This window comes from Corapipo altera, unplaced genomic scaffold, assembly GCF_003945725.1.
Source record: "Corapipo altera isolate COAL_440 unplaced genomic scaffold, ASM394572v1 75, whole genome shotgun sequence".
NCBI lineage: Eukaryota > Metazoa > Chordata > Aves > Passeriformes > Pipridae > Corapipo > Corapipo altera.
Genome location: NW_020884887.1, coordinates 5,152,460 through 5,296,638, shown reverse-complemented (window position 1 = coordinate 5,296,638; position 144,179 = coordinate 5,152,460). Strand labels below are relative to the sequence as shown.

Below are 144,179 nucleotides of genomic sequence, written 5' to 3'. Positions count from 1 at the left end.
ACAGATTCCTTTTCTCACAATTTGGCAATAGTCCACTGTAGCTAAATATAACAGTCAGAAAAAAGAAAGAAAAATCAATAAGTAAATGTGCATGGCCTCAGTGGCAGTGCTGTACAGCCCCTAAATACAGATGAGACCTGCAATGCAGCCAGGAGTGCTGGAATGTTTTTCTGTTAAATTGAGAAGTGCAAAATGCTCACTGAGGAGGAAAAGCTGAATTGCTTTGCCTGTGTTGGGGCATTCATCCAATCATATACAAAAATACAGAAATATGACAACATGTAAAACCACAAGGGAACATTAGCATTACAGGTGAAATGTATTTTCACATATATAAAAATCAAATTCACCTCTGTTTTGCTTCTTTTTTTTCTACAGCATTCATAATTTCTGAAAAGAAAACTCTTATTGTTTCTCATTTTTAAATAGATGGTAATTTCACGGCTCTGCCTACAAAGATTATCTCTGAACATCCTCAAAATGCCTTATGCACTACACTGGAAATTAGAAATAGCTCTGAACACTGGATCATTAGAAATAGTGGGGCTTGAGAAAATGCCAGAGGAATTCTTCTCTGCCTCCTCTTCATGCTCCAAGTAAAAGATGTATTTGATGGCAATGCCCCTTCCATTAGCTTTGCCTGTTTGCAGGCAGCAATTTTGTCAAAGGGGGGTCTCAGAGAATACTTGGGTCACACTCTTTTAGCACTGAAAAAATGTGCTTCAGAGGGAGAGAATATTTGAGAAGAATTTGTGTCTAATGGAAAGTTAGAGGAAATGCAAGGATAACTTTGCCAGCTTTGGAGTCAGGAGGAGATAGTGTTAATAGCAAACTTTTTAATTCTTCATTAATAAAAGATGATGGATGAGGTGCTGAAAAATCTGAGCATCTGAATTTAGAGGTTATTAAGTAGTTTACCTACAATGGCACTGCAAGGAACTGAACCAGAGGTATGTCAAAAAAGAAGGAAAAAAAAAAATTAAAGAGAAAAAACATCTTTTTCTCTGACAAAAGGTTTGTGGTGTCTTCCAAAAATCTATCATTTGTCCTCAGCCTGCATCATGGGCACATTCAGTGGTGGAAGGCGCATCACAGCACCAACAGGAACAGCTGTATCAGTACAGATCTGCATCTTACCTCAGTGATGAACCACTACAAGTAACTAGAGAAAAGAACACAAGCAATCTCCAAGCTCATCTTTGCACCTTGCTGTCCATTTAGATGTTGCAGATCACCCTTTGAAAGTAAGGAACTTTGTTTGGAGCCTGAGATGCTCAATCACTCCTCTTTACCTTCCTGTCTGTATTTGCAAGGCATTGACCATTTGCCCTGTTTGAAGGTCACTTCCAAAACTCCCTGCTGTGATGTATAAAACAGGGCTATTAACAATGTGTCTGAATATGTTCAGACACTCTCAATATGTCTGAGATATAACATTAAAGCATCCTGATTCTTTACTCCTTCTGTTGTCTTGTGCTCACTGTAATCAAAATGTAGTTACTCAGTGCTTTGCTCCAGGGAGACAAGATGCCAACAGAGAGAAGGTGATTTATAGAAGAAAAATGAGAAAAGTGGAATAAATGTCTCATTTAGGACTTGATTGTGCTATTGTTATTCATGAAGAATCGTTGTTTACTCCCACCAGGACCTACTCTTGGATTAGCCTTGGCCCTAGCAAAGGCTGCAAAAAAAGGCCTTAAAAAGTCACAGATTTTTTGGCAAAAGAGCTGACCCAGCACAACGGCCCTGTCTGCAGTGCGGCACAGCCTCCCTGAGCACTGCCAGAAGCTTCTGCACAGGGCACAGGACAAGCCTGGGCTCTCAGAATCGGGCTGAGAGCTCACTGCATGGCCTGGCACCTCCAGGAGCAATATAACAACTCAAAAACTCAAAAGGAAAATTAAAGGAGTTGATCAACCTACCATTTCTCCTAATGCAGCCTGAGTCATTATTGCAGTTACTAAGCCATATCTTCCTGCTTCAGTCAAATGATTGCTACCATCATCTATTACCTTAAAATCTATCACTATTAGGGGATGAAAGCTGGAAATTCAGGCTTCTCATTATCCTCAAATGCCTCTGTACTAAGTCAAAAGAGAAACATTTCTTTTTTTTTCTGAGCATGAAAGTGGGAAAGTTTATCAAGTAGCAAAGGCTGTTGCAGAGGCTCTCATAGAGCCCAGCCAGGCACCCATTCCTTGGTTTTCCTGAAATCAAGGAAGCTGTGAAATACTCAAGGAAATGTAAAGCCCACCTTGCAAGCACATCAACCCCAGTGTTGGTAGACCTCATGTACATGGAGGGTGGAGCCAGGTGGGAGTCAGGCTCTGCTCCCAGGGAACAAGGGACAGGACAAGAGGAAATGGCCTCAAACTGTGTCAGGAGAGGTTCAGATTGGACATCAGGAAGAATTTCTTCACTGAAAGGGCTGTCAGGCATTGGAAGGGGCTGCCCAGGGAGGTGGTGAAGTCACCACCACTGGAGGTGTTCAAGGAATGACTGGACATGGCACTCAGTGCTCTGATCTTGTTGGCAAGGTGGTGGTCAGGCATAGGTTGGACTTGATGACCTTGGAGGTCTTTTCCAACCTAAATGATTCTAGGATTTTGTGATTCAGTGAAAACAAAGAGAAGTTTACATTGAGCAAAAATTCCTGGAAAATATGTATGTGTGTGATCCCATGTCCTATCCCTGAACCATGGGTACTGACTCATCACTGGCTCATCCATAATAACACTTTGCCAGTACATCCCAGGATTGCTGTAAGACCTATTGGGTGTGGACAGCCTTTGACTGCTGCTGTGAAATCTCAGTAAGGAACTTGGAAGAGATGCCCCCAAGACCTTACACTGCTTCTGTAGAATTTAATCAGCTGTGTGGAGTCTCCCTCACTGGAGATATCCTTGAACTGTCTGTACACAATCCTGTGCCCATGTGCCCTGGGATGCCCCTACTTGAGCAGGGAGGCTGGACAAGGTGACCCACAGTGGTCCCTTCCAACCTGAAGCATTGTGTGATTCTGTGATTTTGTGGGTAGAGAGAAACACACTGATGTACAAAATGTTTTGGAGATGATTTGAGCAGGTAAGGCTCAAGAGAGACAGGGACCACGGACTGAGTCAACAAGCTGTTGAAAGGGTTTTCAATTTATCACAGACTTAAAAAACACAACAAACCAAACAAAAAACAACAAAAAAGAAGCTTTTCATAGTGTGATTTCTTTGTTTCCTCTGCTGCTGCTCTGCTGTGACTTAAGAATTTTTTAATCTCATCTCTTCAGTCTTCTCAGAGCCCCAGTGGTGGCCTATGACAAAAACAGCCTGTTCCCATGAAAATACCTGTGACTGCAATGCAGAGTCAGTCCAGCCCCAGAAGGAGCAGGAAAGGACTCAAAAGGCCGTGAGAGAAATCTCTGGTTAATGATTTGCTATTTCATTGCACTTTCATATTCTAATTAGCAAGAGGGATTATAAAAAGAAAAGCCAGCACCAGCTAAGACTCTGACCCTTGGTTCTCCAAGGGAAAAGATACTTGTTTGCTGTTTGGTTTGATATAAGTACCAATTACTCTGTGATTGCTGAGCTGAATTTTAGAGTTATGGGTCAAATTACTTGAGTAGGTGCATTCTAAATTATCCATCATGCAAAATCCTTTGTGCAGGGCTGCAAAGTTATCACTAACTGTGCATTAAAATATTCCTTTCATTTTAGTCAGACTCCACCAACTACAGACACACTTTCCCTCTTGTGAGGCAATTCTGCTTTCCTGGGAGATGGGCTGCTCAAGGAACCTCAATAGCCCCAGCCCTGGGGAGACCAAAGAGCACCTTGAGTCATTCCTTAAGGAGAAAAAATGAGCTAATTTGCAGATCAAGAAGAGAACACAGGTCACAACTAATAATCTCTGTATGTTAATAAAGAAATTCTAGTCCTGTTGGCTGCTGGCTTCCAAATGAACTCTGTTCCTTCCAACCAGAGCCTTTGCTGAGCTGGACAAGACTAGCAGGAGGTGCTTTTGCCCCCATAACTGGTCAGTGCTTCGTGTAGTCACTGTGAAAACCCACTGTGTGGCTGAGCCATCTGGACATGTGTTTCCAAACTCACTTCAGAGGAACACTCATGCAGGTTTTGTTTTTCCAAATCTGTCTAGAGCTCATCTAAACGGACAAACTTTGTGCAAAGGAGGAGGCTGGACTGCAATCAGAGCACCCTTGTTTACTGATAAATCCAACAGAGGGACCAGTGCAGGAAAATCTCTTTGAAGGATAAAGGACTAATCTTTGTCAGTAGTCCTTGCCAATAAAATTAGGAATGAGTTACTTATTGACTTAATCACTAAGCAGACTGAGGGGTTGAAATGCTTTCCTATTCTTAGATGGAAACTGCCTTATAAATTCAAAATATGTTTTCGTAATAATTAGTCCAGTAGAGTTACCTTTATGCTATCACTCAGTGTAAAGTTATAAAGTCTAGGGGCTTGAACTTTTCTTAAAAATTGTTTTTTCTAGTAAAGGAGAGAATTTAAAGATGAACCACACACTTTTGACTATTTTAATCCTAAGAAAAAAAATACAGGGCCACATCATGACATTGATGGAACTGTGCTGGTGATGCCATGGCAGAATGTGATTCATGGTTTCATTTTTTATCCTTTCATTCCCACTGTGCTTGTTTATTGACATTAAAATGTAGACTGGTTTAGATAAAAATGCAGCTGAAACACACGATAGAGGCAGTGGCCATTTTCCTAACTCCAGCAGAAGAGCTGTTCCTGGGTGAACTCTGTGGAGCTGAATGTCCTGCCTGGCACTCAAGATATGACAGAAGTCATCAGAAAAGAGATGTTGTCCTTTGGACATGGTCATAAATTAAACATGGGGTATTGTGACTGAAGGTAAGGGGAGGAAGAATTATTACAACAATAAAGCACTGGATCATGTTACCTAGAGAAGTTGTAGAGTGTCTGTCCTCAGAGGCTGCTTGGTCTTGTCTGAACAAAACCCTGAGCAACCTGAAGTCCATATTGACCCCACTGTGAGCAGGAGGCTGGACCTGAGACCTTGGGAGGTCCCTTCCCACCACAGGAATTCTCTAATGCTGTCAGGCACGGTCAGGCTTTGCTGTTTATATTTGTGTTTAAAAATAAAGCCAGAGAAAATGGGTAAATCCTCCACTGAGAATTTAAAGTATCTTAATATAGTTCTTAAAATTTGAATTCAATAATTTTGACATTTTACCTAGATGAGAGCAAACACAGTGAGCATATTTAGGATATTCTATAGTGAACCCATTTAAGGGTGGTTTTTTCCCCATAGGCTGTTGCCTTGAGGAAGTAAAAGGAACATCTGTTCTCTTGGCTCCAGTTAGGGATTTAAGTCTTCCCAGTCTTGAGGAGAGCTTCATAAACAAAGCCTGGGATCACTGGATGTTCCCACAAAGCTGTTTGTGTAATCAGGCTGTGATGGTTGCACAAACAGCAGCTCCGATCCTGCCATGGTAACAAAACCCTCAGCAGAGTGCAGCCAGTCACTCAGAGATTTACCTTTTAGCTCATGAGGGGTCTGTGGACACTCAGGACTATAAATCAGCCCTAGATTAATTTTTTTCTTCAAAAAGCAGATTCCAAATTTCAGACACAATCACAAATGCACAAGAATTGCCACTCTCCAGTGGTAAACCTCCTATGCTTCATCTAGTAGTAATAAGTAAAATATTAACAATTAAGAAGAGAGGCATTGGAAGAGAAGAACTTTCTAACATTCCAAAAGAAACTAATAGTTTTATTTTCATTTGAGTATTACACTTTTCTCCCCCACACTATTCACTCTGATTTCCTCTAGGACAAATTTTGTAGACAGTTGCAAGTTTTCAAGGCTGGGAAGATCCATTTCAGTTGCAACAACTAGTAGCCAATTAATTATAAAGTGATCCTGTCTGGGAGAAAACCCAAGTGCAAGTTCATAACCAAAAAACATTATTTCCTCAGCGTGCGCCAGAACAACACTGCTGGACTCTGTAACTAAAAGACCACCCATCCTTCCTGAAAAAGGAACAAACAGCAAAAGGCCACCCTGCATCTCACTGTGAGCTGGCAATTTGGAGATGATAATGACACACTTCAGTACATCAATAACAACAATTTAATGCTTGTTACTTCCAACATTTTCATTTAGGATACCCCTGTCCCTGGGGAACAGCAGGAGATGGTGTCCCACCTTCTGCTGTCTTTGAGATGGTGGACCACAGACTGTGATATAGAAAGCTCTTGGTTCTGTTTTCACACCTGTATCACCCAGTTTCTCTGATTCAGGGACAGACTCACCTCTTGTGGCTCTGAGTTTCTGCTCCAAAGAATATTCCTCCCCTTCCCAGAAGAGTCGGGCACCTCTTGGCTGTGGCAGAGTAAAGAAAGTCCCTCTTTTGGTGGTGACTGTGAGCAACCATGAGCCACGTACCTTCCTTCTCCAGCAAACAACTCTCCACTCTGAGATGAGCCTGTGGGTGCAAGGATAACTCAGAATTACTCTAATGTTCACCCAAAGACAGACACTGCCCTTGTATTGAGTTCCTTGGAAACAAAACCAAGCTGAGTTCACAGCTTTGGTACCAAGGGAAAGAAATTTGTGCTTCAGATAAAGAAGAAAGGGAGGGGAGTAGATTCAATGGAACATTATTAAACTCCCATTTTTAACCAGCAATGTTTGAAATTGAATTAACAATTCTTCTGCTGTTCTAATTTTAAATATTTCCTTTACATCACTGAAAAGAATTCAAGGCTTCCATTTAGTAAATCCAGTATGTGAAAGGTCCTCTGGGCTGGTAATAAGACTTTTGAAGCTACAGAAATCAGCCTGTGAAAAGACAGTCCCTGGCTCCATTAACGTGCAGTGTATCTTCAAAAGGGAAGGCTGACTTGGCTACAGGAAAGTAATTCCTTCTCTTGCTCAGATGAGACTTTGATCTTTTTATTCCAACCGTAACCTTACAAAGCCATTCGTAGTAATTGCAATCCTTGAACTGTACACTGGCCTTTCATAATTTAAAGATGTAGCCCTAAAAATAACTTCAATTTTAGAAGTAGAATCAGCGTTTGCAGTGCTGTGGCACTAACAATGTGTTTTGTTGCTTTATAGTTCAAAAAGTTTCCAGGATGAAGATGGCTTCACTGAGGAGGATGTTTGTTTCTCTTGTTTTACTCCATATCTTTTTTCTCTAGCAACCTATCAAATCCACTGTGATCATTTTTTCCTGCCTTCAAAGACACCCTACACTTGCAATTTTGGATAAGCATTAAGTGAAGGCTTTGAGAGCAGCTAGAAAAGAAATGTATGGAATAAAAAAAAATAAATAAAATAAAAAGCTCAAAAGCCATAGAAGTCATCTTTTTTAATTTGGGAAGGTATTAGATATGTCCTAACTATTGTTCATAGTGTTCAAAGAGCTCTCAGATGGGCTGGAGGGACATGGAGGGATGTCAGGAGGGATGTCAGAAGGGACATTGTCCCAGTGCTGCCACTTTCACTGCAGGGAAGTGTCCTTTGCCAGTGAAGGTCTGGTCATGGTGAAGCTGATCTCCTTGAAAGCTCCTTTATCCAGCTTGTTTCCCACAGAGCCCAAATGTGACCTGGGTGGTACAGGCTGAGGGCCAGACGGTGTCAGCTGGTGTGGCTGTTACATTAACTAATTTTAAAACTTTTCCACCATTCCCTGAAATACCTTATTCCAAGTGAACACCTCTGCCATGGGGTCATCTTCCTCTTTCCAGTCTAGGGGCTGGCAACAACCCTGCCAAGTTTCCAAGCCTCCCTTCTGTATTAATGGTTGAAATGAAAACTGACAATGGGCTAATACTGAAATACAAGGCTAATACAAGGCTTTGTTTGAAACTCAGATGAATTTCCCTCTTTGGAGTGGGACTTAGTTTTGGAAGCTGAAAAACCACGATTTCAAAAGCCCAGATTCCTTGTAAAATTGTATCAATTTCAATATTCATTAGCACCTTGCAAGCTCTGCAGATCCTCTTTGAACAGCTGTGATCAGTAAAGTTTCAAGTATTTTCAGTAAAACTGTGTGGGGTTTCAAAAAGGCTGTGAGCAATGGTAGTTGTAAACACTTTACAGTCACAGCAATGGACAAATAATAATAGTGTTGAACAAAAATGTCCCTTTCTGGAAGGAACCACAAAGCAATTTTTTTAGTGGCAATCATTTATCCAGCTGATGAAATGAAGTAGGTTTGTACAGGGAAAAGGAGGAGAAACAGCTTTTGTGTGTAACCCAAAGCCAAGAGGTATTTTGGCAAAAGCCTGTGCATTTGTGTAGAAAAAGCTTTCTGAGAGAAGGTCTGTATCAAATTCTCAAGGACTTTTTTCCTGGAGATGATACTGGTTGCATTTATGGCTGTTACTGTCAAGAAATAAAATCATTTGAACACGAGGAGGAGGAGCTGAACTGAGCCCAGATGAAAGAAGGGCTGTTTCCAGTGCAAGGCACAGCCTCATCTGTGCTGGAGGACTGACATCCTGATGGGATGGGGAGACTGCACAGACCTCATAGAGACAAAGAAATGCTGAATGGAGACTAATTTCCCTCAGGCACTTCCAGAAGGAAAAGCTTCACATCACTTGCCACAAACTGAACGTGTCAGAGCCATCAGTGACCTCCAGCTGTGCTTAGTAAGGGAGGGCCAAACCCCTCCTGCTGCAGCTGGATCTGTGCCACTGCACAGTCTGTCCACTCTCACCCACTCTTCGGGAAACCTGCTCCATGTCCTCAGCCTGCTCCTTCTGTTCCTCTCTATAGCAGCCTTTGCTGAGGCCATGACAGCCCTGTCAAAAGTTTTACATAAGTACAACTGGGAGAAAACGACTGCTGCATTTCTAAAAGCAATAAAAGGACACGTGAAGGGATGAGAGGCTGGGGAAGAAAGCAGGGACGTGGAAACTACCAGGTCAGCTCCTGACTCAGAGAGCTGCTGGACCCAGTCTGTGACAACCCTGATGCTCCAGGGGTCCAGGAGCACAAGACTGCAGCTCTCACCCCTCTGCCTGAGGCCCCATTCATAACAAACACTGCTGCTTCTGGAGGGGGTTTAACATGACAGACATAAGCCACTCTTATCAAAAAGCCACCAGAGTGAGACTATGTGACAAGAAAACAAGGCATGAAATAGAAGCAGACACTGGTGCCAGGTTTTTCCCTGCATCTGAAACAGAACAACTGAAATAAGCTGTTTCTGGTACTTTCCAATGGCTTAGATGGTTTAAACAACCTTCCCCCCCCAAAAAAACGAGAACATAAAGTCCATTGGCCTCGTGGTCCAAAAACTTGTGGTGTTGCTGAGGATCTTCCTTTTTCTTGGTCTCTTTGGGTGCCCTGCTGTTTCCTACGGATGCCCATGTCACTGGGAAAAGATACAAACACATCTGAAACAGTCTCTTTTTCTGGAGATTAACAAGATTTACTTGCTGCCTCATAAAGCAGCCTCTAATAACGAGACTTGAACCACAGCCTTATCAGAATGACAGTATATGGCTTTTCCAGATATATTTTGATATCCCCAGATGAACTCTACCTAAGCCTTGGTGTTACAGGATTAAGCCATTTCTTCTATACAGAATGACCTGCCTGCCTTAGGTTAGTTTATGTGCTGACTCTGTTGCCAGGAGACACAGTTCATAATGCTTCTATGGAAGTAATAATTCTAGTTTTCATCATTTGGTACTTGTTATAACTGTGACTGAGTTTCACTCAGGAGCTCTGTCAAAAACCACAGCTAAAATATCCCCTGTATTTTCAAAGAAACATCCCTTGTCCCAAATAGTTTTCCTGTTACCAATGTGCAAACAATTACTGTAGAATATTTACTATTGATAGTGCAGCATAAAGGCTGACCTGATTGTTCAGTGTGGAAAGACAAAATTGCCCTTTCCGTGTTCATTTTCACCATTTTTTTTCTTTCTTTTCCTTTATATGAACCAAATAACATTCAAAAGTCCATTGAAATTTTATAGTCTCTTGCTTTGATTCTACCCCCAGTGTGAGATGGCTCTGAGGGCTGTGATTTTAGCATACAAAAAAATCATCTTAAAACAAACAAATCTGGGACTTGAAAGAACACACAAGACTGAGAGAAAAGGTTGCCTTGGAAAAAAAGCAGTAAACTGATTTTATGCACAATTAAAACTGCCCTTCCCCATGACTACACCAGAAAGAAAATGCCATGCAAGAAAAACAAGTTACAGAAAGACGGAAAAACACATCACCATGTGGCTGACAGCAATATCAATTATCCCTAAACAGTGATAATTCAGATGGTGACAACAGCCTGTGTGAGTCAGAAAAGTTTTATCTGAATACATCTAAATTAGGAAAAAAACACAATTAAATACAATAACAGGGAACTTAAGAGACTGAGCGAAGTCATCTGATCACATCCAAACTTTGGGGATATTTAAACTAGTTACAAAACTATGGACACCATCCAGCTTCACACTTATATTATAAATCTTCACAGGACCAGAAGAAAAGAAAATTACAACATTCTGAAATTTTGGGGCAGAATATAAAACCACTGCAACTGACTTGAAGGAAAGTTCAAAAGCCCAAATCTTAACTGTCAGCCAGACAAGAAAATAATTGTAGGGTACCAGATAATCAGAAAGGATTAGGATTATAGAAATGCCATCTGCTGACACCATCCTTTCCCTTGTACCAGAAGACAAAAATTATCATTGAATTCTAATCCCAAAATGGCAAAACCATTGGAACTAAAAATTCTTTCTGATTTACACATTTCAAGAATAAGAATGGTTTTAGTTTGAAGAACTTCACTGAAGGTTCTCACACAATCAGCCACACAAGACATATTTCATTCAAAAAGGGTTAAGTTTTGTTCCCTGGGTGAGCAGCTCAAAGTCACCATCACTGTGGATTTGGGATTCCTGAGGTCACAGCACAGGAGGAGACAAATTTTATAGATCAGTTAGGAAGTTCTTTAATCATTTGAATTAATTTTAAGCTATTTGTAAGAATGAAACCATCTGCAGGAGAATCACACTCACAAACCAGGGACAAGTCAGCAGGGAATCGTTTTGAGCCCCACACTTCCCAGAGTGTCTTTTTGGATGACAATTGTAGCAGACCTTTAAAGATTTTTAAATCCTAATAAATACCAACCATTTAGCTCCAAACATTTAGGATTCTTCCAGGATTAGTGACAGCTTAAAGCACAACAATGAAGCTGCCTACAAGCTGATCTTTTCTAGGACAGTAGATCTTCATTAATGCAGCCAATTATCCTCATCTGACTTTCATTTCAACACTTTTTACCTGCTTTTGCTACCCTCTCATCTTTTCTGGCCCAGAGTCTGTGGCAGCTCATACACATGGGTATGAAAATACCTTGGAGAACTTTTGAAAGGTTACTCACTGCTCTGTCTGCCCTTTAGGGATGGGGGCAACTGACTGGGTTGTAACAGTTTTTAATTACTAAGTAATGAATATAATTTCCAGATAATTTGTTCCACTCAGGTGTGCTTTGAGATCCTCTTAAACACACAATTATTAGCACACTGGACAACCCAGTCAGAGAAAGCTGGTGGGTACAATGTGAGCCTTAATCCCTAATTAGAGACATAATTTCTTTCTGTAAAAGAGTCCTTCTCTGACCTTCATCAAGCAAATTAGAATTTCTTTGTTCCCATATGTAAGGAGAACACAATCGCACTTCCCTACCTCAGAGGGGTGCTCTAAGTATCCAAACATTAAATAGTAGAGCTACATTGTAAAGTACAGTTAAGTATCATCCACTTTATATTCCCATCACTCATAACCATTGCAACTGCTATAAATTATAAAGTTACAAATTTTCTCTGCAGAGAGAGGGAAGCAATTTTCTGTCAATTATGTAGATTTAGTTTACTGTTTTTTGCTCTTCTAATATTCCTTTTTTTCCTAGCATGTCCAAATAACATGTCCAAAATAACAAAAGTTATTTGACTGTAAGGTATTTCCATAGTTTGAGATCAGATGACAGATGTAACTTGAGCAATTTCCTAAAAGTGCCAAAATATTTTAACCTTCACTTTCTACAAGAAGAACACATAAAATATTATCTCTTTCTGCATAAAAATCTACTCATGCACTCTCAGTGAAAATTACTATTTTTCTCAAGGTCACAGAATAAAAGAAAACAAAACAACACAAATTTTCATATTAGTGCAATGCAGGCTGGGTTTCAGAGCATTTACTCAACTCCTAGATTGAATTATCTGTTCTGTGAACTAATTGAGAAAGAGGGATTTGAAAATGTAGGTGACAATACAGAGAAAGTGAAATCTCAGACACAGCTACTCTTTTTCCACCCTATGAAAGCAGACAGAGGGTCACAGCTCGGGCAGTCAAGGTGTCAAGATGATGGTGATGCTCAGCAGAAGCCAAAGGAGCTCCTTAACCCAAGTGACAGCCCTGCCCTGAGCCCCAGACAATTGCAGGAGTCCCTCCATGGCCAGCCCAGGTCTCAGGGACCAGGGGATCACATGCAGTTGTTGATGCCACTGCCTATTTTTATAATCATCATCTGCTCATGGAAGCCCAAGGTAGGGTTGGAACTGGATGAGTTTCAAGGTCCCTTCCAACCCAAACCGTTCTGTGATTCTATGATATGGAAAGACTGATCATGTACAAACATGCCTTTTTGAAGCCCACTTTGGCCAGAATGGAAAAGAGGATATTTAGTTCATTTTTCCCTTCTTCCCTGTAAATTTTTCACACCATCCCCACACTCATCTGCTCCCCTTAAAGCTGGGAACTCCAGCCTACAACATCCAGAGGGTGGTCTGGCACTGGAACAGGCTCCCCAGGACAGTGGGTTGGGATGTCCTGTGCAGGGACATTGAATCCAGGAGCTGGATTCAATGATCCTTTGGGTCCCTTCCAAATCAGGTTATTCCATGATTCTGTGATAACATGACAGTAGAAGAACAGCACCCTCAGTGCCCCATGTGAAGCAGATGCTGCAGAATTCATTGATTCTAAGAACAAGAAATGTTCAGCAAAGATATAAAAAAACATACAAAACTTTTCTAGCTGATTTGGACAACTATGAAAACAGACCAAAAATAATTTCAAAATGTTCTTAAAATGTACTTATTTCTTTAGTTGTAACTCTGCAAAAAGCTCTCAACAGATGAAAATTGGATACAGGTTAATGAAACAAGTCAGGGACAAGGAATTCTAGAGACAATATACACGCGTCTTCTTATTCCAGCCAGAAGTAATTTTCTTTTACTTTGATTGATTGAGGGTTTTTTTCCCCTGATCACAATTGAAGTATAGAATATGTTAGATTGAAATTAGAATATATTGGCTTGAAACATCCATCAGTTCATTGTCAGTGAATGAGATTGTTAGCCACTTATTCAGATTGATGGGTTTGCAGCAGAACCTATAGCAGAAGGATAGAAAGAGGGAAAATAAGAAACAATTTTAAAGAGGAAGCATTTCTTCTTAGCAGCACAGCAGACAATACAGAAATAATTTAAAATGTTCCATATTTTGGAATTTGTATTCCCTTGTAATGCTATTAAGAAAAACTGACAAGAAGTGCTAAATTGATTTTAATTTCCAAAGTTTCCCTTTGAGGATGTCATCTTTGCAAAGCACACAGTCAACACTCAGACAATGAGACATTGCCATGATCCTTCTGTGAATGACAATCCTGAGGCAAACATTTTTTGAAAGTGGATTTTCTTGAGCCAAGTTTTCTTCCAGTGTCCCACAGTTTGGTGTGTTTCTGTTTCTCATCTCAGTGATAAAAAAGAGCAATAAATTAAATATAAACACCACTTCCCTCAATCTCTGTTCCAATGTTGTTTAACAAACACTTCCCAGTATTCCTTCCAGAGTTTTTTTATGCCAGTCCTGTGCATGCAGTTCCATTTTGTTTCACTTCCTGAATGACAGAATTTACATTATCTGCCTTGTTTGTTCCTTTGCTCTTCCCTACATGTGGTACTAATTGGGCCAGCACATGTTCATCAGCCAGTGAGCACAGGACACAGCACATCCCAAACACCCCGGGCTCTTGGCACCAAAGAACAAAATGAGAAACCCCATTTATTGCACCCCACAGCCAAATCCAGAGCAAATACCACCATGAAGGCTGGTAGTGCTCATGGTTGCAAACAGATTAGCTGAACACAAGCTCTCCTCGTGTTGTTGTTACGTTTGCTGCAGCTTCAAAGTTCACTGAGCCATAATTTGATCAAGATTGAAAGGTCATTCTCCTGGAAGTGAACTTGGCCAGGATTTGAGCAGCGTGTACTTGGATTTAACAGCACCCATCAGTCAGTCTGGCTCTGGGGAGACACCAGCCTGCTCAGAATTTTAGAATAAGAGAAATAGCACTGCTTCAAGAAGAAAAAAAACTCCCAGTATTTGATCACTCAAACACAGACTCTGCTGCTCCACCACAACCACTCTCTGTTTGGAAGTTGTATATCAGCAGTCAGACAAACTTTCTTCTTTGAGAAAACCAAAATCCCCACTTTTTTTTTTTTTCCTTTATAGAGAGTACAACCAGAAAACCCCCAAAGCAGTTCCCATCCAGGTTTTCAAGTTGTCATAATTAACAAGTGTTGATGTGTGAACAATCCCATATTTTGGTTTTATCACGTCTTGGCAGCGTCTTCCTCACATGGATATTCTCTGTGGTAAGGGCAAGGTGCTGACATCTGTCTGCATGTGTGTGGGACTTCAGTAGGAAAACAGCAATGATATCCAGAGCACAGGGGCGTTATTCCAGCTCCTACAGCTCCACGCCATTAATTCAACTTCATACATTTTAAGGGCAAGTATTCTTTCCCATGCGCAGTCCCGTGAATACTGAAGAATATTTACATTATACATATAGACTCAAAAAAATCTATGCTCCCTTTCCTTTCCACTTCCTTCATGGTGGAGCTGATACAAAACAGAGGGTAAGGAAAAGGTCAGGGCAGATAAGTTTGAATTTCCAGCTTTAGTCGCTGGAAACCAGCAGAGGGAAGCTAAACTAAGGCAAAGGGTTAGCTATGAAGATGACGAAGATTTCTGGGATGATTTCATGAAGATTTTACACACCTGGGAAATTTTCTGATATCAAACATTCCAGGACTCCTTAAGGACTCATGGTAAGGAAAGGTCTAAGCCTTTCAACTTCCAAGATACCTGAAGATTTTAAAATCAGCACTTTGCTTCCACATTGTCTTCATCTGAAGTTCTAAAACACTCTCTAAACAGCCAGTGGGAAACCTCTGGGAAAACACCATTTCCACTCTTCTTCAAGCTGTTGACTCAATATGGGTCTATCCTATGTTTTCATTTAAAAATAAAGCTTCTGGGGCTTCCAGCAAAGAACAGTGTGTTTGTGCCAGTTTTTCATGCTGTAAGATCCCCACATAAGTGGTGGCTGGAGGTGAGAGACTTGAGCTCAGCCTTTATATCTCTTCTCAGCATTAATCTGTGTAAGGCATGGAGAGGGTTTTACAGCACAGCCAAATACTTGACAAACCAGCTGCCTGAGTGCAGTGCTAATGTGTGACCTGGCTCTGGTTCTGTTTTTTCCTTTGTCAAAGGCCACACACAACTATCACTGCTTGCAAAATGCCACAGAAAACTCTCAGTTGGAGGAGCTTTGGTTTAGATAGTCAGATTACTCAGGTCACCAGAGTATGTCTTGTTTCGAAAGTAGAATCTCCAAGCTGTGTATGTCCAGGAAATGTTAAAAGTTATCACATTCACACTCTCACTCTGACCCAGTGTTTCACCACTGAGAATTCGTGTGCTGTCTGTTGCTGTTGCAGTTTTGCCTTATTCGGGTTTTGCTTTTTTCTTTTACTCCCAGTAGCAAAGATGACAATTCCCCATCCAGGCACAGAACCACCCAGCGCACTGAAATGGGAAGATGGCATAAAATTTCCTCCGTGTACCTTCCCTGCATCTTCTTCTGCTCCCTAAAGAATCATTCCCACTGGAATTTGATACATTTGTGCTAAGACATACTTTGAGTGGTACAGAAAAGGCACAGACAGCACAAGATGTTGAGGCACTTTAAGTTAATATACACTAACTTTCAACAGCTGCTCCACAGGACAGGATCTTAGATAAGTGCCAGTGGGCAGCTCAAAGAGGCATAAAAATATTTCTTTCTTTTCAAATCAACACTTTGGATGGGCAGATATTTCCTTAATTTTAATTATTTTATGTTTGTCTGGTATGAATTTTACTGTTTATGATACATATAGCATATTTCTCTTATTAATGCAGTATGGGGCTTTTTTATTTATAGAACTGTACTTTTCAGTGTGCTCCAACAAATATTTGTGGCAGTGAATTCTCAGAGTTAATCACATGTTGTGCAACAAGCATTTTTTTTGTTTCCTTTTTAAATTCAGTAATGTTTCATTCCACTGACTGTCCTGTGACTGTCCCATCATTCCAATGCTACTGTTGTCTGTAAAAATATACACTTCTAGGATTTTTAAATCCTTCTAAAGAATTTTGTTCTACTCTTCCCTTCCAGCTGCTGTGAAGCTCAGACAAAGGTGGGAAGAGGGACAGACCTGTGTCAGAAGAGCCAGACCCTATGGGGACTGTTTCTTAGAAAAAAAAAAATCAAAAATGGCTGTGCTGAGCTACCTTTGCCCTTTGTTTAATAAAATATTTCCTAGAGCCAGAAAACTAGAACAAAAAAAATCCCAAAACAAAATGCAAACTATAAAAGCCCTAAGAAAGCTTGAGAAATGTTCTACTTTAGGAAATGTATTAAAAATTAATTTATTCAGTCATTCCTCTTGTGTTTTTTAAAAGCAGCCCAAGAACTGTAGGGCACAGACACAGCTCCAACCTGTGGTTCTGCCTACACCTGTTTCTATGTACAACCTATGGAGTGAGTTAATAGAAAAGAAGCACCTTTTCCATGTGGTTGTGGCACAGCTCAATGCCTGGTGTCGTGCATCTTATCTTTTATTTCACTTCATTCATTCAACAGGTACAAATCTGGTTTTGTCTTTAACAGATACACATAAATAGCCTTAATAACTAAACTGAAAAATAGAAGACTAATTCCCTAGAGTGAATTGGTTCTACTGCTTTGTACTCCTTGATCCTCCTTTCAAAACTACCAAAACTGACTGAAAACCTCACACTGGTTTTGCTTTTCCATCTGCCCTTCTAGTGAGTGTTATTAGTATGCTCTGCAACAAAAATAACATGCCTGGGCTACCTGATCCCACTGAAATTGCAAAGCTACTTGCCCAAAATGACCAACCTGTGATTGTCAAATTGTGTACAGCTTTTGCAGTTCTGCTGTGCCTGATCCAAACTATTCACTGCATTTCAACACAGAAAAGAGGGAAGGGCATTGCCATGGAACCAGGGCTGACACAGACACGTGGTTTAACCTCTGCAACCCTTAGGCACTGCAGAAGAGCAGGAAGGGACAGCTGAGTACAGCACCCTGTCTCTCTCTCTGCCTGTTCCATTGGTGGGGATACACAGGCAACCAAATGTGGAATGGGATCCACAGATAACTAGAGGGTGGAAAAGCTACTGGGAACAAAATGTTGTGTGTAAAGTTACACAGAACTGCTCCAGTTCGAGTTTGTCTAATTCAAGGCAGTCCTTGATGACTCAGGATCTGGAGTTAAAAAGAAAACATCTGCTCCAGCCAAAGAACAAACCTCAGATTCACTTTTGCTGTGAACTACGGTGGAAACAGACCTGAGACCTTCTTTTTGGAATGAGGAAGGGATATTAATGCCAGTGCATTACCACAATTGTGGTACCATTCATGTCCCTATTGTCCTACCCAATCCTAGTCCCTGTTATCACCACAAAATTGAAGAAATTAGCACATCCAAATCTAATTTTTCAGGTTCCTAAGCAACTTTGGCATAGTGTTGCTGATGTTTTCACAAATGACAAATGTTTTGCCTTAGATTTTGGTAGTGGGAGGGGTAATTCCAAAACCATCTGGATGAATCTAGCAAAACCTTTTGAAAACACTGATCTGGCTAAAAGCCAAAATATTTGGCTCCATTTATTGGACCAAAGAATGAATCTGAATTGTTTTGGGGTTTTTTTAAACAATTTATGTGGAGGTTCTTACCATTGAAAATGTTGACCTATATACTTCTTAAGTTAAACCTGAAAAACAAAAACTTTTGTAAAGTTAGGCTGGCAATCTACCCTTGCATGTCTAACTATGGATTCAAAAGCCAATTTCAGACCTATTTCAACGGGAAAGCAGACAGACCTTCTAGAACAGAACGAGCAGCTTTCCTTACAGACAAACACCACATGAGAGGCTTGTACATCCAGTTGTTCCCCCTCACTCCTACCTCTCTGACCTCAGGAACTCGCTCACTCATTAATGAAATGCAGGAAGAAAGGAAAAATTACCCTTATCCAAATAGTAAACATCTGTTTTGCTTATTGCCTGAGCGATTCTCACTAGTGTTATACAGTAACAGTTCCCAGAAGAATAAGATTTAAAATGTTTTTCTTCCTGATAGTCTTTTTTTTTCCATCTAAAAATTGTGTTAATGGATTAAAGGCTAATAAATAAACTCTTCTGAAAGCAATGATTAATTAGTTACTCAGACCTTTTGGCTAAGCAACATTTGCTGAAGTGAAATCAAAATCCTGTGGTGTCTGTGCTGATTTCTGTCACAGAATCTGAGTTACAAGAGGCTCTTCTGGGAGAACTGCTCATGGCAGATTGTAATTCCAACAACAGGAAAGCTGCAAAGTCCACAGAACCATAGAATAATGGAATCAATTAGATTGGAAAAGACCTCCAAGATCATGAAGTTCAACCTGTGACCGATTCCCACCTTGTCACCCAGCCCAGAGCACTGAGTGTCATGTCCAGTCATTTCTTGAACACCTCCAGGGATGAGGACTTCACCAGCTCCCTCCTCTTTCAATGCCTGACAACCCTTTCCATGAAGAAATTCTCCCTAGAAAACCAGTATTTTTCTTATTCCTTTTCTGCAGTAGTTCAGCATCAGCCCGGGTGAGCTGAGTTAACAATTTCCGTACCAACCGTGGTCACTTAGCAATAGTTTTCTTGATCTCTACCACACCTGGGATATGGGCATGAAAAAGAAAGGGACTTCTATGCAGGAACTGGTAGCAAAATGTGGGAACAAGCTCCTGGCACAGGTCCAGCTGACTTGGGAAGACACTCTGGAACCAGGCTGGCTCATGCTGTGGCTGGAAAATGCTACAACTGCATGAAGTTGGACCTTATTTCTTCCTCTAGAGTAGTCAGCAGCATGTGACACATCTTCCCCCCTCTGTCAGGAGTTGAGATGTCTCCAAATCTGAAATAGTGCTGACCGTCATCTTTACCACCTCCAGCAGACTGTTCTGTCTCCATCCCTTCTCCACTACCTCACAAATTTCTTATGGTGCTGATAACAGCTGTCAATATTTTGGGCTGACAAAGTTATATGAAGACAGGCAGGCTGTCCCAAAATGCATCAGAAAGCAATCCATAAAAGTCTATTTCAGAGGCAAAATCTCTGAAAGATGAGCATCACATAGTTTTACAGAGGTATGAGCTGGACACAGGCACTCAGGGTCTCTCACAGAAAAGCCACTTTGGACAGGTGAAGCACATAACTTAGTTCACATGTCAAGCCTTAGTAATGTATGACTGCCCATCTATCAGTCAATATATCTTAAATATTAGGTGAAGTCCATGATCATGTGTAAAAAAACCACCCACAAACGTATGCATAAAGTCACCTTTCTAAATTATTGCATTCCTTTTCTGATCAACAGTGAAAGGGGCTGATTAAAGTTATTGAACAGAATATACCACATAAATGCACCAAGTTCTGCCAAAGGCAGAATGATTAATGTATGACACATGTTGGCTCATCCCCATGACTTGCTTTACAGGATAAACTTCCATGACTTACAGAATTCACCCTCTGTTTTCCATTCAACACAGGAGTCACAGTAGTTATGTATTTTCTACTGCTTTTAGATGTTTTACCATTATACATCTATATATATTCACAGAATACAGGAATTACTTTGAAACATTTAATCACTAAAGATAATAAAAATGCAGTTTTCATTAAGTGTTATCTGTCACTCTCCTTGTTGCATAGAAATTACAGTTGGAAAGAACTTTAAAGCCAGTGAGCTTCTCTCCTTTTTGTCAATTAATCGAGACTCTTGCCCTTGCAAGATTTTTTTCGGCATTGTATTTACTATTATTTTATCCACAAATGAGATAAAGGCATCATAAATTACAGAGTCCCAGCACTTAGTCTGGTGCATAATTGCTGAAGTCTCCTATTGTCGGGAAGGTTTTCACAGATCCTGTGCCAAAATGTCTGTGGAATTAATAATTTATCAGCAGAGCAAATACTAGAAATAGAAACATACCAAGCAGCTTTGTTCCTTCTTTTACTACTTCTGTTGATGCTGCAAATGAATTGAGATCAGACTATTTTACAGACACTGATTCTTCCATAACCCCTTAGGGTTTTTATGGATCAATATTCCCAGTGAATAACTCTAAGACAAATATGAAGGCTGAATCTCTTAGGAAAGGCCTCACATCCTTCCCAATTGCCTCTGGCTTCTCTCTATCCATATCAGCAGTAAATATATTAGATTTCCTTAGTGCACACTGAAAACAAGCAATCCTGGGATTTTAAAAGACAATTTGATTGTCTATTTGATGCTCTATTGAAACACTCAGTGTATGTGAACTCCTTACTGATTCAACCTAAAATAGAGAGGAAAAAGAACCCTAAGGGAGAAATATTTAGCAGAAAATGAAAGTTCAAACCCAGCAGAAGACTGATTTGTGGAAATTACAATGAAGTTTATCTCTTGCTGTTCCATTTAAAATCTTTGCTTTTTACTAATAAAACCTGAAAAATAAATTCTTTAGCAGAAAGGGGGAGGAAGGTGATTCCACAGAAAGCCAGGGTTTGTAGAACAGCTCAAATGTGCTGTTGTATTGTCTGTGCTGACACCCCTGTGCTGTGATCACAACCACACTGAGAATGCTGAAATCTCTACTACAGCCATCCCACACCATAAATGACCTTCAGGGCTTTCCTTCACAGTGGGAAGTGGCCCAAATCACAGAATCACAGAATATGCAGAGTTGGAAGGGACCCACAAGGATCATCGAGTGCAACTCTTAGCCCTGCACAGGACCATCCCCCAGAGTCACACCACGTGCCTGAGGGTATCATCCAAACGCTACAGCTCCCATCTCTTCCTGTCAGATCCTTTGCACCTGTGGCCTGAGGAACAAGAGATAAACTTTATCAGAAGACCTACAGTAACTTCAGGCGATTGTATTCAACCTGAACTACACAACTATTCCTCTACCCCTGGCTCAAAACTGTGTTAGTCCTTGAACAGTGAAGGCCCCCTGTCACACGTGCATCCAAACTTTCCACACATGGCCCAGCTTTGCTCTCTGCTAAGCTGATAAAACCTCAAGTTTGATCTCTCTTGAAGCAACAAGATGGGGACAAACAGCAAGGGAAGGCTGGGGCTTGAGAAGGGACATTCTGGTGGGTGTTCAGTTCCATCTCACTGAGACAAACATCCCCCCACTGTTGTCCTGGCAACGCGGCGACAGCCCCAAACAGAGCCCTCTAAACTCTAAAGGAAGAGGCTTATCATCATGTCTAATGTGTAATTACAGCACTCTGGTATAAAGCAATTCTTTATGTTTGAATAAAATGCATAATCAATAACAATCAGTCTTTGAGCTCGCAGCTCTCCACTTCCTACACTGTGCTAGTGAATAACAATGATGTGTCACTGCAGCAGCTCCAGGCAATGTGCTGAAATGCAGTTCAATAGCATAAATTGCTCTGTTAATTTTATTTTTTTGAGGACTAGTATGTTTGCAGGTTTTCCTCAATATGAAATTAACTATACTTATTGTCTGTACTCAGGTTTCATATGCAGGGTCTTACCAAGTGTTAAATCTTGGAACATTTACACATGTAAAAATAGGGCAAAAGTTATACTAAACACTTGTCCTCCCTTGTACTGTGAGATTAGACATAATTAGTCTCATAAACCAGGATTATTTCAAAGCTAGAAAATTTTAACCATTCCTCTAGTAAGTAAAACCACATTTATTTGCTGATATTTCAATGTAACACTTTTCATTTTCATCAATAAAGGAATAAAAATTCAAAAGTTGATAAGTTATAATCTTGACTGTTAAAGCACAGCTGACATTGTTTGGCATCAAGTGCCTGATGAAACAATGCACAGTCAAGCTGAATAAATCCTGGAATCAGTGATAATACTAGAGAGTGCCTTTGAAATTCACATTTTGTGTTTTGTATATATTGATTTCTGGAGTGCTCTGGGCATAAAACAAACTACAGCTCACTTATTTAAATTTTATATCGCTGCTGCTTTTTTAGTAATTTTAAAATTTTTATCATATTATACAAAATAAAACTGATGATAAATTAAGCACAGTAAAAAGTTTAAAACTGGTTCAGTTTTGGGCTCAGTGATCCTGGAGGTCTATTCCAAACTGAATGATCCTGTGATAAAATAGAACTGTTGAAGCATATGCACCCTATATGCATAGAAGGAATAGCATAAAAATGATGCCTGAATAATACTCTTGCTCAAATAAATGCAAAACAGTTCTCATCTATTTTGCAAAAATCTCTGTCAGGAACACGCACTCCCGACAGTTTCTCCATTTTTATGTATTTGACCTTGGAGCTTGGGATGAGAACTCCTGAATCGCCGATTCCACAGCAGTTCATCTGTCTTTTTCATTGCACCACTTTAGGAAATGGATGGATCTGTGCAGGAGCAATATGTTACTAGAAATTCTGCAGGAGAAATTTTGTTCTGATTCCAAGGCAATCAGTTTGAAGCCGTTCCCACTGGGCAGCTCAGGCCCCCACTTCTCTCTGTGTTACCCGACCATGTCCCAAGTTTTAGGAATGTGACTATTTCTGCTTCCCCCGTTGAATTCATACATAAACATACTGTACAGTAAACAAAAAGTGCCCATGGGGTGTCTATGCTATCATATGTCATCACTTGAATATTATTAGTGTCAAGTTTGCTTTTTGTGAGCATTCCTATGTATAAGCAGTGGGGAAAGGAAGAGATCAGAACAGCCAATAAAAAGAGCTGAATAAACTACATTTGTTGTGTTGGCCAGAGTATTGGATTGAGTGGCTGAGCTTCCTAAAGTGAGGCAGCTCGTTGTCACACCACCAGCAGTTCTCTTGCTACACCTGCAGAGCAGCTCCACAGAGGACCATCCCATACTTCCATCTCGTGCTCGAAAGTTTTAAACTTTTAATGTTAAATTAAATGTCTTACAAAATTTGCAGAGTACAGGTAACCCCCAGTATCCCCCAAGTAAAGCAGGATGAGAGACCCCACAGCTGACTGGGCTCTCAGCAGTGGATCCTGATGTAATAATTCTGAGTAAAATACCTACATAATATCTCATCTCTAGGCTGAAACAAAAATCTAATGCATTTAAGAAATTGTATCTTTTTTTTTATTAAAGGTGTGTATTCACCCCATTAATTGAAGAGCAGACATGGGAAATAAAGAGGTAAATTGTTTCTGGCTGTAAATTATTTATCTAGCATCGTAATAAATGTAACAGCTCTTTCTGCTCTCAGGCCACTGCTTTCCTCACCCAGCTGCTGCTGCTAGACTAATTGGCCTTGCTTGCAAATATATTTGTACTGTATGAGGCTTTCTCTTAATGCTCTGAGATTAAATGTCATAAAATTAGATGTGTTTTTCAGTAACACTTGAAAATGTAGTACCTGAAGTGCTGCAGTGGCACAGCTGTAAACATGAGATGTTGCCCTGAAGAGAGAGTCTGGAATTCTTTTATTGATCCTAAAAGCTTCCATGTGGTTTAAAGTTAAGTGTTATGACAGGAAGATTCTACAAAGAATTTCGCCCCAAATCACTTCAGCATCTACAGGTTGTGCCAGAAAATGACCACAAACATATGGTTACCTTGACCAGGGTGAGCCACAGTGCACATATAAACATACATAAATATAAATGCTCATACAAAACAGCTTTTCAATTTTAAATTGCCGGTTTTCAACTGCACTACTTTTTACTGTCTTAAGAAAACAGATAGGAGAGATGAAAATGTATCACGTCTCGAGAATGCATTTAGAAAATGTCTCTGCAGCTGAAAAACTGCAGTGTTATCTGCAAAATTCAGTGAGGCTCTTTCAGGGAGACAGTCGACTTCCAGGTGCTGGAGAAAAGGAACATTTATCCAAGAGAGAAAAGAAGCAGTGAAAATATGTTTATTGTATTATCTAGTGCCTTTTTGACTCATCATTTCATGTGTTTTCATGAGTTCCTAGTAAGCTGTTGGGAAGTAGGGCACAAGGTGACACAAAAAGCCCACACAGCCCAGAGAGAAACATCCAAGAGGAGACTGAGGTCTCCACGGGCTGATATTCCCATAAATACCGTCTACCACACAAATCCCAGTGCCCAGTATGACCTGAGGGAGCCCAAGTCCTCGGCAGGGACTTGGAGGTTGTCTGAACCTGCTCTCCCACACGGTGCCCTGAACAGTTCCCCTGCACACTGCCTGACCACAACTCCCCAGAACAGTTTTCCAGCTGTTCTAAAACTTTTTGGTTGTGTAACTTCAGATAAAAGATTAACAGTTGTCATTAAAAAAGAGCAGGAAACTCATAAATACTGTTATGAATCAGTAATTCTGTGAGGACAAACCACAAGCCGCGACCAAACCTCTGTTGGAGAAGGACCTGGTTTCTCAGCCCAAGAAACAGTATTTGTCAGCTGAGTTATTTCATAGGAAACAGGAATACAAATATACCATTAGCCAGGCAAGCAGATGTGTTTGGTATATTTGCTGACAATCTTACAGCTGTAAAGGACAGTCCTGTAACGTGATGTTTTTACAGTTCCTCCAATTATCACTTCCAGATACTGAAAACTGCTGGTTTGCACCTGGAAAATCACCAAAGCTGAAAGACTTTATTACCAAACTGTCTTTTTTTTGCCTCTTTAATTTTTAGAATATGTTTAAGGATTTAGATCAGTCATAGTGAAAACCAAATCCTTCTGACTCCCCCAAAAGCCACAGATGCAGCAACACTACTCAAGGCACATATCTGCCCTGAGGGAATAAAATACTTCATCCTGGTCGTGGAGCTCATGCCAATGGAGACTCCTGTAAGACCTATGAGTGTTGCTCTGCTGGTAGTCCCAAAAAAGGTCCTAAATTTGAGGGTTTTTTTCATGGACTGAATCACATGACTCAAATCATCTCTTCCTTCTCTTTCTCTGCCAGCTAGAGAAAACACCTTGAGGCCATCTATCCCTAATCTGACTGATTATAATTCAGTTCCAAATTAGTGAAGAAAAAAAACAATAAAAGGACAGGAACAGGGCAGGATGCTGGTCCAGAAAACTATAAATCTATGAAAACCAGCACTGTTTAACAGATGCCCAGATTTAATTTTAGAATAAAGAGTAGAACTCATCACCTCTTGTTCTGCTTAGCATTGATTTAATACTCACAGTACTAATTTCAATCATTTAATTTACAGAACTTTTAGGTCCATCATCTGTTCCCACAGCTCAGTCAATAGTGAGGCTCAGCTCACACAGGAATTGATCTGGAGGCCACTCTGCAAAACAGATTAATTTTTGACAATTGATCGATTGGCCTCTGTCTGCTACACATACTAATTTTGGACCATTTAAAGCTCATAAGGCTTTATATTGAGATTCATTGATTTCACAAAGTAATAAAATGATGACCGAGTGTTCAGCCAAGAGGAGACAACAGATGCAAGCAAGGAGAGAGACCGAAATAATGACAAGAGTGGGAAGTGCAGGGTTGCAATGCCCCCTCTGCTTCTGCTTAGGTTTTCCCCAGGTTTCCTTCAGCTTACACTGTTAAAATGTGTGAATTATGTCTTCAGTTTGGACTTGTGGCTGGGCAGTATCTATGTCTTACAAACTGAAACATAGAAATGACCATTCTCTTTTCAGCTTTCTATAGTATCTTAAATTACAAAATCTGGATGCGTAGAACACAAGCACCACCACAATTAAATAATAAACATATGAATCTGGAATATCAACCAGCCCTTGGACACAGGAATTTTGTCAAGCAGAGGGAAACCATCCATCTCTCTCTCTATTGAAATCTGTGGAATTATTTTGTTTCAGGGAACCTGAATCCAAGCCTCTCTTGGATCTCTGCTGCAGGTTGTAGTGTCAGGGTTGATTTTCAGAGAGCCTGTTAAACACTTGGTCTGCTCCTCACAGAAACCTCTTTGGAAGGTGATTTCTCTCTCTACACAGTTCTTAAGAGCATGACTGATTCACGCAGCTCTCCACAACACGCTGCTTCAATTTCACCTTCCTGTACCACATGTTTTTTGAACTACCACTCCAAATCCCATCAAAGGGCTTCAAAGGAGATGATAAATGGCCAAGGAGAAAAAGCACTTCTGTTCTGAGCTACAGTTCGTAAATTCTTCTGATTTCCTTGCAATTACTCTGATTTCTACACCAGCATAATATCTGGCTCTTCATTTTCCTCTTCCATCAGAAAGTTTTGTATTTAGAGATTGTGTCATGCTGAAAAACTTCTTCCACAAAACTTCCTGCTGGTTGGAATTTATTTTAAATGGAACTTATTAACTGGCACACCATTGGACTGCAGCCTTTCTAATTAAACAGTCATTGCTACTCCAGTTAAACTGTTAATTGATGTCACGGCCCTCAAATTACCAGCTTTTTTGGATACAAATAAAAAGCAAAAATACAGAAGATTCAGAATTAATAAAAAATAGCAGCAGGTTTCAATTTTCAGCCTGGTGTTGGTATCTTTTTAGGACAACTATACTATATTGAGTCCCCAAGAACATATGTACTTATTCATTTTATTTATGTTTCCATTGCCTTTCCGTGCTCTGAAATTAGGATACTTTCTCAAACAAAGGCTGTACAACCAAGTATTAACAGGACTCCTGAGTCTGCCTCGGAATCTGGAGCTAGAATTTCTTAAAGCCTGACATAAAGGAGTGTTTCTCAACCTTTTCCCATAAAAAAATACCTTTTTAAAGAAAAAAAAAAAATTCCATTTTCCTGTGCAGCATCAGCTTCAGAGTACTCATTTAGAAGCAAGTAAAAATTAATTTTCTTGTCTAGTTTATTTTTACCCATCTTGTTTCTCTGCTGACTGCATGTTCAGAAATGTAGGGAATACCAAGAATGAGGTGGACAATGGATATGGATCATAAAATAAGGTTCAAGATTGTGAAGACTCCTTTAATAGCATATATGTGCTATATTAACTTTCAACAAAACATGGAAATTAATTTAGGATAAAGACTCTACTTGTGCATCAGGGTGTGTACAAATAGCTCAGGATCCTGCTGGGAAACTGTCTGAAGAGATTGGAGCAAAGGCAATATTGTGGTTCCCACCACAGGGCTCAGAGAAAGCTGTGCTCTCCCACCCTGGCTTTACCTCTTGGCCTCTCCAATCCTGTAAGTACTGTTCCCTACTTTAAAAGGAGGATATTTAATTATAGCTGGATATTTTAAGTTCAGGAGAGAGGAAGAAGGGGAGAAGCAAACAGTTTTAAAGACAAAACAATGCCCTTCTGTTTATTTTTTTTATTAGGGAATTCTACTGCTTTGCTCTTAGTTACTCTTACTCTAATTTCAAGTCACATCTGTATTTAAAGCACACAAGCTAAAAAGAATCTGTAAACCGAACACTGAGAAAATAGAAAAGATGCAGACTAATAAGACCTTGAAGTTCTGTCACAGACTGGGAAGTTGCTGGGACCCAGAGATTGTGATTTGCATCCACTTACACCACTGCTTTCCCCAATGGGACACATGGAAGCTGACTTATTTAGTGAATTACTTGGAGACCAATGGATGAAAATCAGATGAGAGCAAGAATATAATTAAACAAGGCTCCAGCACTTTCCTTGTTCCCTTCCCCAGCTCTCACACGAGGATGATTTGGCACTGGGCAAAGAGAGAGTGTCTCTCAGTTGAAAACCCTGGTTAGACAGAATAAACCAACAGCTGCAAACCACGTGATAAACCCACATCCCGTGTCACCAGCATTACCCTTGAGACAGAGGAGTGGTTCTGGCTGGAGATTTGCTGCCTGCAGCCCCTTCCTCAGCAGGGTGGGCTCCCTGCAGACCACTCCAGGCACAATTACTGGTATATGATCCACAGAAACACAGTAACCTGGAATCATTTAGGAAAAGACCTCCAAGACCATCGAGTCCAATCTATAACCAATCCCCACCTTGTCAATCAGACCAGAGCACTGAGTGCCACATCCAGTCATTCCTTGAACACCTCCAGTGATGGAGACTCCACCACCTCCCAGGGCAGCCCCTTCCAATGCCTGACAGCCCTTTCAGTGAAGAAATTCTTCTTGATGTCCAACCTGAACCTCCCCTGGCACAGCTTGAGGCCGCATCCTCTCGTTCTGTTGCTGGTTTGCAGAGAACATCCTGGGAGACCCACTGGTCTTTTTCATGCCATGGGAAATAATGGATTGAAATGGAATCTGACTAAAGTGAAAATCACATTATCTGTGGTGTGCTGGGGGTGAGGGGCTGTGACCACAGGCACAGGATGTGTGGTCTGGAAAGGGCAAAACAAACCCTCTCCATGGAAACCTGCCCAATTCCTAGAGCAGAGCACATGAATCTGTGCTACTTCACTGCAACACTCCCAAAACATCCATCCTTCACACAGGCGTGTGCAGAAAAACCTGCAGGGGGCTGGGGATTCCTTTTAGAAGGGACTGAGTTTCAGACTGAACACTTTAATTTCAAGATCTGTAAAAGTGCTATCATGGAAACATATGCATTACAGTATCAGTGTGGAAATCACCCAAAGTACATACTTCCTTTCCTTTTTCTAATCAAATTACTCTGGGGAGTTGCCTGTTTGAGACCTTCCTCAATCATCTCAACAGCACCCCACAACAGAGGTTACTCTGTTGAAATCCACAAAACTGTCCTTGGGTTTGCATGCTGTTTAATAAACAGCATGACCTGAAGTTAAATAACTTTCTAACTGGTAAAAATGCTTTTCTTAGGTACAAACCTGTAGCACTGGGGAGTTACAGGCTGAGAACACAACAAGGACTATTTCACAATACAGTTGCTGTTGCAGAACCATAACATTATTATTAAAATTTTATCTGGATGGTTTTATTCTACTCTCCTTTCACCTCTCCAACAAATGCATTCAATAAACCAGGAAAAATATTTATCACCTCCATTCATTTAACAAGATCTGGACATCAGTCTTTTCTAATAAAATTACAATATAAATGTGATTAAGACTCAAGATATAAAATTATGGAAACAGTGAGTGATATGTGCACAATGCTGAACCAGATAAGATGAGGAGAACTTAAGGTCTCGGAAGTAAAACCTGCATTTTATCCAGGATTAATTTCCTCTAATCACACGCTCAGCAAGCACAGTTTGGTTTCTGTACAGCTGGGAGGCTTTGCTAGTCAGCTACAACTGTCTCTTGTATTGAAAGAGTGCAAATGGGCAGCTTCCCATACCAATAACAGAGCAAAGAACTGAAAAAGCTGTGCATCAGGCTTTTTACACTCAGAAGTGCCACCAGCCTACCATCAGAAGCTGGTCTGAATAAAAGTTACAATTAAGGAAGCAGGTGAACCAAAACACACTGCAGTCATATTAAAAAGTACCTTCAGGATTGCAATTTTCAAAGATATTTACAAGACTGTGGGATGGAAGTTAAATTTTGAAGATACACTATTAAATAGCAGCAGTAATAAAAGGGTTGTTTTTCTTGAAAACATCAAAAAATCTTATATATCAGGGGTGTTCAAGTAAAAAGAAGAATATAGTATAACTATCATTAGATTGGCATTTCTTTCTTATTGAAATATAGTATGTCTATCTTATCACACCTCTAAAAAATGAGATTAACAGAGACTGAGCACATATGAAGGAAGGTTAAATTCTTGGGTGTCTTTAGTTGTGCCAGTAACAGCTGGTTTATCTCCACACTGAAAGCCCATTCATCTGGTCTGCATTTAGAAGCTGGCAAAGAGATGTCAACATCTGAGTGAGTTATCCAGGCTCTCTTCAGTATCAGAGGGGAGAAACTGGCATTCCTAGAGGGAAATTCATTCCATTTTATATTTCTGCTTTAGGAGAGGAATCATCCCCTAAAGGTGCTGCTTTGCCAGGGAGGATAACCTGGACAAAGAGCTCAGAGCTGATGGCACATGACAGATATATCAGGTTAGAGGAGATGAATTCTACCATAAACCTCCGTGTCCAACATCTCCCTAGTACAGGATATGATTCTCTTTAAGGGGAGCAGTTACAGTAGCAATGAGTCCAACACAGGGTTTATGTACAGATACTGCTCTAAGAGAGAGAAGGAAGCAGAGCAAAGATCAGCTCTGTACCTTACACAATTCCCTGTTCTGTGCTGTTCCTATGTAACATTTCTCAAAACTTCTTCCAGGGTCTCCTGGGACCACAGTCTTCATTTTGGGCTGAAATAGTTCAATAAGAGAGGAGGCATCTGTGACTGAGCAAATACATGCTTTGGCTCAGAAACACCGGAGTTCTGGGATGCTGAGAAGCAGCACATCGTCGCCTTTGGAATCTGGCAGGTGTCACTCAGGAAGGCAACAAAGAAATGCTCAGGGTCTATTGGCTTTGACAGGCAGAGGATTCAACAGAGCTACCCCTTGGACTCAGCTCACAGGAGGTTACAAATAGTAAAGTGCAGCCTAAGATGAGCAAAGTCTTCTTTGGGAAAAGCCTTCTGAGAACGCTTTCATCAACACAGAGCGTGGCTCTTCTCTACGTTTCAGTCCCACTGCTTATTATTCTATGGAACTTTGTAGCCAAAAATAACTACAAAAGGGTCAGAAGTTAAGCCAAAGGTCCATTTAAGCATGACTAACGTTTACTTGTTCACAACGTTTTCAAAAACATGCACATCACCAATCAGGCTCTGACAGTAAAACTTTACCATATGGAAAAGAAAATCCATTTTTCTGACCTAAAAATAAACATGAGATGTTTTGCTGCTTAATTTAACTGCCTGACTCTTTCCTTTTGCATTCTGTAAACACATATCTTAAATTTAGAACAAGGGTGACAGATCAGGCTGGAGAAAAGGGAGGTCCCACGTCTCCTCCTCAACTTTGCCTCACATAGCTCCAGAAAGCAGCAGCAGCCAGCTGTTCCTGTGGGTAAATACAGGATGCAGGCAGCACTAACCCGATATGAAGTGTCCCTGCAGACACATGGCCAGTTTCCTGCACTGAGGAGAGTGGAAAATAATGGATTTCCCTTGGAAGACCTGGGACCTTCATAAACCTCACCTGAAGTACAAGGGATGAGTGTGGTACAAGTCCTATTAGTCTTTGTCTTCGCAACACACTCTTCCAGCAGAAAACAAACAAACAAACAAAAAAACCCCAACTAATAGAGGAAGGCAGTAGAAAAGTCAATTTTGAAACAATCTGTATGGAAAAGGACACCTTTCTATGTGCTGCAGTTTGCCTCTACCAGAATAAAAAGTTATTTTACAGATGGATGGACTTGCCAAATGCAGTTGAACTTGATGATCTTGGAGGTTTTCTCCAACCTAAATGATTCTGTAACCAAGAAAGCAGCACATTCCATATTGTTCTACAACAAAGGACATTCTCTAGTCACATATTTCGTCTCGCTGCCTGGAAGACGAAAGTAAGTTTTCTGATAGTGAATCTTTGAGTGGTGACATTTTTTACCCAGTCAATGAAATTATAGTGCCCGTAATGAAATTACAGAATGGGAAAGTTTTGAGATGTAAAATTCAGTTCAGAATACTGGTCAGATTCAAACAGCAAAAATAGAATGGAAAAAAGTTATACTTTCTGAAACATTACCTGTATTTATAACACTCATCCCACTGTGATGGGACTGTGGCCAAAAGAGTTTTCACAGCAACTCCTGTTGCCTCAGAGACAGTAGCATCAGAAAAGTAAAGTTAGATTCCTCTAAAATTCATGGAATTATTTTACTTCTTGTACCCATAAAACAATCTTGAACTATTTAACCCTGAAATGTCTCAAAGTAGCTAGAAAATCTATGCTTGCACATTTTGACAGTGCAATTATATTTATATTTAAAAGTCATTGTTAATAATGCTTCTGATTGTTTAAGTATCATGTCAAATGGAAACTAAATTATTGCTATCTCAATTTTAACAGTATAGATTAAGAAAAATGCAGTATCTCTAAGAAATTGTTCTAGAAATAATTTTGGCAACAATTAATTAACTGTGACAGATTGTCTTCATCAACTTTAAAGTAGGGAATGAGTCTGTCCCAGTAGACTATTTTATGTTAAGTACTCATGCATGCACAAGTCTAATTCCAACAGAAGATAATTTCAGCCTTTCTTAGTATTTAGACTAATACAGAATTTCTATAGAAACATATGAAGCATCTAATGAAGAGCAGGACATACTTTGCTTTTATCTAAAAAATTTTATAACTGTCATTTGCAAATATTCAAACTCGTTCTGAGAGTGGGAGGGGGAAATTCTTTCACTGCTGTAATGGTGGATGAAAAATGTACGTGGTTCAGGGCAAAGGAAATAGTTCCAAAATGAACTAAGGCATCTGAGGACAAGGGCAGGGGACTGTTTGTGGTCAAGCATTTCCTAGAAGACAACATCTATAAAAAAGCTATGTCTAAAACCACAAAAAGTAAGGTTGGAAAGAATAGAAAAAAGCTGCTGGCATTCAGATACAGAGTTCATCCGATATTTGGCAAATGCAACCAACTGAGACTTTTGTGCCAGAGATATATTTTCAAAAGTGTGCCACATGGCATTGCAGTGAATCCAGGACCCTCAAAACCTACAAAAGGCCTCTCCAGCAGAACATAAATACGGCATTTCAAAGGGAGATGAGACTACCCAGGAGAAAACACATTCTTTAAAGCGACAGTCATCCACGTCATAGGATTGACATCCCTGGGCACAGAACAAACCTGGATGGGCCACATTTTGGGTTGGGAAGAAGCTCTGTCTCTGGCCCAACCCCACCACTCCAAGCAGGACCAGTCTTGGCTTTGAGGTCAGAACACAACTCCCAGGGCTGTGCCTGTTTTGGATGTGATTCTCCTTCCTCTCTGGGCAACGAGTTCTGATTTAAATGCCAGTTATATGAAGTTGTATCTGTCTGCACATCTCAGTAAAAGAGAAAATACGGCGCTGCTGGATGAGTGGAGCAGTTCCATGGTTGTAACTATGAATGGGGAGAAGCTCAAGAGCTGGGATGTCCTAGCACACATCTGTAGGAAGAGGAATTGCCAACTGTGGCCTACCTTGGCAGTGGAAGGCTCTGGCTTTATTCAGTCCTTGTATCTTCCAGATCCATCTGTGTCAGGAGACCTGGGGAAAATAGACTACTATCAGATAGGCAGACTTAGGAAATAATGAGTGGGCAGCATCTTTTAATTAATGTAATATTAATTCTATTAATATTCTTTTAATTAATGTAATATTAATGTGCAAAAAAGCAAACTGCTTAACAGAAGAAAATTCAAATTAAGATTAATTGCCTTGTATCATAAATAATTTCATATTTTATGGTCTATCAGGTCCTTGAAGGCTAAAGTTAAACAAAGGGAGAAGTCTCTACACTATCCCTAAACTGACAGGTCCTTCAAGCCCCAGGTACCACAGATTCACTCTTATTTTATGCTCTCCCTGTTGAAAACCAGGAAGGTTAGTCCAAAGGACAAACAGAAAGATTTATGAAGACAAGCCAAATAATAAACTTTTATCAGAAGAGCAGGTAAAGAAACAGTTACAAGACTGGCAAGTTCATTTCAACTCCATTTATTTATTTTTTTTTACTTCATTAGACAATAGGGAAGCAGAGTAAGTGGTGTGTAAATTAAGTACATTTATTTTAGAAAATTAATTACAAAAATCATTTTCAAATGGGACTATAAGTAGGTGGAGGTTTATCTGATTGAGACAGAAGAGACAAAAGCATTGGGATCATTCATGAATCCTCTTAGATTTAATTAAATTAAGACTGTGAACAAATATACCAGGAAGAATGTAGAGATTTTGGGTTTTGTCCCAGTAATTTTCCTGGGGGCTTTCCTCTAAGGCAGTGTTTGTGCCTCTCTTCTGTTGACTGAATTTTTCAAAGTCAAGTTTTTTAGTGACCCTACACCCTAACATTTACTATAAAAGAAAAAATAAGCTCATGTGAAGCTGATAAAAATGATAAAACCACGGCATTTCTTTTTGTGCCTGACTTCAGAGGTTAACAGAAAATAGTTAACCTGGAGACAAACAGTGGGAGGATGGAGGAGGAGATTTTTTCTGCTCCAGAGTGAAGCACAATTTATGGTGACTCCTTCTTCCAGGGCCAGTCCCTCTTTATCCCACCCTTCAGGAGTTACCTCACATACTCATTGTAAAACAACTTCAGTGGAAATTTCGTTAATATGTAAACTCCTTTGGGTATGTGTTGCCTCAAAAATTTTAAAAATCAAAAATACAATTCAGCTCATACACTTGTACTCCAGGCCAAGTTCATTGTATTTTGTCCAATAATTCCTAAACAAAACTCCACAGATGAGGCTGAATTCAAGGCTATAAACAAATGGCAATTTGTAATTAACAGCCTACAAAGATGAAGAAACCAGTGGATCTCTCAGAAGCTGTTTCGGCATCTCCTTACTCTCACTGATAACATTATTTGCATTTCTTCACTTCTTGATCCTCTATTACACAAGTGAGGAGGGGAAAAACAACATTTGATTTGAGCCAAAGGTTACACAAGTTGTTCTGGATTCACTGGCAAAGTTCTATCTCAGATTTCTGCCATGCTTGTAGAGAATGAATCATGGCCTGTGAGCCTCCAGTTGGCTTTTACTTTCTAGATAACACTTACTGTCTGACAGAGCAACCCAGGAGGTGCTGAGGGAGAAGGCTTTGTTCTAAAAATAGGTTTTTAATAATCTGTGAGCTGATAAAACTCCCATGTTACTATAGAGAAAGGTGCAAAAAATCTTAATATGAACAATTTTCTTCTTCCCAAGATAATTTACACCATGAAGCATGAGGGTTAACTGCTTTTTTGGACTTATATTAATTTTTTTAGTACAATGATATCATTAGTAATATCAAATATATTAATACAAGTCAAACCTTTGGATGCTGTATCTGATAGCACTAAAATTCTGAGGCAGCTGTATGGGCTGTGGGGAATAAAACAACCCATCGAGTCCAAACTTTTTCCATTAGATAACCAGAATAATATGTGCACAATATGCTTCTTTTATCAAAAACAATGACATGATGATCTTGTTTTTAACTCTGTGCTGAGCCAGATGTGAGTACACAATAAAGGATGATATGGAAAACTCTTTATGTTCCCTTTTCTGAGCTCAGCTTTGTATCTAACTGAGTGATGCTATCCAAGGGGGGAACAAAGATACAAACATCATCAGGCCTCCTGAAATCCTCAGAATGCAGCTCTTTACTGGGTAGCAGCTTATTCTGCCTTTACTGGCTTGTAAAGAGCAGCAGTACAAGCTGCCCTAATTGAGTCAGTGAGTCTCAGTTTAAATTAAGTATTAGTCTTTCCTGGGTTTTAGATTTAAGCTGGAAACTTCAGAATGAGCTGCACCTTTGTGTGTAGGATGTGTGAGAAACGTGTTTGGGGTCTGGACCCTTCAGCAATGACACACACCCATTTCTCCTACCCTGCTGCTGACACCCCAGCACAGTGACCCCAAAGAGCTCCTGAGGGAGTTGGAAGAGGTGGAGCATCTCTGTGAAAATTTTTTTATTAGGGACAGCCATGATGAGGTGGCAGAGGTTTCCATGACACCTGCTGGTACCACTTAGTATCTTTAAAATCTATAAAACCCACAATAAATATTTCATAATGCTTAGTTTACAGAGGTATTTTCATGGAAAGTGATGATATTTGAGTACCTTACCCTGCAGCTTTGTAAACAGTTCAAGGTACAATCAGATTAACTGCACAGGATGTCTGGAACTCACTTTGTACTCACATAGCAGATTTTTTTGCCTTCAAAATGCATGTTCTTTCCCTCATTGATTATTTTAGGGCACCAATCTGGAATATTCTCAGGGTCCTTCTTTGCCACTGAGCACAACTCTAATTGATTTATTCTTCCACCTTTGATCTACTTCTGTAGATAATTTTTCTGTGCTTGTTCTGTGCTCCTGACAGCAAAATTACTTGTTTGTACCTAGTGCACAGTGGCACAGGGACACCAGGCCAATTAAACACTGGGTAAAGCTGCATATTTACAATGTTTTTGGTCAATAATGTCTTATATGCAGGGTTAGGAAATAAAAAAAAAAAAGGGAAGAATTAGACTAGTGCCAGCATCCCATATTAAATACAGAATATTTAAATTAGATCAAACACTGGAGCTCAGGTGAGGCTGGTGTTTCACAAGACAAATTTATTCTTGTCTAGTGTCCACATGGGGCCTACCAGTGACAGGTTGGTGACTGCAGGCAGGATGGAGGGTGGGAGACAGCTTTGGAGGTAGGGTTCAAGAATTCATCCCCTGCCTCTCACATTACCGGGAAACAGAAAGTGCAGCTCAATGCAAACATCCCAACCAGTGTCACAGATCTTGCAGGATACAACTGACAGTACAAAACTGCACCCTGAAATGGCTTAGAAATGTGGCAAAACACGTGCTGGAGGTCACCACTTCCATTATATGGGAAAGTTCACAGGCTGCTTCGAGCACAGAACTGGGAAAACTGAACTGCTGAGCCCCCTTTGAACAACCACCAAACAACAAAGTCCTCACCTGCACAGAGGCACTATTACCACAAGCAGTTCCAAACTATCAGATTTTGGACCGTATTTCTGACTCCCTGTAACATTCAACTATACAGCAAAAACTGATGCATGGATACAGTCACAGCTTTCACGACACTTGTTTCCTCTTTTTCAATTGGAGTCCACATGTACAGTGTTTAGTTTGCCATAAATGCCACAAAAACTGGTACTTCTAATTTTTCGTTAGAAAATACAGTGTGGGCCTCAATTTGCCAGGTTTTCGTGTTTCTGTGACTGTGGTAGGAGATTAATTCAACAAAGCAGTGTTAGGGCTTCATAAAGATCGAGTTGATTTTAATGGTATCAACTCCCTTCCCTGCCACCAGCTCCAAATACTCAGAAACCTCTTCAGAGGAGAGAAAAATGCTGGATGTTTCCTTGAGAGCAGCACTCAAGTCTCTGCTGTTCATGACAATAAATATTTATGATTTTTGAAATATTTACTGGAAAATAATAGTTGTTGTATATTTTGGTCACTCAACTTTAAGCAGGGGACTGTTTCATAAATCACTGATTTAGGTTTGAAGCTTGCTGGTAAAACATGATTTTCCAGACATTATTTGTTCTCTAGAGATACAAGAGCAACTGAAGAGGTGTTGAAAGACACTGATTAAACAGCAAAAATTTGTGTTTGGTCCTGCATATTCCCCAGTTGTCTGTGAGGTGCTGTATCAGCACAGGAAGGGCTTACCCAGAGCAGCACATGATCCCAGCTCTTGGATGAGCTCTTCAGCTCCTGGTTTTACTGCTCCAGCACAGATTTGTCTGAAAAATGAAAACAAAAGTGAAAAAACCCACTTGATCCAGGAATATTTAACCCTCATTGCCTTAACATTTAGTTACTAATCGACCTTGCTTTAAAAACAAAGAACTCATTAGTATTTTAGCAGTAGATAATGTCCTGGGATTGGACCATGGGAGGATAAAAATAAAGCAAGGGGATGACTATTTAAAAATATATTAATAACACTATAAACACCCAGTACACTGGAATCAGAGTGGAGAAAGCACTCATAAGCAGGGGGAAAAAAGGGATTTAAAAGAGATATTAACTTTCTATGAAATCAAGGAATGCAATGTCTAGCAGTGGTGTTATTTCATTTTTGTAGTTTATATTTTACGTATTTAAAAAAATATAGTTTATCTGTACTAGTGTACTCAGTTTTGAGGCTGTAAACATTTTTCAGCTAAACTTTATTAATAATTTATTATTTAAAAAAAAAAATCCTCTACAATTTCCAAAGCCACCTCCACAGCTGAGATGCTTAGTGACACCAATTTTAATGAAAAAAGAAAAACTCCAGCCCTACAAAATACAGCTTTACTTCAAAAAAATAGATTGTGAAATTGAACACATTGTTACATTAAGCCGCAGTTTTATGGAAATGTTAATAAGTTGCAGCAATATTTTTATCTTCAATAATTTTTGTTCACAGCACCAGTAACTGTGGCTCAGGCTCAGTTGGCACCTGCACACAGAGTCCTTGGGGTGTTCACCTTTAGGGAGTCATTACATTTGGATTGATTTTTTTCTTTCCCCCCCCTCTGCAAATTTTTCACCAAAATTGATTTTTTAAATCATTTAGAGCACTGTGCATTTTAACAGACTTGCATTTTCTGGTCGAGCATGTCACCTGTGCCAGTTATTTCTCAATCAGGAAAATAAAATAAGAACAATTGAATTAGTAAGAACTTTATAGGGCCCATATTGAACACTGCAGGGTATAAAACACTAATGATGTCTGTTTCCATATTTATAATCTGCTGGAAAACGTGCATGTTCTCTAAAGTTTTGGAGGTATTTGTTTTCTCCTGAAAAAATTGTGAAATAAAAAGCAGAAAATCTTCTACCATTTTTGTGTCCATGTTCAGCCTCAAATTCTTGTGTTATTAAACTTGATATTTGTGAGGTCTTTCTTTGATCAGTCAAAACATTTTGGTAGGTTTCTATTCCTGCTCCAGGCAAGCTCACAGTACTACCAAATTTCCACACCCCCTCCCCAATTTACTTTATGTCTAGAACCTGATAAGCACAAACAGGAAAAGACAGTAAGGGAATGGAAGAAATTAACAAAAAGATTTTTTAAATCCCTTATTAGTGAATATTCATCAGTAATTTTCATGTCTATGCTGTCACTCACACAGACCTGGCTATAAGTTTGAGGAATGAAAATGGAATTCCAGGGTGGATTTAAGAGAACAGGATGGTGTTACCATCAGATCAGAAGGATGTGTTGACTGAGAACACATTCAACTGTTGTTTACAGTATCTCCAGCCCAAATTGACATTCAAAGCACCTGTGGAAGTTCTCCAGGGGTTATTTTCCATCATCCCTGTGCCCATATTCACACATACCCACCTCTTATCCCACCTCCCCAGGATGTTTAAAAGGCAGCTAAAAAGGAAATACAGCTGGGCCCTGGGTGTTACTGGCACAACTGGTTCTCAGCTCCCCTGGATTAATGAGGTACCTTGGCTGTGGAGCCAGATCAAGTTATTCTCTCACAACCTGCATGTTCCTCCTTAAAGCCCCACTTGGGTAATTGTGCAAGAAAACCAGCAGCAGCTGAAAAGAAAGTTTCTAGGCTATGTGTTTGCGGTGGAAGGTTTGAAAAACATGACAAGCTTGTACCCTAAGGCTCAAAAAAAGTCAGAGCAAAAAGACATCCTACATTGTTTTCTTTTTGCTTCGTGACTTAAGTTCATTTGGTGAATTTTCTGGGCTCTGAACTCACTTTTCGACGCATGGTTTTGGCATTGCTAATGTAAATACTCAGTAATTAGCACAAAGTGTCCCTTTATTTTGGGATCCAGTAAGTCACTAAGTTATGAGAAGTATTTCCCCATGTGAAAGTCTTCGTGTGTTATCACACTTGATGCTCTGTCACTATTTCAGGCTCTCAAATAAGATCAATCTTATAAATTTTCAGTTCAAGGCACTATATTAAAATAATGAAATAAAACCAGATAATGCTTAAAGGTCCATCATGGGCAAGAGTTTTTTCTAATTCCTAGAAAATAGTCTCAAACATGGATGCACTGTTGTTGTCCATATTTTGTTTGTTATATTGCATTAATAAGGAGAGAAATTGCAATTCACATTACCACGTAATTGTAATTCTAAGATATGAACTGCTTTTTATTGCAGACTGAGCCGAAATAATTGAACTGATTCCACACAGGCTGGTCTTTTGCAAGCTGGAAATAGTCTTTTTCTACTTTATCTCCTCTGCATAGTAGGATGAATACTGCTGCTGGCTGATAGCATATACGGAAAGCCTCAGAGAGAAATCTCTCCTCTCAGTTTATACCCCACGTTATCTTACATCTGCCAAACATTATCCTTCCTGGATTTATCCTGGAAAATGCATAATAACTCAAATCACAATTTCCAGGCTGCTTTTTGGCACCCTGGTACATAATTTTGTGTATGGGTTTGAGCAAAAAAGTCAAATATGTGCATATTTGTGTCTAGAAGTTTCCAGCTGGTGGGCACTGCACCGACTGGGGATTTAGCATTTCGAAATCTGGATCCATTTTGCTGCATTGGATCATATTGATTTTTTTTACACAGCCACCCTTCCTGTACCAGTGAACTTTGTGCCTAAGCACTGGAGAAGAGAGAAGTTCATTGAGAACTGGCAGGACACAGTCCCCCTCACCAGAGTCTCTGAACATTTAACCACAACACAAGGGAGATACCACAAACACACACTTGAATTACACAAAAAAAATCAGTGCTTTGACCTGCTTGAATTACACATTTCTGAAATCATAGAAGACCAAGGAGGTTAAACTCAGCTTGTGAATTGCCACATCAAACCAGCCTGATGTGACACACGGGAGCACATGGAAGCACTAGGTAAATTCATTTGTCCCTAGGAATTTCCACATAACACCCAGGATGAAAAACCCCTTGCTGTACAGCACATCCTGGTCCTGCCCAGGAGATGCTCATCAAGTTGCACTTAATAATAACAGATTTTAGCCAATATCTCCATTAATTAGGCTGTCTTAACTAATTATTGATTTGTTTACTATTTCTCCCCTGAGGCACAGCTCCTTCTGCCTGGAATACAGGTATTCCTGTAAAATCAGTTGATATGTGGAAATTTAAGCCTGGCTCCTGTACCATGACTGACCAACAGCAGCAAACAGATTCACTTAAAAACAAGCCTTCGGCTTCAGTCCACTTTGGAGGGCAGATTTAACCATTTAAAGTTGGCTATCTGAATTTCTAAAATGAGCTCATTGTCTGGACTCAGTGGAAAGGACACCTCTCCTTCTGGAAGTCAGAATGGGCTGACTCTTAACCCAGTGCCTGCTCTCTGAGTGTGGCTCTTCAGTGGGTAGTGTGGCTCTTCCCAAGGTAAAAGCTATGGATTGCATGACTTCAGTCAGAGAGAGGTCGCTCTGACTACAGTTAAACTTAACTTAATGAAAATAGAAATATTAATTTTGTGGTAATGTCAATTCTTTGCACATAAACACCAAAGAGGGATTTTAAATGAAGTAGAAATCCCATCCATTTCAGCTGAGACAGTAATTTGGGTTCAGCATCACACTTCATACTGAAATTGAAACCACTGTGCTTTTACAGACATCCACTTGAATTACAAGCTGCAAATGAAAGTTCCCTTTGCATTCACTGAATTGATTACATTTAATCCACTCACATCCCATTACACCTTCACCAGCTATTCTCTTTCTTCAGGGGTCTTTCCCTAAGACAGATGGAGACCTGGGCAGGTGAGGGCAAGGCAGAACAAACTGTCACAGAGAAGGGCATGAGAATCTTTCAGGGATATCTCAATATGCCAGTACAGATCCAGCCACTGAGGCAGAGTGAAGAGTCATGTTCATGGCAGATAGCAGGAACACACATACAGAGGAAAGTTTACTCAGGAATACTGAACTTGGATGTGGGTGGTCTGTGCCAAGAGGAATATCTTTTATTCTACCATTGCAAGGCAGTCACAGAAGATATTCTTATTCAAATAGCAAATTTTAGAAAAAAGCTATTATTGCTATTTATGGCGTGTATATATGAACAGTAGAGCTTCAGTTCTGGACCTTTATCTCTGGGAATTTCTTGCCTGGCTCCACAGGATTTATAGAAAGGAAAATGTGCACCCCTCTAAATGTACAAAAGCACACTCCCTGCTATCCTCTGCTCCTTAATGAAATTGTGACTCTGACAGTCATCCCAAAGCAAAACGTGACCCTCTGGGTATGAACAGTATCTACGAGGCCTCAGGTAACTCCAAGACAAGATATGTTTGTTGAAATGTGAAAGGATAAGCTGTCAGGGTGGGTTGTTGAAGGTCTTTTGCACAGTGTGGTGTAACAGCACTCGGCAGTTTCAAAGCAATTTGCATCACTTAAAGAAACCAATTTACAGTGCTGCAAAGAGAGCCTTTCCCTGCCTTACAGGAGGTGGTTGGTACCCTCAAGCAGACAGGCTAAAGGCAGTTTTTTAAAGTTGTTTCATTCAGAGTACATCATGTCTCTGCCTTATGCCAATGGCAGTAAAATACCCCACTCATTTCTAAGAGTCCTCCACTCCAATTTACCCTCCCTTCTTCCTTATGTCCAGCTGTCCCTCAGTTCAAATGACATTGTTATTCTAGTTGTTTTAGAAGGTTTTCTAGTTATTTTAGAAGGGCAATACCAAAAAAGGTATTTGGTTTGGAAAATATGTTATGTGTTCTTGGAACTGCGTATAAGTGGTGACCTCATGACTTTAAATACAGACTGAAACCTAAGAACTTGTGCAAAGAAATCCTAAGATTCCATACTAATTTTATTAATCCTGCTCATTTAGAGGGATTTGAGGAGATTTCTCATTTTGTTCCTATTTTCTTAGAATTTGTTTCTGGTCAGGGTTGAAGGCAGTGGGCAAATGCCCACAGCATTCCCTGCTGAGCCTCTGACCCAGCCCCACCTCAGAGCTCTGCCAAAGTGCTTCACTCTCCCCCTGCAGCTCCTGACTCCAACTCTCTCCTCCTCTACCTTAGGCCTTGGCACTCACTCTGCTCCTGGGACATTGTCCAGGACCACAAAACAGACCTGTAACAGGGACATGGGTGACTTGTCCAGAAGAATTACCACACTGAGCAAGATCAAAGGTCTCCCACATCCAGTGTCTCCCAATGACAGCCTGTAGTACAGCTTAGAAGAGGAATATTAGCAAGACAGGCAGAGGAAGACTCTTCCTAGTCCCAGGGCCACTATCAGCATGTCTTTAACTCCCATGCAGCTACACAATTCCTTATATCCATATTCTTAGTAGAAGTGGGATCAGAAAAAAATTGTGACACGGGACTTTTCTATTACACCTATTCCAAGATGGTCACTACCTGCATCAGCAGACATGGAGAGGAGAAGGAACAGATTTCACTTTATTTGAACTGAGTGGAGGAGGTTTTCTTGTCTCATCAGTGCTGGATGAAATAAATCCCTACTGTCCCTATGCTGACACATCCCATCCCATAAATATCGCAATAAAGGGTTTCCTGCTTCTTCCAGTAACCACTGTGTGGTTTTAAATATTTAATAGCTCCTTGTGTTTCCTAACTAGATTATTCTCTCTCTTTTCAGTTTGCAGTTGTTCAGTAAGTGTAATATGCTCCTTTAAAAAAATCTGGCTCCTTATAGACAATTTTTTTTAATTGCTTGGTCTCTTTGGTTCCTCTGGTCTTGTATTTTTTTTTAACTTGTAATTTCATTTCCCATTTCTTGTTTATGTTGTTTAGTACACAGTCCCTGAACTATGCTTTGCCTTTTGATGAACATTCCCTCTGGTAAAAACAGTGGGACAACAGCCCGAGCAGCCACTCTCAGCCAGACTGATTCCTGTGGCTGGAAGCAGAGCCTCTCTTACTGGTGTAATTAACTTTTGTAGCTTAAAAGAACACGCACCCTCAATGATCTACAGTATGCAGCTGGTGATTAAATTCTAAAAAATTCATTTCACTAAGACATTTTGTTCTATTTAATTCTCCTGGGATGATCACATGGTCATTGAAAAATTGTTGATGTGTGCTGTTCTGTCACTAAAAGGAGCTGAGAAAACTCCTAATACAGAGACACAGATTATTTCTTTTGAAGCAGACTGCAACAGACATTGTAAAAATAGCTGAGCAGAAAACAAGTGTTTTAACAGCCAAAAAAGTAAACAATAGATAAACCTAGCAGAGCAGCAAACACAACGTAAAAAAAAAAAAAATTCAAACAATCCCCTCAAACGATCAAAAAATCCAATCGAAGACTGGGAAATAGAATTGCAAAGTGTCACTGGAGACGGTCGTGAGGGATAGTGAAGTCAGAAGAGCACAACAACACAAACAGAACAATATCTTGAGCTCTCTGCAGTGCCTTCACTACAGGCTTTTTGACAATTCGGTCCAGGACTTCTACTGCAAGTCTTTCTTTTGCCTCTGTGACTCTTACATTGTAATTTTTTTAACAGAAAAAAAGAATGTTCCTGTGCTAAAGAACACTTCTACTTCATTCATGATAGATTTCTGCATGTGTATTGAGATTTATGGTACAAAAATACTGAGCAACTGTAAATTGTGATTACAGCTCATGGTATATTCCCTGTTTCATTACAGTATCAATATAATCACATTACATTATCAATGAAATATCTGTCTTGCTGAAATGAAATACTACATGTTTTTGGAAACTTTCACCTCGAGCCAGATGTCAATCATTGTGGAATGCTGGCTTGGAAGAGGGAAGGACCAGAGAAGCCAACAGAAATATTCTGCCCATTGGTGAGAGGTAAAATAAAAGACCTGGTTGCCTTAAAACTGAAACTAGCAAATAAATTTTCTGCACCCCCAAACTCTGCCTAAAAGTGAAAATATTTTCTTCTTCATGTGTTAAGAGGGTTATTTATGACACTGCAGTACATTCTGTCCCTTTGCTAAAATACTGTAAATTCATGAATGGTGAGTAAAAGTCTTAATTTGGCTGAAATATCTATATTTATCTGAAAAAGGAAATTATCAGCTTGCTTCAATGCTGAGACAGTCTTTCACTGACTAGCAGTATGAATTATACTGCACTCCCCCCTGTGCCAGGGCTCCAATTTGTAGCAAACTGTTAGTTCAATAGAGGATTTCAGTTCAGCTGAAGCAGATTTTCTTCCCTAACAGCTTCAAATATTTCTTCTCATGTTAGATCTCCAGGCCTTGTGCTCATGCTTTCTGATGCTTCAGCTCGTGAACTGTTCATATCCTCCTGCAGGGAGAGTTGGGTGTTAAACCCACTCTCACCATCTGAAATAAAAGAGAGCTTCCTGCCCAAAGTGGTGGTTTTTCAGTGGACCGGGATGATTTGTGCCAAATTTATGCCTCTCCATGAGCTAGAAGGTGGATGGTGTCTGGGAGATGACAGGAAGTGTGAATAGGCTCCATAAACCTGCCTCACAAATAAACCAGTCACACAGATGCTTTTACTAACCCGAAGCATGTTTTGTTTCCTTCTCCAAGCCGTAAAACAAGCATTTTATTGTTTAGGGGACTGATGATCAGACACCAGATGAATTTCTACAGCCAGTGCTATACTGGAGACTGCAAAGATCTAGTTGTCCATCTGCCTGTTAAAGCTACGACTCCATGAAACACTAGATGTCTACAAAGAGAGAGTGAACAACTTACACATGAGGGGTAACTCTGATCTCTGCTCTCTGCAACCAGTGACAGGACCCAAGGGAACAGCTGGAGCTGTGTCAGGGAAGGGTTAGGTTGGATATTAGGAAAAGGTTCTTCCCCCAGAGGGTGGTTGGGCACTGAACAGGTTCCCCAGGGCAGTGGTCACGGCCCCAAAGCTGACAGAGCTCAAGGAGCGTTTGGACAATGCTCTGGTGGGATTGTTGGGGTGTCTGTGCAGGGTCAGGAATTGGACTCTATGATCCCTGTGGGTCCCTTCCAGCTCAGGATATTCCATGGTTCTATAAAACAGCTGCTGTTTGAGAGGGGCTGTACAGGGCTCTCCTCATATCACTCTGAAGAGATCAAACAGAAGGGACAAAAGGAAACCTTTAAGCTGCATCCCAAACACCTTCTGAGGTGCAGCAGAGCCCAGAGCCAACTCCTCCACAACAAACCTCCCTTGCATTTCAGAGATACCAGAACTGGACTCTAATTTTCTCCATTTTTGTTTTAAATCAGACCATAAGAGCAGCGTTTGGTGTTCATAAAAGCTAAATTACAATATACTTCAGCAGTTCACCCTGAGGGGCAGATCCTCCTGGGCTCCCACAGAGCTGCCTTCATGAAGGTCCAATACTCCCTGTCCCAGAGAGTGGGGTCCAACCAGGAAGATTTTCCTGAAATCTCTTGTGACCAAACTGGTGTACACTTGAGAATGGAATGGGAAAAAGTTGATATAACTGAGTTTCCATTAATGGAATGTTAACCTCCTTGCTCATCAGAAAGAATGTGGATCGTGACTTTATAAATACATGTCTGTAATTACAATCACGATGTTTTATGAAAAAGAACAACCATTCTGGCTGGAAATTAGCTGTAAATTTCCACACAAACCTGAAATCTATTTTAAGCAAAGTGCACTATGTGACTCAACAAATGTTGATTTGATACGTGGTTGCAAGAAATCAGATATAAATTTGGGTAATGCTTTCAAATAATCACTTACTAGCAATTAATGAAATATAAAAAAAAAAAATAGCAGGGGGATAAAGCTCTCCCTGTGACTGACCACAATTCCAGCTCATTAAATTCTTCTTTTTTTTTTAATGTAATGTTTGTCCTCATTATTTATCTTCAATTCATAACAGAACACTTGTTCTCATGAAAACATAACTCTGTTCTCACACCATTTCATAGTATGTGCCAAACTTTGTTTCTGACGTATTTAGTTTTGCTGGTGTTCCACTACAACTTGGACAAACTAGTTCCTGAATGACATGGGGGAGCCATAAAATTGAGCACAAGATGCTCATGATGCCAACAAGTTCTTTGTAGGATCTGTTACAAAGTCAGCTGAGCTTCCAAGCCTCTGAAAAACAACCATGGGTGAAATTCTTCATACCCATACAGCAAACATTTACTGTTATTAGAAAGTCTTCATTGGTTAGACAGGGAAACAACTTCAAATTTATAAACATTTTCTCACAATGCAGACCTTCAACTTTTACAAAATCAGGTACAGCCATGTCTGTAACTTAGAACAGGTCTATCTGTAGTCATAATTTACAACAATCACAGTTTATACCAATCAGAACAACTATTTGTTCATGAAACCATCATTAAAAGATGATGTGCTTTGGCAGAGAGGAGGATTAAACCTCACTGATCATTTCCAAACAGAAAACTGCTGTTGTGCTTATCCAACCCTGAATTTTGTAGGTCACTATGAAGAGCACCTTTTGCAGCCCTCCCAAGGCCAAATCCTAAGCAGGAATCTCTGAGAACCTCAGTTTTCACTGTTCTTCCCAGTGTTGTTGCTTCTTCTTTTTACAGTTTGACAAATTTAGCCTTTTTTTACTTATTTATGGATTTTAAGCAAACAAGATTTCACCCACGCAATGTGCAATACCCAGGAGATACAACTGAGACTAGTGATTAAGATAAGCAAGTCTAACCAATATATCATTCCTGACCTCCCATACATTAAACAAAACAAACAAAAAAACCTACATACAAACTAAAACAAACCCTTGCAACTTTCAGAGACTTTCACAGAGCCTTACTTTGCCATTTCAGAGCTCATTCTAAATATATTTTTAAGTCACTTCATAGCACCAAAAGGAAAAGCAACAACAAAGGTACCTCAAGAATTATCCCAAATGTGCTTATGTACCTGTAAAATTGCTTTTCTCTGCTGCCCTATTTCCACACAACAGGGATGCAGAGTAGTTGTGCAACTGGAGAAACATCAGTTATTTCTTTTATTCAGAAATAAACACGGGGGGGGCTGAGCCAAGCTCCTACTGCCAAGTACTGCTGCTCCACACTCAAAATTGAATTCCTTACTGCCCTTTTTCCTCCCCCTCTTTATCTGAATCCAGAAGATGAATAAAAACTCTTCGTTCCCTAAAATTTGACATGTTTAAAATTCAAGTCTCATTCTTGTGTCTCAGCCCATTTCTAATTAATTTCTGGTTTGCTGTTTTCATGTTTTCCATTTCACTGAGCAAAACAGGCTGCTGAGCTGTCCATCTCCTCCTGAAACACATATGAAGCTGAAAAACAATATGATCTCCTCATTTATTCAATGACCTGAAAAAATATGGCTCTGCACCCCATGTTTAAGCTATCATTGAATTTTTTTCTGGTTGGAGCTTTTTAATAATAAAAGATATTGAGATCCCTATAATCAGTGAATATTCATTAATGCAAAATACCATAGCAATTTCTTGTAATTATATGAAGCATCCAAAGCATTGACCACTGAAGAAAATTATAAGTTATTAAAATTAGTTTTAAAAGGAGATAGTAATTAAACTCCAGTTGCTAGAACGTAAAACTGCTCTGAAATAAAATAATATGGATGGATCCTCCATCAGACACACAACAACGTGAAAAATAAAATGTTATTATGTTCCCTATCATAAGAGGTGAGCCCTCTCCCTGAAGGGAGATGCCACTGGGTCCAAGAAACAGCATTTAGGCAATGAACTCCCACAAAGGTCATGAGATATCTGTGGGTTTACAGGCCAAGACCTGCTTCTCTTGCAATTAAGTGAGGGTTGAGGAAATCTCAGAGGAAATGACTGACATGTGTTCCCTGCAGCTATTTACTTGTACTGTTAATCCACCTCTAGTTGTATCCTTTCTCCCACAAAGCCTCCCAATTTTAGACAGAATTTTTATAGTATTTTAATCTCTAGGGATTTAATTCATTCAGATAAAGCCAGACTGAAGGCAGACAGCTCTGCTGGATAAGGAAGAAACATCCAGTAACTCTTAGCCACAAACAGGAGTAGAGTTAGGAGTTTTCCTTTCTTCCACTTAGATTTCTCTTAAAAACCAAGGTATAGCTGAACCCTGGCATTTTAGGCAGAGGTTTTTGGGTCTCATGGCAAACATACAGAGGAAAGGCAGACACACATAAAAGGTGCTGGCAAAGTAGCAACAAATCAGTCAAAAAAAGTCACCCTTTTTTTATTCCTTGGTAACTTTAGAAATATATTCTTTGGTAACTAACAAACTGCAGCAAGTTTGTCCTGCCCAGTCAGCTCAGGCCCCTCAAGCCAACAAGTCTCTCTGTTGCCTGCAGGAAACATTACAGGAGCCCCTAATCACCCCTCCAGCATCCATTATTCCAGGGGTATCCCAGTCCTTCCGCACACAGCTCATACAGAAAACAAAGTCAGCCTTGCAAAACTTACAGCAGGAACATGTAAAATACTTTGAATACAAGCCATGCACTCAAATCAAAAGAAGACAAGACTTACCCCAACCCCATAAGAGAAGGTACACGCAGAGCCCCAAATCTGGACAACAACCTCAAGTACCAAACTTTCAACTGGCTCCCCAGGTGGAGTGAATGTGAGGAAAATATTGCCAGACTTTAATTGACTCCCCAGGTGAAGCGAATTTGAGGAAAACATTGCCAGACATTCAATTGACTCCTCAGGTGGAATGAATATGAGGAAAATCTTTCATAATCCTCACTTGGGTTGTGGTGAGCTGGGAAGGGGGGGCGGGGGAAGTGGTGTTGTAGCATTCTAAATTTCCGCTTTTTCTTTCCAGTATTTACTACCACTTTCTCATTTCCTATTTTCATTATACTCCATGTGTAAACATTGGCTAAAATCTCATCCATGCTGCTCTCATGCGTTTTGAAGATGTGAAAACTGCACGTGGGAACAACAGTGTGTGTCTGCTCTCAGCCCTCTCCTCAGTTTCTTGTTACATCTAGAAGAGAATCCCATTTCTTCTTGTCACTCTTGGCCCTTTATCTTGGTTGCCAGTGGAGTCAGTGCAAAACATGAGGAGGTTCTCACACCCTGAGAGCTTCACTTCATGTCCTTTGACACAGATGCTGTTCTGTGAAAAGCTCAATATCTACTAAACTGAAGTAGGGAGAAATGTTGGGACTTTCCTCACAGCTGCAAACAGCTTTTTAGTTTGGGCTACAGGTTTGATCCCAGACCTGACTCAAGTCCTTCACAGCAATTGTTAGCCTGCTTTTCCTCAGCTTATCATAGATACACTTGAAAACTGAAGCAGATGAGGGTATATGTTAAAAGAAAATGTAGTTGCTGCCACAGAATTATGATACACATGATAACTTCCACTAGGACTGCAGGAACTGCATGTGGAGATACATTAAAGGGAAAAATCATTCCACCTCACCCTCCTTAATTTGTTCTTCCTATGAACCCCTACTTTCTGTTTGCAGTGATCAGCCTGCCAATATTGTCCTGGAAATTTTAAGTGTCAGAAGAAAATTTGTGGGCTTTTTTACTGTTAGTAACACAGAACTGCCTGGAAGGTGGAAAGGTGCAAGGGCTTTCCACCCCGCTGAATGTCAAACGTCATCTGCAAACAGTGGAGATGTAAGAAAAGCTTTTAAAAAGAAATCAATTTGTAAGAAAATTTCTCTAATCAGCACTGTGAGAGTCCCCACAATGAGTGGCAGTGTAGCTGCCACTTGGATTAGACTTCTTTGGGAGATCCAGTCCACCTTGGACAGGGGAAAAAGTTTGGTTATAACCCAGGCACGTCTCTTCAGAGAGAGCAAAATACACCCTCTCCCCCAAATTGCAGTCTTGCATCCCTAATAAACTATCTCCCTGTAACACCAAATTTTACTTGGGTCATTTTCTTAAAGTCTCAAAATCCTGGAATCTTTTCCACTCATCTCAGACACTGTCTTGGCATCAGCACAAGACTTCAGTGTGCTGAAATTTAATTTATCATTCTCAACTGATCAACAGTAGATACCAAACGTTATTCCTCACAGTTGGCTAAAATTGTGCACTATATTCTCACTTGTAGAACAAACATTTAACTACATATGTGTCCTGATGGCCTTATGTCATGGTGCTGAGAAAGAAAATCCTTTTCTAGGAAAAGGAAATTTGCAATGAACTTTAAGATATCTTGACCACAACTCTGTAGACAGTTACTGCTCTACACAGCCACAAAACATTAGCTACGTTTATTTTAATGAAATGTTCATTAAATTGCTATTGGCTATAACCCAGAACATCCATACCTCTGTCAAAATACATGTCATAAGTCTGTTGAAAACTCATCTAAGTAAAAACCCATCGTACCCATTACTCAATCCATAAATGTCTGGATAAAAAGTGGAGGAGAATGATGACTCAGAACCAGAAGTGTGCAGAAATAGCAGTGCTCTAGCTGTGAGTTGCAGTAGCAGTCTCCTCATCAAACGTAAATCACTGCTGTGTTAAACCAGCTTGATGCAGCCATGACTTGACTGAAGTCATAGGAAAGAAAACAGGAGTCATTAGAGCACAGAGTGGGTAAAACACACAAATGAAACAATGTCTGGAGAAGTTCAACCTCAGGGGGATAATAAACTTGAACTAATTTCATTAGAGTTTGAAGTTTTAGGAAAGGAAGCAAGAGGCAGTTTATGAGTTATAAGAACAGAGGGCTGAAATTACACTATTGTGGTGTTTTTCTGGCACCAGTTCTTAAACAACCTCTGTGCCAACCTTTCATGGCCTCACAACTGCTCACTCCAACACCAGCACTCCCAGCTCTGCTGGTTCTAGGACCTGCTGAGTCTCTTTGATGATTTCATCCAGAGTGCATCTGATTTTGTCAGCTGCCACAACACCAGTGTGATCACAGATGCACAGAGGGGCCCAGGGCTCCGACTTTTCCCTCAGGAGCTGTGGAGTTTGGCACACCATGGTCTGGCCTCCACATACAGAGGCAGGTCATGGGAATGAGCACAACTTAGGAGGAGACACGAGTGGCATTTTCAGAGGATCACATCCTTCAGGGCACTGACCTGTGCAGATGCCAAGCTCTTCTCCAGCCCAATGTTCTGTGTCAGAAGTGCTACATTAATATCTTACAGCCCTGCCTTTGCAGGGCATCTCTCTCAGCAGCATTGGCAAAGCTCTGGAAAATAACTCTAATTTTTGGCTGCCTTCCTCTGCAGTTCTAGGGGTCAATCAGCTGAAATCCCCAGCTTAGTAAAACCCTTGACATGTGAGGTGGCCCATAGACCAAAAAAAGCCCAGAGCAGCCTGCATCATATCCTTTGAACACAAATGAAATGAACCATTTGGAGATCTGCAATCCCTAATTTCTCTTTCTGTCAAACCAAGTGAGATCAACAGCATGGCCACAGGTGACACAGTATGTTAGCACTGAAATGAGTGTAATGAGCATTGCAGGAACAACAGAATAGCTGATAAAACATTCTTCAGTGAAGAACTAAAGGGTTCAGTAATTTCTGACCCTTTTAGTTCTTTTTGTTCAATAATTTAATATATTAATTCCACTAGATTTCCATGTATTTACAGGGCCAACATTTTACATGTGAAACTGGGATTAGACTCTGTAGTTTGAAAAGTCCTAGGAAAGACAAAGAATATATTTTAGGCTGGCTATCCATAACCATGAGATTAAGGAATATACAGGCTCTGACATAAATTCTCTAAATACAACTCTACATCTCAAAGCAAAATTAACACTAGGGAATTGTCCTGGTATCTGTGGGAATGTGAGGAACTGAATATACATCTTGTCATTTTTGGAAAGTCATTTTGGGCCAGACTGCTCTAAATCATCACTGCCACAACTTTGGACTTCCATGTCCACATGACTTATCCAGCTGATAAACAAACAGCTGCAGCCTTTGAGCTAAACCTTCACTCACCAAACAGGGAAGAGCAGTAATTTTTAACTGGACTGACAACTCCAGCATCATCTTAGTAGCTAAATCAGTCCAATTCTGAATATCTGCCAACATGGGGAGTTTTACCAAAGTATTGTTACATTTACTTTCACCTGAACAGAATAAATAGCAAGCCAATCATAACAAGTTCACAATTTTATCCTATGAGCCTCTATTCTTGTCTGTGTCCCAGAGTATTATTTCCTTTCTAAGCCTGTATTAACTTCAGGCTAATACAGTCCTGTGTATTCACAATATGCTTAATTTAGCTATTTTCACTTGTGTGAATTAAAAAAACCTGCTCTCAAAAATATGTATTAAAGATAATATTTTGTGAATATATTCTTATTAATGTTTGCAAAGTAGTTTTCAACTCTTCACTAATAATGGCAAAGAAGAACCTGAGAGATGCAAAGCTTCAGAAAATGGAATATGCTTTAAGTCATGAAAATTTAATGAGGTTCCTTATTACCACTTACAAAAATCTCTAAGTCAATGTGCAATATTCAATTATCTTTTATGATACTGTTATTTAATGTAAGTTCTGACATAGATCTGCAAATAATACAGTTTCTTCAGTCTAAAAGGAAAAAAAAACCCTACTTTTCACCCCTAAATGTTGAACTAACCTGTATCAACTTGTGACTCCAACGTTTATCTCAAGCTTCTGTTGGAAGGTGCATCTACCAGCCAGGCACTTGGCTGAAAGTATTCAAAGAACAAAGCCAGCCAAGAAAAGGCAGGGAAAAGAGAAAACTGATGGATGGAAAAATCTCTTGACAGCTATGGGAAAGGAGTGAAATATGAGTAATATGGGTGAGTAGTTGGGTGTCCCATATTGAGAGAGGGAAAGGAGGAATCAGAATGATTGTGACCCAGAATTCAGACGAATAACTTTGTCATGGAGCTGTCTCATGATGGGCCTTTACCTCCCTGATATTAATAACAACTTACATCCTGCCACGTAACAGTAAGAGAGACTACAGAAAAATCTTCAAGGTCCCATGGAAAGTCTGGATTACAAAATTCTGTACAAATTCATTTAAATCAAAAATTTAAAAGCATTTGTAAAGATTTCAGAGAAATCAATGAAAATCTGTTTTACCAGAATATTTTGATCCACATCTCTAAAATATTTGCTTACTGAGACACAGTTTAATTTCAGTCATTTGGAAGCCTCTTATGGAACAATCCAGCAACAAACAGTGAAAAAATCATTATTAGAGCCTACTTGGGAGGTACCTTCATTCCTTCTATGGCACTTTACATTCACCATGCAGCTGCTGCAAGCCAGGCTTGCAGCTGGAGATGCATCACATATTCGGCAGCACTGAGATCACAGTGACGTGCAAGGCAAGGCAAGGCAGGAGAATCACCCCTTCCAAATGATCCTTTCCAAAAATACTCCTGTCACAGCCAGCGGAGCACGCGCTGCAGCCTTTCGGCCACCACCAAGAACACCCAACTTGTAATTCCCACCGCTCCGTTTTTCCAGGGCTGAAGGACATCACAGCACCAGGTACCTCACTGAAGTTCTCAGTGGCTCGTTTATTTGTAAGCACTGCTGTTTTTTCTCTCTGTAACAGCCTCAGTCACACCCCAGCCGAGCTCACCCTGTTAGTATGCGTAAGAGGCTACAGAGGCTCTGTGAAAAATTCACTCCAGCAGGAGCACAGACACAGGAATCATGATTGTAAGTATGAACAGAAGAAAATCACACTTGTGCTGAAGTGGCTCTGAATATATCAATATATATGTATGCATGTGGGAAGGGGGAAAGCTTGGCTGTTCACATTATTATATTTGTCTCACAGCTAGTAATAATATTTTTCTGATACATTGCTTTTCAGCTAAATGTCTGAAGGTGTTTTATTTAAAGGACAGGTATCATCATTTCCTTGAAAGGTAGAGAAACTCAGGCACTGGGAGAGTGCATGATTTGCCTAAATTCACTCAGCAGCCCATTAGAGGAGCTCAGATTCCAATTCCCATCTCCTCAGGCTCAGGACAGTGCCCTGCCCAGTGCCAGCACTGCAGCTCACACTGGACCTGAGGTGAGCAGGGAATTAATCTGAGCAGAGGAGATCACAGCCCAAGGGCTGAGCAATGTGGTGGCATTTGGGATATTCTCCATGTACACTGTACTGGTCTTACCTTGACAATGCCTTTCTATTACATGTAGACACAGACAAATCACCCACATGAATCATGTGAGTCTCTGTTTTCATTAAATAATATGCATGACAGGAACTTTTCCCTTTTCCTTCAGCTCTGGAGAAGTCTGGTACTTATTTTCTGCAGTTACTTAAGATCACAGTTGAGATGAGAGTGACAGACACTACATTAAATCAGCCTGATTTTATCCTTGCAATTGTAAATACTTTTTGTCCCTGAATGTATTTCATCTATGAATATATTTCATTTATGGCAATATCACACCCTGGAGTGTGAGCACTTCAGACACAAAGGTGAGATGCCAACCATAGTATTATTTTGAATATTCTCCAGATTTGTAGTAGTTTTTTTCCTAGACAAAACTCTCTGCATTGTTTAGATGGGGATAAAGAAAACACATGAAATGAAACTTCTCTGGAACAGATATTCCAAAAAGTCTTTCAGTGCTCCCCAGAATTAAAACTGTCTGAGCTCTTTTGCAGATTTACTATATAATGTGCTCATTTAACTTGTGATGAAAATGGCACATTCGAGTTATCATTATCCATTACTTCAGCTTCTTCTACAGTTTCATTTGTCCTCCTGCAACTCTCTGTTGAGTTTGTTTAGGCTATAAATAAAGGTCTCTTGAGATCCTGGATCTTGCCTTCCGAACAAAAATTTCAGTGACTCATTCTCATACATATTTTCTTCCATTATCTTCATCATGGGTGAATGTTCCTGCTCATTCCAAAGGGTCAGAAGGAATGAAGCTGTGACTGGCTTCTTGTCAGAAGTAGGTCAGGATGCTCTTTCCTTAGATGCCCTTAAAGGTGAGTTATTTTTTAACCAGCTACTGTTGGAGTAGTTTCTCATCTTCCCCTTAAGCCACAGAGATGCTGGGTGATTCCTGCCCAGAAAAGGAAAGTTTCTAACCAGAAGACTGGTGCCAGACTGACTGACAAGTCTAATGACTTCATTTGGCATCACTTACTCGTGAGCCAGTGCTGCCTTCCTGAGTTGTTTTTTCTGATGGATGTGTGGTGCTGGAGTCACAAATGTCATTCTTAATTACAACAAATTACCATCAGTAATGGACTTGGAATGGACAAAGTCTGCAGAAGCACTGCCTGGTGGGGTCACAAATTATCCAGACGACACCCCATGTATCACCTCATCAACAGGTTCTTACTAAAGGATCATTTCCTATTTGTTTGAAACGTGTTTTGAGTAATTAAAAAACTCAGGGACCACAAATCATTTGCAATATCTCAAAACATTAATTTCTGAGGGTACCTTGTTCTTCCTTACACACTGCAATGCACCACATCCATTGGTGTATTCAGCTTTTCCAAAGGATTGTCCCTCCCTGTGATTCTGACAGATCTATGCACAATTGCACTCATGGAGCTCTCAGGTGTTTCTCTGCTCTTTCCCTGGACACAGTTACTCACAGTATCCTTTGTCATTTAGTCCTTTATGCCACAGACAAGCAAGAGAGAAGATTTTCTCCAGGACAGGTGCTTATGACTGGCCATGGATCATGCACTGCCTGGTGCTGGTGGGGAACAGCTTGTTAAATGATCTTGCAAAACCTCTCTGAAAGAGAAATTATTCCTGATGGGCCAAAACTGCTGCCTTTAGCTCACTTTTGTTTCTGACTCATGGTGACTTCCGACACTTTTAAGAATATCTCTTGCAATGAGTGTGTAAAAAACATGAATTCCATCAAAATCCCATTCACTTTCTCAGTTGAGCCAAGGCCTGGAGCAGCTCCATTCCACAGCACCACTGTGCTTTGCTTTTGGCCAAGGACTCCGAGGGTGGACACACTCAGTGGGGTTACGGGCTTTTTCAGGAAAAGGCCCTTATCTTGTATGCCTGGAGCTACAGCTCAATTGTTTGTGTAAGAAAATGACCAATCAATAACTGTGTTTGATAAATCCCTGATAGCCCCGGGAGGGCTCTGTGCTGGAGTGCTCCCAGACTGCGCAATCCCTCCTTACTCTGCTGCCAGCAAACCTCCAGGTCAGAGCCAAGGTGCTGGTTACAGACTATAAAGTTCCTAATAGCTTGAATTCCATCAGCTTCCCTCTCCTGTCTTGCTGCACACTCTGAAGCTACCACCAAAATCCATAATGAGCATTCAGACTGCTTAGGCACCTGTCAGAGTAGTTAAATAATCGAAGTGGGACCTGCAGAGGTGGTTTGCAGGTTTTCTGCTTTCTATCTTTCGCAATATGCAGGGATCAGGTGATTTCCCTGGCTTGAACCCTTTTATGCAGTGATTCCACAACCACCTGCACTCTCCTGCTTTGCACTGCCATAGGACATGGAAAACCAGCAGACACATCTCACATGTCCCTCTGTTGAACCACAGGAACATGGAAAGCAGCAGAGATCATTTTAGTTCTACAAAATAAGGCTGTTGTCATTGTTCTCTTACACTGCCATCAGCTCTCAGGCAATACACAATGCAATTCACTTTCATATCTAATGCACATAATTAGAATTAAATAGAATTAGGTCTTTTCCAGTTGCTTTAATAGTTGATATAATTATTCCAAATCTTGACAGGAAAAAGACAGAAACAGATGTTTCCTTTCACCTAATTTTTCCCTGGAGAAATAAAGACTGGTTGTAGATTTTTATGGCTTCTCACTAGAAAAAAATATGGAAATAATAACAGATTCATGGATATTTAACATTATTCAAAGAAGAATTCAGTGTTTATTTTAGCAGAAAATACAAATGAAACTCCAATTATTTTCTTTGATGTTCTCACAATTCCACCTGTAGGAATGTGTTCTGGCTGATGCACTGGTTAATACTGAAAAATTAAATTCAATTTTGAATTAAAAATAAAAAAAATGTATTTTTTCTCTTACATTCATCTCTAAAAGACAGAGTAGCATGAACCTCTTTAATTTACTCTGGGTAGTGTGAAAGCACTAGTGCATAACTTAAAGCATTATGAGATGTTTATATGCATTCCAAACACTGCTGTGGAGAAGAAGGATCAGTAACTCTTAAATACCTGGCTCACAAGCTAAGTCCTAATAAAGTCCCATGGAAGAGGGAATATCTTGGTTCCCTCCTTAAACAGGAGGCTCAAATTGTCCTTAGAAGAAAAGACACAAAAGGGACAGTTCCTCCCATCAAGTTCCAGACTTCAGGATCGTGCCAATTTTTTCCCTCCTGTTTTGATTGGAGATATGACAGAAGTCACCATTTTGATTCTTTTTGCTGTGTTTTTCAAAAAGTTCTCTTTCTTTCATTCCTTTCTTGTACAGCAAAGAGCTCCTCTTGGTCCTGTGCTTTTTTATTATCTTGATTTTTTCAACCGTGCACCAAAAGCAGCTTCCCATCCAATTGCAAACCTTCTCCAAGGAATTCTGCCCTTTAACATTATTCTTATTTTTACTGCAATTTAGCAAAGGAATGACTGGATAATGACTGAGATATTGAGGACAAATACAAGTTTCCAGCTTCTCTAGGAGCAGGGAAGCAATAAGACAGGAAGTCTAGACTTCCTTCCTTTTCTCAGAGATATCAACATTTTATCAAAACTAGATATCAAAAATACTTCAAGATTAGAAAATTGCTTGATTCCAACAAAGATATCCTGAAATATATCCTGAAATATATTTAAATACAGATTTATGAAAAGGAACAAATCAGATGATAGATTGACATCAATCTCTTTGAAAGAAGATCTAGGCCCATATTTTAAGGCCTGTATTATTGCATGTATAAAACTCAGTCATTGCCTCTCCCAGGCATTTTCATCAAGGCAAAAACATCAGAATGATTTTGTATATCACCCCAGCAAGATGCCTTTCAGTGTTTATCAGCAGTGAGTCCCCATCCATTTACTGGCAATAAGATATTTATGCTGCAATTGCAAATTCTAAATGTCATAAAGATGAAATTAAGTGCTGTGCACACCATGATCAGAACTTAGTTACATGGGGAGAGGAGAAAAATAAGTTTATATCAACTTTTTTAGAGAAAATACTGGTCTTTCACAAAAATGTCCAACCTGGAAAATTAAAGTTTCAGTTTAAATGTCCCATTACTTTGGAGTGCAAATTGCTGTGACTGCTAGAGGCAGAATAAACCATCCAGATACTTAAAATAAAGGAAGGGCTGTCATTAGGTACAGAAATAATCCTGGCTCTGGTGGACAGATCAGAGGGGGGGTTGCAGAAGTTTCCAAGGGCCAATAAGGTATTTGGTGCCTAAAGATGAAGGTCAAAAATATCAAGACAGCAAAATTCCCAATAAGTGCAACTACAGCTCTGAGCCAGCCCAGATATCTTTGAAAATTCCCTTTCCCAGTCACATTTCTGTTCTGTTGAAAACATTACTGTAGGCTCAATCCCTAATTCTTAGAGTGAAGGAATGATTCAGAAGGTGGCACAGAAATGAAACTAATTACTTATGACATCATCTGCCTGTATGAGGAGCTTCTATCCAGCCTGAATTTACCTTCAAGTTTATTTCTTGAGGCATGGAGATTTATAACACTGTGGTCACCTCAGCCAGTTTATCAGTGATTGTTTCATTAGCCACATAAACCTCTAATCTACTTCTAATCTTGCACAGCCCTTGGCACAATGTTATTTTATGACAGTGAGTAACATGAGTTATATGCTGTTTAAAATGTTTTTCTTTTTTCAGCAGTTAATTACTGTCCTTTTAATGTCACAGTAAATATTTTCAATCAAGATTAACTTATTTAATGTAAATAAATATATCCAGCCGTGTGCCTTCTTTAAAAAAGACAGTGCAATCTGTATTAATTTGAATTTCTATGATCTAGAACAGATCATAATATGCAAATCAAAACCTCAAGTTCATTCCTTTGTAAATCTATTCTAAAAGAGTCATGTTATGAGACTGGTCATTTTGGGGGTCTCTAGCACAGCTTTAACAGGAATGCACAGATAAAGGAGTGTGAGAAAAAACATGGTTTAATGTGGGCAATGGGCCCACAAAACCTAAATATGAAAAAGGATTTAAGAGCCAGTGACAACACAAAAACAATAGTATTTTATTTCATTAACTACATTTTACGAGAAAATGCTCTTCAAATTCTATTTACATAGAAACAACAAGCACTGAATCACCACAGAAAAAAGATTATTCAAGATTGCAAGTGTTTGCAATCTTGTTTTGGTAAGTTCAAGCTAATAACCTAAGCTGTTAATACAAACCCATGAGATATTTTTCTTACTCTGAAAATAAACTCACAAGGCTTTAAGTATCATTATTGGACAACTGAAAATTTGCATTTTAAATGCATTTTTCTCCCCTCATCATGGAAATTCCCTTTCCTGAAGTTCAGGGCTTGTGTGTACACATTCAAAGGAAACACGTTTCTACTTAATCATGAAACATAAAGAAACTATAATCCTGTGTATTTCTAGTGCCTGTGGAAAGTTTTTACAACTCTGGCTAAGCCAAAGAGGTCTTCCCTGAAGAACAAAAGTCTGCTCAGCAGCAGGAATGGAAATCAAAGGAATATATTTTATGGATCACACTGTGATTTTTAATGTTGTCCAGTGGTGCTTAGAGAAAGAACAACTTCAGAAAGGGCCCTTGTGCCAACAGTACAATGATGTAGTAGCAATTTCTTGCACCATCTGTAATTAATAAAACAAGCAATAAAGTGCAGCTCTGTAACTAACACTAGAGTTCCTAAAAAAGCAGAGAAGAGTTTTATCTTTTTATCAGTATGTTTTTAATGGCCCCATCTACAGAGAAGCCCTATTATGAAGAAGATGATCTAATGCCACACAGTCTCACATTTTCTCTGAGCTGCAGATACACCTATTTGTCACAGGAGTCTACATACCCACCCACAGTCATACTAAAAAACCTTCCTCAAGCCCACCTCCTCATTCTACTTCTTGGTAGTGTTTTAGTTATCAGACACAGTAGCAGACAAGTGAGACAGAAATAATTAAGAGGAATTATATAAAACTGTATGTAGATATACTCATTTAAATCCTATATCAAGCTCATACTTCCATGCCCAATTAGGAGCAGCGTTGCAAAAGTGCCCTGGAAGTTTCTCTGCTGCGTGTCAGAAATCAAATCAAAATGCCAGCACGTATTTTTAACGCCGCTTTGTACATGCAGGAGAGGAGCACAGATCTGTACAAAACTGAGCCGTGCAAAAGGACTCCTTTTGCATTTATCAGCTTTCACAAAATACATCTTTAAAGTTCGGCATGTTTGAAAATTTGAAGTCACCTGAGAACACATGAAGGTGTTCTCCACGTTTCCTCTATTGCTCCATATGCAGGCTTTTGCTGCTCAGCAGGCTCTCTGCAGATGCACATTGAACCATCCTGCCTTTCTATTTATTATTCGAATATTACTGAGTAGAATCTTCAGGCTATTAAAATTACTTTCTCATTGAAAACTATGATTATCTGAAGGAAAGCAACTCTGCAATGAATACAATCCACACTGCTCTCAGCAGGTGCTTTCAATTGCACTACCTTGAACTGCTACCTTGAACTTGGCAGAAAGGGGAGCCTATTTCTCACAGTACCTATTCAATCACTCATCCCAAGGCAGGTGAATAGTTAATGTTCATGGCCAGGTTTCAATATACTTGACTTTATTATGGCACCTGCTGCTGAAGATCTCAAATCAATTTGTGAACATTATTCAGCTGAGTATCATGACTGTTCAGCCAGTATGTCATTACACAGACTGGTAAACAGGGATGTGAAAACACATCAGAATTCTCAGTAGGGCTGTGAGAGATGAGCAGTAGCTTTGTCTTCCTTTGACTCCTGGAACAGGATTTTTCTGTCTGTGGTTTCATCCAAATGGGCACAGAAAGCAACACTAGTAAGGGACACAGACTGGTCCCAGTACTGAGCAAAGAACTAGTCTGACCACTAGCAGTTAGAATCTGTGTTCCCTCCCCTTCTGCTTTCCTGTCACTGCTTTTGGCACCATGTCCCAGACCTTGCCAGAGAGCGGGAACCAGCTGACTCCTGGAAGTGGCTGTTGAAAGGCTATTGAAAGATCTGGTTCCTTGGCCCTACAAAGCCTTCTTGTAGTGTGGCCAAAGCCAGAGAGGATTTCCAGGTCGCTCTGTTACTCTTTGCAAACTGGGCATGTCCCACATGATGCCAGCTGCAAAATCAAAGCAGAGTACTTTACACACTCACTGACCGTTTCTTATCCAAGCTCTCCCCATTTTGAAGTGATCATATTTTCTTATGTGCCAAAGGCTGAAACATCATTATGTCTAGACCTAATGGTCTAATTAAATGAGCTTTAATGAATGTAGCTCAAACACCAAGAGGGGAAGATGCAGCAACTCTCTGTGCCCTCTGTGTTACCCCAATTCCACTGAGAGAAGTCTCAAGTCATTGCCTTGGCCAGGCACAGTTTTATCACATCCCTGGCAGCTGGGTCAGCACCTTCACAGCAGGACAGAGCTCCCAGCCTGAGGTATTCACAGCTAAAACAGACAAGGCAGAGAAACAAAATCAGAAAACACGAACAGAACTGAGTGGTTCTGTGGAGTCCAGCAGGAATGGTGAGTGTGAAGGGTAAATACCCGAAGTCACAGGCTGGTAACTGCTTTCATTAGCAGTGGAAACTTTGCCTTGGAGAGAGCAGAGGCAGAAAAGCTGAGATTAAGTTCATAAACTGAGTGTTTGTTCCTCTTCCCTTCAGTGACTCCGTGACATGTTATGGTGTCATTCTTGTAAGCGTTTCAAAGTAACAACAGTGCTGTGCCATAGTCCTGTGTGGGAAGGGCTGCACAAACATCTTCTCGAGGAAAATCCAACCAGAGCTTGTGTTTACTTGGTTTGTCCTTAAAACCAGCAGTCAGCTGCAACTTTCAGCCATAGCTGCCTTACTAAAAATGAACTTTTTACTTTAAACACAGTACATCTTGTAACAGGCAAATCAATATAGAGTAACCCAGAGTACTGCAGGCAACAGCTGTAGGACACAATCTGATGACAGAAAGTTGAGAACAGTATTTTGGCAGTTATATGATCAGCAAATCCCTCACTTTTTGTTACTAATGGCCCTGAGCTTTAAAGACTTGAGACTTCCCACCACCAGGTAACACAAAATTAGGAAATCAAAGAACCCCTGCTTTCGACATTAAAGGCTATTACCCAAAAAATAAATAAGCTGTTTCATATTATTTTTTATAGGCTACTGTAATAGGATAACTCTTCTCAGAGTTACAATGAGTTAACAACAGTCTCAGTGACCTCGCAGCTCTTACTAAAGACATAGGAAGATGGTTAAGCATAAAGAGTACCTGGAAAAGGTACTAAATACTTATCTCTGCCTTCCCTTGGGCTGTGGGTTGGGGTGCTCACCTCTGTTCCAGGCTGGGATTCATAAAGCACCCATGCTTAGAAAAGTTACAGAGGGAGAAAAGAGGAGATGAAGCCACAGATGCTTCTGTTACACATGGGTATAGAAAAAAAACCAGAAAGATTTTGCTAATCTGTTACTATTTTTTATTATTAACAGAATTTTTACAGTTAGAAACAAACTTTATGCAATCATCAAGTACTGAATTTACAAATAAACCAGGGATTTTTGGAACCAACCTACTTGTCCTTATAAGATGATTAGTTCTCTAAAATGATGATTAGTTCTCTAAAATGACAACGTGATTCACTTCAATTACAAAATAAACTAAAATATATTTTCTTAGCGGGCAAAAGGGCAGCAGATCATTTAGTACTGAAATTGCTGCTTTCACCACAGCCTACCAAGTATATTTTCCCTCAGATAGTGCAAGTGTTTTTTTTAAAGGTTTCCACTCCGGATTTGTGTGGCAAATGCTTTAATTAAGACTGATACATTCCATTTGTTTAGCGGTGACTGGTGGGAGCTGTATGTTGGCCTGCATTGCCCTCTAGCGCTGCCGGCCCCACCGCAGTGATGTCACTGCACAGGCACGGTGACATCGGAGCCAGCTCACGCAGAGCTGGAAATGCTGACAAACCTTCCTGGAGCCTCACAGGGACATCCCTCCAACACAGCCACACACGCTCCAGGGAAAACTCTAAACCTGTCCTGTCTTCCAGGGGCGCCGTGATCGAAAGCGCTGCTTTCAGCTCCGGCCAAGATTTCTGCCTGCTCATCTGGGTTTCAACGAGTCCGTATGAGAAATTAAGCAAGTTTGAGCAGCCTGCTGTTTCTGACAGGCTTCCCGAGGACTCCAAGCTGGGCAACTTTTACGTGCTCAGAGCTGACAGCCCTCAGGGGAGATGAGTTCTCCACCTCACCCAGGCCAGGGCTCTGCAGCAACTTCTTGGGTCGAGAGATGACTTTGAACTGACTCAAACCGTCGGCGTGTTGAGTGAGGGACCCAATCATAACTTGCTATGGAGGATGATTTTTAAGATGAATACCTACTTTGGCGATAAATCCAATACATCAATACCTGGATATTTGAAAGTGTCTGCACTAAATAATGGCAATTTTTCTGCCAACAACTCCAATGAGACAGCAACTAACCTGGATTCACCTGCCTTGGCTACCAGTAGGGCAATAATTGTGGGGCTGATCCTCGGTGCCTTTATCCTCTTTGCTATCATAGGTAATATCTTGGTAATTCTCTCTGTTGCTTGCAATAGACATTTAAGAATCCCTACAAACTATTTCATCATTAACCTCGCAATAGCAGATTTGCTGCTGAGTTTTACAGTCCTTCCGTTCTCTGCTACACTGGAAGTCCTTGGCTACTGGGTTTTGGGGAGGATATTTTGTGATATCTGGGCAGCAGTTGATGTGCTGTGCTGCACAGCCTCCATTTTAAGTTTATGTGCAATTTCTATTGATAGATATATAGGGGTACGTTATTCTCTGCAGTACCCAACACTGGTAACAAGAAGAAGGGCAATTTTAGCTCTCCTGGGTGTCTGGATCCTTTCCATGGTGATTTCCATTGGGCCTCTTCTGGGCTGGAAAGAACCAGCTCCCAAGGACGACAAGGAGTGCCGCATCACCGAGGAACCCTTCTATGCTTTGTTTTCTTCCTTGGGGTCATTTTATATTCCTTTAATTGTCATCCTCGTGATGTACTGTCGGGTCTATATAGTGGCCAAAAGGACTACTAAAAACCTGGAAGCCGGGATGATGAAAGAAATGTCCAACTCCAAGGAGCTGACTTTAAGAATTCATTACAAGAATGTTCATGAGGACACCCTAAACAACACCAAATCCAAGGGTCACAATCCCAGGAACTCCTTAGCTTTCAAACTTTTAAAATTCTCTAGAGAAAAGAAGGCAGCCAAGACGTTGGGAATTGTGGTTGGCATGTTTATCCTGTGCTGGCTACCTTTCTTCATTGTTCTGCCACTAGGTAAGTTGGTAATCAGGGGGTTGTGAGGGGAGGGGGAGGAAAGTGGGTTAGTTGGGTACTACAGAAATATCATCGAAAAAAATCAAATGAATGAGAAGTAGATAGTGTTGTGGGAACTTCAGTGAACAGATGAAAGGAAGGGAAGGGAACTCCTGATGTCGGCTTTTGCAGAGTCCTGCTGAAGCTTTGTGAAGTGTGCAGAAAGCTGCTCGCCTGGAGTCCTCAGTGATGGGCAGATGTCAAATCAGGGTACAATACCAGCAGATTTTATATGTTAAATCTCCCTTTTTTTCATTTGAATTGAATCAGATTTCAGAAACATTATCATAGGATGCTTTGCCAAAAATCCTACGTAAGAACAGAGAGAGTTTCAGCACTGAAACGTTCTTGGTTCAGTTCACTGCTCAGTGTCTGGGACTTCTGGTGTTATTAGGAGCCTTAAATGAAAATTTACCTGATCTAATGATGAGGTGAAAAACTCCCCTGAGCCTTGGGAAGCTGAAAAATTCTAGTTCTCAGTTCAAACATTACTGATCAAATCCCAAAAGCAAAGACAAAGATCCCCAGAGATCCCCACAGGAAGGTTCTCATTGGTTTCTATAGGTCTTAGTTGAGGCACTTTGGGACATTGCCATGTGAGCTTTTGGCAGCTACTTTATGGACTTTCAACTTCGAAATATTATTAAAGTATTTGATGTCGCCTTAACACATTGCTCCGCGTTCCCAAATCCTTGTGACATTCGCTTGCATTGTTTTTAATGCTAACACTGCCCCTGAAGCAGAGAATCTCAAGACATTCAATTACTAAGCTCTCAGAAATATCTGTCCAAAATTCATTTCTCTGAGACAGTCTGACAGCCTAAATATGGAAAGAGCTGGGAAAAGAAAAGGGAGAAAAAGCCTTTATTAATGTTCTATATTTGTGTTTACTTAGTTACCCTACCAAAACATTTCTGATTGAGTGGTAAGCGAATATTTTTAGAGACTCTTTTAGAAAATTGAATTGAGTTCAGCAACGTGTTCCCGGTGAAGTGTTACAAAATGATAATTTCAGTGAACGTGTAATGTCATTTAGACTAAAATCTTTACTGCAGGACAACTAATTCAGCTATTGCAGTACAACTTTGTAATCTCTAGCTTATTGTCTTATAGACTTCAAAATCTTTAGAATTCAAGATCTGCATAAAGGTAACGTTAAGGATGTGAAAAATTCTGAAGAAGGAAAACTGTGAGCAAAGTTTTCTTTGGTTACTGACGTTTAAGACCTTGTACTGGCTCTTAAAGCAAGTTTATAACATAGAGCAAGTTTCCAACTATTGCAAAAATACTTACCTATGGATAGAAACATATTTCCACCATATGGTACCAGTAGTAGTACTAGGGTAGGTCGTGATCCAATAAAGTAGATTCCCTCCTTGATTTTGAATATTTGAAGAAATAAAAAAGCAAATGTGAACTCAGCAGAGCATGTCTGTAGCTATCAGGAGCCAGTATAGCTCCTGACACTCCTCACCCAGCACAGATGCAGAGCAGTCCACTAGAAACATTATGGTCACAGGGCAGAAGCAAAGTGAGAAACAAACAAGTTTCTTGAAGGAGCATCAGTTTTCCCTTTGAGAAGTTTCCAAAACTCCTGGGTTTCCCTGGCAGGTTTAGTGAGTCATTGTTTAAGACACCTGAGGGAGAATTTATTGCTTGACAGAATACAATATTATCTCCCTCACAAATTGTGCCCAGTGGGGTGCCAGGCTGGGAGCCTTCAGCACAGCACAGCGTGTCTGGCAGAAGGGCTGGGTGGGCTGGGGGTTAAAGCCACTGCTGGGGGCTCTGACCCAACCCTGAGCAAGTGCTGTAACCCCAACAGCCCCAGGTCAGTGCTGGGAGCACTTGGTACTCACAGAGTTGAGGGGCAGAGGTTGCTGAGGAGTGTGTGTCAGTTAGAGGTGTGAAAAAACCAACATCTTACTGTTGCAATACAGACTGCTGCCTTTCCCAGTCCCTGTCTAGAAATCCTCTGTCTAAAAAAGGGGGAAGAGTATCCACAGTATCCAATGCAGCACAAAAATGCATTTAAATAGGAGATACTTCGCCTTTGTTCTGCAGACTAGGAATAGGGATGGTTTCGTTCCTTGTCCCCGATCTCTCTTTTTTTTTTTAAATTTATTATCCAGCACACTCCAGAATCCAGTATTTTTTATCTCTGTGTCTCAGTGCCGAGTTAATTAACGATGTTAGACATGACTAAAGCATTGCTCACTAAAACAGGTGGGGAAAAGCCCTTTTCCTCACTTGCATAATGCAGCTGTCCTTACCTGCAGGAGAGGGTAAACCAGTGCAGAAAGAATCCTTAAAGAGCTCTCTGTGTGCTGCACTCTTCTTACCAGAAACATTTTGCTGTGTCTTGAAGACACACAATTAAATGAAATGCTATTAAACACTCTTTCAGAAAGCACCCAAGGGTATGAAATCAATTTCTGTGATAGGAAACTGTAGAAATCAAAAGGTACTGATGGTGTCCCAAGGTGTCTCCATAGGTGTCCTGGACTGTCCAGACCAGATATTCACCTCCACTCACCACAAGCATAAGCTTCTTTCTTAGCCTCCATTTCTCACACCTTATATTTGCACCATTATCCCAAATCATACCCTCACACCTGCATCTTTCCTATTTATTTTTCTGCCCCTTGTTTCCCTCAGTGATGCCATGACTCTGCAGAATGGTGTTACAGAGCAGCTCTGGATTTCTGGGGATCCAACCACAAAACATTTGACAAGTTGGTAACTGTTAGTTCTGCAGCACCCCAGACCCATGTATTATCAAATCTGCTTATATGCAGTGGAGTTTCCTTCGTGTTAAGAGTGTTCTCAGCTCTTCTTTGCCAGACAAAATTTTATTCTTCCACTCTGGCATTTCAATATATTCTACAGCTGCCCGTTTTGATATTCTAGACAAAGGATTATTGCATCAGGTGGCAGATATGCACTGAGAACAGATGTGGTGCTGAAAGCAGCCACATTGCTTGAATAAATATTCTGTGACAAATGAAAAGAAATAATATTAACACTTACAGAGTGTTTTTCAAGCAAAAATCCAAAGGTTTTGCAAGGAAAGATCTGGCAGAGCCCTGTACACACTGCAGGGAGGAATTACAGCACTGACACCATGATGGACTGAGCACCATTAAACCATCAGCACGAAGAATTACCACCGTCTGGTTTCTAGCACTGAACCATTCTATCTTCAGTGTTAAGCAACTGATGATGCAGCAAAACTGGTATCAAAGAGAGTCATGTGAGAAATTTGTTTTTATTCCTGTAGCTACTGGATATTCTTTTCAGATAGCAGTGGAGCTGCAGAACATCCTCGTTGCACACATTCATAAACACTCCATGGCTTTGTAAACAGTTATCCTGCCACTCAAAATTATTTGTGACACAACATAAAAAAATAAACTAAAGACATACGTGTCTTTGAGATAACTTCTTATGCCATAAATTCAGTGACTCAGCTTTGAAAAGTAAATATCTTGCTTCTTTAAAATAAATGTTTCTTTTCATCCCCCTTATACAAACCCTTCCTTCGGCATCAGGACTACATTAAACATGCATTGCTGAAAAACACTGAGCAAAATAGATTCTTTTAATGACTAAAGCCCTGCAGAAATAAGCTAACACTCATTAAAACACTGGCCTTTAAACAAGGGAGTATCCAATTTTATGACAATACCTTTATTAAAAAAATTAATCCAAAATGAAGGATCATATGTTTCCCTCTGGCTACTAAGTACAGGTTTAGTCTCATTCCTCCTCTCTTCCTGAGAGAAGCTTGTCAGTCTTCTCTCAGACACATCCCCCACACACAAAGGGAAAACTTACCATCTCCACCACTTTCATCAGAGCACATTAACTTCCCCAGGTACTGCTTAACTCCAGGGGAAATCAGCAGATTTTAGAGCTTAAGTCCTCCTGCTCCCACAAAACCTGGGGTCTTATCCACTGGAGTCAGAAACAAAATTCTTGTAACTTAACTGGCAGTGGGATAAGGTGGCAGGAGGCCCAGGATGAAGACACAATTGGTTTGACCATTTTTAGGTATTAAGATTCTGAAACCTTTTAATAAAATAATAAAAAAGAACATAAAAACATCTGCATGCTACAGGTCAGCCCACACAAAATTATTCTTAAAACGTTATTGAAGTACAAAATATAGATTTATGTTACATGAGGCCAACCTCTGCATCTCTGTATTAAGAATACCAAATTAGGTCCCTTACTTTCCCATGGGAAACACTTGCAGGCATTAGGTCTGTCAATGCTACTGGGTTCTGCTTTCTGAAAGGCTTTAGGCCTGGTTTGTCTTCCACCTCATTTCAGTCTTCTCTTCCCCTGCCCTCTAGACTTGATGTCCTCAAGTTAATAGTTACACAGAATTCATATAAATCACTGCTATATGTGGCAATTTGCCCCTCTGCCCACTGGCAGGTCAATCTTTGTGCAAAGTTCAGTGGCAAGATGACAGCAGAGAATGTACAATTAAACATCATAAGGGCATTTACTGACCAGTACAGTGTGTTTTGTCACATGGGGAGGACGAGATTATTTCAAGGTGATTCATTTTCCTACTGAAAAAGCCTCCCTTAAGCCCTGGTTTAATCCTTTTGCTTTACAAAGGGTGTCAATTACCAGTCACTTACAGACTTCTGGATTTTAGAACAAAGTTGTTTGTTATCAAAGCAGGTGAAACCACAGAAATTCCTGGGTACTTCCTCTGTAGGGTTTTGATTTGCACGTCAGGGGAAACAAAGGGAAATCTCACAGTGTACTGTCTTGCAAAACCAAATACACAAAGCAATACACACAAAAAAATACAGTGAAATCAACTCGAGTTGACTTCTCAGCCTCAGGGATTGCAGTAACTCCTGTCTCAGGTGGTCAGAGAGCTCCAAGAAAAAACCAGTTCAGGACTGAGCCACTGGGCAGCAATAGGAAATCTCAAAACTATTGAAATCAAAGACAAGAGAGAAGGGATAATTTCAGGGGAAACACTACTTTCAGCAAGGCAGTTGGAACACAAGGTCCTTATGCCAGATGCGTTTGCAAACACTTGTGCTATTGCTCGAGCTGGTGCTCATGAGGAAAGCTCTGAGTAAAGTTATACAGGTCCTAAAGCATCAAGGCCACACCTCAGAGTCTCAGGGGCTTTAGGGTACCTACCTGTGAAATACTGACATGAGCAAAAAGTGAGGAGTTTTTTCACATCTTTACTAAAGTGCTTCTCCACTGACCACTGCAAGATTTTGAGATATTTTGACAGGCTTTTGGGTGATCCCTAGAAACCAGAAAGCAATAACCATCTGTGTCTGAGTGACAAAAGAGAAAAACTGCACTGGAAGTTCATACAGTACCTATGCAGTTGTGTTATTCAATTCCATGCTACAGGCTGTTATCTACTAGCACTGGCCAAGAGAGATGTCTCTAAGTCAGAAGAGCAGAAAACACCAAAACATGTTTAGCAATTGCAGATATTTAAGTGTAATAAATGAAATGTCAGCAGACTTAGATTAGCTTTTCTAGACTCCCTCAATTATCTAATCTTTTGCAAAACAAGAATAAACTTGGCCCATGTTCCGTCTAGTCTGGAAGCTGCAGAAGTTTCTAATTCTTTTGGACAAAATAATAACATTAGTGCCATGTTTCTGTCCCTTACTACTGTCAGTTTTAGGTACCAAGTAAAATTCTTATCAAAATTGATCTCAATTTCACACTATTTGTGTGAGGGCAACACAATTTAAGCACAAGTGAGCTCTCTCAATGGTGAAAGTCAGCACGGCTATTCTGGACTGAGAGGTGGTGCCTCTCAGTCTATTTAACCCATAGAAATGCAAATATTGCTGCTCTGCCTTGCAATTGCTTGCAATATAAGAAGGTGTAGCAAGTCTGGGGTTTAGTAAAAAAACCTGATCCCTCCCTGTACTCCTCGAAGGGAGGTAAAGTCCTGGTTTTATTTTTGCCATTCTAGATAAGTTTCTATTTTTTTGAGACTTTGAAAAGCTCTCAAATATGAGCCACTGTGAATGAAGTTCCTGTTGGTCTCATAAAAGTGATTTGTTCATCTGCAATATGAGGACACTGCTGTAGGTAGTCAGTTCTAGGACAGAAATTCCTCACAACCAGGACACTTTGGAGCACTGACCAACCTCGTCCAGTGGAAGGTGTCCCTGCCCACAGCAGTTATTCCTTATTTGATATTTCTCCTTCCTCAAAAGCAAAGTGCTACACACACACACACACACAAGATACCCACAAACACAGGAGTAGTGTGTTGGTGACTGCTGGGTTCCTGGGACTGTCCTCCAGCCTGGCAGCCCAGGCACTGCTGGGATGTGCAGCACGAGGCATCCCACAGAGACACCAACATGCCAAATAACCACAACCAAACACTACCCGTTGTTATTTATTTGTAGTACTTATAATTTAACCATCTTTTATCTTCTTTATTGAATTTTATTCTGTTGATTTTGGATGCTTTCCTATTTCTCAAGATCTATTTTCTCTGTTTTCTAACTGTTTTCACTGTTATCCTAATCCTCTTCTCCAGAAGGCCTGCACTTCATCCCAGCTTGATCAACTCGTAATTTTATAACCATACTCTCTATTTCATCCTCTACTGTTTGTAAACTGTGGGGTTTTTTTCCTATATTAAATAAGTCCAGGGGAATGTAAACAAACACTGAATGCTGGAAGGGAAGGAATCAGGAGCTCTAGAAATCCAATTAGCTTTAAAACCTTGGCACGCTGGCTTGGCGAAGCATGTGGTGAAAGGGACCACAAAAGCTTAAATAAAGGACAACCACATCCTTTCTCTAAACTCGTAATAACTCTGGGCAGAGGCAGATTATTACTTCTAGAGGGAGAATTTTACTAGCTGTGCACATGGTGGCTGTAACTCAGCCATGAGCAGCTTCCAGCACTCCCGGCTGCTGCAGGAATCACAGCAGGAACACGGGGAAGAAGAGGAGGTTCCCAGCCAGACCCTTAGCAGCCACCCACAGCCAAGCACAGGGAATGTCTCTTGTTGGTCACAGCAAAAATCTGATCAGGTCACTTTTCACAGGAAGGCCAAGTTCCATCATAAAACAGATTTCTTGCAAAGCAATACTCATTTTTGCACAAGCTGTGTTCTGGAGGACAGATTGAGACAGGGTTTGATACTGATGAAGCTTCCTGTTTTTCATGTTTCAGAACTCATCTGTTATCACTTGGTATTTTGCAATGCTTTTCCTCATTGCAGCAATTTTTAAAACATTGGAATTTTTTCTTGTGGAGAACGTTGAAAAGCTCAGATTTAACTCCAGCCAAAATGGCTCCAATCTGCACCAGAATGAAATCTCCCCTGAAATAAGAGGATGTGTTTCCCTTCCGAGGTTACCTTAACTATTTGAGTCTGATTAGACTCTGTAACTGAACTTCCAAATACCTCTTACCAATTCTCAAACTATTTCCATTTTATGGTGTTCAAACAAGAGGGTGGTTTTTCCAGAGTGGGAATACCCCCCCTCAGTGTTTCAAGGATGGAAACATTTCATTTTCTACCTGTTATCAGTAGGGACAAGAAGTTTCAAATTTTGTGGCTTTTCTTTAATCTTCAGACAACGACAAAGCCCAGCAGTGGAGCTCTCTTGTCACCATCACTGGAATATCCACTGACACACAGCAAAGCACTCAAACAGCTCCAGACCATTGTATTGCAATAAAACCAGATGTTGCGTTTGTTCCAGAAAACAGAACACACACTCCCCCAGGTTGGCTCTCATCTAAGAAAAACTGGATTTAGAAAATTTTGAAATGTGACCCTTTTGTAACATGCAGAAAACAGCACCTGACTGCCCCAAACTCATCCATAGCCACTTTTTCTCCTTAAATCCAGAGAATTCACAGTACTCCTGACCAACTATTATCTAGCCTAAGTATAAAATACTTGATTCTGAAGAAAACTGATGATTCTATGAGTAATTATAGGTCTCTTCCCAGGTCCACTGAAGTCCTTATGAGCCTTTCAAGACTTCCACTGACTCCAGTGGAGTCTGAATTTTAATGTCTCAGTAAAGCTCTGGGCAGATATTCTGCAGAATATGTGAGGACAATTAATATGCCAAATTGCTTCCCACAATGTTCCCTAATTTCATTAGGATGCTTCACTTACTTTCTCTGTAATAAAATATTCATTATAAAGAACCAGTCAGACCCTAAATGCAATTAGCTTCTACTAAATAAAATACTTCTTAATTTCTCTTTATGATGTTTGCTATTGCTCAGTGTATTTCCAAACTGAACAGCTCTAAGAAGTCTGGTGAGTGTGGTCAAAAAACTGATCAATCAAAACTCATCAAGTCAATTGATTTTCTGATATATTTCCTTTTCTCCATTTACTCTCCATGAGTAAAAGTCAGTAAAGTGCAGGAGTCATGAAGAACTGCTCTGAACCTCGTGATTTAAACCCTCCATCTTAACCCTAAGGGCCAGCGTTCCTTAGCTCCAAGGCAATGGGCAGACCCAGTTCTAGCTGGCACCATTCCCAAACACTGCCAGGGAAAAATCTATAGTTCTGGATTCAAGGGACCTTCCCTGACTGTTAGTAATGAGGAAGAGTCTTTCCAGAGAGCTGATGCCAGCTCAGCATCTTGTTTTCTCTCCTGAGCCACCTCAGGGAGCAGCTGGCACCCTGGGGAGGGCAGTGGATGTATGAGGAATGGCACACACTCCCCTCTGGATTCCTGTGGAATGAGGAGGCTCCAAGCCCAGCTTTGCCATGCAGACACACTGTGCCGTGCCACGGAAGAGCTGTTTACCCAAGAGGATAGGAAGTGCTTTTGCATAGTTTTGAGGCCCAAACCGTGACCTCCACATTGCTGTGAGATGGGAAATATGCCCAGAATCACATCCCTCCCCACTCAGGCATCTGACAGCCACAACTGACTCAGCTGCTTTCACAGCCCAGCGAATCTGAAACCACTCCAGTGGAAAAGGTCAGGATGTGACATCCAGGCTGGGGTGTTGACTTCCATTTGAAAAAAATCTTCAAATCAAACTCCAGTTCTTGACATAAGAATTCTCCCCTGAATCCCCATTCCTTGATTACTTGAGCTAGACACAAAGGTGTTTACCCAGCTGGATAACTCCTGAATGCTTGTTTTGCTTTAAAAATGTCACACATTCTTTTCTAAAGCCCCATTTGCTAAATTTAGCTGATCAATTGCCCCTGCTTTTAACACTAAAAGTACAGGAAATGGATTTCCCAGTAGGAGTTTTTCATTTGGGCAGTCTCATTAGGGAAGTTATTTGGTTGTGAACAGAAGAGGAAGAACTCATAAAACAACCTCTTATTTTGGGTTACATCACTTTTATGAACGCCCGAGATATGGGAAGTTCAACGACTAACTTCAGGTTTCAAGAGGTTTGTACTACAACAATAATCTGGATAAATGGAGGGATGTTTGAGGGCTGCCAGAGAGTGTATTAGAAGTTATAAAGTATGTCCGGACACACACCTCCTAACAAGCCTGGGAACATTTAGATATTTTCCTTCAGAAATGACCTTTGAAAGTTCTTTGCAGAAGTATTCCATGTGTGCCTTGTACAACAGCTTGGACAGTGGAGGTTTGATCTGTCACTGGGATCAGTACATGTTAGTGCAGCAGATGTGTACCCATAAACTGCGTGTTAGTTTTTAATTCTACATTAATTATGTGCTCCTTTGACTTTGAAGAGCATTTCATTATTAGCTTTAGAAATAACAAAAGTAACATTTTAGTAGCAAAAGACCAAAACTAAAAGCAACATGCATGAAAGATTTTTAATACACGGGTTCTAACAGTGATCTGATGTAACATATGCCCTTCCTAGAGGCAGACAAACCAATTATCTCAGATATTGTTTCTGCTTGTTTCCTGTGGACAGGATCTCTGTTTTCAGCTCTGAAGCCACCTGAAACAATTTTCAAGGTGATTTTTTGGCTTGGCTACTTTAACAGCTGCTTGAATCCCATCATCTACCCTTGCTCAAGCAAAGAGTTCAAGAGGGCTTTTATACAGATCCTGAAATGCCAGTGCCATCGTCGAAAGCAGCTGGGGTGGTGGCCCTACAGCTACAGAAACTGGAATCGGTGCTCCTTTGAACACCACAGGAAAGACTCTCTAGAGGACAGTGGGAGTTTCCTGAGTGGCAGCCAGAGGACACTGTCCTCGGCATCTCCCAGCCCCGGGTATGTGAGCAAAATCACTCACCCACACCTGGAGATGTGCACATTCCAGGAATGGAAAAACTCCAGCTGCCTCCTGAGCCCTTTGCAGGATGGCAGCGGACAGAAGGAGCCGTGCCAGTTCTTCACCTTCAGCCTCTTCTCGGAGCGGAATGGACACGTCCCTGCCGGCAGCCGAGGCTCCAGCAACAGGGACTGTGAGGCCACCTGTGACACACTGAACTGCAAAGCTGCCTGTGGAGCAAACATCACATTGGAATGAACAGATCCCAACCAGTCTGTTCCCTTGGGACACCGACCTGTCTGACGCTAGGCCCAGGCAAAGACATGGACCTGAGCATGGTTTCTCAGGATAGCACGGGAAGGACACCAGGGAGGAACAGGTAGATTTGAGTCACAGGAGTGGCCAAGGGCAGGGCCTAACCATATTCCCAGGTAGTTTCCAGAGAAACTACTGAAGCATGAACAGAATGCAGGGAAAGTGCTGCATAAACCCAGGGAAGTGCACATCCAATTATTGAGCTGTTGTGGAAGTGCTGTGGAACGGCGAAACACATCTGTACATAGAAAGAATCCATAAACAGGGGGGTGGGCAGGGGCCATGTGTGAGTGGGTGGGTGTCCAGGTGTGCCAGCCATGTGGATGGATGTCTGGAAGTGGCAGTGAACAGTGCAGTCCTGATTGCTCCTCTCCAGGTTGCCCCTGACTTTGCCTGTAGTTCCGTATCGTTGCTGTACGTCACTGTACATTCGCACTTTAGAAACTGAAAACAGTGTCAACCATTAAAGTAATTTCTCAACAATTTAAACACTTGCACCTATTACTGTAGGACTGGAATTCAGTCAAGTTCCCTTATCACCATTTTCACTTCGAAATAAAACACTCATAGCCACTAAGTTTGCCATTGTGACTCCCAGGATGCAGTTGCTTCCCTGGTCACCAGTATTTATAACTCCTCTATCCTTTACCAAGCTCTTCTTCGAAAGTCTGAAAATACCAGCAATGGTGAGAGCTCACAATCTACATTTGAGCACATCAGTAAGCATCCTCTAAACATACAGGCTGCCAGAGGATCTGATTTCTAAAAGCAACACTCATAAATCACTCCAAATACCTCATAAACAGTGTCGTGGGCACAGCACAAAAGAGCAGTGACCGCTGGAGGCCCAAAACAAGCTCCAGGACAAATATGCTCAGCCCTTGGTTCTTTTAGCAGGCTTTGAAAACAGCACTGGACATTTAGAGGCTTTACTTTACCTCTCAGATAAGAAGAGTCAAAACAATGGAGTAGTGTAAGTATCACTTCATTAATATTTTCCAGCTCAGTAATACAGTTCTTTAAGAGAATTCCTGACAACATCTTCTGGGACTTTTTAGGTCATGTTTGGAAGCTATTTTTATCCCTTGCAATTAAGTGTGAATCACAGAACTGACTGATTTTTTTCACATGAAGTGGTACAAACCGTGACAATTAGTATTTACTCCTCTCTCCAACTGAGCCTTTCCTTACTAGGAATTGTAGTGACCTTTTTTTAAATCTTGAAACAGGGAACAAACCATAAACTGATGTTCTAAAAGCGCTTGGGGACAATTTAACAATGCTACATCCCAAGGGAGAGCCATTTCCTTAGTTTTTGTTTCCTTTCATGTGTATTCTTTCATCAAATAGCCAGGGGTGGATGTGGTGTGTGGTTAGATGATACATCTCCCAGCCCAATGATAGGAAAGTCATGTTCCAGCATCTTCCCGTGGTCCTATGTTATAGTAAGAACCACATAAGTATATTTGAAGTCCTATCTTGTTGCAGTATGGCCAATTTCCTACTTCAATAATTTCATTTTGACTGTGGAAAATGCAGTAATTTCCTCTTAAAAGGACAATGCTTATAAAATTTAGAAGTGTTATAAAACAGTTAACAAACTCTCGTTGCTCACAGACTGATGTTGCCATAAGGAATATCACACCCAGCTGTGATACACCAGTAGGAAGCTGTGCCCTTTGTGGCTCTGAAAGGCAGAGAACTGTGTTTCTGACCCACTGGTACACTTTTGGAGGGAATATACAATTGTCTGTCAAACACTTTCGGGTTTTGTAAAACTTCTTCCAAGCTACAGCGAACTGGAAATGAATTTGTCTAATCTTATCACCTGACAGCACACTTCAGGTAAATTTTGAGTCACACAATTTGTATAGTGTAAAGTAAATTCAATATTTGTATTTGAGAAAGAAGCGATACTGCAAGGTTTGAGAATGAACAGCATTCTATTACTTTAAATCCTTTAACTACATAGCTCTGAGAGACTGATAATTATTTTAATTAGTTTCTATTCCTAACAAAGGCTGTGTGATCTCTGATCATCATTTAAGCTCCTTAAACAATGCTATAATTCTCTAATATGGATGAAATCAGAGAGGCTTTTATCCCATACTGAAGTACTTTAAATACTTATCATCTTTGTGCATTTTTACATGTAATGTTACAAAAACCACAAGGAAAGTTCCCTTACTGCTTCTTTCAAATGTATAAAAAGAGAATTTCAGACATTTTAGCACTGGAAAAACCAGCATTCTGTAAACCTTGTAACTGATCAGGAGAAGACATGCATTAACAACACATTCAGTGCCTCAAAACACACAAATCAGATACCAAAATCGTCAGAGAGCAAAAGACCCAAAGACACACGTCCTGCAATACCTAATATATACTTCAAATAGAATTTTAATAAACTGTGTCTCATTCTTAAAATTAAATTTCAATACTAGAGAGCCTACAGCTTGTAGGCATAGCAAACATAAGATGGGAAGATTCCTAATATTTCTCTAAAATACATTTCTCCAAGCTCTTTATAGCCATGCGTGATATTACATGTCTTCTCTCTTCTTTTAAGCTCTTTACTTTTTGTCTCATGAATTCCCCTTTTGGTACAGCAACACTGTACCAGTGGGATCCCATCCATACAAATATGTAAATTATGGAAGATTTCAAAAGTCCCATCACATTTGCTCATAAGTTGCCGACAATACCTGCTCCACCTCCAGCCACAGCTTCACTGGAGGTACAGGCAATAAAACTGATTGTATAAAATGGGAAAAAAACCCACATGGATCTGGAGGAGGGACTATGAAGGTTACAGAGGAGAAAGTCTCATATGCCACCTTAAAATATTAAACTTTCGCAGGACCACCTGACTTCTCCAGAACAAATCTATTCCAAATATCTTTATTTTTACCACTGGAATATTTTACGACCTCCACCAGGCAAGGCTAGCCCAAATGAGGCCATACAAATCACCCTCTTCCTTTTGTTAGTCCTTCATTTGTTGCAATGTTTTCCTTTAAAGGAAAAACTATTTGGACCAGGGCATGATCATAAACCCTTGTGGGACAAGCCCATATTAGCCCATATTTTAGTACAGCCAAAATTATTTCGCCAAGCAGAACATCCAGGATCCAGTGCAGTGGCACATGATGATGGTCTGCCCAATGCAACTACACTCCATCATGGGTATTTTTTACGCTTATTAACAGGCCTTCTGATGAACTCCAAATAGATTTGCCTCCAAAGAGGAGCTGCTGCCATTTAACACAGGAGGTGTTCAAAAAACACTGTGAATTTCTCCAGGTTAAGCTACTGTGTGGAGCTTAATCCCTACCTAGGGGCTTGTCCAAAGCCATTCAGGGGAGAGGCACAGCTGTAATGGCTCAGGGAGCTTTGGTACAGCCCAGCTGCACACAAATTAAACCCATTAGGCTTCAGTGCACTCAGCTATCACAAAAGTGCTGCTTATTTTTGAAAAGTGTTATGGTAAAATCAATCCAGCTGAATGAGACTGAAACTGTAAAGCATTCTACATTCTTTACTCTCCGGGAATGCAGTTTTCTATTATCTTTCCAAATGTGCCAGGGAGAGAAGAGGGGACATTAATATTATAAAGTACAGTTCTAGTCTGAAAAAATGTCAAAATAGCAACTTTTTATTCAACAGATGAGCTCTGAGCTCTCAGTTTCTGTGCTTGACTTCCCCCTCACACAAATGAGCATAAAATTGCACAGCACAGGAGATAATCATCCACAGAACTATCGGTATACTGGCATCCACTTATTCCTTATCCCACAAATTTACCAGCTCATTCCCACGAGAATACACTGGATTCTGCTTTGATACATCCAACAACAGATTTGTTCACCTCCTTCCCAACCCCCCTGCAGTGCTCTGGCTCACCACTCCATAGGGCAGAACACGGTCCTGTGGGGATGGTGCATCCCACAAACACCAGTTTCACCCTGAAGTGCTCAGAAAGAAACACTTCAGAATAAGGACACACACCACGCTGGTTTATGTCACTTTAAAGGAACCCAAAAATGTTTCCACCCTCTATGATTTTTTTTGGGACTGGGAGTGGTCCTAGTTACTTGTGCAAACGGTAAGTCATGATTTGAAGGAGCAGTGAAAACACTTGAAGTGGTGACATAGAGGTCAAGGCACCAACCTGGGAAAATCCTGCCTGTGCCTTAATGGTTTTGTGTTTCACCTCCCTAAACAGAGGGAAGGGAACCCAATTAGAGCCTTTTCTCAGGAGACCTCTCTAAGGCTGTCCCTTGATCAACCTCAAAGCCTGCTGGTTTCTAACTTGCACATTCTGACTGGTGAGTCAGCACACACAGCCCAGGGCCAGCCAAGCCACATGGGCCTGTTTACCCACTAAGATTTGGCAATGTGGAACAGGACATGTGGGAGGACAATGTGGGAGACAAATGAGAGCGCTGAAAACACCAAGAGGAAGGGAGAAGTGCTGAAAGATAAAGGTTGTAAATCCATAAATCAGCGTTTATTCATCTTAATGACACGACAACTTGTTGTATTGTGTTTATCTGGTTGGTCTGTCACTAAAATGAGGAGAAAAACAAAGTGTCTCTGCAGGAAAAAGCAGGGTTATTATGTCAATTTATGTCACCACAACATGGACAGATGCCCCTGCACCCCTGGGTTGTAAACAGCAGAAAGGTAGGTTCCATTTCTACTCAGTTATAATCTATGGCTTCATTTTTTTCCTAGAATAGCCAAAATTTCATTAATTAAAGTTAGTTTAAAATTAAAGTTGCATTTTTTATTTATTTCTCCAAGGAGATTACAAACCTTAATCACTTCATGTTTCCATCAGCACCACTGAGGGTATAAGAGGCAGCAAGGCCCAAATCAAAGCCACGGGTAGGGCACAAAATCCCACCAGATGAGTCAGTGACAACACCATGGCAAATCCTGCTTTAGAAACTCTAATGATGTGATTGGCACAGTTTTGAGCTCAAATGAGGCAAATTCATTTACACCTGCTGAATAATGAGCATCTTACCTCGGCAAAATATGTAAAGAGTGATAAAGGCAAAGAATTGTCTTCATAAAATAAGGCTGGATCCTTATTTTGTACCCTGTGAAGTTGAGTCAAACCAGTGAAAACAATGGAAAGCGTGACAAAAATAGTGGGATATGGTTATTCCTACAAGTGGAAGGTGATAGGGAAAGGAAGTCAGGCGTTGTTACTGGAAATTTTTTATATCAAAACATCTTAGCTTGATCAGTGAAGATTATGCTCCCTCTCTAGTAATTCTCACAATCTTTATAGGACTCCAGCCAAGATTTAGAGAGAAAGAGAAAGGATGTTCAAAATTAATAAGAATCGTTCACAATTTCTTTAATAAGCCAGCCTAAAAGGCGGATGTAGTAAAACTTTAATTTATAGCTGCGATTAAAAAGCCTTTAATTGCCTATTTCACAACTTCCTTTCGAATGTTCTTTGGGAAGCACAATAATCTGATTCCACTGAGACTTGTGTGCAAATGTTTAATTCTAGTGAAGAACATGAACTTTCTATGACCTCTGGAAAATGGTAATTATTTTTTCTGTGCTTGATTCGTTGAGCTTTGGTTTCTGCACTGTGAAGATCAAAAAAGCTGTCCCAAGAAGTAAATTTAACATATGGTCTGGAGCCTGAGGTAATTGTGCAACAGTTCATCCCTCTCCTGGTCAGCTCAGAGTCCAGTCTGACAGTACTGTAACACAGTGGAGATTCAGCCCTGATTTCACTAAACTGGATCCGTTTTACAGGGAAATTGGAAAATCCAACATCGCCATCTATTGGATTCCTATTGCGCGGGAGAGTCACAAATACTCGAATCCAGCAAAGAGTTCCCTGGATTTTACACACCACAAATCCAATCTCTTACGCAGTAAGACTTTTCCCTAAGTCACCAAGAGAACGTGGATCTCCTGGGATTTCTACTGTCTCTTCCAGAAGTGACGAGTCCCCAAAGCTCCGTTTGCTTTGTCAAAACATTGGGTTTTTTACAGTAAAGCCAACTGGCAAGTTTACAGAAAAGCAGGTTAAGTAACTGTATTCTGCTGCTGCCGCCTTTAAAAATCTCCTCCATAAACTTGTAAATAGTGGCAACTTGCTTTCCACTGAAATTCATGTGTCTTGAAGTTTTGTTCTGCTTTATGTTTAAAAAAGAAGAGAGAAAATGCTGTTCAGGCAACTCAGGATTAGTATTTGTTAAAAAAAGCTCCTTCTTTGACTGAGAGCTTTCAGATATAACACGTATTCTCTAAGTAGAAACTCTTTCACCTACTCTTCATTTCTAAAATAATTCACTTCTTCTGCAAAACAGAAGTTTAATAATAATAATAATAATAATAATAATAATAATAATAATAATAGAAGTTATTTTCCAGAACGCTGAGTTTTAGCAACACAAATTGTTACACAGCTCAGTCCGTGGGCCTCACGTTGGCTCTACCTTACGAATTTTCTGCTGTAAATATTTAAGTATTTAATTATTTTAGTATTTAAGAACGTCTAAAGTGCAAAACTCAAGTGCATAACCTCCTAAGCCTCTGGCTGTTTGAATCCAAGAGTTTTATTCCATTTACTGGCAAAATTTAAGCCTCCCTTCATGGATTTCTCCTGGTTATTATTCTTGTGGTAGATGGTGGAAGGCTTTCTACTGATTTATTGAAACAAAGAAATTAACGTTGACTGGTTCTAAGCTACACAATTCTCATCATTTAATTCATAATTTAATAATTCATCTAATTAATTTAATTGCTCCATTCCTTATTGGTTAATCTGGTCCCCATTCTTTGGTTGTTTTATCATTCTTCCTTAGACAGAGAGTGTCCAACTTTCAGGCTGTCAACAATCCCCTCTGCATCTTCTGGTTATGTCTTTGAAGGACCGTACATTTAAGATCCCAGCTGTCCAACATTCATCTCCCTCAAGCTTCGTTTACCGAAGCTCATCAGAGCCAGTCGAGAGAAACTCAAAGCTTCGGTGGCTTAAAGATCAAACCGACAAGAGAAACCCAGCCACCTGTTGCTACTAATTAAAAATACAGGCAATTTATATCACTTCCGCCGCCCTCCCTTGCGCTCTCCTCACGCCCCCTCAGCCCGTTCCCGCCCCCTGCCTGAGGCAGGCGCGCGCCCCGCCCCACCGGACTACAATTCCCGGCAGCCTCCGCGCGTCACCTCCTCGCCCATTGGTTGTTCCGGCCGGAAGTGGCTCTCGCGGGCGCAGGGGGCGGGGCGGACGCCGGAAGCCGGAAGCGCGGCCGGCGCAGGTGAGTGCGGGGCCTGGGGCTCGGGGGCACCGGGGGTGTTTGGGGGGTCTGGCGGGGTCTGGGGCGATGGCTGCGGGTCCGCCCCGTGCCCCAACACCAGGACAGCGCTGCGGTGCGCCTGGGAGCCGCGCACGGCACCCCTCGGGGGGTGGTGGTGCGGCGGAGGGGCCGTGGGGCGGTTGGGGTGGGCGAGGAGCGCTGGGGGCTGTGTGTGGGCTCAGCCTCTCGGTGCTGGGCCGGGCTTGGGAATCTGAGCTCGGGAATTCACTTACTCATGGCCGCAGTGTCCCGGACGCGTGTCGCTGCAGTGCGTAGAGTCGTGGATAAGTTGTTCCCTCCCTGAAGGGTCACAGTTTCCCTCAGGGGATGCCAAAGGTATTTTTAAGTACTTTAGAGGCTTATAAACGTGTATAAAATAAATAATTGAGTTAAATAAGTTTATATGTCTATAAATATCTAGAGGGGAGGTGTCAGGATGGACCAGGCTCTGCTCGGGGGTGCCCAGCAATGGGACAGGAGGCAACGGGCAGGAACTGATGCCCAGGCAGTTCCACATGAACACAAGGAAGAGCTTCTTTGCTGTGCAGTGACCGAGCACTGGAGCACATTGCCCAGAGAGGGTGTGGGGTCTCCCCCACTGGAGATATTCCAGAACCCTTTGGATACAACCCTGTGCCATGTGCTCTGGGATGGCCCTGCTTGAGCAGGGAGGTGGGACCAGATGAGCCTCTGTGGTCCCTTCCAACCTGAACCACTCTGTGATTTGTTTGCTGACAAGTGTTTTATATGATCCTTATTGAGAGTTATTTCTTTCTCATTTCTAAACCCCCTCCCAGGCATCCAGCATGGAAGAATTTAAAGATGCAAGTCCACCTGAAGAGTTGCTCAGTAACTTAAAGCTTTCTGACCAGAAATCTGCAGAGACTGGCACCAGAGATGCCCAGAACCCCCAGACCACTGGGAGTGGATGTGCCCCATCCCCAGGCCAAGATCCCACAACAGATGAGTGTTTCCATGACTGTCAGGACTCCTTTGAGGCAAAGGAAGCTGTGCTGGATGACGAAGGGAATGTACAGAACGGTGGGAGTAGCTCGAGGAAGCAGACAGAACTAGATGAAGAATACTTACTAGAACTAGAGAAAGATATGCCAGAGGAAGAGAAACAGGTAATCCAAAGCACCAGTGCTGAATGTAAACAGAGAGATTTTCAGTGCAGAGTTTTCGAATGGTCTGTGACTGACATGAAAATGGACCTTTAGAGCCCTCATGGGTCTGCTTTTACTGTTCTTAATTTCCTCTTTTAGGTAACAAATATTTCTGTAGCTTTCCTTGCTGCTCTTAGTCATCACATTCCATTGCAGATTTTTGTCTGCATTGAGCAGTGAGAGAAGTGACTGTGACTCAGAGATTACAAGAAACAAAAATCTCCCTGTTCCATGTTACTTTAGTGTGTGTGCATCCATTGTTTCCCCCCATCAGCTGCAAGGTGCTTTTCCAAAACTCACAGCAGGTTTGAGGATAGTTTTCCTGGAAGGCTGGTTTATATAATCCAGCTAACTGGGATTAAATTTGAATGTATCCCTATGGATTACTTGAGCTTTAATCAAACAAAACACATTAAATGTGTGGGTTTGTTTACTTTCAGTGCAGTTACATTGGACAAAATGTTTGGGTAATATGGATAATGCTGTGGGGAGTAAGGAATTGGATCTTAGGGGAAGTCCAACAGCCTTTGGAATGGTGTTTACTCTCCTATGAGTCCGTGTGAACCAATTTTTTGACTCTCAGTCAGTGGTGTCACTTGACAGCAGTTGGTTTTCAGGGTTCTAAGATATTATGGTCATCAAGTAGTTAGAAAAAAGAACTTTTTTTGTTCTGACTTGTTAAATCACTTTCAGGATTAGACTGCTCACATGAGTAATCCAGTGAATTTCTGCTGGTTATTATCCTTGTGGCAGATGGTGGAGGGCTTTCTGCTCATTTATGAATTTTTTTTCTGGTCTTTTTTTCAGCTTTAGTTGGCAAATATTGGGAGAGTAAAGATGCTGCATTAAACCTGCCTCCCAACATAAAACTCCCCTCTGGCTCCCTGTCCTGGTGTTTAACTACACTCATACTGGAAACATTTGTCCTGTATTTGATTAGAATTTCTTTTATTGGAGCTCCAGGGTTCTGACCATCTTGGGACCCTCTGGGAAGTCAGTGTCTTGCTGTTGTTGTAGGAGGGAGTTTGTTTAATTCTGGGATTTTTTTTTTTTGCACAGGGGGGACTCACCAAAGCAGGGCACTCTCCACATGCAGCTCTCAGGTGCTGAACAGGGGGCAATAATCACTGTCTTTGGCCTGCTCGTCACACAAAAACATCTCCTTGCCCTTTTGTCTTTTCCAGTTTAGACTGAACAGTCCCTTTCTTCTCCTTGTATTTATTGTTTGCACAAGGAGCACTGTCATCATGAGTCACGCTGAGGCTGCTGCAGTAGCCTGGAACTTGAAGGCAACTTGAGAGTTTCAAGAAAAAAATGCTAAAAACCGGAGGGAAATTATGTCATAGAATTAAACCCCAGAAATTCTAGAGCAGCAGGCCTGGAAATTGGGTGTCTTAATTTTCATGTTGCTCTTCTTTCCATTGTATTGTTGCATAATCATTTAATTTTGCACCTTGATCTTTGCCTCCTGTCAAGTGAGCAAAAGAATTGGGACTGTTGAATCTTTGGATTCAGCTTTGTGGAACTCCACTTAAAGGTGCTATGAGAGTGCAAAATAGTAACTGATGAAAGCTGGAAAGATTTCTTTAGAGAAAGTATTGAGGCAGCTGCAGCTCTCACCTTTCTGTAGGTTTATTTCCAGTGGTACTGAGCAATTCTGCCCTTCAGCTTGGCTTGTGATTATATCTGACCAAACAGAGGGATTCTGTCTCTCACTATCACCACAAGTATTAGATTGGCAATTCTTTATGTTCCATAAAGAGCTTTCTGATTATATGAACAGTCTTTCAAATGTAGCTATTTTTTACAACAAAATATTGTTGGTATCTCTTACAAGCAGAGCTTGAGAAATCCTGAATCCAGAGAAAAATTAGAAGCTTACACAGCTGTTACAACTATCTTGCCCTGCACCACCTTGCATCTCTGTAGTAAAACCATAGGGATGGGCCATTCCTCAATTGCTGCTCCAACTCTTCTCACTGTACTTGGTGTTGATGGCTCCAAATTTATTTTTAAAAGTGAAACATTCTGATTATTAAAAGAATCTGTTAAATGATGCAGCTTTTAAGAAAAAAATACTGCAGTCACAGTCTGAAAACAGTGCTGTACATTCATTTATTCAGAGCTTTTAAAACTCCTTCCAAGTTACTCAAAAGATTTTTTTTTTTTTGAGAAAATGGGCAACGTGATTGTTTTCTTTAAATTGCAGCTGCAGAAAATGAGGCAGAAATATTCAGGAGTGTTTATTTGGCTGCTGAGGTTGTGAGCAGACACTCAGCAGTGCTGTGTTTGCTCCTCAGGCAGTCCTTGATGGGTTATTCTCATCCCTCCACAGCCTCCTGTGTTGTGCTGGCCCACCTCTGTGTGAATGTGCACTGAACCACTCAGGGGACTGATTCACATGAAAAATAAAGCTGTATTTTTAGATCAAGGGCAGTGCTGGTAAAAGCAGACATCAAACAGCAGCCTCGTGTTGGCACAGGGGGAGATGGATTCCATTAGAGTGCTTGTCTAAATAAGAAAAACTCCCTATGAACTGTTGTTGCAGCCCCAGCCATAAACTGTGGGCTCGGGTCATAAGGAGAGCTGGATGTTGGCCCTGCTCTGATCAAATTTATGGAGCTACACCTTAATAGATTGTTGGGCTTTTTGTAAACTAAGACCAATGCTGTGTTTCAGCAGCTTTAATAAACGAGTTCTATCGAGTGTTTTTCCCCAGTAATAGGCTGTAGAAAAAGTCTCTAATTTATGCTGGAAGTGCAAAGGCAGATTCTAGTCCTTGTTCTGTGTATTTATGTGTATCCTGGTGTGCAAACTTCCACAGCAGCAGCTCTGAGTAGAAATACTCACTTGTGCAGAAGCTGCTGCAGAGTGAAGGAACAATTGTTTGTGTATTTTCTTCAGTTATATTTCAGGAGCCCCTTACAATGAGATTTCTAATTTTAAGCACCGAGAATTCCTCCCAGGGAAACAGTATCGATACCATAAGAAATATTCTCTGCACAGTGAAGGAAAATAAGAGCTTGAAATTATATTAAGACACAAACCTGCAAGAAATATTCTGAAAAACAGATGCAGCATTGAGCCTGGTTATTTGGCTGGGCTTGCAATTCTGAGCTTTTTAAGAATTAAAACCAAAAATGACTTTTATAAGGTTTTGTTGCTGTTTCCAAAGCATTCTGATTGCTGCCTCAGCAGAGGCACTGAGCAGTAAATTGCTTTTGATGCATTATAAACAGATTTTTCTGGTTAGTTGTCACTGACAGTGATGGCTTTGACGTTGGTCTGGTCTGCAGGATTAATCCAAGGACACCCAACAGCTGTTCCATGGTAATTGTTCCAGCCTGCCCCATCCTCTTCTGGAGGGACACCCATTAATTAGGAGTTTATCCAGTACAACATTCTGAATCCTTCATTCTGAATCCTTCATTCTAAATCCCTCGTGCTCTTCCATCGTGACAGATGTTGTCTTGTTCTTGGGGCCTTGTCTGGCAAGGACTTATGCACCTGGCCTAGGAAGCTCTTTTTTTTGGATGTAGTACACTGCAATAAATATCTAATATTCCTCCAAAGCAGTTCCCTTCTCTGGGCTGTTCCATGTCCACTGACATTCCAGCTGGCTGGAATCACAGTCCATGTCTGTTCTAACAGTGGGAAATGTGTCAGCAGGACAAGGAACACAGCTCTGGTAGAGGAGATTCTTCATTAGTGTCTTGTCAGCCACTCTGTTCGAATTAAGTGAAACTGATTTTGAGAAGCAGCATTTTTGAGTTAACCCTGAGATTCTTTCTGAGCTAAGCAGTAAAATTTCTTTCTTTTTTTCCCCTGTTTTGTGCAGAAGCTCAAGGATATGTAAGAGAATATTGTCTTAAGAAATTTCCTTTAAGCTGCCCCCCTCCTCACCCTTCCTTTCTTCCCTGTGCCTTCAGGGTGATCCCATTGTTCTCCATAAATAAAAGCTTATCTATAGAATTGGCTTTTCCAGGGGTTGAACAACTGCCCTGGGATTTCTTCTCCAATATAGGTGTAGTCATTCATTTCAGCATTTGGTGTTTTCCTAGTTTCATCTGTCCAATATAATATGTTTGATTGTGTTAGAGTTGCTGGTTTTTTCTGTAGTGTTTACAAAATAAAAGCCAAGGTTGCAAGCAAAGCACTGCAAGTTGTGTTTTGGAACAGTCTTTAGATGTTGATCACCTGGAGATGGTCTCAGAGCTCTTTCCAGGAAGAATTATGTGGCTGGACCAAAAAAACCCAGATTATTAATACATAAAATAATCCAAGTGACTATGTAAAACTTATTACATAAATTAATGATAAATACCAATAAGGAATATATATTTTGTTAACAATTCTCATCAGCACTCACAATTATTTTGTATAGCAATAAAACTTGCAAGACAGGTTTCAAAGGTGTCACAGTGCAATCTTCTGAAATATAATAAAAGGTGATCCCCTTATTCAAATTACCTGCTTTAATAACCTGAATCCAGTAGACAGTACAGCACCTACACTAAATATTTATTGTTTTGGTCAAACTGGAAGAAAAGATGGATTGCTGGACTAAACCTGCCTTTGTCCTATGGCTTGCAAAATAGAATAAAACATCCTGTTATATTTTCTGAGTTAATCCAAGCTTGGAGAAGAACATTTGAGAAGTATATCTGTATCTGCTAGAGCAATTAATCCAAGAGCTGATAAGAAGAATTTTAATAAAATCTGGAATTATAATCTCCCCGTGTGATTTATAACTCTGAGTTACATTATTAAGCAAACATAGAAGTCTTTTGCTGGATGGCAGTTTAATACAAAGAGTGCAAAAAAGTATATAATTATCTTCCTTTGAGTGCTGCTATCTGATTTAAGTGCTATATTCAGTTTTGCATTTTCCTGTCAAATTGAGCCCTTTTCCACTTGAGGTGATGGATTCAGTGGTCAGCTCCATCTTTTCTCCCCAAGGCTGTTGCCTCTGGAGCAGGATGAGTGAATGGCACATATTGTCACTCAGGAATAGTCAGCTAGTCTGGCATGTTAACTTAAGCTGTCAGGGAGGGCTCTGACCTCCTTCCTTGTGTCTGGAAGTGCTGGTTCCAATTTTGGGAAAAGATGGTGATTTGGCAGTAGAAAGGCTGATGTGTCTTTCCCACGGATTACAGGGAGCAGGGATAGGCCAGGTCTTGCCAGGGCTCATTGCTCTGTGACCTCTGAAGTGTCCAGGGCAGGTTTGGCTCTTTTCAAGATGTGAAAAAATGGGGTTTTTTGGGGGGACTCCAACCTTAAATTGAAATTCAAATCCTTGAATGCAGGATACAGCAGTAGCTTCCCAAAACTGCAGGGGGAAGCAGATGACTGCTAATGAATGACTTTAGAATTGGTATTTGAAGCTGAAAAGTATGTTCCTTATCTGCTTAAATTCCTTGTTTCTGTACCCCACTTGAACTCCAGTAATTTAAATTCACTGCTTCTTGGCGACCTTCCAGAGGGGAGTGTGAGGGGCAGGTGTGCATTGTCACTGTGAAAATAGAGGAGAGAGAGCACAGTTTGCTGCTCCTGCCAGATTTGGAGCCAAGAACGGTTCCCTGGCAAAGGTGAATCAATTGATCAAACAAAATGCATAGGAACAGCCAGAGGAAGGATAGTTGGAATCGTTACAACCTGAGGGTGTTTTGTCCTTCAGCTCCCACTGGCTCTGATTAAGGATTTCACTTCCAGCACTTTTATTGTATTGGTTACTTCCCATCCTAACAGGGAAAATGTGTAGGTTGCTCTCTTCTCTCATAGCAGAATAATGCTTTAAATGCTTTTGTTTTTAACCCTGTCAGAGTAGCTGAGGTGCAGGGACTGTATGTGATGGCCTTACTTTGGAATTGCACTTTATTGTCACTAGGCCAAGGTGTCCTTTGTCATGACTTCAGATCAGACCTTTCTTCAGTACCACTGACTTGCCAGGCAGGTTTGTGTTAAAATACTAATTTCTTCTGAGTCTGGGATTGTAATTCAGTATCCAAATCTAAACATTTCTAATTAGATCCTTTAAAAATCATTTTACTAGTTACAGGTAGTTAATTCCTTCTGGACTATAAAAAATTATTTTTTTTTTACTTTGTACTAACTGCCACTTGGAATTTGTCATCTTCGCATTAACAAAATTTGAAAAAAACCCCAAACCTTAAGATTTTACTGATTTTGAATAGCAGAAAATCACAGAATGGAGTGTAAATTGGGGAAGTTGTGCCTGACCCCAATGTTGCACATGAGCAGCCTCAGGGAATGGAGTAGGGAGATGGCTTTTCCTTAGGCAGAGCATTCCAGGAGTTCAGGCTGACCTACTTCCCTGCTGAGGAAAGGGCAGCCTGCCCTGCAGCTACTGAAATCTTCTCCTGAAAAACGAGTGGGTGGGGACACTGAAGTGACATTGTGCAAAATTTGTCCCAGGGACAAGTCACTTGCAATTTTTTCCCTCTGGACTGATGTGATCACAGTACAGTGATGACCAGTCACTCTGCAGTAGTCCATGGAAGCTGGAAATTTAACATCCTGAGTGAAGAGTTGTGTCTTCTCACGGTGGTTTAGTTTTTTGGGGTTTTTGCCCTGAATTTAAATAGAACACAAGTTCTCCCCTGAGCAGCCCTTTCAGCTTAAATGTAAATTCAGCAGAATAATTGACTTTCTACTGTTTCGTGTTAGGATTTTCTGTTAAAGAAATGTATATGTGGAGGAATAAATTATGTATTTATTTCACAATCACACAGCCTGCCTTTGAGGGCAATGCCTTTAGGATGTGAGGGGCTGATATATTTTTTATGCTTTTACATTTTGTGGAAAAGCCAGAGAAATTTGCTTTTATATATTGCTTATTGGTCAGTCATACTTTAAATGCAAACCCAGAGTGGTGCATGAGGTACCCTACAGACATTGCCTTTTTTAAAAATACTTTGAAAATTTAAACAGTTTGGAACTGAAACTCATAATACAGGAATATCTTGAAAATGTTGGTCAGGCTCTAACAGAAATACAGGTTTTGAGCTAGGACTGCATTGCTGCTTTGCAGGGAGCTGAGTAGGTTGCAAAACCATACATGGTGCTTTTAAAAATGCTGCTTTGTTTCTTTGTTGTTGGTCCTTTTACTCTTCTTTTTTTAATATAAAGCTGCTTCTTCTGAATCTTTCTTGCTGCAAATCACTGTTTATATTAGCATTTAATACATAACTAGGGTGAAAATTTTGTAATAATTTTAATAAAAAGAAACAAAATAATGATAGTACAGGTAAAACTTTTCATCCAGTATTCCTTGGTTTTAGGCTTTCTGCTTCAGGAATAGCGTGACCATGCTGGAGTTCTGTTTATAAAAAAAATTCTTTCGTTCTTGTAGAGCTGTAACTCAACCCTGTGCTGCAGTGAATCAGCTAATGGCACTGAAAGGCCACTTCTAAATAGGTCATGAGCAATGAAGTCAGTAGGGCTTGTGTTTCAGGCATTTCTTTTCTTGAATGAGGGTTGTCTATGGAGATCTTTCCAGTAGGATCATCATCTCCAGACCTGTTCTGTGCTGGGATCTGGCTGCTTTGTTCACTGGTATGAAAATGTTGTGCCAACTTTCACTTTGTGTGCACTGAAGATGATTTAAAAACCCCTTTCTGTGCAGGCCCAGCTGTGTGTGACAGTGACTTTGCTGGAGCTCTTCTGTCTGTTCTTTGAAAATTTAGATGTAGCAGTTCCATATTCCCTTTGCTGAACAGCAGAGTCCTGCATATATACAAAGAATTCAGGATTTTAATGCAGCCTGAGCCTGAAGTGTTGAATTTGTATGCTCATATTTAGAAAGCCCATGGACACTGGTGCATTGTGGAAGGGTTTGGGTGGATTTGTCAGCCCACCCCAAGGAAAGGCATTTTCTAAATAGTGGGGCATGTTTTTGTCTGCTCTTTGTTTTGTGTTTTTTTTTTTTTTTTTAAATGCAAGGAGCAATGAGTATTAGAAAACATATTTAATGGGCAATAGGAACAAATTTCATGATCTGGGCACCTATGGAAAGGGTGAGATGAGATTTTGCTGTTAATTTTGTGTGTCACAACTGAGTGCTCTTCCACTGAGCCTGGTTTGCAGAGCATTGTGATCTGTTACTACCAAGGTGGTGACAATGGTCAGGTGAATTAATTCCCCAAACCAATAAAAGCTGGAGGAGAGAAGCTCTGCTTTTGCATTGTTTGTCAGCTCCTTGGCATAGCTGTGAGTGGTGCAGTGCTCCACACACAGGACTATATTTAGCTGTTTCCAAGGAGATGTTCTGTGCGATATTGATAATTGCATTAATCCTTGATTCACACAATCTGCAGGAAAGGAAACTGCTCCTTTCCCTAGTGCTGGCTTTTTAATTGCTCAGTGATCTGTAATTTACAGACACCTTGATTTAAGTCCTTTGTGTGTTGGGAGGAAAATCAGTGGTCAAATGATCAGTTTTCTACCATAGAAATGACTCACGAACTCAGGCACTGCTTTTTGATGTTCCTGAGTCTTAAAAACAACTGCTTTGTTTTCACTGGTGAGAGGAATGTCTGCCTGTGAAACACTTCCACTGTCAGTAGGTTGAAGGGGTGGCTCGATGACATCCTGTGTTTTCTGTGTCAAAGGCAAAGAGCCCCCATGTCAACTCCACTTGTGCCAAGATATTCATGGTTGAAAACACAACTCTGCTCAGCATGTGCAATACTCACTGTACAACAGAACAGTCCTCCTGTCTCTGGTTCTGATGGGTCAGTCACTCTCTGCCTAAGAAATCTTTCAGGGCAGTATCAACCATGGACCTTTTCTAATGCAATCAGCTCAACGTGCTTTGTGCATCCCTGAAAGTAACTGGAGATTGCTGGGGTGGAATTATTTCAAGCAAAACTTTACATTTAAAAGATATTCTGTGTAGTTGACCTGCAGTGACTGAATTAAATTCAGTTGGAAAGGAGAAGCAAACAGTCAGCTAAAATGCTAACAGATTGGTTTAAACCATGTAATTCACTGTGGATGCTCTTCCTGCACACTGGTGTCCATGAACTGGAGCTTTTTAATTGCCTTGTTGTTACACTCCAGTGTTTCATGGATATATAAAGTATATCATGTCACAGTGGCTACAAGCAAGCAAGCTTGGTAGTACTTAAAATTCTTCAGGTTATGTTTTATTCTGATTTCCATTCATACTTTATTTGGAACTACAGCTGACCTACTTGTTCATTTCAATTAAATACTTTGAGACATTGTCTTTTCTTTTGTAGAGAAGAAGAAAGGAGAGCACAATGCTGAAGGAGAAAGGAAATGAGCAGTTCAAGAAAGGAGGTGGGTTGATAATCTTTTAACACCTCATGGATGTTAGAGAAGCTTAGATTAATAGTCAGCCATCATGGTCATGTTGCAGGAAACCCATAGGAAGATTTCACACCTATCCTTGTTCAATTTTATCACATAATTCATTTTTCATCCAGCTCTAGAGAAAATAAAGAGATACCAGACCTCCTTTAGAGTTGTTTAAATAGCAAAGACTTGGATTACTAAAGGAGGATTCCCATGAAAGCTGAGTGTTTGATCCAGGAACGTGGTACAGAACTGCCTTCCAAGTGCTGGGGTTTCTTACACTGATCAGAAAAGGCTTCCCCTGGGCTCTGAGTTCAGCTAATGCACGTGCTTGGAAATGATGCAGGACTTGGGGGTCTGTAGCTCTCTTGTACCTTTGTACACTGCTTTTTATTAAAAAGCATAATGGGGGGAGTGGTTCTGACACCAGCCTTCCATGGGTGGAGGATTCACAAAGAAACCAGGAAATGCAGATTCCTATTTTCCTCAGTCAGCAGGGATACAACCAAGGAACTGTTGTACCCTGATAACCAGACAGTGGCCTTCCTGCTGGAGGTCTCTTATTGTGTGCTGAGAGAAAAGGATTCCTGGGGAATGATTTACCAGTTCTGGGAAGCATCAGAGCAGCAGAAGGAAACTGCCCAGCCCATGAAGGCCACAAGCCTGCACCGTTGGCTGAATCATCTTGTGAAGGCTCATCCACAGCTTCTGCTTGATAAATTCTTTGGCAGATCTTTTCAGTGTCCCTGTGCCTGCCAAAGTGCTTCCTCATCACAAACACACAGCCTTTGAAGCACCTGTGTGGCAGTAAAATCTCTCTGCAGTTGCTTTGAACAGGTATCAGTACAGTGACATGTTTCAGCACATGCTTCCCTTCGTATCAAGGATACACTTAATGTAAGGAGATTCTGCCTGTAAGGCTGGTACTCAAATAGAAGGAAACAATTTCAGGGATGAGAATTACACACACATCATGCTGCACTTGTCATACTGAGCTCAGGACTATATTACTGCTTTTATAAGGATGTGAATTTCAAAATAATTGTGTTTGATCTATGTACTACTTAGTAATGTACTTAGAGAGCTGGTGCTGATTCTGGTTTAATACTGCATCATACATGGAGAAATGTCTCCAAAGAAATTTCAGCCATGTGGTTCATGCATTTGAAATAAATGGTTTGGTTTGGGTTTTTTTTTTTTTCTATTGCATCTGCAGATTATGGAGAGGCAGAAGACTCTTACACAAAGGCTCTGCAGATTTGTCCAGCCTGCTTCCAGAAAGACAGGGCTGTTCTGTTTTCAAACAGAGCTGCTGCAAAAATGAAACAGGTGAGTGTTCTTTTTATTCTGTGCAATACTGTGTATTGATTCTGTGACAAATGCAATAATGAAGTGATTAGGGGTGCAGAAAGGAGGGCAAAGGATAAAGCTGTTTGCAGGTTTTGCTCAGTCTGTCCTCCTCCCAGTAGAATTCCTGGTACACTTGTTTTTACCGCAGATGAATACAAACCTGGAAGTTGCACTTGAAACAGAAAAATAACACAGTAACTCCTGTTCTCAGTTTACTGTCCTGGAAAAGCAGCTTTCTTGCAGCGTTCCTCCAGGATTGAGAGACGTAGCTCTGTTTAGAAATGTACCTTGCAGCCATACTTAGGCATAAATAAATAAATTCTTACTCAGCATAGAGTATTCCTGTTTGGCTGGAATTATCTGATTTGCTGTTGGGATACTGAGCTGTTTGAGCAGGCAAGAAAAAAACAGAATCTGTATTAAAAGATGCAGGTGTATATTTCAAATATGAAAGCTGTAAACTGAAAAACTGATCCAAATGTTAACTATTTGTATCCATGGGAAGCTAATCCAGTGATCCCCAAAGGAGCCCAAGATGATACAAGGACTAGTGTATCTCCACCAGATTGGTGGAACCCAACAGACCAACACATTACTCTGAAAACTGATTCATATTTTTAATAACTTCCCCATAAATTTGTTCTTCCATACCTGCTGCTCCCATTTTAGTTTGTGAGGCATTCTTCCCTGAGACAGCTTCTGGTCATGGAGGAGAAAATATTGAGAGCAGAAAGATTCCTACTGCTCAGATCAACAGCACAGGCTCAGAACAGCCCGATTTATTTTCTTTAAAACCTTTTACTTTAGATGAAAATAGGATCCCTGATTACACAAATATCGCAGTTCTTTGGAATGCCACACAAACCTGTTTATTTGCAGTTGTAAATAATCTGTTTCCCAAGAATCAGAGAATCACTGAGGTTGGAAAAGACCTCCAAGATCATCAAGTCCAATCTGTGACCCATCACCAAGTTGCCAACCTGCCCAAAGCACTGAGTGCCACATCCAGTCATTCCTTGAACACCTCTAGGGATGGGGACTCCACCACCATCATGAAGAAATATGACTTAAATCTAACAAAACTGTGTTGTGTTCTTTGTAGGACAAGACAGAAGCTGCTCTGAGTGACTGCACCAAAGGTACCACTTTTTTTTTCTTCTTCTTCTGCCAGATCTCTCCTGCATAAATTATGCCAGTTAGTGCCTTATTGCAGAGCTGTAATTTTGGGCATGAGGGTGTTTAAAGAATTTAATGGAAAGCTGTGATGGAACACACCTGATTTGTATTATTTCTTTTTTAAATGTCTATCAATTTTTTCCTGTCTGGAATAATTCTCTTGTACCAATAATGCTGCTCTTTGTACTTCTTTTTAAGAGGAAAGTCTTTTTACTATGGAAACTGTTTCCTTACACCTACTGTTTTAAACCCACTTCCACCTGCCATTCCCTGCCAAATCTTGGTTTAATCCCAGATTCCAAAGAACTGTGAGGCCCTATAGAGTTAAAAGGATAATCAAGTCCCTTTTCTGCACAGCTTTTGCTTTGTCACAAGGGCTTGTGCTCTCCCATTCTTGCCCTGCATAGTTTTCTCTCTGCACCTTCTGGTGGAATCATTTCAGCTGTGCTTTGCTTTATTGCTCCCACCCACTCACCCACACTCGAATATTTGTTAAACTCCCCATGACAGCTGGGGAAAAAAGCCCAAATTACCAATCAGAAAACTAATCCAGTGGCTGTGTGCCAGTACTGCTTGTACAGTAAATATGAGTTTGTACATGCTAAAAGTACTCTTGAAGGTACCAAATCCCAGCTGGCCTCTGTCACTGGGGGGGTTGGCTTGCTTTGGTGGTGGTGCAGTTTAAAAAACAGTTCTAATTCTGTAGTGGCTGAAGGGGAATCAATCTGCTCTGCAGCAGAGAGACTTAAAACTGCCAGTGCCTGACACTCCCCAGGGACTTACAGACTGCAGTGCAACACTTGGAGCACAGCAGAGCAATTCACACTAGCCTGCACTTGCTGACTGTAGCATTGCCTTTGTCCTTCCAGAGGAAATAAGCTAGAATGTTTAGTTAGATAATCCTGGATTTAATTGTCCCTAGAACCATTTTAATGGGCAGTAATCACAAAATGGACAGACCTTTCATATTCCCTCTTTCTGTGATGAAAAATCTTTCATATGCCCTCTTTTTTGTGATGAAGTATGGATTCAGGAGTTCTTGAGGAATTACCATTTGGAGGTTCCTGTTAAGTTTAGCATTCAGTCTGAACTGCTACTGAAAACAGTCATGGCTGCCAAGGGAACGAGGAGAGGAAGAGCTTAAATGCAGTTAGGATGCCCCTCTGCTGACTTGTAAAGCTAAAATAACTGTTTGTGGATTCCCAACCCAATTTTGACAGTTTGATACTAAATTCAGAACAGCACCAGTGATTCTCCTGGAGTTTGTCTCAACTTGAACTGAGATAAGCATGGAAATGCTTATTTTCCCTGCTATGTGTATCTTCAGGTATATTTAACTTTATCTGTGATCAAATAATATACACTTGTTAAATACACAGAAGCTGAAATATCTTACAGGTCCTTAAACTTTCTGAAGCATTAGTTAGAATCTCTGCATATATAGTATTGCAAAATTAAATGTTTGTACATTATAAATCACTTCCATCTGTGATAGATTATGGACATTAAGTGAAATATGATCATTTGCATGAGACTTTCCCAGGCAGCTGTTTGCCTTTCTGAATTCTGACTTAGCTTTTAAGCTCTGCTTGATTCTAAGTTACATTATAAAGGTAACTTAAGAATTTAATACACACACTTAAGAATTCGTTTAAGGGGTGTAGAAATGTCTCAAGTAAAATACTGTGCTTTGGTTTTGTTTTCCAGCTGTGGAATTAGACCCTCACTATATTAGAGCTTTGCTGAGGAGAGCAGAACTATATGAAAAAACAGAAAAACTAGATGAAGCTCTGGAAGATTATAAGGCAATCCTAGAAAAAGACCCATCAGTTCATCAAGCCAGAGAAGCTTGCATGGTAAGCCTTTTGTACTTTGGCCTAACTTTACATCTAATTTTGACTTCCTATTCTAAATATTCCATGCTATTTGTTTAAGCAGCTTCCTATGCAGTGGTATAACTGTTTTTTCAAGTCTTAACAAGTAGTGGTTTTCTCACCTGGTTTTACATAAGGAAGATTGAATGATCTGCCACAAATTCCATGACAGGTCTCTGGTCCATAAAGCAGAATCCTCCTTTTACCTTTGTAAAATGAGTGAAAGTAAATGTGTGTTCTGAGCTCTGAGCATTTAATGACCTGTTGGGCTGTTGAACAGCTCACACACACACACTTTCCAGTTCTCTGATCAAGGCTGTTAATTGTATTTCTGCATGTGCTAGAAGAGGTTGCCTGAACCTGCTGCATATTAGTGCCATCATTTCAATACAGATCTGCAATTTGGAGGTCAGAGTAGAATTACCCTCTAATGCAGCTCTTACTGGCTGGTTCATAACTGAGTGTCTGTCTTTCAGGAGAACTATTTTTCTGACTGGTTAATTTGCATAACTTTTTTTTTTTTGATGATTTGATTATATAATTTGGAAAAAAAGACAGGATTCTCTCAGTCCGTATGTTTGTACCTAGTTTAAAATGTTGATATTTTGTTTCTCAATTTAGCTGTTCTCCCTTCTTGTTCTCTGCTGTGCCTTCTGTGTGGATTGGGCAGTTTGAGTTATTTTACTAATGGTGACTGAAGTCTGCCATTTATCTTCAAAACCTCAGCCTTTTCCTGCAGGGAAAGGCACTTTGTGACTAGCAAACAGCCTCTTCTGATTCAGTTACTTTCTTCTAATATAAAAAAAATCTGCAGCTTAGTAATTCTTCAGCTCAGTCCTGTGTTCCAGTGTCCACTTTCACCACTTTCAATCAAATTACAAATACTTCAGAATGAAACATTTCTTGCAAAATCTTGGCCATTTCTTTGTACATGTAAGGAAGTGCTTTAAAAGCTTCCTTGGCTTTTAGGATGTGTCAGCTTGGATGAAAAAAAGATCAGCCCCTAGCACTTCCTGAAAGCCCAGCCTAACATGTAAATAATCCCTCCTCAGTGGGGATTTGAAGTCACTGCCACAACCTGCTGATTTGAGCTTTAAGTAACTCTTTGTGCAAAGCACCAGCAGGAAGTGATTTTTCTGATGATATTTAGTGTGTTAATGCTCAGTGTGGAAGTAGCTCTGGATTTAACAAGTTCAGAGAGGCTTTTCACAAAGGTAGCAAGAAGGGAAGTCTGTTTTCTGCAAACTCCTCTTAGAGGCTGCTGTTCTTGTTTTTGGAAAGAGGTTATAGAGGCTCTGTTGAAAGGACAGATGTGGTAGAGGTGCAGCCAGACAGGTGTGGTTTTGAAGGAACATGTGCTGATGAAAGGCAGCCACTCTGAAAAATGCAGGGGTTGCCACTTTTTATCCAAGTGGGAGCTGCAAGGCATGGCAGGGGAATGGTTTGTGGACACCAGAGAGCCTGGGAAGAGCTGAGCAGGGAAAACAACAACCAAACTATTTCTTACTTATGTAAATGTAAAAAAAAGAAAAAAACCCAGTAAAGATAAATGGCTGCAATTTGAAAATGTAATTCTTAGTTAGGCACCCAAATCTGTGCCAATACTTTATTTATAGCTGGTTAAATTTTCAAAGGGCACCATTATTTTAGTTCAGCTTCACATCAGTGAACCTGCAATGGATTCTACCCCAGAAAGAAAAAAAAACTATTTGCATCACCTGCAAATTTGACTCTAAAACCCCTTTGAATGTGTTGTTACAAAAATATTTTTGAAAGGCTTAATTGTTTTAACTCTCCAGTTGGGAAAATAAATCATTAGTAGTGATTCTCCCTCACCCTTTCCCCATACTGTGGTGTTGTGACAGATTAAAAATGGCCTTTATGGCGTATTAGGCAAGAAATCTTGCCTGAAAGGATTTCCTTTGGGACTGGATCAGTTGCACTGATGGTGGAAAAATATGCTGCTTAACTGTGTAACTCCTGTTATGGGTAAGGGTGTGATTCCACAGAGCAGCTGAGCTGACCTGCAAACCTTTGCTGCCTGCAGGGCTGTGCAGGGGCTTCCCTTGTGCCAGGGTGGGACCAGCTCAAGGCTGGACAGGCTCCCCAGGGCAGTGGGCACAGCCCCAAGGCTGCCAGAGCTCAAGGAGTGTTTGGACAATGCTCTCAGGCTCCTGGTGGGATTGCTGGGGTGTCCTGTGCCAGGCCAAGAGTTGGACTTGATCCCTGTGGATCCCTTCCAGCTCAGGATACTCTGTGATTCTCAGTCTGCCCCTCGGGAATGGCTGGATCTGTTTAGACTGGTTGGAACCCCCTGAAAGTACAGACACTGCCCTTTATACCTCAAGCAAAACCATCCTTTTCTCTCAGAGACTGTGCCTCTTAATAATCTCACAAAAGAGCCCTTGCTGAGTCCCCAGTGAATCATAAGTGCTGCTGTTCCTCCTGGCCGTCTTCCAGGAATATTTTAGAATAATCAGTGATTTATTCTTAATTTTTGTGGCTGGAAGTGCAGAGGTTGACTGATACATGTACCTTCTGCTCCTTCACCTCATTTTTCCAGGCAGGGCTCACATGTGGTGCAGAACACTTTGTACAAAATGCCCTCAATTTACACTGCAGTGGGATTTAGGATGCTCTGCCCTGAGTTGGTCCTGCTCTTTGTCAAGTTTCAGGGGAGAATGAATCTATTGAGGCTGAAGCTTAAAACTTCTCTCTTGAAAAATCATTAGGGAAATCCTGACAGTTTTACACTTCTTAAAGTATTCATCATAAATCTCTAAATTTCACCATAAACCAATTTCAGCTGTAATGTTGACACCACATATGTGGTTAATGTATCTGACATGTAGGAGCTTTGCTTTATTGGAAGGTAAAAGTGCCTCTGCTTTGCAGAAATATCACAGCAGTTTTTCTCCCTTGCTGGCAATGAAAATGATGCAGCAAGAGAATCTGCAAATTTGCCCCACTCACTGTTACAGCAAATCTTCCTCCTTTCTGTACCTAGAAATGATTTCATATCCTGCTTTAGGGAGTGTCATGACCTTGTTAAATGACAGATTTAAAATAATAAATACACAGTAGTTCTTTGCTTTGACTCCTGATTTGTTACCTGCTCTGGTATTTCAGCTCTGTTTATATTTCAGGAGTGCAGGACTGGTCTTCTGATTTAAACCCTGGTGTCAACACTTCAGTTACTTTTGAACCTTCAATGCCAAACTAACCAGTTTGAAATGATCATGTTTTGTGGTCAAATAATCCCTATTGCTGCTTTCCTGAAAGTTTAATTATATGGGGTCAATGTTTAGGTTTTGTTTTTAACAGATGTGTAAATGTTATGTGAATTTTTAGCTTCCACACAGTTTTTGAGGGATTGGCAGGGCAGATAAAATGCTTTACCAGAAGCTGTACTTTGAGATAAGTGTCACAGGCACCAGATAAACAGGTGTCCATAAGCACATAGAAATAGATTTCTGGAGTGAGAAATGTATCCTGGATATGTGTATAAAAATCCCATCATCTTAGCCTACAGCATTATTGAAAGCATGGGTCTGATTCCAGTTTTTCTGTCTCTCCACAGCGATTACCGAGACAAATTGAAGAGAGGAATGAAAAATTAAAGAAAGAAATGTTGGGTAAGTAGCATGTACATATAACTTCCATAATAACCTTCATAGTCTACTGGAAAAAAAAATTAAAAAGCATGAATAGAATCTCTTGTGTAAAATTTAAGAAGGTAAATCTTAAAGGAAATATTTGTGTTAAACAAAACTCCTGATTTCTTTGTAGTTCTCTGTTCCTTGGTGTCACCTACAGTAAGTGCTGGCCAAAATAATTCTCCCAGAAAGAAAATTACATTTAAAGAAAGGATACTTAAGACCTTCTAAAACAATTTAATATTGAAGTATGTAAAAGCTGGAGAAAATGGTTTGAAACAGACCAATTGCTCTGCCCTTTCCCTGCAATAAACCTTCAAAGCAAACATTCCCGTGGAAGGGATAAACCAGGGCTTTCACCAAACCTTTATGTAAAAGAAGTCACCCAGCTGTAATAACTGAGGGTGTTTGATCTTGTGTCTGAAGAAATAAATTTGATTCTTTCTGTGGCACTTCCAACCTATAGACCTCCAAGTCTTCATGTTTACCTTGTTTTATACAGTATCTCATTACTGTTTGTTTGGAGACTGAATTGGACCTACCCAGGCCTTGTGTGATTACATTTCCTAATGGCACAGTTCATTGTGTCTTGATTCTTTGCAATTCTACAACAAAGGACTTGTTTGTAGAAAAGATAATTTAATTAATACTACTCATCTGAATGTCTGTGCCCCCCTCACCATGTTGTGTGGTATTGCTTGGATAACATCTTAACTGGGTTGATGTATTTGAAAAGGATAAATACTTAGAGTGCCCAAGCAAGGTTGGTTTTCCTGTGTAACATTAAGTATAAATGAAATAAATAAATAAATAAAAAACCCCAATTATATGGTTAAACTAACACTTTTGAAGGGAACCTCTTGCCAAAAAAAGACTGCTGTCAATGTTGTCTCCTCATTAACAGGGTTAGTTAATTCTTACAGGTTCAGGCATCCCTGTGCTTTTTCAAGTGAGGAGTTTTTTTAATATGGATTTTTCATTTGCACTGTTTAGAAAAGCCACACAAAAGAGCAAAGACCAGTGACAGTGTAAGAGAGACTGTACCTGCCCTGCTTCAGAAACAGCTCTCAGGAGCTCTCTGCTTGTTCTGGGTGTGACAGGCAGGAGATGAAATGCTGTTTCAAGATGAGTAGGCTTGGAGGGTTTGTGATGGGAAGGGGAAGGCAGGGTTTTGCTGTTCTGCAGAGAATCAGGTTAAATAAACTCAGCCTGTCTAACTCTGACACTGATTCTTAATATATTTAGGAAGAAGAGACTGTTTCAAGGGCTTCTGCTGAAGCTGATATTTTTCTGTAATTTCTTTTCTTGATCTGCAGACACTGATTTGCTCTTGCTTTGTACCTGCTCTGACCTGGCAAAGTGTCAGTGAGGCTTTCTAAGGCTTTACGGGATCAGATTCTGTTTCCACCATTGTACTTAGAACAAGCCATAAATAAAGAAGGTTGATAGTGCTATAAATAAATGAGAAATGCAGAAAATCTCCAGAAGGATCAGACCCATTTGTAGGACATGGGATGGCTCTCAGCACAAAATAATATGAAAATTCCTGATCTTTTTTGAACTCTAAAGGGCCTCACTAATCACAAAGGATGAAACAATAAATTCAAACCTGGTTCTATACTGCTATTTTTTTGCCTAGATTTCATACTATATGTGATCTTTTTTAGAAGGGTTAAAACTTTAAAAGTGGCAGTTAGCATTGCAGAAACGAACTGGTCGTTTGGCAACCAGTTCAAAAATTTTAATTGGGTTCTTGAGAAATAAATTCCTTCTCAATGATGTTACAAACATACAAAGAGTTACAAACATCCAGGAGAACCAGACTAAGAGCAGACAGTACAACATATAACCTTGTGTTCATCCACAGCCTTTGTGTGTGACAGGATTCATCTAAATTGTCACATGTGTTGTTAAATTAGATGGTGTCAGTGAGGCAGGTGATATTATATTCTTAGCACTGCTTGTGGTCCCCAATGTAACACAAACTGAGGGGGTTTCTATAATTTATTCTCTGAATAGAACACTTGAAATTAAGTCAGGAATATGGGCAGCTCATTTTCTTAAGTGTTGTGAGATTCCCTATATCTTGTTGGTAAGAGCGACAGTGGTGAGGTCATGGAGCTACCCATGGGGGCCTGGGAATGAAATACTTCCTAAGGTTTACAAACTGCTCCTATTCTGTCTGAGGTCAGGGAAAAACCCTTACAACGAAGAAGGAGGGTTAGATGGGAATTCTGGAAGACAACAGACTTGATATAGTGTGGTGGTTATGAGATTGCTTTGGACTGTTTTTGTTGTACAGTGTATTTGTTCTGAGCTGTTTCCGCTTGTCTTTGTCCAGACTTTTGTTAATGCTGTTTCCCAAGGGAGTTCTGTGTCAGGATAGACAATGGCTTGTGGCAATCTGTCAGGGGATGCTCTGACTGAGGGTTCAACAGTGCTGGGTGCCTTCTTGACTTCTCACAGGGTCAGCTCAGGTATCTGGGTTGTACTCCAGATATTTTGGTTCCAGGAGACCAAGTCAGATGCATCCTAATAGTTCCAGGCTAGGCCTGCTCCAGGAGCACTGATACTAAATTGAACTTACCAACAAAATCTTTAGAAAGAATGTCCCAGTTCATGTTTTGGCTCCTTTGAAGTTTGGATATTGAGTTGGTCCTTGTCTTAATGAATCAGCCAAATAAATGCTAAGCTTTTATTCTTTCACTAAAACAAATCCAGAGGTACCCAACTAACTCCCACTGTCCTGAAAACTGGAGCTGTATATAAACAAACCAAAATAAATAGAGTGCATCTTCCTCCCTTCCCAAGTGTGTTTCCTGTTTTCCAGTGCTACAGCTCATTACCACATAGTTTGTCAGAAGCTGAAACCACTTCTGAAGTGATTGTGTGTAAATAAGTCAGAGTACACATTCTTGGCTAGATTCTTCCTTCCTGACTACCTAAGGAGGAATTCTTGTGTGCAAGTGGTGCTGCATGTGACTGATGAAGTCAATGTCACTAGAAAAATCCTATTTTCTGGCCAAACCAAGTCCATTTGAGCTGTGTGTTCTGCAAGGATCTTACTTTTCCAAAGCTGACGTTTGTAAGTTATTTTCATGTTTTCCATTCAGCCTTTGCAGGTCAATTCTTTTGTCACTGAAGTTTGCTCAGGCTGAAGTGACCTCTGAGTTCCACATCAAAGAAAACTTACCTTAGAGCACATTTGGGAAGTAGCTTTGAAATCCATTTGGATCTTTCCCTTTGTGCTTTCATAGAATGAGTATCCTCTGCCTCAGTGTCTGTCCAAGGATGTGAACACACAGTGACCATTTTCTCTCTTCTTTTGTATTTCTCTTCTGACCTCAAACCCAACGATTTCCAGCTCTTGTGCAGCAAGCAAGTCTTGTTTAGAGACATTATAATTATTGTGATAAGGAGGACCACTCTTTTGAGGAGAGGGTGTGAGGAGAGGGGAAGTTTGGATAGTTAGAGGAGCTTGGGGGCTGTGACAATGATACAGCTACAGGGGAACCAAAGATATTGGATACAAAAACCTGGGATTGAACTTGACACTGTGTATAGCCCATCTTACACACACAGAGTTCATCAAATCAAATTAAAAACTGGAGTTATAAATGAGTGCCTTGCAGAAAATAGGGAACTGTACTGGATTATCAGTGTATTACTGGGAAGGCTCTCAGAGCACATTACTGGGCCTTCCTGACAAAAAGAGATTTTCCAGCTACCTGACATCAGCAAAAATATTATAAGGCTTCATACCTAGAGAATTATGTTTTCTGGGGGTTTTTTGGATACTGAAGGTTATGTTGTATTTACAACTAAGCTGCTAAATCCCAATAGTGCATATAGGGATGTCACTTTAAATAGTTAAACCAGAGCTAATATACAGTTTCCTACAGTTCAGTCCTCAGCATTTTGGGGAAAGGAGAAAGATTTGCCCTTGCTGTTTTTATTGCTTTAAAAATGTCGATAATACAGAAAGTTACACAGAGAGGAGACCTCATCAGGAAATCTGTCTTTTATCCAAAAAAGAATCTTAAACAATATGTAGCTTTTCAACTTCCAAACACCACGTTAATACCAGCAAATAAACTAGAATTATTGCCAGAAAGACTGAATAGCAATTAATTTTGGCTGTTACATCCTAATGTAAATTGTGAGGAAGCTTTTCCCGCATTTGCCTTTTTCAATAGGATGTTGAATTGCAGTTTAGGTGAGTGATGAATCACAGACTTCTGAGGCCTAAATTGATTTTTACCAATGAGTTTTCTCTTTAACCTCTGAATATTGCTTTGTTGAAGAAACTTAATGTGCTGGAGTTGCAGATGAAAAGTAGGCATGGTCTCTCTAAAATAAAAAGAACAAAATCTATGAAAATAAGGTCTCAGAGAGGAGAGTGTGACCCTGCCTGGGGACAAGGAGTGTGTGATGGCTGGGGACTCTCTGCAGCTGAGTTCCAGCCCCACGTGCCTTTTCCTTCCTCCAAGCACAGGCTCTGTGCTAAGAGAGCTTTTCTTAACTACAGATCCTAATTTAGGGATGAAAGGAGGTGGGGGAGGAGGAAACACTGCTTCTCTACAATGATGGGTTTATGTGTGCCAGGAGCAGCTCTGGGCTGGAGTTCCCGGAAAAGCCAAGGCTTTCTTCTGCCTCATTAACAATTTATATTCAGTGTGGCTGCCCCAGAGCCATTGCTGTCTGTGGAATGAAGTGATAGAACAGGAAGGTGACCTGTGACTGTGTTGTTTGAATTATTCAGTCGCAGTGAGATGAAGAATAAAGTACTAAATCTATCATATGGTCTCGGTTCTCCCAGAGAGCTGCCCCAGCTGCAGGATCCCAAGGCATCTGGGATGTGTTTATTGGCTCTGGAGTGCCTGGAAAAGAGCATCTTGCTCCTTGCATTAGAAAAGACCTTTCACAGTTTCCTGACACAGGCAAACCAGCTGCAGGGCCTGGGGGACTCCAGCCATGCCAGACTCTGCCAGGCTTCTCCCACCACACAAAGACACGTCTCACCCCAAACCTGAAGCTCAGCAATGACCAAATGTTTGCCCAGAAGTATAATAGCAACTATTCCTGTCACTCACACAGATGCTACCAAACAACTTCATGGGTTTATAACCAAAATGCTTTTAGAGTGCACCATAAAGGTATGAGGTTAATAGTTAACTTACCTTAAACAGGGTGTATCTTAAAAAAACCCCACCACCAGTACAAAGAGGTTAATCCTACCTGAGCTGCTCCCTGGAGTGACTTTGGCCAGATCCCTGAACCACCTCCTGTTAATCCTCACATTAAAAAACAGTCAAATTGAAGAAAAATTGTGTCTCACCACTCAGCTGCTTTGGTAGGGTCAGGGGTAGGGTTGGCTTTTTTTGAGACTTGGATATGTTCTGTTTTGAGCACAGTCACAGGCAAAGCACACATCTTGATCTTTCTGTAAAGAACTGACACGGGGCTTTCCTGCTCATGTTTCTGTACTTTCTCCCTGCTGTGAAGTTCAGAGGAGGCCATGAAGTTGATAAAGGGATAGAGCACCTCCCCCCTGGAGACAGGCTGAGAGTTGGGGCTGTTCAGCCCAGAGAAGAGAAGGTTGTGTGGAGACCTCAGAGCCCCTTCCAGTATCTGAAGGGGCTACAAGGAAGCTGGAGAGGGACTGTTTATCAGGAACTGGAGTGACAGGACAAGAGGAAATGGCTTCAAACTGACACAGAGTAGGTTTAGATGAGATATTAGGAAGAAATTCTTCCCTGTGAGGGTGGTGAGGCCCTGGCACAGGTTGCCCAAAGAAGCTGTGGCTGCCCCATCCCTGGAAGTGTCCAAGGCCAGGTTGGGTGGGGCTTGGAGCAACCTGGGATAGTGGAAGGTGTCCCTGCCCCTGGCAGGGGACTGGAACGAGATGAACTTTAAGGTCCCTTCCAACCCAAACTATTCCATGATTCTACTGCTCCAGTCTGGCCTAGCACCAAACAGAACCCAGGTGAGGTGACCACAGTGACAGGTGTTTCCCTTGACTGGAAGCACCTCAGGTAGGAATGGCTGCTGCAGCTGCTCAGGTGGATTTTCTGTGTCAGCTATTGCTGTTGTCACATTCAACTCCCAGCAAAATAAAATCCATTCACTGCCCTGAGGGATCAGTGCAGGTGGAAGGCTTTGGGAAGGTTGTGTGTAGTCTGGGGATGCAAACCCAGGTTAGGCTTCAACTTGTCCAGACTTCTCTTGTTTGTTCTTTGGAAAATCAGTCTACAGTTCATCAGTGAAGCCAGGAGGAAAATAATGTTTTTCTTGGAAAACTGACCATCTTCTTCCTTTGTCTTGTCATGCCAGGGGCTCAGTCACCCTCTGTTCAGCCAACAGTGAAGTTGTTACCTCTGCTTCTTTTCTCATTTCATCTATTCTATCATTTCTATATATGATTTGTTTTAAAATATGTCCTTTTGTTGTCCTTCCCCTTTTATAGGTGTAGCAAGATTAATTTTCTAGAGTGAGAAAGCCTGTATGATACATATATATTGAGAGAAGTCTTTAGATTTTATTAACTGTCATACCCTGTGAATATTTAACAATGATTTCTAATTCCTGCTAAGAGCCTAAATATTAACAAAATGCAGAAATTTCCACAGCATTACCTGAAATTAATGGGTAAATCAGTAGAGCTGGACTGTAGTTGGGCATAATTCAATGGGAGTTTTCTTTTTGCTCAGTTCTCACCATGTTCTCTTGGATTTTCATTGCAGGCAAACTGAAGGATCTTGGGAATTTAGTTCTCCGCCCCTTTGGCCTGTCAACAGAAAACTTCCAGATAAAACAGGATTCATCAACTGGCTCATACTCCATCAATTTTGTTCAAAACCCAAACAACAACAGATAACATGGATTCAGTCTGGCTCTGCCCGTGTTCTTGCACGTCCCAGCGACAGGATCCCAAACACCCTTCACCCTCCCCAGGGGATGAGACTCAGTATATTCATTTCCCTGCTTGTGAAATTATTTGCAATGTGGATGTAAAGCAAGTCATTTGACTTCTAGTAGTGATAACTGTGTCCAGTGTGTGATTTATTATTTTTTTAAGTATTTTTTCCCTTCCCATGCGGTGTTTGGCTCATCCAAAAGGGAGGTTCCTTGTTTTAGCCCACTCAGTGCTGGCAACAAAATTCTAGGAAGCAGTTCAGGTGAATCCAAACACTCACCCACCTGAGGCCAGGAACAAAGGCTCATGGTGTCCTGGGAATTAGGGAATCTGCTCAGCAGGTGGTTGTGACTGGCAGCACCGTGGACACAAGCTCTGGAATCCTGGTTCTTTGTAATAAAGGCTTGGTGGTTGTTTGGTTTGTGAGGTTCTTGCCTTGTTTGAGTCCTTCTCAGGGTGGTTTTTGTAGTTAAAAGTGCTTCCAGCCACCCACAAATAACACACTTGCAAGACAATAATAATTGGAAACATTTGATTTTTGGCCTTGCTTAGAGCAATATGAGTAATTTAACCTGAGGCCACCCTCACAGCACAGTTCGTGTACTTGTTATTAATTTTTCTGAAGGCAACAACAAAATTCTTGTGCCTCTTTACACCTACACACTTTGTCATGGTACCATCAAATTAAATTTGCTTGTGTGAGATTCATTCATGTTGCAGATATCCACAGTGGCAAACATGAGTTGATTGCAAAAGGTCTTCACAGCATCCTGGACCTTGAAGAGTTTGAAGTATTTATAGAACGAGATGATCTCTGAGGTCCCTTCCAACCCAAACCAGTCTGTGATATATAAATGGGTTCTGCTGAGGTGGTTCATTCAGATTTTAGAGAAGGTGCCTTTTGTAATTCCTGCTTTCTGGTTTTTATCAATGCTGAAGTGTTTACATTGGAGACAGATTCTTCAGTTGTCTCCATGCAGGTTTCAATACATGATGTAATTAAATAATTAGCAGTGGCTGTCTTGGCTATTGGGTGTCATCTTGAATTCATTTCAGGAAGTCTGTATGTGTCTGAAATTAAGGAGCTTCAGCCTTTCACTAACAAGCCTGAAAGGAAAAGCCTTTCCAGCCACAGTGGGTTTGGTGCTTTATTTTCATTTTTGTCTCTGCAGCTCTGGAGGGTTTTTTTCATCATTTAACTCTGTCCTGCTGCATTTTTAGTTTAGTACCTGCTCGTGAACCATCTCAAGTCTGCAGTGAGTATTAAGTCTATGGGAATTAAAATATCATTGTCAGAAGAGGAGAGAAGCCCTAATTTGCAGCTTGTGCATCCTCCAACATCTTCTGCATAATTAAAATGTCACTTAAGTAAATAACAACCACTGGCCTCTGGGATTTCCCTGTGCTGCAACTGAGACTGAGACTTTACTGGAGTAAAGCTTCTGTGCAAGGCTGAATTTCCTGCAGTGGTGAAGTTGGGGCAAATGGTTTGGTGTGTGGATGGGAGGATGTATAGAAAGATTTTGCCCCTCAGAGCTGCTGGAGAAGGGGTTGCCAGGCAGAGGCCTATGGTAGCCAGGCAGAGGCTGACCTGGCCCAGGCCTGTGCAGGGCCAGGGGGCTGATCAGCTGTGGAACCACTGCTGCGGAACCTGAGCTGAGCTCTTCAGCTTCAGGGAAGGCTTAGAGGCTTGGGATCAGTATAAATGTTAATAATCTTCCCTAAAACCTGGAACACCACAGAGCAAAGGTGTCCAAGCTGCTGCAGGGGAGCCCTGGGCAGAGCTGGGCTGGGCTGAAACTCCTAAGCTTGACTTGTGCCCAGACTGAGGCACTCAGGGATGTGTGAATGAGCTTCCCCTGAGCTCCTGGTGCAGCAAGGCTGGGCAGGGAGGTCTGTTCCTGCTTTCTCCAGAGTGGGAAAGCAGCTGGCCCTGGAAGCAGCTCAGTCTGTCCCTGGAGCCCAGCAGCCCACAGGGCTGGAGGGGGGCAGAGAGGTCAGCTGGGCTCTGCCAGGTGCCAGCCCCAGCATCACTGACTGAGCAGGGTAAGCCTGGGCCCTGGGTTTCACTCCCCCGCAACATCTGTACACACCTTTGGAACAAACAAAAATGGAACCACTTTGGAACTACTCTGGATGCTTCAAATTTTCTATATCGTTATGACCAATGAATTTCTATCTTTACCCACTCTGTGTGTGCAGCTGTTACTCACCCCTGTGTGGCTGCTGTGCCAAGTTACAAGCTGGCTTTTAGCAACCTCCTGCTTCTCTTACAAATGAGTTCAGTGACAGATTCTGTTCCTTCCATCCTGTTCCTGCTTCAAGGCCTGGAGGGCTGCAAATACCCCTTCTTGGCTGGAGGCTGGGTAACTTCTGGAAAATAAAGCACAACAAAACTTTTGAAATTCCTACCTGCTATACAAACACAGCCTCAATCAGTGCAACTTCCCTGCCTGACATGTCCCTGTAGTTTTGCAATGAAGCAGGAGTGCAGCTAATTTGCTTCCACACTTGTGTTTGTAGTTAATTGGACTGTGTGAAAGACTCACTGGGAATTGGGCACATGGTTACTGAGGGCTCAAACCTCCAGGTCATCCCTGCTCAGTGCCACTCTCCAGCTGGACCAGAAACCTCTGACATGTTATCTACCACCACAGCAAGTTCTCCCCTAGGTAAAATTCCAATTAATTGCCTGAAAGTCCTTTTGCATTGTCCAAATCTTGAACAAGTGCATGTATTTTGCTTTTGCTTTTTAAGGGTTTTTTTAATGTCTAAACTAGTCCTCAAAGCTGCCCCCAGTAAGGTAACTGGTACTTCCTCCTGGTGCCACTGCCCACAACTCCAGTGCAGTGCCAGGGAGTTGTGAGTCGCATGTGTTGGACTTAAAACCTCTAATAGGAAAAAAATGTTTTATGAAATGTAATCTTTTAAATATAAGTGCTCTTAAACCAACAAGTCCCTTGCTAATTTGTTCCAATAGTTACTCACCCTCATTGTAACCAGCATGTGCCTCTTTTCCACTCGTTGTCCATGCTCAGCTCCCGCTTTTGTTCCTTCTTCCTTTGCCTGCCAAATACAAAACCTTTTAGTACCCCCCCCCGAATGTTGCATAGAAATAGAGACCTGTTGGTCTTGTCCATGAGCTGAAGAGACAGGGCTGGGTTAAGTCTCTCCCTGTAAAAAATTTTCTCCAGGATTTCCATAATACTTGTGGCTCAGACCCTCCATTTTTGACAGCAGAACTGACACTGGGATTTGTCTCCCTTCTGCCCTGTGCAGAGGTTTTTATTCCTTTGTTTGTACCCTCAGAGACTGGCTTAACCCTTTTGGCTGCAGATGGGCTGGGGTTTAGACCTAACAGAATCCCAGAATGATTTGGTTTGGAAGGGACATTGTGATCATCCAGTCCTATGCCCTGCCATGGGCAGGGACACCTTCCACTAGACCAGATTGCTCCAAGCCCTGTTCAACCTGGCCAAGAACAGCTAATTCTGGACTCTCTGAGAGTCCCAAGACCTGGTCCTCAGAGGAGCTGAACACCTGCAGTTCCCCCAGTCTCACCAAAGATTTGGGGGATTTAACATCTCTTAAAGAATTAAAAAAAAAGGCCTCTCTCCAGTTCACATCTTACAATCTCCCAAAACACCAGCCCCAAGTGAGGCAGCAGGAGGCCACAATCCAGGACTTGGGAAGAGGCCTGGGACTGACACAGCTGATCCCCTCCCGCCCACCAGGATCCAAAATCCCCCTCAGCTCATCCCATTGGGATATTTAGGATTTGACAGAGCACCAAGCTCTGAAGCTGAATTCTTCCCTCCTTGATTAGCACATTTCAGCACAAAATGTCCAGGAGATCTCCCTACCTCTGATTAGCACAGACACAGCCGGGGAGAAAGGAGAAGCTGCTGGTCACCAGTTCCTAGGCTTTAATTAGCTGTGTTGTTCCCAAGGGATTACTGTACCAGCCAAGCTCTGCTGCAGCCAAGAACCAATTATATCCAAGTGCCTCCTCTCTTTAACAGGGGGTAAAGATGCGTCGGGGCACATTTAATGCGCAGCATTAATACGTTGCTCTTTCACAAGCTTTCCCTGTTTGGAAGAATCCCAGCATTTTCTTGTTCAGCAACTTCATTCTTTCAAACCTGTGCAAGGCTGTAACTGCTGGGGAGTCCCTGCTGTCAGGGGGCCCTGGGCAGCCCTTGGCTGCTGAGGCACTGGGAGTTGTGGCATTAAGGCAGAGTCATCACCACCTACTCTGACAAAGATTAAAGGTCCTAAATCCACTGAAAACTAAAATAAACCACCTTTTTCCCCGATTCTGCATGTTCAGTAGGAATCTCCCAGGTGGAAACCATCTGCAGCTCCAGCTCCAGCCTGGAGTCCCGAGAACTGCGCGTTTCTCGCCCACCAGTTCTGAAGAGGACAATTTACAAATCCAGCATTCCCTAAGCAGACACAGCAGACACAGCAGAAATGGATTTGCCTTTCCCAGCCTGGCTGGGAGCAGTGCTCTGGTCCTGGCTCCCAGGACTGCCTGCCTGGCATCCATTGCTCCGGGCAGTGGTTGAGTGGGTGCTGGTCTCCGGGAGCACAAGTGGGGCCCCCACAGCTGCCCAGCAACCTGACATCCCCCCCCTCCAGTCAGAGCACAGGAGACTGGCAGGATCCAGGCATGAGCTGTGCCTGTTCCTCTGGGATAAGCACACACTGGCCACAGGATTTTCTGTTTCTACCTCTGGTGTGTGAACTGCAGCCTGTTCCTGGCAGAGCCCCAAGCGTGGCCGGTGCTCCTGGACAACACTCTCCCTGCAGACACATCAGGGAAGAGCAAGGTCAGGAAGAGAGATAGTCAGGAAGAGGGGGGAAGTGTTGTTATCTAGTCTGGGCGGTGGCTGCTGGAATAGCTTCCTAAATGTATTCCTGAGTGCTGCTGGCGAGTGCCCAGCCATGCAGCAGGTCCCTGGAGAGGTGGGGGGGCTGAGAGCTCAGCTCACCTAATTGCATTTGCCATATTTCCATGAGCTCGTTTGGCTGTGACCCTCCATCGTGGGGCTGTTCTCTGTCTGAGGAAGGAAGCATTGCAGTATTTGGGAACTTTGGGAAAGGAGGAGGCTAGAAGCTCACAGATTTACTGCTTATGGCTCCAGCCCTGACCTGCGCTTGAAGCGACAGTTCTTGCTGTGCCACAAAGTACGTGTCCCTGCTCCAAGCTGGAATGCAGCTGGGGCCATGGAACCTGCAGCCAGCAGCAGGTTTTCTAAGCCAAGATGCAGCTGATGGCTCCTGATTTGATTTTGCAGTGTTAATGCAGAGGTCTGGCCACCCCAGTCCTACTCTCACAGCTCATCCCAAGTATTGTCTTTTTAAAGGTAAACAGAGCAAAGTGAGTGTATCACAGAAGGATTATCCACATCCATCTGAGCAGTACTAGTATTTCTGGGATCTTATCCTTAGTGTGGTCCAGCATCACCCCTGTACACACTGGAGCCCCCAGCCCCTTCCTGTGACAGCTCAGAGACTTCAGCGTTTGGCTGAGCCCTCCAGCAGGCACAGCCTCACTTTAATATTTAATGACCAAGACAACCACAGTTGCAAATTCCATTCCCTAAGCTCAGCTGAAAATCTGGATTTCAAAATTAGAACTACCCCTCCTGGGGCATGGAATATTTACCCCAAATTCAGCACAAGCCAAAAACATCTGCAGGGGTGTCCAATCTGCCCAATGTGGAGCACCCACGGCTTGTGCTCCAAACCCAGCAAGGGAGGAAGAACAAAGAGCACAGAAGAAAAGCAGAACCATGAAAACCAGGTACAGAATATGAATAAAACCCACTGTATGAACCAGCAAACAAGATCCTTTTCCTGCTGCCACCCTGCACTCCCTGTAGAACAAACACATGGCCTCCACATTCCCGGCACCAACAGGGAGAATAACAAATCCACTGCAACAACTTGAGCAAGGACCAAGGACGAGTGAGGAAGAGAAAAGAAACTATGGCAGTGAGTGGTGGTTGATGCCAAGGCCACATGCACCGGGTTTGTTTCTGGCCCCTCCCTGCACTTGGCCCTGGCACTGCTTCACTTGGAGCAGAGGGATGAGCTCTTCCCAAAACCCTCAGGGTCTCCGAGCACACGGCTGCTCCTCACAGGGCTCAACCACAGCTCACACATCGAAGAATTATCCCAGGCGGGGGCATTCCCAGCTTTCCATAAAGTGCTAAAGCAGGAGAAGGGGCTCTCCATGCAAAGCTCAGCAGCCCCTGACACTTTTGGGAGTCCTGGAGGACACCTGAGGCTGGAGATGATCCCAGGGAGCACAGAGGGAATGGGGGAGTCCCTTCTGTGATTCTTTCAACCACAGCTGAGGCCTCAGGCCCAGCAGCCTCACATGTAATGCCTCAAAATAACAAGTCTGACAGTGCCTGAATTCACATCCCTGTCACTGACCCACAATTTCCTTCAGAAATGGGCTTGTTGGTCTCCCCCCAAAAGATCTAAACTCTCCATACCCATCCCTCACACTTCAGCTGGGAATCTCTCCAAACCTCCCACGCCAGAGCTGCTCCAGGCACTTTTGCCCTCATTAAGTGTCACCCTTTTGATGCTCCGGGGCAGCAGGGAAGACCATTAGCGGGGCATTGTGTGGGCTTGGCTTCACCACTGAAGGCTGGGTCACCTTTATCCTTTTGCCACCGAACCACTGGAGTGAAGATTAATCCAGGGAGTAATTGCAGAGCTCTGAAATCTGCCTGGCCAACCTCTCCTGGGCTCCCCAGCAAACCCAGCAGCCTCCGCCGCGCTGCTGCCAACACCAGTCACAAAGGAAAAGCCATTAGTGAGCAATTACACTGCAGCAGGATTTCCCCTCCACCACAGCCTAATGAGGATCACCAATTCAAAAGGAACTGCTGCAAGGATGAATGAATAATGAGAGAAAAGGGATGGGAGTTTCTGTAATCCCGACAGAATAAGAAACAACCCTGTGAAGGAAAAGAAAAACATATGCTGGAGCTCTGCTCCGAGCTATGGCCAGATGTGGGTGTTTTTCACAGTGACAGGAGGCACCACTGGGTTTCAAATGCATCCCAGAGGCCCAGAGCCAAGCCAAGTCCCTACAGGCACTGTTCTCCTACACCAGCACTTCAATCCAGAAGTTAATTTGATTTGAGGGGAAAACTTCTGACTATTGACAACAGGTCACTGCAACAAAACACCTCCCAGCAGGGTCAGTGCTCTGTGTCACCCACAGCTCCTGGCAGGCTGTGCCAGAAAGAAATTGCTCCCTTGAAATAAGAACTACTCAAGTCTACTCAAGCAGTGTATTTTTTGTTTAACCCAGGAGCTCAACTCAAATTATATTGTCTTTCGTTACAGTAACGAAAATTCAAGTGGAAAAAATTTGTATAAATGCTGCCTTCTATTTAAGGGGAGGGTAGAATTCTACTAAGTCTGACATTTAATAGAATCATGGAATCACTATGACTGGAAAAGACCTTTAGGACCATCAAATCCAACCATCAACCAACACTATCAGATATTTTGAAGAAATACTTGCTGGTGTGTCCCTCCTTTGGCGGCAGTGCTGAGATGGAGGTCTGGAACAGGAATTACCTGCTCCAGCACCACCTGCTCCAGGGCAGCACAGCAGAGAAACACAGTTCAGGGCAAGGCAATTCCTCCCTGGATGGAGAAATACCCTGTTACACTTACCTGAGAAGGCCAGACTTGTCTGAAACTCAGAGTAATCCATAAAAATCAGCCCAAGGACCGTGTGTGCCAGGGCAGGAACCCCTTCTCATGGCATCCCCCTCCTCCTCCACCTGGGACGTGACCTGGGGTGCACCTTGGTCACAGCCATGGAACAGAGCCAGCTGGGCTTCTTTGGATCTGTCTTTACCACAGACAATCATCTTTTCTTGCTAAGTACAATTTTTTCTACTGCTTGTGGGAGTCTTCCAATTGGCTGAGCATGACTTGGAATCTTTTAGCCACTGTGGTCAAAGAAGACTTGTCCACATGATGGACTTTCAGCATGGACCAGCAACCTCAGTTTAATCATCATTTAATCCAGAAAAACCACTTTTAACATAAATCAAAGGCTTTAGGGTCAATGACTAATAAAGCAAGAAAGTTAAGACATCAAAACATTATTTCCCTTTAAAAGAGCACTGAAAAAAATCAAGGCTTTATTTGAATAAATGTTACACAACATTCTTTATCATTTACTTCTCAGCAAACCTTAAAAGGGTGAATCATATTTTCCTCATTCAAGTCTACAAAATGAAAGAGGCATAGTGACCATTCAATATACAGACAAGAAGGTAGCACGGAGCAAAGCTTAAATATTAAGCAACTAAAGCAAAAAAGTGAAAAGCAATACATTACTGTAATTCTCTATCATTAGAATATCCCTGACAATTTCATTTCCAAATGAAAATCTGTTTTCAAACGCAATGGCTGCGATTCTTGCTGTGAAAACCAACGCAGACACATCAGCTACCTTGTCTATTTGATGCTATTTCTATATACCCATATTCTCCAATGCAGACCTGCATCTCTCTCAAGTGAATTTCTTCTATTTCAGCTGCTGTGCCCAAGTGCTCCCGGAGGGGAGGAAACGAGAGCCCTGGTGAGATCAGGTGTCACACAGACAGGCACTACTGGCTTCCACTTACAACACCAATCACTTCTCTGTCCAATGTGCAATACCCCTGCTGGGACAGTCCTGGGCCTTTTTCCTGAGCAGAAACTGGTTTGTGCCATGTTTGGTGGCTTCTTTTCTGTTTGGTTTTTGTGGGGGTGGGTAAAAATGTACTTGATTAGGCCAAGGCCCCCTTTCCTTGTCAATCCAATCGGGGTTGGGTCTCTGGAGGTGAAAGGTTGGCACGTACCTGGCACCAAATCTCCCCTTTCCTCATGTCACATGTCTTATTTTTTCAGCTGTAGCCAAACCTCAGGCCTTGAACAGGAACAGAACCTGATCCTCTTCAACTGGTAAAAATGAAAAGCACTGTAGGAGAAACATTCACCTCAAATTAAAAAAACAAATTTATGGTTTATGATGAAATTATTATGAAAAATGGTACACTTTGCACCTACTGTACAGTACTATGCAGCCAGTTGTTAAAAAGCAGGTAGTGAGTACCCAATTTCTGGATTTGTAAATAAACAATTTACCTCTGAAAAGCAGAAACTGAACCAGCTTGAGGCAAGAGCTGACACACACTCAGTGTGTGGATCCCTGCTGGGCCTGCCGGGGGATTTGGGTGCCTGTCCCAGCCTCTCACTTCCCCCTCTCCGATTGTTTAACAAGTATAAACCTGTTGCCAATGATAGAGTTATCCTAACTTCAAATTCCATGTGATTAATTCAGGCTCCCGACACAAAGAAACTGTCTTTGTGCTGACCCAGAGGCCTCTCAAAAAGGTCTCTCTGGTTTTAGACGATCAAGACAAAGACACTTTATTTTCTCCAATTGAATCAGGATATTAGTAAGGAGGAAAAGAGTTTACTACAAGTCTTTTCATCTACATAGAAACAAAAATTTGACTTTTAGTAGATTATGTGCACATTTTCATTTCTTCAAAACAAATATTTATTTTCCCAGGTTACACAATAAACCCCCTGCTAAGAACTTTAAAGAAATGATTCTGCCGAGACAGTGTGCACACAATGGAAATAATTAGTGACAAATAAATTAATATTTAATAACTCAAGATTTCAGCAGCGTGTCCAGCATTCCCAAGCTCCACTGAAGTAAGCCTTACCAAAGACATTTGGGGGAGGGGAATAAAATGGATAAAACCCACTGGGTTTCTTTTTTTGATTTACAGCTTTTCAAAGAAGTCAACGCAACTCAGATCAACAACCATCAGAAACACTAATAAAACCTTTGCTCTCTACTAGTTACCTATCTGAAAAATATTTATGTCAAAAGGAAAAAATAACCCATGATCTGAAATAGAAATGCCATCCCATTTAATCACTCTCCATTCATTTTTCCCATCCTGTTTTAGGATTATAGGCTGCTCTCTGCCTCCTAGCCCCTCTCAACATTATTCCACAATCCTCAATTCCCTAAGAGTTAAAATAGCATAAATAAAATGCAACCATATTCACACAGAAGGAGCTTTCCCATAAAACAGAGATCCATGGAATTTGTGGTCACTGTCCTTTCCATCAGCTCTATGGGAAATGTTGGTCTCAAATAGCAGGACTGTTCATATTTCACAATACAACTGGGTTTGGACATGCTTTGATCACAGATCACAGCTCTGCTAACACCTGCACTAAATACTAACTAAGCCTCAGAGAATGGAAAATTGCAATGCTAAAGTCAAGAATTAAAAGAAAAAAGTTCAAAAGTTACAGTCAACTTCCCAGGCAATTGGCTCCGTCACTGGCACCTCTCAAAACATACAAACGTGACTGTCACATTACAAAAAACCCAGTTATCTGCAGTGAGTCTTCATACTAAGAATTCAAGTGGTTCCTTGCATGTAAGTGTCATATAGTCTTTAATAATTTCATGCGTCATTTATTGCAAAAAAGTTTTATAAAATATTTCCTAACATCTTTTTAAACTTTAAGGAAAATGTACATTAGGTACAGGTGCCCTAACAGGGTGTGAGGGGGAGCTTTAACATCTTTACCCCTTTCCCCTTCAAAAAATGTTTACTACTTGGTGAAGATTTCAGAGGAAAAATAGGACAACTCAGTCTCAGATTTCTTTCAGTCCTGATGAGCTGGTGCTCTTCGTGGCAGTGTAGTGAGGTTCCATAAAAACAGCGGATGATTAGTGTCTCTGAGCTGAAAAGGGGAGAGAAAGGGAAAATGGTTAAATGTCTTCCAGTACATATTGCAAAAGTAGGTAAAGCAAAATCTGAGGTGGCCAGAAAAGTTACTGGTTCACCTGCTTTGTGCATTGTGTGCAGAAGACAAAAAAATAGATTTACATTATCACCAGACATACACAAGTGAACAAACTCCTCCGTTGGCTGGAGTTTGGGGGGGAGCGACCGTACCAATCTGTGTTAAATCTCACCCCGTTTCAGCATCCAGAGAGAATTCCAATTGTAAAGACATTTAAAGACAGCTCAGGAGGGAAGGAGATTAATTCACCAAATCTATACATCGATGTTTAGTTCACAACACAAAGCTAAACCTGACTCTGCAGGGCCCTGCCAGACCCAAGTGGGTGTGGGAGCACTGAAGTATAAACCTGATAACAGTGTTTCTTTTCCATGATTGCTTATGTTTTCCCATTTACTCCACAGAACTGGAATAAATGATGACAAAGCAGATGGGAACAGTCCAATTATCATGTACTGCATGAGACCACCACCAGTCAGCCACCACTTCTTACTGGGAGAGTGGTGAGCCCCTGGCACATGGTTGCCCCATCCCTGGAAGTGTCCAAGGCCAGGTTGGATGGGGCTTGGAGCAACCTGGGATAGTGGAAGGTATCCCTGCCCATGGTAGGAGGGTGGAGCAAAATGGGCTTTAAGGTCCTTCCCAATCCAAACCATTCTGATTTTATGAAGATTATACTCCTCAGATGTAATAACTAAAAACCAAGCTGCCCATGTGCAGTTTTGTGTCTTGTTCTCCTGGTACTGTGGAGGGACATTTCTTACCCTGCAGATATTCCTGGTGGGAACCACATGGAGCAGGGACTGGCAACCCACAGACCAATAGGTACAGAGAGCAGAATTCCCACAAAAGCTGGAGAGTCCCTGAGTCCTCACAGACTGTGCTGCTGCACTTGCAAAGCTGCTGGTGTCAGCTCAGGATCTGTGTCACTAAATTCCCTGACCCTTGTGAATGCAGCACATTGTCTGTTTTATCAATCAATCCATGGGGTCATTCACTCCATCGTGTAATCCTGGGTTTGTAGGGCAGTGACAGCTAAGCCTGACTCTGAGGGCACAGCTCTGCTGTGATGTACAATGAGCTCACAGCAGTCTGGACTCTGGTTTGAGGCAGTTTTATTCAATTGCTGGAGACAGAATCACAGAACCACTGAGGATGGAAAAGATCATTGAGTCCAACCTGTGCCTGATCCCCACCTTTTCAACCAGATCAGAGCACTGAGTGCCACGTCCAGCCGTTCCTTGAACACCTCCAGGGATGGAGACTCCACCACCTCCCTGGGTAGCCCCTTCCAATGTCTGACAACCCTTTCCATGAAGAAATTCTTCCTGATGTCCAACCTGAACCTGCCCTGTCACAGCTTGAGGCCATTTCCTCTTGTCCTGTTCCTTGTTCCCTAGGAGCAGAGCCTGACTCCCAGTTGGCTCCATCCTCCTGGCAGGGAGCTGGAAAGAGTGAGAATGCCCCTCCTGAGCCTCCTTTTCTCCAGGCTGAGCCCCCTCAGCTGCTCCTCATAGGACTGACTCTCCAGGCCCTTCCCTATGGAATCATCATAAGAACAACCTTCAGGAATAGAGGCAAAAATATGTGTGTCAGGACAAGCCCTGACATGACTTACAGCCTTTCCCCGGCGATGTCCCACTGAACTCATTTCACAGCCACTTCCCTGGGAGCCAGCACTGGAACTGGGATTCTGATTTTTTAATGTGAAAATTTTCTCAATCCTGTGTATCTACTGCTGTCCAAAGAGAAGAACTGTCTTTGAAAGTATTAGCTTTTCTCTCCAAAGGAAAAGCAGAAGGACAACAGGCAGCCCTGAAGAGGGAGAACGCGCAGCCCAGAGGGACAAGGGAAGCAAAAATAGCAGCACGTCCCTATCACATCCTGTGAGAAAAACAGAGCTGACAGCCATGAGCTCAATTTAAATAGTTACATTTACACCTATGTATCTTTCTATGGGACTAATGCTGTGTTTGCATCAAAACTATGGAACAGAAGAAGCACCAACCGCTATTTCAGTGCTACAGATTCCATTTGTAACCAGTGGACAGGAGTTAAACCAGGCTGCTCTTTCAGATCAATGAGCTACTAAAAGCAACCAGAACTGTTGCATTCTTTTACAGCCCCAGACAACCTTCAACAGCCTCAACCACAAGGAAAACCAAGAGCAGCAACACATTCTTCCATGTATATGCCCAATTCCCTGAAATATAAATATATAACACAGCATCAAGAATTTCTAAAATGTGGCCAAACCCAGGGTTTTTTCATATAAATGTATCAGAAAAGATTATCCCTAAATTCCTCAACACTTGAGAAATCTCAAGGAAAAAAGTTTGGGGTTTTTTTTTTCATTAACTAAACTTCTAACTAAACTAACTAAAATTCTTTGAAAAATCCAGTTTTCATGGATTTAGTTCTTTTTCACCAGAGCTACTAATTACCAAAACTGGCACCACATGCTTTAAAGTCCTGAACCACTGCAGAGGTACAATTAAAGAGGAGTGTTTCCTAAAGCCAAACAAACCTCCTACATGTTGCTAAATAAAAAATGATGCAAAATTAGCACTTAAGTAAATATTTGCTCAGAATTTTATCTCCTCACTTTGCTGACAAAGCCAGCACCCTCTTTCCCTTTTTTGCACATGTTAAAAGAAGGCAAGGACAATTCTGTCACCTGAATTGTGCTGTGCTTTATTACAGAATCTCTTAGTACTGGTAACAAGCTCGTGAGCACCAGTTTGCCTTCCAAATCACAGACCCACAGCACATGCCTGGTATGTATGAGGATATTTCCTACTCATATTGTATATTTGACATCAAAACCATCACTAAACAAATATGAAAACTGACTTAGATCTATTTCTTTTAAAAAGCAACCTAATTTAAAGTTGCTCTGTTATGTACATTCCATCATCCAAGCAGGAGTTTGCACAGAGGCCCCTGGCAGGAGGTGCAGTGCATGTTCCCTGCATGGGGAAGCTCAGACTCCAATTTACATTACACTAAGGGTGATTCCTGCAGGACTGTGATCAGGACAGGGCACAATCCTTCATTATAGGCATAATTCTACAAAGATTCTGGTTTTGCAAAACCAGGATTGCTAATAACAAAATGACAGGGTCACACAGATCATCTGTTTCCTCCCATTCCGAAATGCTGGTTGCATTTAGCCTGTTCCTGACAGATCTTAGCCTGATCCATTGTTTTTGAAAATCTGGAATTACAGAAACAGCACTCACGGTTTCATTACAACAGATGCAATAAATATTCAGTGCTTAATTTTAACTCCCTGTCTTATTTTTAGTAATATTTTCCGTTCCAGCTGCGACTCACCAGAAGTGTGTTTTCCCTCTGCACCGATCCCACAGGTATTTACACACCTGGAATATTCTCAGTTCCCAGCGTCCCCTCTTCCTCCTCTGGATTGAGAAATGAAATCACTGGTATAGAAACTGAATTACAGTTGTTCAAAATATGTTTGGTCCTGATTTGGGAAATAACTTGTCAAACACAGCCCAAATAAATCTCATGGATCCATTTGTCTTCACGCACTGAACGAGCAAAGCCTGAATTTAAACTCGCTCCAGGGGATCCTGATTTGTTCCCTGAGCCAACTCCTACCTGCAGACTGCTGTTAACATTATTCCCTCGGGCCATGGCAGGAAGTGAAGATCAAAGATGACACATCCCATCAGCACAAGCACAGAAGTCACAGTTCCCAGCTCTGGGTAGGTTATTCCACACTCACAACTGTCTCTTGCTCCCATTTGCCTCTCTCTTGGATGTGCTCAGGTCTTCTGAAGTATGAAAGCCCTGAGCTATCAGAAAACATCCATTTTCCAGCTCCTGCTATTCCTACCCCACACCAAGAACACCAATTGCTTTTTCTTGGGGAAAACATGGAGCTGTGGATCCAAGTTCCCTTCAGCAATTAGTACCTGGCACTAAGGTGCCAGTGCTGCTCCAGGGAGTTATCCCAAACTGCCCAATCTGGGAGCAACAACAAAGCTGTGCAGGGAAAAAGCACAACAAGCCAGTCATTAATTCACTGTCACCACAGCCGTGCCTGGGAACTGCTATTTTGCCTTGTGTTCACACAGGGGCAGTTTTGTCACAGTTAAATTTAAGGAAAAAAAATCATAAATTAATTTAAATTACAGTCTGGATTGGTATCCACATCCCAGGTATTACAGGAGACTGAAATGTATGAGCACATCATAGGAAACTACAACCTGCTATCAGGATCTAACAATTAAAACCCAATACTTAGAGATATTTCTGACTAAGGGAGGAATTGCTTCTGTTTGGTAAAACCCATCTACATTACCATGAACAGTTCTTGCCACTGAGGTCAGAAACAGCTGAGTTCAGACTAGAACAAGTGCCTAGAAATGCCAGAGGATGAGCAGGGAAAAGCCACTTTACAGAGGGATCTTATTTATCTAAACAGCCACACCATAAATGCACTGACAGGGTGACACTGTGGGAGGGATCTATTTAAACTAAAATACAAAGCTCTAACAGGGAATAGCAGCTGAGGGGGTTTAAATATTCACTGGGAATTTGCCATCATAATTGTTAAGGACATGGATCATAACAGAGGTTCTTTCCTTTAGGGATTAAGAATGATTTGAAGGTGGATATTACATTCCCACAAGCCTGGATCTCAGCTACAGAAGTTCCCAGTGTTACAGGCCTGTCCTGATGTTAAAGGCCTGTGATCCCTAACCACTCCACCCATTTCAGAAGCTTTGTTAGTTATGTAAAACTTTCCTTTTTTCAGTGGTCATAGCCATTTTACCAAATGGATTATGACACAACACACTGCCATCCCTTTAACCATGAGCTCACTCCACTTACCTTCCAGCTCAGTCTGTACCTACAGATCAGTGTGGTGATCCCAGTGCACCGACTGAATTTGATCATTCCTGTAGGCATTTACTGGAATACAATTATAATGAAAAAGATGGACTGAAATAGCCTTTCTCTGATTATCAGTCTCCCCCTTTCCAGAACTCCCCAGCCAAGGAGGCAGCTCTTATTTTTTCACAGTACTTCACAGAACAGGCATAAGGACAGATGATAATACTGAGAAGCAGGTACTGAGACTTATTTCCAAAATTCATGTTCTTATTCTGCTCTGACAGCTTAGAGGACACGAATGGAAATCAGTTTCAGGATTTAAGAGAGTTAACTAGAACCAAGCCTAAGGCTAGCAATGCAAAAAAGCAACCCTTACCTCTTTCTCGCTTGTGCTTTTCTTAATCCTAATCACATTTAGAAACTACTTGGAAAAAAATATTTTACAACATACTCTGAAAAAAAAAAAAGCCTTTTCAGCCTTGCACAGACCTAAATCACCCCCACTAAACCTCCCTCCCGGCGAGGGAGTTGGTGGTTCTGTAGGTTTCAAACTAAACATCATCAGAGATGATTATCTCACTGAAGTGTTGACATAAAATTACAACTCTAATTAGAAAAATAACAAATATTTGTTCGATTTCCTGCATGACTCCAGAGACATACAAACATCTCCCATTGCTTCCAGCTTCACTCCTGAAGCACTCACACCTTCAAACACTCCTGGGAAAGGAAATCTGTCTAAGTTTCAAAATAACTACTCTCTCCCAAAGCATTTTAACTGAAGCTAAAGATCTTCAGAAGAACAGAACTCTTGTACTAGGAACTCATCACTCCCTGTCACATTTTCCCCCTAAATTGAAAGGCCATACATATTCAACAGCTCCACTGAGGAACTTCATTAAGTCAAAAAGGCATCATGTGCAATTTATTCTATTAAGCTGATAGAAAAGTAACAGTAGCCCTTTCTACTGCTGTTTGCCTTCTGAAGGCAGAATCATGGAATCATTTAGGTTGGAAAAGACCTCCAAGATCATCGAGTCCAACCTGTGACTGATCCCCACCTTGTCAATCAGACCAGAGCACTGAGTGCCACATCCAGTTGTTCCCTGAACATCTCCAGGGATGGGGACTTCACCACTTTCCTGGGTAGCCCCTTTCAGTACCTGACCAGCTCTTCCATGAGGAAATTCTTCCTGATGTTCAGCCTGAATCTCCCCTGGCACAGCCTGAGGCTGTTTGTACCCTTTGCTTCCTCACACAGATGCTCTATCCCAGCACAGGGCAGCTCCTGGCGGGAATTATGGATAAGTTATTGCTAAGTCACTTAAAGCATCACTCCAACTCAGAACTGTGTCCCAGCTCCAGGAGCAGCATTCCACAGTGGGCACTGCTTTGAGCACAAAGGCACATAAAAACAGGGGTTTTTTTCACAGTTTGTAGCTAAACCAGCATGTTTTGTCTAAGCCTTCAAGGCTCCACCTCACCTGCCACAACCATAGTCACAAACTGCAACCAGGCTTTACATTAAACCCAACACCTCATCCCCTGGAAACTCTGTTACCTCACAGGATTTGCTAATTCAGAGTGAGAGGAAAATCATGGATGAGTATGAAGAGGATATTTTCAACCTAACGTAACATGATGTTGTAAAAAAAGGTAATTTTTTTCAACAAAACAAATCTATTTTTTTTGATACCTGTTAAGTCTGAAGCGACACAGCACATTCCCTATAAAACTTAAGACTACTTAAAACTGATCAAGCACAAATCAAAGCTGACTCCTTAAATTCCTTTCATAAACAGTTCTTTTGAACACAAAACAATCTAAAGAAAGCCCTCTCATGCCTATTGCTACCCCAGTGAACACCTGAGCAAACTTTGCCTGTGTAAGCTCTTAGTGCTATTCTAATTTTATATAAATTAAGAGGTAAGAGTACAAAGCTTCCAGGTCTTCTAAAGAAAAAATAACAATATCAATATTGATTTCACCACTACTTGGCTCAGAACAGCTAAATTAAAACCAGTCCACTTGAGCTTCTAAACCTCAAGGAACTGGTGTAGACATCTGACCCACCTTGTATGGGCTCTTGATCCAAAAAGCAGTTTGCTTTAAAAACAAAATACGGCTTCTTTACTTAAATAAACTGTTTCTGTTTGCAGGAGAGAATACATAAAAGTGAAACAGATCTTTTTTTTCCAATTTTTTTTTTGACATTATGAAATTTATTGTGTGTTTATCACATTCAAAAAGCATTGACCAGTGGGGTTTTTTGGGAACTGTTAGAATGCCAAGGTAGATTTGGAAGCTTAATCAGTACCTAATGACTGTCACCTTGAGGAAAATTTGAACAGTCATGAGTTTAACACTTTAGACTTCCAATAGTTCTATGGGCACAAAAGAATAATTAAAAAAGGTAAAAAGAAAATGAATAATTTGGGAAGACCAGACAGTATCATTAACATATGAAATTAAAAATGTTTAAGGGTTTGATGATTAAATCCTTACCCCCATTTTTATGTCCATTTAAAATCTAATTTCATCCTAAGCTTAAATTTTTACATCTGTCATGATTGCCTACATGGGCAGTTATGGAAAAACCAGGATGAAAACTGCTGTGGGATGAAGGGTGGGAGATTCTTCAGGAGGCTGAGGCAGGAGTGGGTTGGAGGAGAGACAGGAATTCACATGGTCAGATAAGGACCAGAACTCAAAGAAAAAAAAGTCAAGTCAGTTGCATGAAAATGCCCCAATATCGAGCAAAAAACATGCAAGAAAAGCTGAGGTGGCCGTGGAGAGTGGGTCTGACTGGGCTGGAAAGATGGAAAACTGAAAACATTTCCCCACTGTACGAGTGACCTTATCCACAGTCTCTGTCCAAACAAACGGACCAAAAGTTAATTAAGGGAGAAATTTGATAAACTTTACAGAAAGCCCTCTACAGAGCTGGTTCTGAAACAATAGGGACAGATAATTGCTCAATCTCCAAATTAAGACTGAAGTATACCAACAGTATTTACATCAAGCAGTTATCTTTAAGAATGCATGAAAAAGGACAATTTACTTTTTTAAGAGTGTCCTCTAAATCCGGCATACAGATAAAGTACTCTGACATCCTGGATTTGTTTCAAAGCTTTTTGAGAAACACACACAAATAATTGAGATTTAGTCAATTTTATTTACAGTTTGTTTTTTTACATTTCAGAGCATTACACAATTACATATTCTCATTTTCTGACCTGCAAACAGATACCTTAAACGGAAATATTAAAAAAAAAAAAATGAAGTTAGATACATCCAAAATGCAACAATTACACATCTGACAATTCACAAAGTGTAATTTACTAGGACGTATCCTAAGAATTTAGGAACAACCAGTCAGGAGAAAATCTGACCAATTTCAGCAATTGATTATTTACACATTCAAAACAAAGCCTCTCTTAAGCTAAACCTCCAGGCAAATGGCCTGAAAGATTTCTTCAGGAAGAAAGACCAGTATGATTCACACCTATGCAGCATTAACAGCCCTTGATCCCAAACACTGAGCGACTCCTCAGCTTTGTCTTAGAGCTACAGGCATCCCTCGACTTCTCAGACCCTGAAGCGATATAGTTGTGCCCCCATGTGCATAGAAAGGTTGAGTGTTTAAGTGGTCACTACGATAAAACCCCATTTAATCTGGTCTTTAAGTCACACGAATTCTTCTTCCTTAAAAATTTCAGCACATCTCTAACGCCATTTAACCCGGCCTGTGTGGATCAGGACACGCCTCCGGATGTTTAAGCAGGCTTTGAACCCCTTTGGAGCGGCCAGACTAAATCCATTAGAGACTAGTTAAAATAATCTTTAAAGACCATTTAGACAAGGCTTACATTTCTACACTTCCCTGATGGGCCACCTAATAAAACAAAAAAGTCACAGCTACTACTTTCATCCCTTGTGTCAACCCTTTGCCACAAAGCAACTAGTTATATACTGGGTAGAAACTACTAAAAAATTCCCTGCAAATCAGCTGCCTTTCAGCTGAGGCTATGGCTCCTATGCATCGGGTGGTTGAGGAGGTTTTTTTTTTTTTATTATTCTTTAAAAAAAATTCTCACTTGAAAAATACTGAAGTCCTCACTTTAGGCTAATTTTGATTGCATGTTCAATTCGTTTAACTGTCAAGAAACCGCTACAAATGGAACGAGTTTAGTATAAAAAGAGCAGTCAACCGAGTGCAACTTCTGACTCGCCAAGTCCTTCATGGTAGTTCTCTAACTAGGCTATGGATTTTGTGGAGCCTCCAGGTTTCTTGCCTACCTTACTTTCCATGTTCACGTTTCAAACTGCGTCAGCAGGGCCCGAACCTCGGGGGTGAGCTGCTTAGCAGCCTTGGCTGCCTCTGTGACGGCCTTGCGGTACAGACCCTTTCTCTTCTTATTAAAGCGCAACTGGAAGCTTTCTAAAAAGGGGGAGAGCTGTGCAAGAGCAAGGAAAGATGTTGTAGTGGAGCCGAACCACGAGATACGAGCCTCCTGCCGAACTAAAAGGCCGGTATCTTTCCGGCTCACAGTTATGGTAAGGATACGGGCTGGCCACCAAGGGAAGCCATAAATCTTGGCCCAAACAATGTCCCCTACACATACGGTCCTGCCATCTGGTGTGACACATTTAGAGACGTTTTTGGAAAAGACTTCCGTTTTCAAGGAATTACTGAGCTTTTTCTCTTCCTTCGAAGAGGAGGAGGAGGAGGAAGGTGCATGCATGCTGCCTGGAGGAAAATCAAAGCTTTCAGTAGAGCTACACTCAGAGTTGGTGGATTTCAAATCATCTGTGCTATCACTACTACAAACTGATGCACTGGAAGAGTCAGATTTCTTTTGATTAAGGGTCATGTAAACCGTTATATTGCTTTTGCTGCCTCTCTTGCCCAGTGTCTGGTGTTCATCCTGATCAACAGTTACATGCACTTCACTCGTGTCCTGAACCTCACTGCTGGCCTCTTCGGGGCCTTCTGAGGGGCTCTGATTTTCTGAAGGGGCCTCACCTGCTGAGCGGGTGGAGGAGCAGCGAGACTGGGGCTTAGTTGCCATCTTGCCACTCCGTATTTTCTCAAGTCCTGTCTTGAGAGAAGAGTCATTTTCTTCATTCCGATACCTTTGTGGCTTTAAACGCAATCGGGGCGGGAGGGAACCTGAGCTGGTGTTCTGGAGACGCCGTGTGAAGTGGACCTTAGAATGTGCATTTTTGGAAGAGGAGGTTGCACTCTGCTTCTTTTGTGCCTTTTCTTTGGCCATTTTCAAGACTTCCCGAGCTTTTGCATGATCCATGTTTTTGCTCTGGAGAACTTTTTTTGTATTTAACTGCGCTTTTGAAGTATTTGCTTGTGCGGAAACTTTAACTACTCTGCTTCTGCCATGGGCAATATTTGAAACCTTGACCACAGCGTTCCTTTTCTGGCTTTCATTTTGGCTTTTTCCATCCACCTTATGGTCAGTCTTAAGTTTTTTATTCACAGTAGTCACACTCTCATTTCTTCGCTTTTTACTATCCTCGTATTTTGAAGAGTCACTTGCATTGCCACCTTTTTTGATTTCCTTTTTTTCTGCAACAACACTGTTTTTGCACTTGTCACACAAGACCTGCCGGGGCCGTAGTTTGATCGCGTTCATGATCGAAGTGGGTTCCTCCCTGTACATTTTACGCTTGGGCCGCTTGATTTTCCGGGGTGGAGGTTGAGGTATTGACTGGTTATACGTGTCCCTGATAAACAAAGGAGGAGGGTACGGTGCTCCCTCGTGAAAGAGAGGAGGTGGTTTAGAAGTCCATAGGCTTTTAGCTATGCTGGGCTCTGATGGCTGTGTGAGGGGAGAGTCATCAGGGACTGCAGCGTCAGACTCACACTTCACCTGTGCCTCGTCTTGGAATGGTTTACTTTGGAGCTGCATGGCTTCAGGTTTATCCTTGTATTCCCTTTTAGGAAATATGGTCACAGGGATTCCATGGGGTCCGAACCTTAAAGAGAGGAAAAAAATAAAATTGAATGTTTTGAGGGAACTTTGGCTGCATTTGTTACAAAGTATTTGAAAACCTGTCTGCATTAGGTAAGCCAGCACTTGAAAGACATGAATCCCAGGAAAATTAAAAGCTTCATATCCAGCCTTACGGGAAGCTTTGAAAAAGCAGGACACCAAAGCAAAGTCAGTAGAGAACTAGAAATACACAACTTCACTTATCATCAGTTCCTCTTGCATCAACGAGATGCCCTGAAAACGTAACAAAAATATCCCCTTGACAGTAGTAAAAGAATTAACTTTATACCTATAGAAAACACTTAGAAACATACAAACTCATCCCATCAACTCCAAATCTACCCAAGATTATTTTCCACACAAAGTCAGTTTTATGTGAAGGCATCTTCAGGGACTTTTACAAAATCCTTCCATTTTTAGCATATCAGAAAAGGATGAATGTTTCAGATTTAACTGAGACAAATCTGCACTGCATAAATCCTTACACTGAACAGAGTGCCATCACTCTTCATCCACAAAAGCTCAGCACTTGATCATCTGATGCATTACAGCTCAAAACTCACCAGCCTACCAGTTTTGAGTTTTTCCCAGCAAAAGCATCCTTATTGCAACTCAGTACAAACCATTCCTCTCTGTTCTGTGAGCAAACAAGATTTTAAACCTTTCCCTGTTTTTCTCCAGACTAGAATCACTTCTGATCCAAATCTCTCCTGCCCCATTTGACTAACAGAAAACTTGTCTCCACCCTGATCTGAGGAGAATAAAAAATCCCAGCAGGAATTAGGCATTGGTTTAACTTTCCTCTAGTGACAAAGGCAGCACATGGCCCAACAGGTACCAACCCTTCTGCAAAGGGCTGTGCCAGGGGAGAAATTCCAGGGGAAGCCAATGCATTTCATCCATTTGCACGGCATCATGCTGGTCTTCTCCTGAGAGGAAACCAAAAATACATTCCTTTTTCAGCATTGTAACTTTCAATCCACAGAAGCGGGCAGGGGTGGTTATAAAAGGTTATTTCACCTCCCTTGTGTTCCACTCCTCATCCCCCAGTGAGGTCCCAGCCTCACACAGAGCTGTCCCCGGGCTGCTCTGAGCACTGCCCGACTCCTACTCCCACTCACACACTGGTGTGTGGCTCCTATTAGTTGGTGTTTTAATACTTTGAGCTTAGTGCAGTAACACAGTGGACAAGGAATTGCAATTCAAATGTCAAATCTTCCATTTAAAAAAAAAAAAAAATCACTAAAACACCATAATGTTTATCCCACCCCACGTGACAGGAGAATGAAGTTATTCCCCAAGATCTGTCCTCAGGTTCACACTACTTCGTGTTGCACTGTGGCTGCTCAGCTGCAACTGATTGAGTTGAAGTTTATTTAAAATCTTTTCTGTCCAAGTTGCCTCCCTCAAAACTGGTTTTGAAAAAAGTCATCATATGTGTTAGAAGGTTATTTACACTGTCCCTAACCAAAGCCATCACTTGTTTGTCCTGCTTAACTGTTAAACCTCTTTTTACATCTAAAAATTGTAACTGAAACGAACAACTCACCCAAGGTTAAATTATCCACCCAGTTTGCACTTCATTACAGAAGGAGAACAGAAATAGCAGAGTCCTAAGCAAAGGACACCCAAACAAAGTTGTCATCAAGAGAAAGAAGGTTCAACACGTGACAATTTACATGCCCATGCTTTTCCATGTTACATTCCCACCTTTGAACCCTGGAGACAGAAGCGGGAGCCCAGGGGATACATAGAGCAGCTCTGTCCTGGCCCGTGGGCTGAGTAGTGCTCTTTACCTCAACACCTCATTTCTGAGGTTGGGACCCACTCCAGTTGAATTCCACACGTCTCCCAGAAAGGAGCAGCAGAACTAAACACAGACCACTGCAGTAGTGAGGGCTACAGTGACTTATAAACATTCAGCAGCTCATACAGACATTTTTCCAGCCTTAAGTCTGGCATTAAACCACCAGGGACTCACTCATAACTAAGTTTTAAGTTCCTTAAAGTCCCACAAGTCCATCAAGTGTAAAGAAGTTGCTTTTCCACAAACACTTTTCCTTCCACTAAGGATTGTCAGCAAGTTATTCAATTCCAATTAGGGATTTAAAAAAACCTATCAGCTGACAATAATTAGATTAGCAATATTTTCAGTGTTCCTTGCATCAAGACCTTCAGTTTCCAAGAGGAAATAAGATCAGATCCAGATCCTATCTTTCATCACCTGATAAAGATTACAGGATTTGGGAAAAAGTTAATCTATGATAAGAGTTGAAAACAAGGTAGGGAAAGACCTCTGCTGTGCCCAGACAAACATCTCAAGAGTAGAACTAGACAGGAGTGGAACATCAAATGTGCAAACCCCACGCAGAGAAACATCCCTTACAGCTCTTCTCACTGCCTCAGGAACTGCATTTCCAAACCCTCACAAGACATTTCCAGAGTCCAGTGCACAAGCCTTTCTCCCAGAGGACATTTATGTTGACTCTGATTTAGGAAACTAAGCACTATTAGTAGTGACTAGGAAGAAGCGGTTGACAAGGGCTGCAAGTTCTCCAGAAGGATCCCATTTAAGTACTTCATCTCTCTTTTCCCAGGTTTTTGCTCTACTGCCTCACAAGCCAAGTCAGCACGATTACCACTCCAGAGGCATAAGAAAGCCTGATGGAAACCTCAGCATATGACTGATACTGTGAAGTCAAAGATTAATACTGCACTGTAGACTCTCCTTTCCTTCAAGCACCTGCAAAATACACAGGCCAAAGCTGAAGAACAGGACAGCCAAAGTGGAATTTCTACCTAAGATGCAAAGCCGCTTTAATCAGACACAAAAACAATCCAGACTGAATCTCTGAAGGCAGAGTCTGCCTCACAAAAGGTACTGTTTTAACAGATGAACTCGAATCTCCCACCTTTGTCTACCTAAAAATGAATGAATCAGGGAATTTGAGAGAATTAATGGATACTGTTTAGTGCCAGTTATGCACAACCCTATTCCTGTAAAGGGTGTGTCAGTACATACAGACATGACTAATCAAGACAGTCCACCTGCAGTACAAGACAAATGTGGCAAAAGCCAAGAGACTGAGTATTATTTCCAACAGCTCAGTGTGTGGTGCCCTCATCCAACAGCAGACTGCATCCATAAACATGCAGTTTCTAGATTATCTCTGCTTCCTTCTTGGAGAATCAAGTTCTCCAGTTATGCAACTTGGAAGAATGACATGAAAATTAAGAAGAGAACACAATGGCAGAAAAACTTACAAATGAAACAGTAAATGATACAGGGGAGAATGAAGACAAAGAATAAGGCAAGAAAAGAAGAATTTGTTTTTCTTAAGAGAAACAGGAGAATGAAGACATGATCTTAAACCTACTCAAGACAAAGCATGACACAGCATCTAACTACTCCAACAGCAAGCAAAAGTATTTATTGCATGTACTGGGATTTCAAGTCCTATTTTCACATGTCTAGTACGTGGACCTTGAAGACAAATGCTTCTCATACGACCACAATAATAAATTTTGCTACACCAGCTACAAGGTTGAAATAGTCAGTAGTGACACGTGTAGGCAGGTTAGACATAAAACTGCAGAAGTATTTGGCTCATCTGCTACAGAGATGAAAAAGGACTAAAAGGTTACTGTGTAAAAAAAAAAAGTTAAAAAAAATCCAAGCAACACAACTCAGTTGTGCCATAACTTCACATCAGTCAATGACTGGGCTGTAGATCACCTCTGAAGAGAAACCATTTCAGTTCCTACATCACCGAGATGACCCACATATTTTGTTTGACACCTGTTGCACATTTAAGTACTGTAAGGAATTGCCTTGTCTTTATTCTAAAACAAACTAATTTTTTAAATATATTGATCCCAAGTCTCATCTGTCCCCATAATATTATTTTCATCCAGAAAAGCTACTCTTGGAAATATATACTTAATTACTGTTTGCTTAAAAAAAAAAATCCCTCAGTGCCCAGGTTCCAGCTGCCCCCTGAACACTCCTGACTAACTCACTTCTACCTCAGAGCATCTCACTTGAGGGAAGGATTCATTGACAGGGGATCTAAAATTGAAGTGTTAAAAGAAAAAACAAACTAAGAAATAGGTATTTCAACCTAATTCAAGGCAGTTGTGGAAAGCAGTGCACTGCTGCCTTGTACCTGTGCAAAATCAGAACCGGTTTTCTCTGTTGCCAGTTCCCCTCCTGTATAAGGGTCCTGGCTCCTTTTTGCTTTGAAAATGCACCTCTTAAGAGAGGATGGTGTAAAAGAAACTTATCTCTAAGAGGTTTTTCAGGTAACCAGGGCAATCAGTAGGATCTAATCATATTTCTGCTATAGATATCCCTTTAATATACATATTCATTAAAGACATAAATAGCAACAGGAATACCAGGACCAATATTTAAGTAAGAGACTAATGGGGTAGATGAGATCCACTCTGGCAGTTCAATGATATTTACAATGAAAAGAGCTTTCAACTGACCAGGATGTGCAGAGACAGAAATACGATAAAATGAGACTTTATTTCCACAGCTTACCAAATGGAAGTTAATTAACAGGTAGCCATGGCATCTAAAAGCCAGTTTGGGTACCAAAACTAGAAATCATATCGTTTTGTGTTAAGGTATTAAAACTTAAGTACTTCAAGGAAAGTAAAACTACTTTTTTCAAATCTAAATCCTACAAAATTACTACAATGAATACACATTATTACTCAATTTGTATGCAAAACAGCACAGTTAGAGTATTTTTTAAGAAATAAACATGACATAAGGAACAAATCCCATCTAAACCTGTATGTACATAAACATCCAAACAGTACACCCTGGGGCAAAGTGTTTTTACATTACTATGTGTAAGTCTTAAGTTCTCATCTTTAGCCTCCAATGTCTTTTACTTCTCTATTAAAAGAAAGAGAAATGAAAAAGCACCTTGTTCTGCCAAGAAGAGCCAAAGGAGAGAACCCACTGAACCAGTTCAGAACTATTTCCCATTTGTCTGTGGACACACTGAATTAAAGCCAACAAAGCACAGTAACTTCCAGTGTTCAAGTGTTAAATGAAGTCTGTTGTAAATGACTACGATCAAAACTCATCTTCACCACTAAGTCAGAACTGCAGCAATCTCCTATTGCTTATTTCTGCATTGCTCTTGTACTCAGTATCATCCTTAGTGTTCTGCAAAAGCCAAGACAAGCAACAACTGAGGCCATCTTTATTGCATGGATCAAAGTTCTAAGACCTTGAATGCTGGGAGTATAATAATATGCTGAAATAACATAGAGCTAAGGATATATATTTCAGGTATCTAAACTGAGGGTTTAAATTGTAATATTCAATGTAATATACAGTTAGATCATAGCTCTTTGAACACTAAGTATTGCAGAACTCCTCAAAGTAATCTGTATCCAAACCACAGATTATCCAACAACATATTTTTAATGAAGGATCTACTTGGTGTGATGAAGCACAACAATGGAACACATTGCTTTAAGTGGCAGTTTCCTGAAAAAACCACTCCCACAAGCCAAACAATCAACCCCACATTTTACTCACCTCCTGAGCAATGTAACACCAGATTAAATAGATTAGAAAACGTATATTTCACTTAGAGCTCTAAAAACATGGCAAAGGGATGAGGGACTCTCAGAAACAGCAAAACATTAAGATGTTGCCTCAGCACCAAGGAAAATTTGGTCAAAGATATGACAGTTCAAATTACATGATGTGTGACAATCCACATCTAAACACACCAGTGGGGAAGCTCACCTATGGAAAGACAGGTGTTTTTCAAGCAGGTGCTCTGGCCTGAAATCCAAGCTCTTGTTTCTCTTGTTTCTGGCACTTTTCAGGACAGAGGAAAGACAAGAGCAGGGCATGCACAGAACCTGAGTTTGAGAAGTATCCCAAGAAAGCTGGTGAGAAGTATCTAAGGCAGCAGGTGTCTTGAATTACTCCTGATTGCTGTAACCTGGGTCTCTGCTGCAACCCCTGCCCAAGCAGAAACCAAGTAATGGTCACCAATGTGCAAACAGCCCCAAGGCTGCATTAGCTCACAGTGCACCTCTCCACGGAGTTAGAAGCCCTTTGAAAGACTTCAGCTTCCAAGGAAGTGACTCCCAGAAGTCCCTGGAGTCAGGATGCTGATGCAGGCTCTGAAGAATTATCCAGTGTGGAGACAGAAGCTCTGAGTTGATAAGGCTGAAGATAACAGAGGTGGTCCTCACAGAGTGGGGCAGCAACACAAACTTTCCATCAGAAAGGATTTACGAGTGCATTCACAGAATTTCCTTCAGTTTTTTGTAACCTGGAGTTCTATCAAGGATGTAAAAGTAAACTTCAGAAGACAAAATGCTTCGAGTTTAGGCTTTCCACTAACTACTACAATTTTACTGGCATCTCTATAAAGCTGAAGGTCTGTTTAAACTGAAAGTATCTTTTAACGTCTACTGCACTTTAGACTAGACACTTTGCTGAGAAATTTGTTGATATATTTTAAAGTGTTACACAATTGCAAAACATTAGGAGTAAGAGAAAATACCTTGAATATACAGCTCATCCACATACCAGTCAGATCCAAGACACATGGAAGAGAATGACACCAGTGATTAATGGATGAACTTCAAGCCAATTCAGTGCCAATATTCATCAGTCCCACAAAAGAAAATAAAAATGAAAGCGGATTGAAAATTTCATCTCTGACCTGTCTCTCAACACTTTGAGCCAAGTCAATCAAGGAACCCTTAGAAAGCCAGGATAAGCCATGCTGCTGAAATACAGAGAGGAACACTGTATTACATCCCAGTCCAACAAAGAACAGCTATAGACTACAGATGATACTTCAGGAAAGAAGTCTGAGACACAATCCAGACACCCAATTTACCAGTAAGAGCTTCCTGGTTTGAGAAAAGGAAAAGTCACACTCCTTGTACTGGCTCAAAATCAGAAGCAGATTGGCAAGTGTTTGCAGTATTAATGTGCTTTATAACTATATTAGCAAAATACTACAAGCCAGGACAGTTTTGTCAGCTATTTCCACTTCCCAAGAGGAAACTTGAAAATGAGAAAGCCTTTCAAAAAGCACTTGATAAGACACCACAAATAACACTTAAAGTTTTGGATGTTGATAGAGACACTTTTCATAGAGAAGCTGAAAAGCTACAAAATCATAGAAAATGATAGAATGGAAAAACGTCACAAAGTCTTCTGATTCAACACTTCATGGAGCCACGAAGCTGCTGAGGGGCTGGATCTCCTCCCCTATGGAGACAGGCTGGGAAAGCTGAGGCTGTTCAGCTGGAGAGGAGAAGGTTGTATAGAGACCTCAGAGCCCCTTCCAGTGTCTGAAGGGGCTACAGGGAACCTGGAGAGGGACTGTTCATCAGGAACTGGAGTGACAGGACAAGGGGAAATGGCTTCAAACTGACAGAGAGGTTTAGATGGGATATTGGGAAGAAATTCTTTACTGGGAGGGTGGTAGAGAACTGGGACAGATTGCCCAGAGAAGCTGTGGCTGCCCCATCCCTGAAAGTGTTCAAGGCCAGGCTGGAAAGGGATTGGAGCAACACGGTCCAGCGGAAGGTGTCCTTGCCCATGGCAGGGGGTTGGAACTGGATGAGCTTTAAGATCCCTTTAAGATCCCTTCCAACCCCAACCATTCTATGATTCACTCTAACCCCATCCTCTAAGTGAGGCTACCTTTGTCATTCAATAAAACCTCTGTCAGTCACAAGCAAAATAAATGTAAATCACTGTTAACCCCACACACACACTCACATCACACCTACGCTTCTGGTGCCCTGGGGATAATGAAAACAAATGTCAAATAAGTGCTATGGATGTTCCTTAAATGCTAGAATTTCACCCAGCTCCTTTAGGCTTCTGAGAAGCTACAAAAGAGAGCAGGTGGTGAGTTGTAGGAACACTTTGCAAACAGGATTCAAGAGTCATCAAGAAAGAATGCTTTAACTAAAAACTGCTTGTAGGACTTTAAGAATTGGAAGCTGCCTATAAAAGTTTATTTTCATCATACAGTTCATGCACACCTTGCTGCAGGAAATCTCTCCTTATCTTCCACAACCAAACCTCAATAAACATAATTTCAAACACCTGTCTACTAGGAATACACTGGACATCTTTTAGATATCTAAGACTTTTAGGTCACAAAACAACTTTTTGTTCTTTCTTTCTCCCTCAAGAGCTATTATGAGCACACAGAAGTCAGATGGGAACTTGCTTAAAGAAAAAGGCAAGAAACTTGTCCATCACCTCTTTAGAATTAGAAGGAATATTTTAGTCAAATGATAAAGCAATAAAAAGTCCAAATCCTGACTGTTGCCAAAGCAACAGAATATAAATTTAATCCCCCTCCTCCCCTAATCTTTAGGAAGGGAAAAAAAAACATGCAGAAACAATTATCTTCTCTCCAGAAAAACAAACAAAACCAAAACTAAATCCTACATTTTAAGATTTACAAATGCTACACTCATCAGGTATTTTTGTACCACCTACTTCCTCCAGGTGCAGAGCAGGATTTGCACTAATTCCGACCCAGCAGGTGGGATGAACATCTCCTGTCCCCTAAGCAAACAGTGTCAGGCAAATGCCAGATACAGGCAGGTTACAAGGACTTTTAAATCCCATAAAAACATGGAATGATTTGGGTGGGAAGGGACCTTAAAGTTCATCTCGTCCCAGTCCCCTGCCATGGGCAGGGACACCTTCCACTATCCAAGGTTGCTCCAAGCCCTGTCCAACCTGGCCTTGGACACTTCCAGGGATGGGGCAGCCACAGCTTCTCTGGGCAACCTGTGCCAGGGCCTCACCACCCTCATAGCCAAGAATTTCCTCCCAGTATCCCATCCAAACCCACTCTTTCAGTTTGAAGCCGTTCCCCCTTGTCCTGTCACTACAGTTCCTGATGAAGAATCCCTCTCCAGCTTCCTTCAGATACTGGAAGGGGCTGTGAGGTCTCCACTCAACCTTCTCTTCCTTTCTGCTGATTTTCAAAACTTCCTGTGCAGCAGATTCACAAGACTGCCATTAGTACAGGCAGAGAAAATACCTCCTTAATTCAAATAAACGTAGGAATAAAGCCCACTGAACACCAAGGTGCTTGTGTTACAAACTCCTAAATGGACGTCCTGTTTATAGGGGGTAGGAGGAAAATCAGGCCTTTGATACAAATATCACTGATTTCATATCAAAGTCCACAAGAATGAAATGCAAAGTCAACGCATCATCTCAACAATGGAAAAGGAATTAAGGAGAAAAAAAAATAACAAAACCCACAAACAGCCAAAAAACTTTAAAACCAGAAATATATGGGGATAATTTTGCTTTCCTTTCACTGTGAAGTTCAAGTAATTCAGAACATGACCAGAAAAGACTAAAAAGAGTCCAGTGAACAGGTTTATAAAACAGTCATTAAAACTTGCTCTTAGTATTGTATGGAAGTAGCACCTTCACTGCTCTGGAAGGGAAGGAGAAAGTAAGATCCAAAAAGAAGTAGGAATTATTTTCTTCTGAGTATACAAACATTATGAGCATGTGCAGTGAACACATCAGTCACTTTTTCAAGGTACTGAATGAGTAAATTCTAATACAAATTTTCACTTTTACTTAATAAGAGTTGTCAACCTTAAAATATTGATCCCTTTGATATTAGGAAAGTTTGTAAGATTATTCCCAAGCATTTGAATGAGATGGATTTCAGGAACCACCCATCTTCCCTGCTGGAACTCCCAGTGCTGTCAGGTAAATGTATGCTGGAATTTAGGTGGTTTTCATTTAACCCTGGCCTTCTTTTTTAGTTTTTGGTCCAGGGGAAAAACTTGTTACAAGACTTCCAGAACCTGCCACAAATACAGAAGGACGTTCCTGGAATATGTTCATGTTCTACAAGTCCAGGTGCTGCTACACAAAATAAAACTAAACAGATATAATAAAAAGCTGACCTAAACAGTAATATCCTTTAGTCACCACTGAAGTGGTAAGACTGAAATTTGGCCGTTCATGTAACACCTTTGTTTTTCATAATGTTTCAACTTATTACAGGCAGCAAGTTCTTGGACAATAGAAACAGTTCAGTAGAAACAGAGCTCGTTTTCCACTGCATTTCCTGCTCTAAGGCATCTGAACAGAGACTCCTGTTATCTACCAATATTCACTTGTGACCAGCCAAACATTACAGACCTTATGTCTCAAAACTCAGTTCTTCTTGTCCAGTCCCCCTGCAGAGCTTGGCCTTTAGAGTTTATGTTTCACCTCTTGAATTCCCATGTAACAAGCACCTCTGTTACATGGGAAGATCACATGAATGGAGAGGAAGGAATAAGTGGTTCCACTGCAAAGAGAATCTGGGAGGAATAGCCCAGCCCTTTCCTCATGGCTTTTACACAGTTCCCACTGCAAAGGTTTGTCCCGGGGCTGCATTTGGCACCAGGGAGAATGGAGATGCTTTCACCAAGGCACAAGAGCAGCAGCCACCCTGCAAACCGACTTTTGCTGCAAAGGGTTGCAGATCTACTGCATGAAAGAAGGACCCTCAGTGTACAAGAACCTCAGAAAAACAAGGGGATGTTTGTGGTCAATGTGTGTTTAGGAAGGTCCAATCTCTCTCAGGAGTAAGGGAGAAGCTGGTATTTTCCTTCACCCCTTGAAGCACAGAACCAAGTGCCTCACCCTCCTGACCAAGGCAACAATGTCATTTTGCTGGTACAACTTCAAACCTACAAAAGAATCAATGTTACCCAGGATTACGACTTAATTTTCATCACCTTCTGCCCCACCTTGACACACTATTTCACGCTCCAAGTGAGTGCAGTCGGCAGACCACATTTTAGTACTTGGCTTCAAAAGACAAATTGGTAGTTTAGCATTTTATACCTCAACAACTGACAAATTTAAAACTTAATTCCATGGTATTATCCAAAACCCGGGTTTCAGAAAAGGCCTTGTGTGACAAGACCCAACCACATAGCAAGGCCCAGGCCAAAACTGCTGGTCTCACTTTCCTTCTAGGAAGTATTGACAATTTGGATATTATAGGAAGTTATTAAACATGTAAAAGGAGTGTAAAAATACATGTGCCCACACATGCAGCTTAAATTTGGGGGAGAAAAGCACTGCTTGTTTTGCATACCGATTATTTTAAATAATAACCTTGGTCAAATTTCACTCTTCTCTCATATATTTGCATAGTCCTTATAAGTCTACAAAACAAACACTAAGATGAAGAGGTATTTTCACCTGTAAGCAGTAGTTAAATTGTTTTATAAGATACAATGATTTCTGGTCTCCCAAGAACCCCTTGCTATAGGAAGGCAATGAAAAGAAGCAAACCCTAAAGCTCAGTCTGATAAGGCTGTCTGATAAATTATTTGGTGATACATAATATCCAAAATATCCAAAAGGATATTTAAGAACAATAAACGTCAACTCATTCCTTGCATACAAGGAGCAATTAGTACTAATTAATAACTGCACTGATAACTGCAACAGCCTGGCTTGAAAACCATTATTCTGAAAAAAGTAAGTACTGAAAAATAAGGTTACCTAGGCAATGTAAGCCAGAACGAACAGGGAAAAGAGATCTCTGAGTCTGTTTCGTACATCTGTAGCTCGGGTCCTTTTCCCAGGCACACAGGGATGATGCTGCAGGCGCCGTGGAAACCCAGCCAAGCCCAAAGGCTGTGCGCCCATGTGCTCGCGCCTCTCCCATCTTCCCATTCCCATTCCCCGGGCCCTTCCCACCCTTGGCTGGAAGGGTCGAGGAGGAGGAGAAGGATGCCCGGGAGCTGATGCTCCGCTCCCCGGGGAATAGCAGCCGCTCGGTCCCAGGCGGACCGGGGCCAAGGAGGGAATGGGATGGGAGGGGAAGGGAGTGCAGTGCAGGGGGGGCTGCAGCCGCCGTGCCCTCCGCCCCTGCCCGGGCAGCGCCCCCGAGGGTCCCGGGGCCCGCCCCCCATCCCGCCCCGGGGGGCTCCGGGCGGGCTCCCGGCCCCGGCACTGGGTGGGGGGCTCAGCCGGCTCCCCCCCGAGCTCTCACCTTTTCGAGAGGTCCATGAGGACCCCGGAAAAAAGCTTCTCTCCCAGCCGGAACGAGACCACCAGGGCGTCCTCGATGATGTGGTCCAGGGTGACCCGCACCTCGGAGCCGGGCAGCAGCGCCGGCGCCTCCGCCTCCCCCGCGCCCGGGGTCGCGGGCACCGGCGGATCGGGCTCCACGGCGGCGGCAGCATCCGGCTCCTCCTCCTCCGGCCGGGACGGCTCCTCCCCGGGCCCCGCGGAGCCCCCGGCAGCCGGCGGGCAGGGCTGCGGCGGCTCCCGGGCGGGCTCGGGCGGCGGGCAGGGCTGCGGCGGCTCCGAGCACCCCGGGCTGGGCGCCGCGCGGGGCTCGGACCGCGGCGATTCCACTGCGGGGCTGCGGGGTGACGGCGGCGGCTCCTCCGTCCTCCCCGCGTCCGGCTCCCGCGTCCCGCCGGGGCTCCGGGCGCGCTGCACCGGCGGCGGCTCCTCGGCCTTGCCGCCGTCGGCCTCCTCGCCATCCGGCACCGCCGACTCCACGGCCTCGCTGACGGCGGGAGGAGGGTCCGCGCCGGCCTCGCTGCCCGGGATCGGCTCCATCTCGGGCTCGGCCTCGCCGGCACCGCCGTCCCCCGGCACCGCCGCAGTCGCCGCCGCCTCCGCAGCCATGGCCGCCATTTTCTCCGCCGCCTCCCTCCAGCCGCGGGAGCGACGGCCACGGCCCGCGGGGAGGGAGGGCCCGCCCCCCACGCCCGCAGGCGGCGTCCGATTGGCGGGCGCGCCGCAACGCTGCTCTTCTACTGGAAGGCGCAGCGGTCCGTCAAACCCCGCGGGAACTTCCCGTTGGCCAGCGGGGGCTTCATTCAGCGCGGAGTCGGGAAGGGGAAGAGGGGGCGTGGCTTAGTACTTTATAGGCCGCCGGTGAGTGAGGGGGCGGGGCTTGCGGGGCTGCTGCGACATCTCATTGGCGGAGGGAGGCGCCGCTCCCGAGGGAGGGCGGTGATTGGCGGCGCCAGGTGTCTGTCGCGGGGCGGGAACTGGGGAGCGCGCGGGGGAAGATGGCGAGGGCGGGAGGGAGGGCGGCCATGAGGGGTGGAGCGCGCCCCTCAGGGGCATCGGAGCGCCCTTTGCGGGCGTCGCTTCGCTCCTCAGGGGGGTGAACTCGCCCCTCGGGGTGTCCAGTTCGCCGCTTAAAGGGGTTAGCTCGCCCCTCAGGAGGATCCAGTCTGCTGCCTTTCGAGGGATAAATCAGCACTTTAAGGTGCTGCATTACTTAGGAACATCGGGTAAAGTGGAAAACGCAGTCTTGAAAAGGGGAGGAAAAGAGTTAGGGTTTTCCCTTAAAGTCTTGGAATGGTTGGATGGGAAAGGACCTTAAAGCCCATCTCGTTCCAACCCCCTGCCATGGGCAGAGACACCTTCCACTATCCCAGGTTGCTCCAAGCCCCATCCAACCTGGCCTTGGACACTTCCAGGGGTGGAGCAGCCACAGCTGCTCTCTGATTCTGTTTCAAAAGATTGCAAACAGTCGCACTCAGAAGTTCGCAGAAACAAAGTTGTCAGACACCTTTGAGGCAGGGGAGGGTCACGGTCCTCGTTACAAAC

At 41.6% G+C, this 144,179-nt stretch overlaps 3 protein-coding genes across 7 annotated transcripts; 2 read left to right on the top strand and 1 right to left on the bottom strand.

The window, feature by feature from the left end:
• The first annotated feature begins 63,903 nt into the window (after positions 1-63,903).
• ADRA1B (adrenoceptor alpha 1B) lies at positions 63,904-76,565 on the top strand. Its single transcript, XM_027643592.1, has 2 exons — positions 63,904-65,403; positions 75,361-76,565. The coding sequence occupies exons 1-2, from the start codon at positions 64,431-64,433 to the stop codon at positions 75,921-75,923; spliced, it is 1,536 nt and encodes a 511-aa protein (XP_027499393.1). The 5' UTR covers positions 63,904-64,430; the 3' UTR covers positions 75,924-76,565.
• A 6,662-nt stretch (positions 76,566-83,227) lies between these two features.
• TTC1 (tetratricopeptide repeat domain 1) lies at positions 83,228-109,818 on the top strand. The gene is made up of 8 exons (XM_027643203.1): positions 83,228-83,275; positions 84,112-84,441; positions 93,744-93,804; positions 95,036-95,148; positions 96,272-96,308; positions 98,053-98,201; positions 101,800-101,854; positions 108,619-109,818. Exons 2-8 carry the CDS (start codon positions 84,121-84,123, stop codon positions 108,750-108,752), a joined length of 870 nt encoding a protein of 289 aa, XP_027499004.1. The 5' UTR covers positions 83,228-83,275; positions 84,112-84,120; the 3' UTR covers positions 108,753-109,818.
• A 1,295-nt stretch (positions 109,819-111,113) lies between these two features.
• Positions 111,114-143,252, bottom strand: PWWP2A (PWWP domain containing 2A). Of its 5 annotated transcripts, XM_027643201.1 has the most exons (4): positions 142,597-142,774; positions 129,556-130,523; positions 111,780-111,857; positions 111,114-111,164 (listed from the first exon to the last, which is right to left on the bottom strand). In XM_027643201.1, the coding sequence occupies exons 1-3, from the start codon at positions 142,611-142,613 to the stop codon at positions 111,826-111,828; spliced, it is 1,017 nt and encodes a 338-aa protein (XP_027499002.1). In that variant the 5' UTR covers positions 142,614-142,774; the 3' UTR covers positions 111,114-111,164; positions 111,780-111,825. The 5 variants fall into 5 exon arrangements, with proteins under 5 accessions (XP_027499002.1, XP_027499001.1, XP_027499000.1 ...); XM_027643200.1 differs by lacking the exon at positions 111,114-111,164 and having other exon boundaries at positions 111,838-111,857; positions 128,829-130,523; positions 142,597-143,252; XM_027643199.1 differs by lacking the exons at positions 111,114-111,164; positions 111,780-111,857 and adding an exon at positions 116,942-119,600 and having other exon boundaries at positions 128,829-130,523; positions 142,597-143,252.
• Between the last annotated feature and the right edge of the window lie 927 nt (positions 143,253-144,179).

What these genes read in the sequence shown, in the direction of transcription:
- ADRA1B (XM_027643592.1), top strand. Translation starts at nt 64,431, where the DNA reads ATGATTTTTAAGATGAATACCTACTTTGGCGATAAATCCAATACATCA. An exon ending in CTTCATTGTTCTGCCACTAG is followed by an intron (nt 65,404 to 75,360) that starts GTAAGTTGGTAA and finishes TCCTGTGGACAG; the next exon opens with GATCTCTGTTTTCAGCTCTG.
- TTC1 (XM_027643203.1), top strand. Translation starts at nt 84,121, where the DNA reads ATGGAAGAATTTAAAGATGCAAGTCCACCTGAAGAGTTGCTCAGTAAC. An exon ending in CTGCTGCAAAAATGAAACAG is followed by an intron (nt 95,149 to 96,271) that starts GTGAGTGTTCTT and finishes TGTTCTTTGTAG; the next exon opens with GACAAGACAGAAGCTGCTCT. An exon ending in AAGCCAGAGAAGCTTGCATG is followed by an intron (nt 98,202 to 101,799) that starts GTAAGCCTTTTG and finishes GTCTCTCCACAG; the next exon opens with CGATTACCGAGACAAATTGA.
- PWWP2A (XM_027643200.1), bottom strand. Translation starts at nt 143,252, where the DNA reads ATGGCGGCCATGGCTGCGGAGGCGGCGGCGACTGCGGCGGTGCCGGGG. An exon ending in CTCATGGACCTCTCGAAAAG is followed by an intron (nt 130,524 to 142,596) that starts GTGAGAGCTCGG and finishes CCTCTCTTTAAG; the next exon opens with GTTCGGACCCCATGGAATCC.